We start from the raw sequence: 136,811 nt of genomic DNA, 5'->3' as shown, positions 1-136,811 counted from the left end.
TAAATCTCACAAACAGAAAAGATTTGATGGGTAACAGCCTTCAGGTCTGGCGTTCAAGGTGACCAGACCTTGAATGCTCGTAAAGCCTGTTGTTTCTCATGCTATTTTGGCTGATTTGGCAAAAAACAACAATTTCCTGGTATTTCCTAAGAAAAAGGAGTAAACCTTAAAAAGGTATAAAGATTGCCCCAGCGATAGTATCCTATATCCTATAGGGTACATACAATTGTACCTGTAGCCATGGATTTAATAATTCATTTGTAACATTTTTTTGCTTACCAAATGTACTTATTAGTACCCAAATAACATTATTGTACCTTTCAGGGTACATTTGGGAAATGTTTTCCTTAAAAACAAAAATGTATCTCTACTGTGCCTTTATTTCTGAGAGAGCAAGCATAAGACTGAGAATGCAGGGTTGGTAAACATGTACCTGGGCTGAAACCTTTTATGGTTCTGTCTGTTTCTTTATGCTTCACGTTACATCTGTATGCGCCAGAGTACAACACAATTTTATACTTTGTCCTTAATGAGCTGTCCTTAAGTCAGGAGGGTAACCGAAGTCCATCGGGTAGTTTTTGATTCTGTGTTTTAAGGTTTGTGACAGCTGAGGTCAGAAAAACCTTACTAATGAGATGTAGGAGTCCTGTTGTTTGTGCACAGTATTTTTAAGAATCAAGAGTCACTAGAACATTGTGTTTGCGTGGGTTAGCTGATCAAAAGGTCAAGCCTAGACAATTCCTGAAAATGCCTGTAAACAATTTACAGGGAAGATTCTATAAAGGACTGCACCAACATTGTGCTAAGGAAGAGCAGTGCAATTTGGATGAGTGACACTTTGTGAATCCCACAATAGTTGGAGTAGCAGTACTGCTGGTATAAACCAATCTAACTTTGTAAAGGACAACACTAGTTTGTTCAAACTAATTATGGAACCCTAATAATATGTTATGGCTCCAATTTGGAACTCACAAAATGTTACTCTTTCATTGCTAATAATTTGTACTTGGTAAATGTGCTGTGTGCAAGTGTGTGTGTGCATGTGTGTACGTGTATGTGTGTGCGAGTGCATAGACTACACATACAGCTGACCCAACATACAATGACAAAATTGTACCTCAGCGTTGTACAGTATGTATAATATCACTTACATAACACAGCCATTCCTATTTTTTTTTATTTTAAACCAAAAATGGTTTGTTCTAATTACGCAATGCAAATGAACTTTGTGAAGGTTTCAAAGAACATGAGCTTCGCTGTTGTCAACTATAAAAATCCTTTTCATATGCAAATGAGTGTTCCATGCTATTGCGGCAATGTAGCGCGTTGTAGCAGCATATAAATGCAAAAATTTTCTCATTATTGCATAGCAGGCAGTTGTAATTGGGGTATGCACTCCCCCCTTTTATCCAAAGGTAAATGGGCATCTTGTTCTTTTGTGTTGCCAGATTAAAAGAGTTGACCCATGGCAGTCTTGCCATTGCAAGTACCGCTTTGGATGGAACAAGCAGTTTTCTATACACTTGTTATGTGCAAGGTATAAATTTTCCCTTCATTGCTCTCATTTTCCAGGGTGAGACAATATAACCACGGGCCCACACATCTGTAAATGATCTTTTTTATTGTCTAAGTTCTCTGCTGTTCTCAAACATTTAGAAAGCTGTAGTTGTGCTCACGGGGTTTAGATAAGGGTCACAAAAACTGACTTTGGTTCAAGTTTTTGGGGGCAGAATGTACTCAATGGGACTTTTTAATGACCGGTTCATGACTGAAAGAAGTGTGCCACAATGCAGACTATGTACAGATTTGTGTGCATCCACCTCGGATCATTTTGTTTCATTTTAATTATTAGCTTGTGTATTTTTCTCTCCCAGGTCAACAGAGCCATCTGGTTGTCATCTGCTCACAATAACCTGAACTGAAGGGAGGGAGCCAAAAGGAGATTTGAAACAAAGTTCTCTGCACAAATCTGTCAAGAATAAATACAAAAAATTGATGAGGTAAGATGGATATAACAGCTATCATATGGAGCGAAAGTATATCTTATTTCTCAGGGTCTCTAGGGAAGTCATACCTCCAGTGGAATGTCTAGTGGTCTGTAAACGTCCAGATGAACACGGTGTGAGTGGACGTCTGCTGTCCCCTGCAGGCCAGCTCTTTGGAAAGTGAGGCCTTCATTGCAAAAAACAAAAAAAATAAGCCAATCTCAAGTATTTTAGTATTTAGTCTTTAAATTGTATTTCTATTACTTTTTTTTAAAATAAGACAAAAATATTGCCAATGAGATGAGACACTTTGACTCATTTCATGATTAGCCAAGAACATTTCCCTAATAACTTGAACCAAGCAAATATGTTCTGCTTGAGAGAAACAAAATAAAGATTTTAAATCTCGTTACGACACTAAAGCACTTTTTTTTGCAGTGTCTGTTTTGTCCTGTGGGTGTCAATGAGGGCAGCCATTCAGTCCTCAGTGTGAGATCGCTCCTTTACCGCACTGTGTCACTGACTGCCATTTCCCCCTCGGGCATCTCATCGACCTTGCTGAGAGGAACAGGACCTCTGGTGCTCACCAGCTGTGTTCCTGTTCAGACAATTCCAATGAAATCTGTGGGATTCCTTTCTTGGTGACGCAGGATGAAGACCTTCCCTGACGGCAATATTAATAGCCATTTCCCCATGATCTGCAGACAGGCTGACTTTTCTACAACACTTCATCACAGAACATTTACATTTAGCAGTCACTCGCATGTCATCACCATGTTACTGTATTTAAAACTTCATTAAGTATGTATCATTCTTCATCCCACGTCCCAGCCAGTTGTACGGCTTGCTTATTTTTACAGCCTTAGGTATTTAAAACTCTCCCCACCACTTTAAACATGATAGCAGTGTACTGATAAAACCTTGGCCTGGAGCCTAATTAAGCTACAAGGGAACAGGAGTAACAGAGTGCTCAGGACAGAGGGAAATCAATGAGCAGATCTGATTAGGGGAGCAAGATACCTCCTGTTTTTGTTCGGCTGACGGCCCATCTGGACCGGCCCGTTCCGTCGGCCAGCTTTATAACGATTTTCTTGTCTCGGGACCCCAAAGGAAACAGATGTCCTTTCCACAGATTCGGAGGGACGACACAGTTAACCACGTGAAGGCACGAGAGGCATGCGGGAGCTCGCCGTGGGCTGCGGGGCTCCTGCGCAGCGATGGGCCGTCCCCCCCCCCACGCCCCGCGCGCTCAACGGCTCTTTGTTGGCCAGGTCATTTGGAATGAATTACCATTATGTGTGGGTACTGGCGCAGTGTGGGCGGCGTTTCTGGGAACTGGAAGAGGGCCAGATTTGATCAGCACGTGTTGAAAAATTGCTCGATGATGGCAGCGAAGAAAAACAAGTGAATGAAAAACCGAAGCGTAGGAAACAAAAGACGGCTGTTTCGCTAAGGGACGGTCACAGGAAAAAAGCGACAACGCCGATAACGTTTCAGAAATGTAGTAACTGCCAATGAATACATTAGATAATGTTTGTGAGGTACCATAGGGATAGAGCTGGAAGGAGCTCTTCCTGTTTCCTCCCAGGGAGAAGCAGTGTTCATAGGAATCAGGCCAACTGAAAGTGTCACAGCAATCGCCTCTCTGTCTTTCACAGCTGACCGATAACATGAACAAGAGAGGCTCTGCCATGCCCAGCAGCGTCAATCTTCACATGATCTTCAGATTCAACACACTAGCAATGATGAGTCACATACCCTGGATTTAATCAATATTTGACTAACTGTAACTAACAAATTTGATTGAATCCATACTGTTATGTATGTTTCAAAGGCTGAACGGCCTAAGCTGCACCATGTATTGTGTGTGTGTGTGTGTGTGTGTGTATGTGAGTGATCGAATGCATGGGCATCTTCCGCGAAACATATTTGGTGCAAGAAATGGACAAATGGCATTGGACATGCTGGACAAAATTTACATTCATCTTGGGAGAGGTACTTCCTCAATCATTTCAAAAGGGGCTATGTTTTCTCCTTATTCTGTTAGCAGGTCATTTCATTTTATATTAAAGTTTAACACTCAAAAAGCAGCCGTAGTACACCTAGTTCATTCTTAGTTTAATGCCTCTGATGAGACAGAACAGTGGCCATGTGGACCTGCTTCAGGGCTAGAAGATGGGAAACTTCTCCCATTGAATACCCTTGTGTGTGTGGGGGGGGGGGGGGGGGGGAGAGAGAGAGAGAGAGAGAGAGAGAGAGAGAGAGAGAAAGAGGGAGAGCGAGAGTGAGAGAGAGAGAGAGATAGAGAGAGAGCATAGGGTCGAATTCAGAGTTTCCCATTTCACACGCACACATTGGGCACACTTTGGAACAGAAAGGTCAGAAGCATAAATTTCAGGCTGCATCACGTTTAAAGGTGCTTTTCAGCACTATCCATGGTTGATTGTTGCCATTTTAGCCGCATGGGTGGGTGTTTTTGTGTCTGGGTATGTGTGGTAAAAGGTCACAATGAAAAATGATTGTTGAGTTAACAGTTTGTGCCAATGCCATTTTCAAACTGACCTCCAACTAGGCAATGAATCTGCTGTGAAAGGCCATGTGGTATTGCAATTAGCCAAGAAACAGGAGGCTTCTCAAAGGCTTTCAGTCAGGATCACCAACCCCTCCTAGTTAACAGCTGTGCAAATGTGTGTGTTTTATCAGACAATATGGTTCATGTTAAGGTGAATGAAACTACAGGACTGTGATTTTATCTGCTTTAATTCAATTATAGAGAATGATCCAGCCCCATCTATTAAAAACATTTCTTTGGCATCTGACATGTCCTTCACATTTCTAGTTGGCTCAGGGATACCAGAGTGAGCTTGAGTTTCAGGAATCTAAATGGATAATCTTGGAAAGACAAGTCCTGTTTCCTCCTGTTCACATCAAACTACGCTATTGCATTGACAGGTTGGGTGCAGTGCAGTAAATTCTGATGTCCTCAAACAATTAAATAGCCTCTGGGAAACCACACCCAGTGTGGGGAAAAAGCATAACACAGAACTTTGTTTTTTCCCCAGTAATGTTAATTGTTATAATAACATGGAATTAAATCCAGATTCATTCTGAGGTCAAACCATGGCTGAGTCACTGGTCTGTCTCTAATCCAAGCAGCTGTTGAAGCATCTCAGACTTACTGTCCAGCAGGCACGTTGCATGAAGTTAGAACTTTCTCAGTAATATGTAACTGTGCAAGGCTGAGGTAACTAGCATTGCTAACTAACACTTGTGCTACATTTGATGAATGTGTTTCTTGACTGAATTTACTGAGGCAGGTATTATTTTGAAGGGCACCAGAAAATTGAGCCTTTCTTCCACAAAACATCTGCATCTGTTATTTATTTATTTATTTATTTTAAATAAACATTTGAGTGTACAAACCAGCGATACTGTCTCGTAATGCTTCAAAGCAATCTCTTGGTCATCATGGTGATATCATGGCTAAAGTACTTTAAACAATACCAAGACAATTTCAAAATGGCAAACGATGCCAAAGCAAAGATTCGTCAGCTGCAATATGGGATGGGGTTATAACACGCTGCATATCGCTGACTTAGATGAACCATTCTGAATCTTTGCTACTCACAACAAAATAGTATGTTTTGGCTCAAAACAGGGAACCGTTGACTGAATACAATTCGGAGTTCGTTAAATCATGCATCGCTGATAATAGGTCTCTCAACCCAAGAATATTCACAGAACACACTGTAAGAATGTAACCAATGAGAATCGTGAATATAAAGGGATCATGGGGACTATGGTGTTGTACAGAGCTTACAATATGCCTGTCTGCTTGTAGTAGTGCAGTACCCTGGGAGTCTGAAGGGGGCAGTTTAACTGAAGACAGCTTTAAATTTTATTCTCTTATTAAAATTCATTATTGCAGCACACTTGGTGGCAATCTTCAAGAAGGTCCCTGGCACTCTAAAAGACGTTTCTATAATTTGTAGCAATATGCCTTGTTAACTTTAAGCTGATAAACCATATGGACTCAATCAACTTTGCACACATGCTTGTTTGAGTTTCAAAAGGTGAGGCATTGTCACAATCATTTTCATCTTGGGACCCCTCTGTCCTGATTTCAATTAGTTTCACACACTCTTGTGAGAACAATGAAACCCACCCTGCCTCTGTCTGGTTTTTGCATTAACAAAACAGTTAATAGGTAAGTCTTTATCACCTATATTTTAAAAAAATCTCCACATTGTTTCCATACGTTATTTAAAACCTGCCGTTTACTGTATATGCTCTCCAATGGTGAATGGCAATAACTAGTTTGCGATATTTAAACATTGTTTATAAGTGTTTTTTATTCTTCTATCAACAGCTTGTGAATTATAATCAATTTTTATTCTGATATTTACTTTGGGACCTTGGGTTGAAATGCTGAAGAAAGCAAACTTTAGAAGAACAAAATACGTGCACGCAACCTGAACACTTACACAGTTGTTGTGTCCTGTGGGAATATGAATAAGGATCAGCTGGTAAAATAGAATAATAATATTTAATAGAGAATATCAGAGGTTGAAAAGTTCAAAATTGATTTCCTTCTATAAACTTTTAGTGTAACGTACTTGGCAATAATAACAGCAGTAAATGTTCACAGCTGTGTTAAGTGGCAGAAATAGTCTCGGTAATAAAGTCCCTGTGTTCTACAGAGGTGGTCGCACGAGAGAGGGAGAAAAGCTAAAAACAATGACCTCATATATACACAATAAAGAGATTGACTATAACCATGGCTGACAGCCCCAGAGGGCTGTAGTGTGGGCTGAGATCAGAAGGGTTTCGGTCAGCAGAGTTGTCCCTGTTGTATCGAGCACGTGCATTTCCTCTCTTTTATCGGGTAGCTTTGCACTACCTGCGCCAGCTGCACATGAAGTGTCCTCTTCGGACCCAATGACTGCGCAGCTCAACTGCTGGATTGCAGAGTGAGAAACAGTGATGGCTAATAGTGCTTCGGAGGAAAGACTGCCGTCTGTGCTCTACCATAGACCCAACCCCTCGACCTAGCAAGGAGCTGAGTCTATGAATATCCCTGGAATTCCAGTTTAGAAGAATCTACAAAGTGATTTGATTGACTTACCTATGGTATACGAGCAGTTGCTTTACCGGGAGATGACATCTGTAACCTGGTTCTCTATAAAGCCTATGCCTCACTCTAGCCCTTCCATATAGTCTGGGTGTTCTGGTGACCCAGTGGAGGGAGTTGTAGAAACCATCTTATTCAAAAGGAGGGTTATCAAAGATTGATATCAAAGACATCCCTTCTCATTTCATTAATGGCTCAATCTGTGGTGTAACCCAAACAGAATTTGGTACTGCAGCATTCGGTCCACCGGAGAGGCGGATTGGTCTCGGCTGCACCGGCTGTTGGAGAGAGCACACGCACCTGGGCTGCGTTGGCTAATCAGCCCAGGTGCTTAAAGGCGTCCTGTTCGCCACAGTTTGGGGCCGAGACCGGGATCTAACACCGAGAGCGAGTTTCTTTATTTGAGTTGCGTTTCATTTCAATATTGTTTCTTTAAATAAGACGGGGAACAGTAAACCCCCACTGAAAAGTCAAAGGAACTGGACCTGGTCAGGAAGGCGGGTCAACTACGGGCGGTGCACGGGAAAGTGGTTGCGCCGTTTGACTTTCTTTTGTCTTTGTTATTTTAGCTTCTTGTTTTAGTTCATTGTTTTCTCTTGGAACCCGTGAGGGGGAAGGGTGAAGTGGTCTGTTTATTTTATTTTGTGGTTTTGTGGGTGCGCTCTCTCTCTCTCCATGCGACAGAAACGGTGTTCCCCGGCACTGCCATATTTCCCTCCCGGGGGTGTGACGCTTGGTGTGTGACAGGTACAAACCAAGAGCTTCAAACACACCCCTTTCTTTGATTATTGTTATAAGTAAATAAGGAAACAGTTAACAACATTCATTGTGACTTGTAATTATTAGTCATTTGTAGTTTGACAGATACTGGTGGGCTAATGGTCATAATGGATTCTTGTGATCATTCAGCAACATTCATTCACAAGTCGCTCAAAAATATTTGGTGTTCTTTGAAAAAAATTTTAATTAGTTCAAAGGGATCAATTAGTAATCAGCCATTTTGAAGCTCAGTAAGAATTGATACTAACACAGGTGTTTTCCACTTAAAAATAATTTTAATTATTGTTTCTGCTTGCTGAAAAATTATAAATTTAACAAAGCCCTATGTAATGGGGGGCTTTGTTTTTGAGATACGGTGGAATAAAAAGTACCAAAAAATAGTAGCAGGTACATATATATGAATAATGCAACAAGCAGTGAGCAGCCAGACTACAAACAAAGGGTGGGAGTTTGTCTTGTTTCTAGTACAGCCTTCAGGAAATGAAACTAGCCATGTACAGAGGGGCAAAGATTATAACTGCGAGTTGTGTGAGGAAATTGGGTTGGGAAAGATGCAATGATGATGCTGATGATGTTGATGATGGGAAATGAATAACTCTCTGAAGCCTCTCGAAGAAAACAGAGTGCAGTCTTATTCCGGCATGATGAGCAGGCCACATCAGCAACTGGATCTGCAAAGGGATCTGTTACTCTTTATGATATTTGTTGGCAGCTCGCTGGTCCATACACTGTACATCTTGATAGTTTACTGGGGCAAAGTATTATGGGAATTTATAACTTGGACTGGTTCTGACATTCTCCTCTCTTCATCTGAGCATTAATAATTTCAACTATTTCCTGGTATTCCGTACAATGCTGTTGAAATGTATGCCTGTAAATCATTTTTTCAGTTAATTTTCCAGTCTTCTCAAATTATAACCTATATGAGCATTTTGATACATAATGAAACATCATACTGGCCATTGTGTTATTATAGTACTATGTGTGAGCTCATAAGCACATCGTGATAACATAAGAGCAGATGTTGTCCAGGGATGAATACTGTGCATGTGCACAAGTGTATATTAGTTGATGATATTGTTGATATTATTGTTGGTGTGTATTAAACAAGTTGCATTTTGACACACTTGCAAATGGCTTATGAGATAGTATTTCAGTGGTTGCACTGCATCTAAAAGCCCTTTTGGATGGACACCTGTAAAGTTTTAACTTAATTAGGCATGAGTGACAACTGACCACAGTGTGGACCAATTTAGACTTTCAGCACATGTATGCCTGTGACCCAGAAAAAAAACATTATGTCCTCCTATATAACCCAGTCTGAAGGATCGGAAGATTCTGAAACCCTGAATACTTTGGTCATTACTTCACCATGATGAGCAGATGTCAAAGAAAATAATGCAGTCACACCGAGATGGAACAGCAGCACGATATCATTGAATGGCCCAGAACTGCAGTGCTCTGAAAAAGTATGGACGTTTGATCAATACAAGCATTTTCTGGCCCTCTCATTTTACACCGTTCTGTTCTTCCCAGAATTTAGAGCAACTTTTAAATCTCTCCATTTTCTCTCCCTTTACCTTCAAAACTGGAGTCATGCCATGTTTTGAATATCATCCATTCAAGTGAAATTTGAGCCAAGAAAGTAACATGAACCATTTGTGAGATTCCGATGTTTCAGGCACATTGACATCAGCTCTAGAAAGAAAGAAAGGCTTTGGAAATGATCGAAAGGGGTGTGGGCTGAAGTTTTGATGTGGGTTCTTTGGCCCACTTTCTGGAGAACTCAAAAGAGCCAAGCATAGTCTCATTCACTTTCTCCCGATTGGCAACAGTTCAAACCATGTGTTCAGAGAAATTAAAGTCATTAGGATATTTGTTGGAATATGCATTGCTGTTCTGCGGCAAATCACGAATAATGCATAGTGCCAATGATAAAACATAATAAATGGAACCCAACCTTTTCCAAAATATTTTACAGTTCATTTAAGGATAATAATCTGTGTTTCATTGATTGTATTTTATAGAACTGATTAATGTTCATTTAAAATATATGAAGCTGTTAACAACATAAATCTTGCATTGAATAATATTATTTTCACAAGGATGACCGAACTACTTACAAAGCAGATATTTTTTATTTTAATTCTATTTATAAAAACTTGACAAAGTTCATAAAATATTTACAGTACTGTATATTCCAAAGCATTAAACCATTCACAAAATAAATAACTGGAAACAACTGTAACCTAAATCATCCTGTACTTTCGGAGGCCTTATTGGAAAGCATACAGAGAGAAGAACTTTTACCCATAAGCTTATTACTGAAGCTGCGTGAATATGAACGTATTAAGTATGAAGTCTTAAACTGAGCTTAACTGATGCCCTGTAGACTGCAGGTCTGTCAGAATCCTTACACATCACACAACATCTATTCTACCAAGCTACACTCTTTTGATATCAGGTTTTTGGAAATCAGTTCTATTTCTCAGACTTTATAAGGATTTTTTTCGTATGAACTTTGATAATAAACCCTAGTTTTGGCTGTGATGCCGTGAACACTGAAACTGAAGCTTTAACAGACTGACTCAAACTTTGTTTACCTCCAGGCCATGATTATCTTGCTGATAGTAACACAATGGTATTATAGAACTCCCCTAAATGATGTATAATTCATTGAATGCCTTGCACATTATTGCTTTATGGCTTTGTATGTGCCACCTTCACCAATTATAACCAACTGCAGAGCCACTTCCTTTCTAACTGTTGTTAAAACATTTAGTCAAATAAACAGGTTTACAAAGTTATTCTTTAACATACAGTACATTTTTAAATACAGTAAATCCACACTCACATATCAATTGTGCCAATGTGGTAGTGAAATGAACTGTACAGTATCTGCCATATTGTACCCATCAACATGGGTTTTTTTCATATTTGTAGGAGGCAATATGCATATACAGTCGTAGAGTCACTATTAATTTGTACCGCTCATGGTGGATTTTGGGGGGTTCAGGTGCAGTCTAGCCTTTATTCTATTTTCTGTATTCTGTAGCGTGTCTGTGTGAGAGTGTTTCTGCAAAAGCGGTCAGTTGGCCCAGGAATCACAGAGACATGCCCCAAAGCGGATGCCTTTTAAACTATTCCATTCAGAGCATGTTTTTTTCTGTCTCTGTTTATCTTTGTTTTTCTTACTATAGGTATGCTATATACACATTACTATATGTATACTATATGTGTATTACTATATGTATACTATAATCACATTATTATATGCATACTATATACATATTACTATATGTATACTATATGCACATTACTATATGTATACTATATACACATTACTATATGTATACTATATACACATTACTATATGTATACTATATGCACATTACTATATGTATACTATAAGCACATTACTATAAGTATACAATATAAACATTACTATGTGTGTACTATATGTATACTATATGTGCATTACTATATGGATACTATATACACATTACTATATGTATACTAGATACACATTACTATATGTATACTATATACACATAACAAGCTGATTTAGAATCACATTTTCTGCTCTTTGTTCCATTGTAAAGGCCTAGAGACAAGAGTCCCCTTAGGAAAGCACAGATGAGGTTGACTCCATTAGGTTGTATGAGAAATAGATGCACTGATGTCATTGATTGCTCTTAAATGGTCTATTCTCTAGGCTCCTGGTCTTGGCTGCTGAGCCCCAGTACACTTCCCTCCCAAGGAGTCCCCTGGAACACAGTTCAGGGGAGCCTGCAGCTGTTTTGGTGTCTAACCACAGAATGGAATTGAACTGAGCTGTCGTTATCTCACCCTGGAAAATAACGGACTGCGTGCAACATGCTGACAGCTGCTAAGTTCTGTTATTGATTAAAACTCTGGCTTTATTTCTTTGGAATGCAGTGCTAATATAATACACAGAAGAACTGTTTTCTTGTGAATGTGACACTAATGTATCTTTGTTATTTCTTTGCATTTACCTCCAATGCAATTCACCCATACACTGTCGGAATAGTGAAGGTCATACCCTGTTATCCCATCAGATGTTAAAAAATGAATCCATGTTAACAATAATTGCTCTTACAGTAGATGCATTATAGCAACCTCACTAGCTGAAAAGAAAGCAAATGTCTAAAAACTACTTTGCTTCTCGCAAACAGTTTAAACTCATCACACAGGCTGCTGTGTGGCTGCAGCTTATGCCAAACAAAACATGTATGTGAGGAAACAACAAAAAGCTAACGTGACAACTTATTGCTCTGACTCTTAATCCACCAATGAGAGAGAGTGCACCATGAGTGACTCTTAATAAGACCTAGAAAGGCCCAGCCCCATCCATCAGCCTCCAACCAATAGAATGCACTACATCAAACATATAGAACATTCCTGAGGTTGGCAGTCCATGAGTGAGTGACAGACTGGACCACTGAAAACATTACCTGGTAACAGGGCTGAACAGGGGTGCTGCATTGCATGGACTGAACACATCAACAACAACTTAATAACACATTATTACTACATGGGTATGGGGTCGTTACAGTATACTTACACTGACGTTAATCTAAAAAAACCATTTCAGTGATTACACTAGCCCACAGGAACGCAGAACATTTCTAAATCTGCGTTTTAGACGAATTACTTGCGTTCTGAAAAAAATAGCTATTTTTGCCATAATCACAATAATAACACAATCAATGTATGTCGTTCATAATTTTATGAACGCTTTTGTAGACACTTGTAACAAAAGCGGGATAAAATAAGATACAAATAATGCTATGGCATTTTGATCATAACAAATTTTTGAAACACAGACTCATAATATTTTTTTAAAAACCTTAGGAGAAATTGATTTTAATTTACTTATTTTGCTGTTACTTTGATGTTGAGAAAACTTGCTAGCGAGTGACATCTTGTTTTTGACTTTTCCTTCAAATTAAGAACTTTCTCTTTGAATCTCGCAATGATAGAATCGTCTGTGTAAATATTACAATTCATAAACTACACAAATGTTAGTCACTGAAAGACGATTGACTCTCGGAAGTCTGGGTCATCACCCGTTGCAATTTTTTAAAAGTCCTTGGAATGTCTGGGATTATAGAATGCAGTAACCTATATTTGTACTGAATTTCATTTTTATTCTGCACAAAAAATGCAGAATTATGCGTATGTGCTACCACTGCATCCTACTGTATATACACTACATGAACAAAAGTATGAGGACACCTAACATAACGTTTATGTCCCCTCATTCTAGTAACAGAACTCAACCTGAAGAATCTCTGGTAGTTCACTTTGTTGATTCCCTTTACGAATTTAAAAGTCTCAAATCAAATCACCCCTGAGTCTCCTCTTACTAATAGCTTTTATTTTTCATACCAGGAATCAATTTGGTTGCTCTTCTTTGAACTTTTTCCAGAGCCTTTATATCTTTATTGTAGTATGGTCCCCAGAACTGCACACAATACTCTAGTTGTGGTCTAACAAATGTATTGTATAAGATAACTTGAGGAATGAGGAAGAGCAGTGGTCCCAGCATTGATCCTCGTGGGACTTCACAGCCAAGAGTTCCCTGCTCAGATAATATTCCTGCTACTACTACTCTTTGTGTTCTACCCTATAGCCAGTTCAAAATCACCTCTGAGATACGTCCTATAATTCCTTTTAGATAATATCATAAGCCTTGTTATAATAAAAACACTCTGCAGCTTCTTCAAAGAATACCAGAAGGTTTGTCAGGCATGACCTTCCCTTACAAAAACCATGCTGTCCATCCCTTAGGATGTAGCTATTTTCAAGAAATACTTCCAAATTGTCTCTAATGCTAGATTCCAGTATTTTACATGTGATGCAAGTTAAACGGACAGACCTGTAGTTTCCTGGATCAGTACGATCTACTTTTTTATATTGGTATTATATTACCTTGTTTCCAGTCCTTCGGTATTCATCCACTTTCTAAGGACTGTCTAAAATACCTGCTAGTGGTTTAAAATAATCTCAGCTAATTCTTTGAGGACTCTTGGGTGTATGCCATCAGGGTGCCTTATTTGTCTTTAGTTTCAGTAATTCATGCAGTACTTCTTTATCCTCTATTTTAACATCTGATAAGACATTCTGAGTACTGAATATGCCTTTAATTCTATTTGTGCCTTCTTCTCTAGTCTCGCATTGCCAGACCTATCTCCACACCTCATTTCAGCGCTGTGCCAGCACTGGAGGAAGGTATGGCTCAACCCATTATCATTCTGCTATAGGGTAAAAAATGCTCTGGCTTGTTTGTATTTCTTTAAACCAATCACAATCGTCTTTGGTGGCGCTAAGCCCAGGATTCAGCGACGATGCCCTTGCAAATACGGTAACACGCAGATAGCGGAAGACTGAAATAGTCAGCCAATGGCAGGCTTATACCAACAGTCTAATATTTCATCCAAAATTATGGCCATCAATATTGAGTTGGTCTACCCTTTACTGCTAAAAACAACCTCCATCCTTCTGGGAAGGCTTTATACTAGATGTTGGAGCATTGCTGCAGGGATCTGCTTCCATTCAGCCAGAAAAGAGCATTAGCAAAGACAGGCACTGATTGGGAAATGAGGCCTAGCTAGCAGTTGGCTTTCCAATTGATCCCGAAGGCATTTGGGGTTGAGGTCAGGACTCAGTGCAGGACAGTCAAGTTCTTCCACAACTTTCTCGACAAAACCATTTCTGTAAGGCCTTCACTGGGTGCCCGGGGGTATTGTCATTCTGAAACAGGAAAGGGCCTTCCCCAAAGTGTTGGGGAGGCAAAGAGTAATCTAGAATGTGATTTTATGCTGTAGCATGAAGAATTTCCTGCATTGGAACCAAGGGGCCTAGGCCAAACTATAAAAGCATCCCCAGACCAAGTGGGGTCATGATATTTTTTGTCATATAATGAATTAATGCAGCACATTCACCCAATTAGCTTCAGTTTTGCATCACAAAACAGAATATTCAAAAATGAACTTGTGCTGAATTACATAGATCTTGCAACCAGAAAATGACACATTAATGTTATTGGCAGTGTTCAGTACTTTATGCATTTTCTCTTCTCAAGGATAACACTACCGCCTTTTTGTAGTGTTAGGGGGGTTATTTGGCCATTACTCCTGTGCAGAGGTGGGTAACCCGGCTTCAAAGAGTAAAAAGACTGACCATGTATTTGCTCCACCACCATGCACTAAACCAGCTGACTCTAATTAGCATAGCTCTTCAGCATGATAGGAGAACTAATTATTATGATCAGCTGGTTTAGTGCATGGTGGAGCAAATACATGGTCAGTCTTTTTACTCTTTGAAGCCGGGTTACCCACCTCTGCTCCTGTGTTGTTTCTTTAATCTAGCTTTTTGTGCTTTTTGGCTGTATGTGTGTGTTTGCATGTGTATGTGTGTGTGTGTGTGTGTGTGTGTATGAGACTGGGTATTTAGTAGATGCATTCAGTCAAAGCAACTTAGCAAAGGTGCATTTAACATGACTAAAAAACTACACAGCGAGCTAGAGAGAAGTAAATGAACAATCAAATCTGCGCCATTATAGAGAAGTGTGCAAATAGAACTGCAAAACAAAAGAAGAGAGTTATTTTTCATTAATATCACTATTAAAAATAAAACATTAAACTCAGTGAATTCTATTTCTTGGTTTATTCCATTTTGAAACTTATTCCATTAAGAAAATTCAAAAAGAAGTGTTTGCTTTCAGAGGCATGTAATCTACCAAACTATAATCTACCAAAAAAAAAATTCTTCACAAAAAGTATAAAGTTCATTTTTAATGACTCTATAATCAAAACCCGATGCTGCTCCAAATTACAGTTATTACAGTACCTTATTGACCAGTAACACATCTAATTTCACTGTTTTAAGATTAAGTAATTATCAAAAAAGATCCTGGTTTATGTACATTTTCCCTGTTCATTTTTGATCTCATTGCTTTTCTCATTTGACATTAACTAGTGTGTGGGCAATGTATTTTTTAATGGTAGATGTTTACATGTTTCATGCATTTTTTGCTCACAACCATCTTTGTTAAAACTCCATAATCTGTTATTTCCTGTTTTTGTGTTTGATCATGGCTGTGAAGCAGAACAAAGCAATTAATTATTCAATAAAAAAAGATGAGCAAAAATGTAAAAATAAGAATTTTTTTAAAAGGCCCTTTTGCTCATGCACCTGGAAGGAAAAAAACATCAGAACTATCTTCTGTTTTTTTTATGTAGATTGTTTTTACTAATTGTATCTGGACCAATCTTGTGCTGCGCCTGCAGTCCAAATCCCAACTTAAAACTATTGTGTTTGAAATGTAAAAGGATCTTAAATACTCTTCTGTACACAAAATAACTTATCTCTTTGTGTTTATAGTTAGCGTGCATTTAATCAGTCACAGTGGTGTGTCTTTTAAACCGGTAATAATATCCACTCTGAAACTGCAACATGAGGCAAAGAACCCACCACAGTTTTCCCTGCATGACATTGTTTTCACAAACATTTGAATGAATGAGGTCTTGTTAGCGTAAACCAGTGCTACTGGCTTGACCTCATTATAGCAATGTGGGGGCAGAAAAGGGTGGAGGAGTTCTCCCTAATACAGTACTGGACTAGAACCCATGCCAAGAATGCCAGCTCACTACTAATGATCCCATTGAATTGTATCTTTTCTTGCTGTGTTTGAATGCAAGGCCTGTATAAATGGCAGAAGTATCAATTGTTTTGCAGCGAGAGCATTTTTTTTTTTACAGAGACACTTTTGGGGAAATTGATCGAATGTCCTAAAAGCCCATAACTTTTTTACATCATCAAATCAACACTTATATTCTTTTTATGGTCTGTAGTTGTTTTTCTGCAGCATGATCTGCTCACATTCTTATGAATTAACAAATACAGATCAATACTAACAGGATGAATTATAGAAAACTCCTTTAAGAATATAAAGTAATATGTCACTAGACTTGTATGAGGACAAATACTTTGGCGATTTCTTCCTGAGAACAGCTATTCACAGAAAACAGATGTATCTCCAGGGACATCAGCAGATTTAATTTGCAGTCTGATGTGTCAGTTATGATGTGTCTTGTCTGAGTGTGTTGCAAAGGCCTGGGGCCATTCAGGTCTGGTCTCTAATAAGGCATAGTGATCTGATGACATACAGACGTTCAATCTGTTGGGAAGCCCACCACAGTACTGTCTTTAAATACTCATGAAATGAAGAATGATATCAGCAGCCTAAAGGCTGCACAGGGCTGATTGTGCCTTCTAATGTAGTTTGGTCTATTTTTCTGACTTTGTGCGCAAATCATGACAATGATTTGACAATGACAGTGGACTACCAATTATCTGGAGACAATACGAAGAAGAAGAAGAAGAAGAAGAAGAAGTAGATGCAGCTAATACTTAGCTACATACAGGTTGCAAAAAACAAAATTCAAGCTTACTTATGGTGGTATTCCTCTCTCCCTCTATCTTTTCCTCTGACTCTCTTTACATGACAAGATGCATTGTCCAACTCACAGGAAAAAAAACTGAGTTAGAAAAATTACCCAAAGGACTGTAAAGAATGTAAATGGCAGAATGTAAAAATCTTCTTTTGAAGACCACTCCAATTGAATTCAGCAGCCTATATTTCTCCATTCCAAGCTGGATGCCTGTTTAAGCTGTAATACTGACATTATTAAGACAACACATGAGTGACCATCATTTTCATAACATAGTGGGCAGATATTCATCTAACATTTCACTGTATTTGCATATGGAAAAAAATAGAACTGAAAAAGGCAAGTACCTTGGATTGCAGGGCAGCAATACTCTGACTTTATTGACTGTCTTTACCCAATAGCTGTAAATCAAAACTATATTGTATGTTCATAGTTTATGTACAAAATGTATAGTGATGTTATGCATTTTATGTTCTACCTGTGAATGAGGCATGATGTGTTGTATTGTCCCTCTCTACTTTTCAACGCTCTTGTCCTCTCTTCAGTACCTAGATGCCAGGCAGTTCATATTTGGAGTGTCTGGAGGGCAGGGCTTTGGAGGGAGGGGGTGGAAGGCTTTTTTTTTTCAAAATGTAGCTCTCTCTCTCTCTCATTTCTTCAATCTTACATACTGTACCTTTAAGATGCAGTTCTGTTCATTTTTCAAACATAAAAGCAGCACCAAGAAGGAATCACGGAAATTAAATGACTGTTAAAGCCCCTTAATGGGGTTTAAAATGGCTGCAGTAATGCTGTTATTTGTGAGTCTGCCAGTGTTGACGTTACGCGATATCACACTGCTGAATTTGCAAGTCCTAAATTTACCCTTTATGACCTGATATATTCCATTGCTGAGACTGATGTGAGTAATGGAATAAGGGCTTAATAAGGAACAAATCAATACAGCCAAGCTTTTAATTTGCAGAATGCGCATACTCTCACGTATACTGTAGCAAAGTAACTTATTTCTGTTTGTCACTGTCTTTCTCATAATACATTTTGTGCCAGATGGCTAACATTTGTTGTGATAATTTCCACCCAGGATACAAAGGACTCCCTATGTCTGCGGACTACATTTGGTTATTTGCATGAAAGGGAATTTAGTCAAAGCCACAATGCAAAGCATTGTAATCATTCCATAGATTAATTATATACCCCTTAATGTTGTGACGGTGAACATTTCATGTTCCCCAAGTTAAAAGGTTTGTAAAAAAGCTTTTTTTCGGTTTCATGTGTTTGATGTGGTTCAAGCAAGTAAGTAGCAGAGTGAACAATAATTTTAAGTCATTTAAGTCATCCTTATCATTACCCTGTTTTGCATTCCAGTTTACTGTGGTACCCCTGCATCAATCTATGTGGAGTGAAAACAGACATCCACATTTAATGGACAACCAGTAATGAACTTTCAATAACTTCACCAAAGATTTCAGACTGTTTCGTGCTGCCTAAAGAGTGTGAAAAAACCACGTGATATGGAAATTGGAAGCCATTACTTTAAATGTTATTTTACTTTCAAATGTAATACATGTCCCTGTCAATAAAGACTTGTGTTCATTGTAGAGGGATGAAACCTCTGGAGGAGGGGAGAAACATACTATGAAATAAGGAGGTTTCCCTTTGCCTTTCTGTACCCTCAGAGCTAAATTCAAAATGACACCATCATGGTGACAGCCACATAATGGCAGCTATTTGTTTACCACTCGCTTGTTGTCCCTGGTAACAGGCTTCTGTTCACCTCTGCCAAGAAGAAACACTGCCCTGGTGCAGCATCATATGACATCAGGAGACGCAAAAATATGATTTCCAACTTCAAAATGCAGTGAAATTAACAAGCTGTGTTCCAAGCAATGGAAGAAATGCGACTCAGTAATGACTGTAAAAGCTTGTCCAGAGAATGCTCCACTACCCCACGGCAGGGCAAACAAGGTTCATTTTCATAGAGCTGCATTTCACAGTGCTGTAATGACAACGGCCGTGAAGAGACCTTTCGAGGACAGCGGCTCAAAGCGAGAAAAGGGCACACCAAACTATTATGACACCCAGTTATTGTACAAAATATATTTTACCAAACTTTACCATGGCATATGCTCTAAAATTAATAACAGCAACAATAATAATACAAATCAAATTTAAAAGAATCAAAGGGGCATGGAGCACTTGGGGCAACAAAAGGCAGGTACTTGTGTATCCGGAGAACAATTTATCTGTTTACAAACATAACTAAAGTACAGTACCCTGCTCAGGTTTACAAGAACATAGCCCCATGTGTGAACCTGCAACCATCTGGTTAGGGGCCTAGTCCCCAGATGGTGCAATTCAGTGCCTCCTTGTACTCTTGTTATGTTCCCTGTGAGTGTAAGACAACAAGCTTGGTCTTGTTAATAAATATTACAGGGATCCATCTGAAATGTTCCCACAGCCTGTGTTGGGCCTCCTTCTGTGCCACATGCTGCCGTGGATGCTTAGGTAAGGTGTGTTCAGGACACGTCACACGGGTGGACTGCAGACGTAAACAGACTGGGTCAGGAGTAGGCAACTCAGCCCTAAAGAAAGCATCAGTGGGCAGTTTAGTTTGCATTCTTAGATATTAAAATATACCTTTGGAACACTGATACAATTAATAACAATAATAAGGACAACATGTGTAGCCTTGCACAGGGGCAGAAAGTCGTGTTCACAGCAAGGCACAGTTTCACATCTGAGCAGCGAACTTCATACTGGAGAATATCCAAATTTATATTTCGGGATAAATTCAGGTGAAGTACCTGACTCAGGCATACAATAGGGCATTTCTCCTACTGGGATTTAAACTGACAATACACAGATTAAGTATTATGTAACAAATACAAAAAAGTAGTAGAAGAAGAAGAACAACAATAACAACAACAGCAATCAACATTGAAAAACGCAAATTGAAATCCGTTGGCTTTTGGGATGTGTTGCTATAACGTTGGGCCTGCTGGTGGCGCCTGAACCCTTTGGCCCGAAGATCTGTCCCTTTAAGAATTGCCTCACGTCGTCCGGAAGCTCCAGCTCATAGCGAACCGTGGGGAAGTTTGAGAAACAAGCAGACGTGAATGATAGAGTGCTGTGCGCTTGTGGACGGACAGGTCTCACTATAAAACATGAAATAGGTTCAGGTGCGTTGCTTTCAAGTGAACCATTCCGTCAATTTATTCCGCTACTAATCAATCAATCTCACTAACAAATAGAACAAATATAATATCTGTGGAAGGAGAAAAACAACGCACTTCAGGTTCATAGGAGAACATTTTAAAACAATTGGTTAAAGCTAGACGTGCAAACTAATAACTGGCGGCCTTATTATATTTCTTAAACCGCACTTATTAGAAATATTGAACATTGGGGAACTTCACACAAAACAATTTCTTGGGAGAGTTCAACGCTGTTGACTCGAACCGATGACCGAGGCTACTTCTTTAAAGGGGTAAGTGAATCTAAATTGAATTGTTATTGTTCCCCCCACCCCATTATTATAGATTATGTTCTATATTATTGTGCGCCATTTCATGATACTCACACTTCCATCGCTGATTCCATTGTTGTTTCATCGCTAAAAACTTTTTCTCAAAATCTAGCAATAAAAACAGGTGATGGGCTTACTGCGTCTGCAGGTTGGCAATGTGCAAGTAGCGCACTAGAGTAGGCTAATCGTCTACATGTGCAAGCAGTAGCCTTCTAAATAGAAACTGAGACTTTAAATTATGGTTTTTATTAATGTATCTATAAATAATGGCGCATCGACATATCCGTTTAACCACTTGATGTATTTAATTGCTGACCTCACTCCGAATTTCACATTTTTATGAATCCAGGCGTGTTCACCACATCATAGCCGCATTTTCAAAACAAAGAAACTAGCTGGTTCTTTATCAGAAGTGATCAAACTCCTTAAAGCGCTGACTTACGACCCATGTATTTTTGCGTGGTAGCTTGCCATGGTCATGGGTCTAAAAGTAAAAGCTTGACTGGTAGTTTCTGAATTTGATGCGTCTACATTTTTGGAGGTTGTGTAATTCGATATTGGTTGCTCTTAAAAGCGGAATAGTTTATAATAAACGAGGATCCGCTGCGCCTTATATAAAGTTACCCAACATGTCATTCGATCCTTTGGTAAGAAAGGAACAGAAGCCAGGGGAGAGACTGTACAAAAGCCGCGCAGTGCGTGTCATGCGTGTATAATGATTTGGCTTCCCTTTAAACCCGACTACATTTACACTTTCTTTGATGCAGTATTCAAGCAGACACGCTGTGAACAGTTTGTGTTAAAAATAAAATTAAAGGACAACAGAATCACCGCAAATTTCACAAGAACATCATTTTGTTTCATATAGCCTACTTGGGGAGTACAATAAGTGATGACTCACTCGCGTCTCATCTTCTAAGACCACCCCTTATGATATCTGAGCACCGGGGAAATGGCGAGCTGAAAACTGACGAAATATCATGTGAAGCAAATCCCCTATTCCCTGCGTATAAAACGAATTGTGCACTCGTGTGTTTATATCCATGTACGGCAAATGTTTATTTTAACGGGTTACCTGTAGTGGTTACTACTATTAATTTTACCATATTAATAAGTATATATGTGAATCAGTATTTATATGCGAATACTTTTTTGGATATTGGTTTGCAGCTTAGTTTAGCCATGTGATCTCTTTATATTATCATTGTTTCGCAAAAAGAAAATTTGTCTGGACTACGAACCAGACAGTAAGGTGGAAGAGGAAACCATAGACACCTTGGAATTCTGCAGCTCGTTACAGGACCTGGATAAAGTGATGCTGGTTTTGTGGCTCTCTGAGGGGGTCTAAGAGCTTACAGACGAGATGCTGGAGCTGCGCTAACTGCAGGAGGGGCTGTTCCTGGCTCTGGTCCTGGCCAGACACCACACACGGGCAGCGACATGCTGTGACAGTGAGCCTGGATAATTGCTCGGAGGAGTCGGCCTTTTTGCATACGCTTCATGTGGCTGTTAATAATTTAAATGTATTCATTTAGCAGATGCTTTTCTGTCCAAAGTGACTTAAAAGACCATTAAGGGAAACAACGCTAAGGGCCAATAACACGGGTAACTACATGCACCAGAATAGCATTGTCTGTAATATGAATTATTGCAATGTTAATTGGACTCAGCCTTTCAGTACAATAATTAAAAGAGACTTTAAATCCATGGATCCATAATCCTGGGTAAACTGAGACAAGTTATCTTATGTTACATTAGAAGTCTATCCAGATGGTGACAACATTTATTAAAATGAATACCTGGTTGATGCATGTAGGGTAGCCTGCTGCCTGCTGTATGGTCTGTAACATATGCTTAAGAGTGTTATTCATATATAAATTGGTGTATGTGCTGAAAAGGTTCAGATGCAGATTAGGTGCCTTGATGAACTGTGCTGTGGCTGTGCCCTGACCTGCAATCTTCAGTTTACTAGCCCACTACACTCTTCTGAGGCCTGATTATTGGTGTGAGCTGGAATGACTAAAGACATGTTTTCTCATAATTTATTTGGTTTCTCTGGGTCATGTGGGCTAGGTCAAAACATGTACCGTGTAAAGGAAAAATCAATGTTTTATCATTGATGCTTATTTTAGCTGCAAAAGAATCGATTAGATTGGAGGACGGTCACAGTGTATGCACCGTATAAACACTTTTGTACGATTCCCAGGACGAACTTGCAAAGAACCCTGGTCACATTGAGCGTGCTGTTTGTTGTTGCAGCCACGCATTCCATGCAATGTATTTGGTTTTGTTTAACCAGCTGATTACTTGCAAAAATGTGTTTGGAGGCAAATAAAATTTTCCTCTGAGTCTTGTTTAGGGTATTACGTGACTCTTATTGTACACTTTCCAACTCCTGGTAATAAAATATTTATTAGTGTTTGACAGATCTCCAGTAATTATTTAGAATTTTACTATAGCTGCAGTAGATCTTCAGCTGAATGCAGGGAGGGAGGTGCTGCCAATACTGTCTCCTTACTGAGCAGAACACTGACTTATTACACAATTATTCTATTGAATTTTGAGTTTACCTTCTTGAAGTTGGTCATATTGGGTAGGGGGAGAAGAATGTGGTTTCAGGATACTAGAAAAGGATGTGGTGGGGGGTTTTTTCAGCAACCAGACTGTGCTCATAGTTTCCTTAATTTTTTTTTTTTAAATGACAAACTGTAATTTAAAAACTTTTTATTCCAATTTATCTAATAATCTATTATTGTGGAATACCCAGTATCACATCATCTTGTGCCTGTCATCCTGCAGTGTTGATTGGCACTGTCCACCTGCTGAGCTGTACAGGACTTTCGCTTTTGCCTTGCCAAACACCAAACGCAACTTGTGCAGAAGTCTATTCTGTAAAATTAGATCCAGAATACCATTCCCAGTAAAATTCCTTCCCTGCTGTCTGCAGCTGGTTGCAAACGAGCAAAAAATTAAGGTGCATCAGGCTGATAAAGTTTGAAGTTGTGCAGTTGTAATAAAATGACAACAAAAAAATCCTTTATATGAGCTTTTCTTAGCAGATACACTTAAGATTTGTTTCAGTGCTTTTTTGTTGTGCAAGATAAGATGAACAAATTGTTGAACAAATATTCCTTGGCTGTGAGGATGTCCTCCTGCAGATAAAATCAGGCCAGGGATGATGTTTGTGCCAGAGAGTTGAGTTGGCTGCTGAATACAGAAGAGGGATGTGTTGCAGGGGGAAAGGAGGTTCAGTTTCTGGGCAAACGTTACCGTTTCTTCTCCTTTGTGTATTGCGTTCATCACCGCTGCGTGACTAACTGGCTCTCGTCATCTCTCTGCGGTCGCGGGAGGCCCACGGATGTGTGATGCGTTTCAGAACGCGCTGCGTTTTCTCAGCAGACCCTCTCTCACGGGCTCGGCAGTGATGGTCTGGCCAGACGTGGAGCTGGTGTCATCTGGCCGGCAGCTTGGAAAAGGAGCAGGGACTGATGGTTACTGTAGTCCATCAGCGTCCCTCTCGAGGCTTTGATTTAAATGCTTCAAAAAAAATCTGATTCTGCTGTCTTGTGGGCTGTGACAAAGCTGTTGCAAAATCTGTCTGCTTTTTTTTCCATTTTTCTTAAATTGCTCAGTTGTGTAATTTGATGTACGCATGCAAATGCAAATCTGAAATACGACTTGGTAAGCTGCCAGACAGAAAAGACAGACTTTTCCAAATACATTTTTGCCTAATGGAGTGCTGTGTAAGTTTGGCTCTGTGCACTTGTCCTCAGGATCATGGAGCGCGTGGTTTTGTTTGTGTGCGACTGCACTCCTCATTTCACAGTTCAGGGAACGACATCCTGTTCTTAGGCCGGCTGTGCGGCGCCTGCTTCCTTTCAGTGGTCATGCTGGTGGATCTGAGCTTTTGTACAAGCTGTGGTCCACTGCAGAGAGCTAGCATAGTTTTGGGGTCAAGGCTAATTTCTTTGCACCTGGCTCACTGATTCACAGAAATACACTGTGGAAATGCACTGTTGGTGGTCATATTTGCATCATGTCACCACAAGCACAGCTGTCGACTATTCGATGAGCAAGCTATACTCATGTTTGTTGTTTATGGTCATTAATAGGCTACATGTGCACAGGTGTAAATTTTTAAGGCAAGAGTCATCACAGAGATAAGTCTGATCTGCTTTTGAGATATCCCTTTCCAAAAGAATGTTGGGTGTGTCACTGAATTATCATCAAAATAAATGAACATACTTGTTTAGTAAATGTTAAGGTAGCTATTTCTTTTTTTAATGTTTTTTTTGGGCTTTTTCAGCTTTATTTGACAGGTCAGTGTACAGAGACAGGAAGAACTAGGAGGAGAGAGAGGGAGAGACATGCGACAAAGGTCGGTGGTCAGACTCGAACCGCCCATTTCGCGGCTTGCAATGAGCATATGGAAAGCACTCTACGGGCCATGCCACACAAGACACCCCAAGGTAGCTATCTCTACACATACTGTATCCTAAATAAAGGGTCAAAAACAAGTTACAACACAACCTTGCAGCCGAGATGACATATGAAAAAAGACATATTTGACTCCTTTTCACAATAGCATTTTGTAGCAATATAAATTCAATGTATTTGCATTCATAAATTACTCTTGTACATGCTGTTTTCCATTGGTGGTGTCGGGCATGACATTCCTGCCACAATTTCAAATGTGTTGCCGCAAGCACAGGAACTTGCATGCTGAATGCAAAAGAACACAATGTCAGGTAACAATGTTGGTTGTCTCTAGGCAGTCTTCTTTCTCTTAAAAACTCTCTAAAATTGGATCATCTAAGAAAATTAAGAACTTCATATGCTCCTAGTAATAGTTTCGTTTCGAATGGAACTCTGGTATTTGGAGTGTGAAAACAAACTTTTGTGACCACCAGTTACCACAGGCGTCGCCAAATCCACCAAAACATTAAACAGCAGCAAGGAGCAGAGCAGATACGCTACCCTCAAGAAAAATAGTTTTGTTTGTTAAAGATGCTTACAAAAAGTACTGTTTCTAAAATGCTAGCAGCAAATGCAGTGTTAACAGTAATACAAATTAACACGACTTTAAAAATGTAACTAATTGTGATGTTAACAAATTTTGTTTCACTAACACTAAGGATTGTTAATCATGTTTCTAAAGGCGGTTTCTGCTGGTGGACTGTGCACTGAGCTTTTGGTATAAATAACTTCCACCATGCATTTTTTAAATTATGTGTCTTGACTGTTTTGCTGTGATTGTTTGCTGTTCTGTCATGAGCACACTGATGCAAATTCCTAACAACTAAGTTGTATGGCAATAAAGTATTGAATCTTGAATCCACTTCTCTCCTGGTGTACTGTAATCCCAGCCTTAGACATCCCTGCTGTGAAGATTTTTACCCCAACATGTTAGTTTGAGCAGCCTCTTGTGGAACATTTCCTTCATAAAATGATTGGATATGTAGCTTTTAAAGAATAAAATGTTAAATTTATAACCGCACACATCATATGGGTTGGGTGATGTATTATTTTTGTTTACACATCAGTCATACTTTCAAACTTCTGTGTGGTGGTAGAGGCCCACTCGGCTATATAATTTACTGTATTGCCACCTGACTTTATTAGTTTGAACAAAAACATTTTTCATATTCATGTTGGAATTTTACGTGGCACATGAGTGGAGGCAAGTGCTATGCTTCAGCAGTAACACCCCCATCCCAATATCACCCAGGTTTAACCTTGGGGTTCAGTAACATTCTGTTGCTGGTACAGAGGATATGTGGAGGTATTTTTCCTTTTCTAATGGGTTTTTGGTTCAACATTGTAATTATCCAATATGATTTAACATCTGGACTACTGTTTGTGTGTATAATAGTCTTGCCAGTTTCCTCTGAGTCTAAACAAAGTGAAGGACTTTAGAAGCATCTGGTGAGGTGTACCATGCTGGAGCAACTAAGGCTAGGATTCGTTGTTTGTAATTTCTCACAGATTGCCCAAACAGCCATGACATTCAATGTGTTAAAGTAGCGTCAGTAGCACTCTTTGGGTTATAGCATAGACCCTTCATATCCCCTGTAGTGTGACTTATGATTGCAGCCTACAAGCTACAGGGAGGTATAATGCTTAGGGAACAGGTCTTGTGACCCAGAGGTTTCAGGGTTGATTCCCAGGCAGGACACTGTTGTTGTACCCTTGAGCAAGGTAAAGTAAAATGGCCCATCTGTTTAAATGATACTATGTGCTTAAAACAGAGAGAATGCTATTTATGTCTCCCTGGAAAAGAGTATCTGCTAAATCCATCCATCCATCTATCATCTATACTTGCTTATTTCTGGACAGTGTTGCGAGTGGTGCTGGAGCCTATCCCAGCATGCACTGGGCGAGAGGCAGGAATACACCTGAGACAGTTCATCAGTCCATCGCAGGGCGCATATGCTCGGGATACCACTGTGTTACTTACTTGAATGCTGTCAGTACAGTATATCTTGATGTGTTCAATGGCAAAATTATTTTATAGTCTTGGTAGAAACAAAATGCATACCCTCAGGCTTTACCAGACTGTACAGACTTTCCAGCTGGTCACATAGGAAACATTTGTTCCAGATCAGCATGCATTGGGCAGCATGACTAGGCTTAACTACCTGCTATTAAGGAGACAGATTCATGGTAGTTACTCTGGACAAATTTTGACGAGTGATATTTTTGTCAAATACATGTGTTTGTAATCCTGTCATGGTGATCAGTGTATTAGTAACTTTGGATGCAGTGTGTGGTTTTTTTTCTGTTGATGTGGTCTTGTGAGTCAGGTTTAGTGCAGCTGTGCATGATGATTAAGATGGCGTCCAAAAACAGCTGCAATCTCCACTTGACACTCTCCCATGAGGTTTTATTAGGAATACACACTATGGGAAAATCTGGGTCAATAATAATAACTGCTATTTGTCCAAACCACATTGGCCTTTTTACATTTTAGCAGAAATTAAAACTGCAGCTAAGGTTCATTCATTTTGGTAGATTAGACGTCCACCTACGAAGGAGAAATGCAAGTTTCTGCGCAGCTTTGCTTGTAAGTCTAGCTGTTAAAAATGATCAATTAAAAAAAGAGCAATGAAAGTGGCCCAGATGTCTGATTAGCCTACTTTTTGAGCAAATTAAATTTAACTTCATGCATTGCGCTAGTGGCACATCAAAGGCATCACCTCTCTGGCACATGTATGTTGCATCACCATATCGGCCATAAGCAAGAGGCCGATACCAGTGAATTAATTTTGAGCTGTTAATACAGTTCCAATATTATTACTCAGGTTTTGAAGCTCAGTAGACTTTCTTATCCGAGGTCCATTTTACGCGCAGTGGCTTTTATGCATATACACGGCTGCACGCGTCATCTACAGAAGTCATTGAAGGTAAGCGCTTTGCTCAAGGCTGCGGTAGCATGGATTCAGTCCTCCAGCCTCACGCTGTGGCCTATAGGTCTGCTCCCTGGGAGATTACGCCAGTCTGGCCCTTCGTGATCACTTGTGCTCGGCACGAACAATGCTGTCAAAAGGCAACAAACGAATGACTGCTTTGTGTACTTCACAGCTGCCAGGTAGTGCGTGTGCCAGCCCGCTGACTTGTCGCGTGAGGACACAGATATGGCCTGTCCCTCAGGCTGCTTTGTCCTACTGTTACCGGTGATGTGTGCTAGAGTGCACATTTTACCCCTGCGCTCTATGCTTCTTGGAACTAGGGTGGATGTAAACCAAATTTGACTCCTCCTGCTGCTTCACATCTGTTATTTTCTTGCTCCCTTCAGGTTTGTTGTTTCCCAATGCCTTCCCCCTGCCTCTTAGCAGTTTTTCCATAAGGTTTTCTGCAGTTGAATGAAGATTGTGTACTGTTACAGGTGGGAAGATGTGATGTCATTGGATGTAGCTTCAGAAAGTGGAAGGTAGAGTGTGTGGTCTGTATTCCCATTCTGAGTTACGCTTGTTTGAAGGCCCTTATTGCTATTATTGCTATGTTATCTTTTCACTGAGATCCAGTCTTATTTCTATTTTCCATAGATTTTCACATATTTAGATTGAATTGGGATTTCAACAAATTTTTTTCTGAAGTGGAAATCAACATGGCATAACACAAGACATTAAACGTTGTAACATTTCATGTTTTTCAGAAATGGCTATAGTACCCCTTGGGGGGGAGGGGGGGGGGGTTGGCTTGATTTAGGAAGATGTCAAATTTGAAGAATGAGAGAAGTTGCCTTGGTAGTACAGGTTTGATGAACATGTGTATTTGCTATTGTGTTAGTAGTAGAATTGTTATGGCTCGCCATTGGTATACACCGTACTGTATCTCCGTAACCTTGAAATCGAGGCTAAAAGACTCGAAGCTCGCTTTTTATTTCACATTCCAACCCTCTTGTGAAAGCCTCGAGCTCTCATGCAGCCGAACGGCGTCTGGTGACAACGGGAGTTGAGTCGGTGCAGACGGTTGATTCTGATGCTGCGCCAGTTTAGCTCCGTGCTCTTTGGGGTATGCAGTTCAGTAAATTTCGTGTTTTTATATTCTGTGGCTCGGAAGATCAAATGTTGGAATGATCAAAGCCATCTCCACAGGAATTGTGTGGAACTCCAGTTCTTTATGTGAGAATGATCACCCTCTACAAAGACCTCTGCTGTTACTTGTACTTTCAAGCAGGAAAATATGACTTTCATTCATTTCATTTTCTCATTTTTGTGCTGGGGTTCTTGAAGTCATTGTCTTGTGTCACTGCAAATGCACACCTGAAATGCATGTACTGTAAGTATGTACATATGTGTGTGTCTGCAAGCTTACGTGTGTCTATTTGTGTCCCTTTGTGTTTTTATGACTGGATATGTGTGTGTCTGCATTTGAATGGGCACTGCTGTGTATTGTGTGTATGTGGCTGCATGCCTGTATGTTGGTTTTTGTGATGTGCCATGGATTTCCATGGTTCTTTTGGGAGAGGCTGTTTCACAGAGACACGTTACCTGTGATCTTTTAAAAAACTGAAAACTGATCACGTCTAATTTAATAGAATACCATTTTTAGGGTGCAGTGCAATGTAGGGCTATTCACCTGCATGTTATTTGTTGTATTATGGGCTTTTAGGGTTTAATATTGGAACACATTGCTCTTATGTGAAAAATAGTCATTTTCAGAGTTGTAGTTAACAGTGAATAGTATCATAGGATTTGCTGGAGCAATGGATATTGTTATTTGTGTTTCAAATTCAAAACAAGCATCAAATTCAAAAGGAAATAAGTATTAATCTGGGAATCCTGGACCCACCTTTAAAAAGCATCCTGACTCCCAGTATTTTACAAATAGTTTTTAAATCAATAAGAGTAGTCATACATTTAACCGGGTCTGGTAATGAGTATGACCAAGTATTTCCAAACGCTGGCTTCATGGTACTGTCCATAAACCGCAGCAGGGAGGAGAGAATGAGCTCTAAACAAACCTGGGAGAGCCCTCTAATGGGCTCTGAACTTCCTGAACAAACATCAGCGGTTTGACACAGCGGTGCAGAAATCCGCGGAGAAGGCTTCCCTGGGCACACGGCCGGCGTGCAGACGAAAAAGCCGTTTGGGGGCACGGCTGGCCACCTGGCATCAGTCCTCATGCCCAGCTGGCATGTGCCAGAGGGGAAACTTCTTCTAAATACTGGGGATGAGCACCAAAATGCTGAACGTTTTAAAAACCAAACCTACGGTGATTGTGAGTGCCTTTGTATTGCGGCAAACTGCTTTAACTTGCTGGACTCCGTTACTCCCCCACCAGCTAAGCAGAGCCAATATGCCTGTCCCACTGCAAACAACTCAGAGTGAATTCCCTGTCCAATAAACGGAAGGTTGGAAATGGGTAATGGAACGATCTGCCTACTGAATGAGCTCTTGGTCACACAGTGACTTTCTGAAAGCCCCATGGGGCCCATCCCACCGATGGGGTACATTAGCATTGCCCAAAGCTCTTTGCCCATGCTGGGCTGGGCTCTGACGAGAAATGCCCACATGCCCCTCATTAGTGGTTCCGTTCTGCCCCCTCGCTGACCCTCGCTGGTCCAGGTGGGAGCCAGAGGTGCAGCATTGGCCACCTGTCTGCTGAACCCCGAAAATGAGAGGGGAACGTTTCGGACAAGCAGAGCTTTGATGTTGCATTAGAAATGTGCAAGTGTATGGTAATGATTTACTTCTGTAGTGGTCTAAGAGGGCAGTCTATTTCTGAGGGACTGGGGGATGAGGGTGGTCCAGATGTGAAACTCGGTGTGGCATATGGATGGCTCCCCCACATCTGTTCAGCCGAGCCATTTTTTTGCTTTGCATTTTAACGTCTCGCAAATGCGTTTCGGCGCTCTGTGGAACAACCCTAAACTTTGTGAATGACCAGATATTGAGATATTTGCATGGCATTGTTGGTATAGTGTCCACCCCCTGCCCCCACCCCACCCCCGCCCCCCTTAATTTACAGAGGGAAAAATTGTGAACAATGCTAGGTTATGCAAATGGGCGTAGATGGGCTGAGTTACCTGTTCTATTCACTGTGTTATGTTCTTAAAGCTCAACTGTTTTCATCTGCCTGTTATTGTGATTAAAATACTTCTGGACCACATAACAGTCTATGTACAGAGTTAATTGCACATTCCTTGCTCTTTATCTAATTTCACATGGAATCTAACGCAAGACAACCTTGCATGTCTCTCTTGGTAGTTAATGGCTATATAAGGCTGTGATGTCAAAATTAAATGATACTGTGTGAATTCATGAATTTTTAGCACTTCAGCCTTTAGGAAAAAAAGCCTTTTATAGGGTCTGGGGTGGAGTTTGAGACTTGAGGTCTCCATTCTGAGGCCTTTCATGACTTACATTCCAAACTTTGCGATTTAAGCCCACAAACTCTTAAACAGCTGCTTTTACTAGTTGATTCAGCAGTTTTAAGATTTGCTTTATTTGTAGGCAAAGGATGACGTGATAGATTGTTTTAAGGCTTTTTAAGGCATGGGAAGTTTGCTTAAGTAAATTTGTCAGTGTGGAGCACTTTTAGAGCTGGATCCATTGTCTTGTGCCCACTATTGATGCAGTGTCTGGTGTGATTAGGTGGTTTTGGAGGGTGCTTGGATTCGGCAAGTCTTAATTTAAAGTATTAAAGAATCAAACCTGCAAACTTTGCATTACATGCCCAGTTCCATGGCCTGAATATTTTGATTGTTATGGATGGGTGGAACAATCTGCTTTGTGTCACTCAAGCAGGCTCTGACAATGATGTTGTGGTATGCCTGTGATGTGGTGTAGGCCCCTGTCCACAGTGAGCCCCAGCTGCTGGGTCACCCCTAAACTTTACCACTGCGCCATGGAAACGCATGTCACAAGCTCTGTTTGTACTGTGATGCTGTTACTTTCCACATCATCTTTCAATTAACATTGCTCAGGGAGTTTAGGGAGTTCACTGTGGATCCAGCCCCCTGCAATTCCACTCTGGTATTTTTGGGGGTAAAAAATCTTTTAGTTTGCTAACTTAGAGGGGATAATGAGTCCACAGAAATGCACCATAGAGTGATCTTAAAGTCTTGATAGCTCTGCATCTGAAAATGTGTATGTTAGCTGGACACTATAGGATTGTGTACAGATGACAGCTGTGCCAAGCCTGAACAAAACTGTTTTTTAAAACAATTTCACACAGCTTGTGCTTTCACAATGCCAACAAACAATAAAAAATCAAAGCAAAACAATGAACTGCAGAAACATTTGTTTAGAATGCAGTCCCAGGCATGCGTTGGACAGATGAAGTGATGAAACTATAGGAACAGAAAATATACAGCTTATATATGTTCATCAGGGCCCTCAGGCAGTTAATAAATGTGGACGTAATGCATTTTGGAGGGGAATTGAGAGGTATACAGTCAAATAAGGCCCTCTTGCAAATTTTGGGAAGCCCCTCTTTCTGAGCATGCTTATTCCATCCTCTTCTTACGGAGCTGGAGATCTCTCATTTTTTTTAAACTTCCTTTCGGCGTAAAACCGCGCGCGTTCTTGCTGGGCTGCCCATGTTTGGGCCGCTCCTGGTTCCTTCGGGCCCTCTGCTCATCCCTCATTCTGTGTCCCTGTCCGTTGCGTGAGTCTCTCACAAAAGCGAAGCGCTGGAGCAGGACCGCCCTCCTCTTTGTGCTGCTGAAGACGGACCTGTGTGGGTGCGCAGTGCCAGCGAACGCCTGATCTCTGGGGCCAGAGTGTCAGGTGACCAGCACCCCCGCCCCCCCATCTCTGTCTTTTCACAGAGCTAGAGAATGACCATCCTGTTTTAGTGATATAAAGCAAATTGATATTATGCGTTGATTTTTCTGTTTATTTATTGGGGGAAAAGGTTGAATGTAAAAGTCTTCTAGACAATAACCTCCACTATAAACTGTGGGTCAGGAACCACAAATGGCTATTAAACATGGGTGGTGTGTAAAACATGTCAGGTATGCACGTTAAATAGATATGTTATAGTATTTGTTGAAAAAATAAATACCACAGTATAGTGAGTGACCATATCTTTTCAGAGTTCTGTCCTGTAGTAACCTACTGTTTAACCAACATTCAAATTCAGGCTGTCATAGTCAACAGTGGCCTCTGCACCTTCTTCGTCTACTTTACTGTCACTGATCCAACATGCAACTAATATGGTTCTCTATCAAAATTAGATAAATATGTCTTGGCACTATTGTTAATAGTTTGGGAAACCATTTAAAATGAGGAGGGGCTCAAACAAAATTAACTGTTTTGCGGAACAGAAGGTCACTGAAATGGTGAACTGTGATTCACAAAAACAATACGGGGAGAACAATGTTGTGTCATTCTGACATGGGTTTATGTGAAGGTTTGTGAGATTAGCATACATAACTCTATCTGCTATAATATCAGTCAAAGTCCAGGGATCATCAAGGGATTCACGTAGTTAAAATTTCGTTTTTTTGATGTCTCTTTAAAAATGAAGAATATTGTGACAACCTCTGTTTCCAATGTGCTTGTATCCTGGGGGTTCTGTTGTGCTTATGGTACATGCTACTGTAGAGGATGACTTATGTGAAGTGTTACTCATGTACACTGTGTACACCTCATGTCCGGTGGATAAGATACATACACATGCATGGCTACTGTCATGTAGTTTTTCATCCGCTGATGCTGGTGACAGATCAGCAGATGATATGGTTCTTCTTTGTCCTCCTCCCAGATGCCTTGTCCCCCCTGCTCCGAAATGACTGTACTCACCAGCACACACATGGGACATTGTGATAGGCCTAGTTTCATCTGTCATTCAGAGCTCTCAATCTTGGGTAAATCAGAGTGGTTTTTTCTGCTGTTTTACTTGATTACAGCTGGTCGTCACTGTATCTCCAGAAATGCGTATAATCCATTGTTTCCTGTGCAGATCCTTCTTTTATAAACTTAGTCCCCTTAATTTTGGTATTGACTTACAGTGCTTTTGGCAGTCACTCAAACAGGGAACATGAGCTCCTTTTTTTTCTTTAACTCTTTAACTTGGTCGAATGTGTTCTCATTTCCTCTTGTTCTTTCTCTTTGAGTCTCTTTTTCCTTCTTCCTGTGTTCATCCATTGATTACTCATAATTGAATAATGACTGAAGTTATTGCATTCCCTGTAATGCGATTACCAGAATAACAAGTATAACATCCTGAGTTTAAAAGGCTCCAAGATAGAAGTGCTTAATATGAAACAAAATTGTTTCATGGTTGAACATCTTGCAGTGTTTTTTCTCATCTTTTTATGAGGCTTTGATGCAAATCTTTGCACCTTGCAAAATGTCGTCTTACTGTTGTTAACATCATGGAGGATTAAATGCCTGAAGCCCTACATGGAAGTACACAAATATAGAAATTCCCTTCCATGGTAATTCCCATGGTTGTGTGGTGCTTCATAAGTAGCTCAAATAATTAGATGTTTAAAGCACTTTAACCGGGTTTGTGCGTGCATGTACATTTGTGCGTGGGGGAACAGACATGAATGGGCAGTGAAGTCAGTGGAAGCTATTGATTCTCGCATGAGGGCGTCCCCTTTACAGTGACTCCTGGGAGCCGTTTTTCTTGCTAGCTCGCCAGTGTTGACATACAAATTAAGTTGTTTCAGAGTAGGTATATGGGGAATGTTTTTTGGGATCGAAGAGCTGCTGTGGATTCTGAGATGCAACAGAGCTAGCATGCAAACGGGCAACCTTTTATAAAGCCGTGAGTATTGACGAATGGCATGCCTCGATTGCTACTCTGCAGTGGAAAGACGTTTTTTATTTTTTGCCCTGGGCTGGACTTTTGACCTGACAGTGTCTGATGTACGCCAGCTAATTGCCACCATTGAAAACCTGCATTTTCAGTGTGTTTCACTGCATGTTAAAACTCTTTAATGCCGTCTTGGTCAAAGACCGCACTGTCATCCACATGCACCCATCCATAAACATTGTAAGGGTTTGTGAATCTCACAATGTGCTGTAACGGGGTGTTAAGGCACAGCCTGCGTAAACACCCCCTTGTGTCACCCCCCCGTGTCTCCCCCCCCCCCCCCCCCCCCCCCGTTTCTCCCCCCTGCATTCATCGTGGCTAATTGGGAACAGATGGCGGTGCCACTTGCCGTTCAGTCGGTACAGTACGGTGCGATCTGTGGCCTCAGACACAGGGGAACCTCTGGCAGCGTGCTCAAGGAGATTATGATTTATAAAGCCTCCCTGGACTTTAGACCCCGCGAGTGCTGTTCGGTCTTTTGTGTCTTGTGAAAGAAAGGAGGAGTCTCGTCCGGCGGGCCCCTGATAAATATCGCCTACTCCGGGGGTAAAGGGTGAAGGGTGAAGTGGGTGGAGGCTGACGTGGTTGAGCGCACTTGCGCTGCAATGCCGGCTCTGTCAGGTGTGGGGTTAGGGGTGGTGCTGGTCTGTTGCTGGCCAGAACGGAGGTTTATGGTTCATGTAATAGAGCTTTGGATGAGATGGGTGGATAAGAATGATGACACCTGTTCACACCTGTCAAAACCCCCTTTTTCGAACTTTAGCGGAATTCCCTGCTGCAGGTAATCCGCGATCAATGTCGAGGAGACCAGGTCACAGCACCGCCCAGTGGAGGTTCTCAGTACTGCCCCCTGTAGGTGTCGCTACAGATAACAGTAGCCGCTCCACACACTGTGTTACATCTGTTCTGAACATCAGAATCGCTGCTTAGTTCTAATTTTATCGTTTCATATTCAAACAAAAATGATACTCAGTCATTACCTCAAGCAGAGTGCTGCGGTTAATGTGGTCGTGCTTGTCTGTTCTCTGTTTTTTGTGTTAATGGGGGTTCGTTCATCATAGGTGGGATGGTCCCAGAGCTCCTCTATACTTCTTGCCCTTTTCTGTTTCCTGTGAACCAATTTTGTCTTTTTTCCTGTGTTGGTTAATGGCTTTCTCTCATCCTATCTCAATCGTTTCGGGCTTTTAGTGTTGTTGAGCGTAATTGTTCTTTGCCAGTGAAACGCCACGCTGCCACTGCATTTTGCCATTGTTGTCGATGAGAGTCTCCCAGCAGGTTTGAATGCAATGGCTGGATCCCAACTGTAATTATATAATGCTCCCAGGAGCCTTGGAACGGTCTGAGTGCATTTAGTCTGATTTGGTGGTTGTGAATGGAGGAGGAAGAATGCAGAGCTGTTTGAAGGAGTTGGGTCACAATTGAGGATAATTCTGCTGTGAAACCTGTGGAGAAAGAATGTGTGTGTGTGTGTGTGTGTGTGTGTGTATGTGTATGCATGCATGTGATAGTATACATGTAGTATGTTATAATATAGTAGTGTAAACATTTTTGGGAATTTCTACAGGAATTAGTATTGACACCTATTTTTTGAAGGAAAGTATTTTTTTATTTTGTTTAGGGCAAAACAAAAACGTACAATACTCTGGTTCTATCTTGGACCAGATCCTTATGTCCGCCATTGATTGTTTGCCAGTGATTTGCTTGTTTTTCCAAAACAGACTCATTTAAGTGGTTTCTAGGTGTAGACCAGAGAGAGGAAGTGGCCCTGTCTGCCTTGGCCCAGCATCTGGGGCACGTAGCCAGCTGTCTCACGATAGGCCGAGCAGTGGATGGCCTGCTATATGCAATTCTGTAAGTGCTGAAAGTCCTAGTAAATGTTAAAAAATGATGATTGGCCAGCACACCAATAGTTTCAAATGGATACTTAGTTTATTCCAAATGTTTGCGGTAGTCCACGGACGCGTTTCGGCCATCTTTCCTTCAGCAGCACAAGTCTGGTCTCTGATATGGCAGTAGGGGGCCAGCTGGACCGGTCATATTAGGTGAACTGGAGAAAGAGTGCAGGAAAGCACCTTCTTTAGTCATCGGATGGGACGGCCCTGATAAGCTGAGATGAAATACGGCACCTTTACTGCTTTGAAGCCCTTATCTCAGTCTCCAATCTTTCCCTATAGGAACACTAAAAGAAATCTGTTGTCTCATAAATTAATATCCATGACATTGTCATGTCATGATGTTTTATTGAGTGAATCTGGTGTGGTTGAGATTAGAGAAAGCACTGCTGCAGATGTGTACTCGACATCCCAGTACTCTAGATAAGCAGAGATTGGATGATTTGTTGGTCTTCTGTAGCCACTGAGGGCCCTGTGTTCCAGCATCTGGGTACATTTTAATTTAATTGGCTTTTGTTATTGAGGGAGAAGGCACACATGGCAGGTGGATGACATCATGCTAAAAGCTTCTCTGCTGTTCTGAAAGTGCGGAGCTTTTCCATTGGCAGCATTCAGTGGCTTCTATGATTGATGCCCTTGACTTAACAAAAGAGTTTTAGTCTGTTTAATGGGCTTCTTTTTTGGGAGATGGGTGAAGTTAGGGAACCCTAAAGTGTTCCCTTGGTACACGGTCCAGACAGGGTTCGTGACCAGCTTCGGCAAGCATGAGCCAGAACGTGAACTCCAGTTGATGATGCTCTGCGGTGTACTGTTCTCGCGTTCCTGTGGTCAGAGAACAGGAGAGCTGTGGTCATCGCTCCAACCGATCCGGGTTTGGAACAGGAACGCTCTCACAAATGGTTGTCTTCAGTGTAAGTGTGCATTGATTTTTTTTTTTTTGTTCCCATTCTTGTTTAGTTTACCTGTTCTGTACCTGAAACGAAACCTGTGTGCTGCACAGTGAGCAACAGTAAGATGGGAAATCTGGGGGGTTTGTAAGTAGCTATTAGTTTTAAATTACATGAAATAACTTACTGTGAAATGCATATAAATATTAAAGTTGTACTAGTAATGTACCATTTTTACTTTTTCCTCTCGAAATGTGCAGGAAGTGGGAGGTGTGTTAAACTCGTTGTTTTTTTTTTTGTTCCCCCTCGTATCCAAGTTGAAATCTTTCAGTCGCTCCGACAGCTTTGTGAGGGGAGCCGTAAACAGTCGATGACATCACACTTTTAAAGCAGAATCGCGTTCGCTGCGTGTCCTCTCCGTCTCCGTGCAGTGCCTGTGTCAGATCCCAGGCTGAATAATTAGGGTGGAAGTGTGTCCTTCCCTTGGCCTTCGGACGCCTGCCACTGAAGTAGCTCAAACAAAGCCCCCTCGCTGAGTCACCACAAGGCCTGTTGGGAAGGTTCCCACACCGCTGCTCCCTCTCAACAGCCACTAGGGACTAAACACTCTCATATTAAAGGAACAAACAAATGTTAACCAGTTTTGTTTTTAAAGGGGCCAACTATTTGCTCAGTTTCATGAGTTCTATGTATTTACCTGTGTGACATTGGTCAACGAAGTGGCATGAAGTGGATTTTGCAGTTCACCGGTGGGGGGAAGGCGGTTTAGTAGCATGTAGTGTCCATGTCTGCACTAGAGGGCGCTGTGTGTTGACAAAATCATCTGTGGCAGTGCAGGCAGTGGCTGTGGATCCCTGCAGGTCTGGCCCAGGCTGTTGGCTCTGTTTCCTTCAGATCTACCGGATCTCTCGCGGCTCCTCCCCTTTCCCCTCACATCAGCTGACTGACGAGCGGACTTCCCCTGACCCGCAGCAGCCCACATGTTATTGGCGGGGCGCGGTGCTTTTGTCCTCGATCCATGAGCCAACAAAGAGCTTCCCTCCTGATATTGGGGTGTTTTTTGGAGGCTGCCTTCTGGCACTCATACAAGTATAACTGGAGTAATACTCAGCCTCTCTGCCTTCTACTGAGCCATTTTTTTTTTTGTTGCTTTTTTCATTTGCTGTGATGTTGCCAGGTCATTTTAACAGGGCTATTTTCTGTATTCTTGCAGAGCTGACTGAGGAGTCTTATTTGGTTCTGGATGCCTTTGGTTTTGTCTGTGATCATTACAGTTTGGTCAAGGCATTTGCTTTTAGCTTGTTTTGCCAAATTGTTCTATAGAATTTTTGTGAACTTTGTTGTGATGCGCTAAGCCAGCGTCCACACCACCCGCATCCCCAGACATGGTTCCTTTTATGATAACACAATAGCACGTGTTTTTCCCAAGTGGTTCCTGTAATAGCTGTAGGTATAGGCTGGAGTAATGCATTCTGGGGGATAGAAATGGGTACGAACAAGCGGAAACAACAGCAGCGCCGTCCGGCTTACCCCCGTCGCTCAGCTGCGGAAGCAATGGGGGAAGCTGGGATGGCGTTTATAGCGTCTCACTCCTGCGTTCCGGACATCCTGGAAATGTCCGTCTGTGTTTCGGGGGTTTAAGGCTTATTCAGCCGCATGGAAGTGGGAGTGTGACCGCAGTTGCTTCCGTATGAGAACATTTTTTTTTTTCATGTTGCGATACTGCAAAGCTAGAACATGACGAGACGCACTGCTCTAATCAAAGCATTCTTTCAAATCGATTCATCTTAAGGCTCAAAAATAAATCTGACTCGGTCTCTCGCTAGCATGGATCCCCTACTGGCCATGTGCTCTGCCCAGGTAACCTGAGCTCACTGGTGGCCTCCATCCAGAAACGGCCATTACCTCACCCCAAACACAGGTGCTAAATTTACCCCTGGCATCACTCCTATCCACTCCGGCTGCCAGCTGAATTTGGGGGGTGGGGGTGCGGAACTTCTTCAAGAATCCTACGTGTTTGGCGGCACACCTGACCTTTCTAGAGTCGATCTCATGGTCCGGTCGAATGGCAAATACCACGTGGTTGAGAGAGAGGAATCGGAAAAGGCTGAAAATCGATACAGCAGGAAGTGCATCTGGTTGTAGATACTGCTGTTTGGATAACTCTTGTTATCCCGTTTTTTAAACAGCTGCAGGGTAACTCCCGTAGTGCCTTTCCCCTCACTGTCTGGTTTTGAGTTACTGCTGGTGGAGGTCACTGCGAATGGTCGTTGCGTGTTGGGTGTGCAGGAATAGTATCCACCCGTGCTCCCTTGTGGAATTGTGTGCTAAACCAGTCCCGGCGATGAGCCTGAGCTCGTGGCCATTGTGGTTATTGGAGATCAGGAGTGAACGCCAGGGAGGAGCAGAACCACGAAGGCCCCTTTCTGAATGAACACTGATACAGCCCCTCCCCCAGACTCCTTATTGCCAATGCCATTGGCTTGGAATGTAGAAGCAGGACTTCCTGGTTTTCTCTTCCGGGGTCTCATTAGCTCACATTAGCTCATGACCCACTGCAGTAGCTTTATCAATGGGGCAGTCCTCTGGTACTGAAGGATTTTATTGGCAGCATGCAGCAGTGCGCTTTACTGGGGTTGTGCCATGTCTCCAGGCTGGTTGGGCCATGGGCTCCTCTTATCTGGAAGAGACTTATTATACTCCTGCTTCCATTGGCTGTTTCCTACAAGTGGCTGTGCTACTCACTTGCCCAGTCTGCCACTGCCACCTATGAGTGATGAATTTCCTTAGCTAGAGATTGGCGGTAACATTTTGCCACAAGAGGGCGAAAAGTGATCATCAAAGTAGTTGGCCATTTAACAGTTTTTTCCTTATGCTTGTAGCTTCATTGGATGTTTGCCTTATGCTGACTGGTCTTGTGCTGTTCATGCATTGCACAATGTGAATGTCATTTATGAAAGTGATTCTTAATCTGTGTAGATCAGATTTTTATGTGGAAATCCATTCTCAGGTTTGTCCCTGCTGGTGATGCTAATGAAGCGAATAGAATGAATTAAAATATAGAATGAATTAAAATCGATATGTACATAAACACAAATTTGGAGCTTATTTACAGGCTACAGGTTTCATTGACTGTTTGATAAATTTTAATGCAGATTTGTCATAATGGTAAGTTTTTAATGGAAATAACTATAGGCAATGTTTGGGAGGCAAACATGTGAGCAAACTTTGTGTCAGTTTGTCCTCAGTGATCTGAATTGTTGCAATTTAGTTGTTTAAAAAAAATAAAGGAGATGATGATCCCATTTGATTGTGGAGGGTCCATGGCACACCAGGAAAACATATGGGGGGGAGGAGAGACGGTTGTCCTGACAGCTGATTTGATCCCTTTGAGTTTTGGAGGCTATTTCTGGCCGATTCAGCGCTATCAAAGCTCCGCTGCGGCGGCCATAAATGGCAGCCCTTGCGCGTGGCGATCAGGCTGCATATGGCCTGCTCCGCTCACTGGTCGGCCCGAGCCACTTGGGCCACGTCGAAGGACGGGAATTTAGAGCCGCATCCAACGTTCGGCACCAGAGAGCTTTCCAGGGAACAGAGTGTTCACAGGGTTTTTTGTTTTTTTTTGACTAATCCAAAAAACATTTGGAATATTTTTTTCCTGGAGCCCTCTCCCCTTCTCCCATTAACTAATTTTCTCCCATTTCTCTCTCACTCCCTCTCTTTCATTCCCTCTTGTGTGGGTACTCTCTACTCTCTTTTTTTCCCTCTCCCTCTCTCCCCACCCTCTTAACCCCCCCCCCCCCCCCCCCCCCCGTCCTGTTGTGATTTATTTGGTCCTGCAGTGCGGGAGCGGAAAGCACCGTTCTAAATTTGTATGGTCCTGAATCACACCAGCTGCAGATGTAGCTGCCACACATTGCTCCTGAGTGAGCGCGCTCGCGGGCTGGCCGTCAGACTGCTGTCAGTCCTGTCCTTTCAGCCTCCTGAGTCAGAGAAGGGGCCCGAGCAGCGCGGTCTGTTCCCTTTATCCCCTTTAAACTCGCTCTTTTCTCTCGGCCCCCAACGTGACGGACCCCGTACCGCTTTCTGAGCTCTGCCACTCTCATGTAGCCACCAGAGAGGGACTCAAAGCAAAGTAAGTACCTCCTGCTTTTGTCCTTTGCCTGAGTTTGTTACTTAATTGAGGAACAGGGAAGTGCTCCAGGACAACTTAACTTTTTTCTTTTCTTTTTTTTTGGCTGCCAATTTTTACTCCTGGTTTAAAGTGTTAATGACATTTTTGGGGGGAGAGGAATGTCTGCTGCACTGCGATTTTTTGCACTGCGATTTTTAAGAAATAAATTTCAACATGGTCAGCATGAGCCGTATGCTGTAGTCTCAGAGGATTCAGTTGTAAACTGTATAACACACGCAAGTGTTTGTGCAGTCTCTGTGGCATTCTACGTACTGTGTGGGAAAACTTGAAGTTGTTTTTGTCTTGAGGCTTGGAATCGGTGTACAGTTGTATTTGAAGGATGTCTATAATCGGACTGATGGAAAGTTCTGCGTTGCTGCCCTCCTTTCATATCAGATCTAAATGGCAGTGTGACAATGTTCGTTACTGAGATCACTGCCCATCACTCACTCCAGCCAGTCAGTTTATTGGATTTGTATTCCACAGTCTCAATCTGACCAGGCAAGCTTCCATTCTGAATTCCATGATTATTAATGATGCTCAAAAAATAAATATTATTATTATTATAATTATTATTCTTATTATTATTATTTGCCCTTTGATTTAGTGAGCATATTTCTTGTGTTGCCAGGTGAATTGAGGATGCACGCTAATGAGTAGTTTGAGGGGAACTACGGCCATGTGAGTTCATTTGTTATTGCTTTGGTTTAAGGCCTCGGGCATTATACAAAAGGGTTTTTCTGACAGATGGCTCATTTCATTGTTACAATAGTTATGGATTTGCTTTTTGACCGTTACATTAGAGGAGTTTAATGTATTGTGGGACACAGAGATGTCAAGAATGAGTGCTGCGAGTTTGCTTGGATTTAGTGCAGTCTTCATTCTTTTTGTTCGGTTAGGACTGCAGCCTGGCATTGCAGCTGCTCACTCTGCTGCACCTGCCCCCTCTGTCAAAAAGACAGGCAGAAATAGACACCAACCGCTTAGCCACTGAACCCACGCACACGAACACACACGCACTTGTACACGCACGCACACATCACGTTTAAATTACATTTATTTGGCAGATGCTTTTAGCCAAAGCGACGTACCATAAGTGCATACCGAAGGTCATTGGAACGACTACAAAACACAGGCACGATAAGATAATACTCATTATGTAACAGTTATTCTTAGCCATGTACACATTAAGTCCAGTTCACACAGTAAACGTTACTCTGACCTAACCTATGTTAAGTCAAACTAGGAGGCATTACAAGCTACAACATCAAGATATTGATACAGAGTTCAATTAGTGCTGGATGAAGGTACATGTAACATGAAAGTGGCACAGGAGGTATATGTGTAACATGGAAGTGCTATAGAAACAAAATAGAGGGATTTAAGTGATAAAAATCCCAGATTGGGAGTGCCCTGAACAGTGATAGTTAGTCCCGGCACAGTTTGAAGAGATGAGTCTTCAGACCACAGCGGAAGATGGGCAATGACTGAGTGACGCGCGCGCACACACACACACACACACACACACACACACGTTCATACGTACACAGAGGCACGTAGGCAATCGTGTACACATAGACATCCGCATTCTCATTCACACAAAGAAATATCTACAAAACAACTTCTGCCCATTGCTCTTGGAGGTCTTTATTGGCATGATTTCCCTTGGTTGACTTTCGTAATCCACTGATGTGTCCATCAGGTATCATACCGGTAATGGAGCCATAGATTAGAATGAGCTAAGCAGCTCCTGTCTTTCCTCTGAGTCATAGGTTGCATTCTTGTTGACCAGAGATGTGTTTAGGTTTTCTGTGGAAAACTGAAACATCGTTCTGTGCCATCTTCCCAGCTTTGAGGAAATTGCAGGGAACCCTTCAGTATGCGGGTGTAGCCATGCCTCCCAGCCATTACACACATGTGTGCTTTGTTTAATTGGCTCTGTGGGTAACAGTTTATTTTTATCTTGCCACTATAAATACTCCTCAGCTAAGCATAACTTAATTGGCTGAAGTTGATCTCGTTTCCGGCTTGGAGGAGCGGTGGTTGAGGAAACAGGATCCCCGGTGGTTTCCCAGTGTGATTCGTTTTTGGTGTGCACGTAGCGCTGCTTACGTGACCAGCGCTGAGTGCCCGTGTGTGCGTGTAAAGCCCCCCGGGGGGGTAGTGGGGGGGACAGAAAAGTGCGTCCGAGCTGAGTCACCTAGCTATCGCCAGAAGGTTGCCTCAGCCCCAGGGTCAGCTGCTGGCTCACCAATGGCTTACGTTCCTCTCACACCAACTGTTGTTTTCTGCTTGGTTTACAGAACAGAACGATCAAATTCCATTCTAGTGAAAGCCGCCTTCCACACCTCTATCTGCACCCTTGTGGCCATGTGACCCTATATTCTGCTGCACGATTGGTCAGCTTTGATTTCGGTCCCATGTGTTAAGGGTCCCTTTGGCAGCTCGCCAGACCATCCTTCCAGGCCCACCCTGTAGGTGCACAGCCCTTGGAAATTCTGGTGTGGGTGACGCAGGTCAGTTTTTGGTCTGTTGCATGGGTCTTCAGCTGTGTGCCATTGAGACTTCAGCTGTTCAGGGTCAAGTTCACAGTTGCTTGTCTTACAGAGTTGTTCCCTTAACGATCCTCGCCTTTCATAGCTGAGGCTTAGGGCGGCATCAGTTTATTAAAGTGGATCTCTGTAATGCAGTGGGCTCTTGGCAGAGAGAAGGGGTTTGCGTAGGTCAGCTCAGGTCAGGGTGCTTGTGTTTGTATACGTGCCTGTATTTGAGAGACAAAACAAGACAGAGAGCAGTAATACCAGGGTGCTCAAATGACTGTGCTCCATAGTGCTGACCTGGGATAGGACAGATGACAGCTCATTAACTCTTTTGATATGTGCAGTACTTGTCCAATATATTCTTTAACCCCATTAAAAATAGGCCACATTAATCTTGTTCTGCTGGGGAAAACTGCACATGAAATGTTTTTGGTTCAAAGTACAGATGCTCAATTTGAAACTGGGTTATCAGGTGAGATTTAGTCCAACGGAAATAATATATATTTCTTTCAAACAAAAACACAGGCCACTGAATATGGCAAAAGGCAAAACCGGAGGTAGACCTGATTTTCCTTTTCTTGTCAGGATGATATTCAGGGTAAGCTTTTAGCTTTAAGTGTATAAAAAGATTGATGAGGATATTGGGGAGATCATACCATTCCACAGCAAGCCCCTGAGGCAACTTTACTAGATGAAAACTAGGTTAGAGTTGCAGCATATGCTGTCCTCTGCAGTGGAAGTGTAATAGGTTGTACAGCTGACTGAGGTGGTGATTCGTAGAGCTTCCTTTCCATGTGATCATGTGATGTGTTTTTGTCAATCTCATTGGGCTGCGAGGCCTTGCTGCTGTTTGTCAATCTTATAGTTTCCCAGTAGATAATAGTAGTGACATTTTCTTTTTTCTCCACAAGCATTTCACACGGCCTCTGAAGTGTGGTTGTTTACTACCACGTCAGGTATAATTAAAGAGAAAAAGATGAAAGGAAAGTCAATACACAACACAGCGGCTTTGACCGTTATTGCATTCAATAATTACCATTGTGATGTGTCACCCATCCCGACGACATGAGCATAAATTTCTGGTCACCGTCTATGGCCAGTATGACCTTTATGCATTATGTCATGCACGCGTCTGTAGAAGGCAGGAATTCTACAGGAGCTCTATGACATCACCCTCCCTTGAAAGTCACTCAACTCACACTTATTTTAGTGAATGATGTATTGGGCTTCATTTCAGAATATCCTATCCCTTGAATTGGGTTGCATTCGGATTTAGTGACTGAGACGGCCATAATATGTACGTAATATGCTTCTCAAACTGGTGGGCCACAGCGTGCTCTTTTTAGTTTTCTTTAGCTCTCTGTGCTGCAGTGCTGATAATGTTGTTCTTGCTCACAACACGTCCATGTAATGTGTCTGTTCTACCCCTTGGAAAGGTGATGGTGATTCTTGGAAAAGTAAAAAACAGCAGAGATTTAAATGGGAGGACGTCAGCAGAGAAACAGAGGTGTTTTCGATGTTGTTGTGTCTCTGGTCTTGTTAGGGAGTGTTTGTCGAACTTGTATGTCTATTTCAGGGATGTGAGTTTGACTGCCAGCGGGGTCACAGGAAGGTGAGTTTGCTAATGAAGTAAGGCGGTGTTAGCGCTCACAGCCTTTCTTTACCGTATCCTCTACCACACTGTGGCTTAGGCTTTGGTGACGTCGGTTCCTGAAGGGTCTAAAGAGGCTGAGCTGGGCTGTTTCATGTGCAGGGCTGCTGGTGGTGGCCTGGGAAACAGACCGCCGTTTCACAATATCTTTGAATTCCTTTAATTTTGGGTCTGTGGACAGGGCCGGTAGCTGGTGTTAAGGCAACACAAAGCAAGAATAAAAATAACGACTAGCTTGACACATAAAGGCAAGCCAATGTCCGTAAGACCTAATTTATGCAGGGCGCTCTATAACGCATTTGGTGGAGGCTCTTTTTCCCCTCTTGCCTGGTGCTCGAAAAGTTCAGCCCGACAGCTGATTAGCCGCCTCATTCCAGAGTGACATGATGCCCCCCCAATGGAAACATTTGCCTGACAGCACCTCTCTGTATGCCTTTGAGGTTATTTTTAAAAGCTGAGTATGAGGTGAGTAGTTTGATGCACAAATAGGCGTCAAGGGGACGCTGCCCTGTCAGCGGTGGCGAAAAGGAAGACTTTACAAAGAATAAGGGGAATGCTTTTAAATGCGTGCGACCAATACCCGTACTCAAATCTTTTGAGAACATAGCAAGCTTTATACTGTACCAGAGACCTGCATGTACTTTTTTTTTGTGGGAGTATTTGAAGTTATTTTTCAAATATTAGTAGTTTCAAATATGTTTTTTCACACTGCCCCGTTTCCCGCCCTCTGTCCATCCGTCTGTCCATCTGTCCATCTGCTTGGTTCATGTGTTAAGCTGAGATGATGTTGTTTCAGTGCTGAAAAATGAAGCTTGGACAGCTCATGAAGGCTCTGTGGGAATGGTAATATTTGTGTTAGGGTGTGTGTGTGTGTAATTCCTGAAGCAGCCATCCGCCGTGTCGACACACATGCCCTGAGCAGGAGCATCCGCGCCTGATTTATTCTGCACTTGAGGAATGGTGAAAGGCACGGCCTCATCACACCGATTCCCTGTTGCCTTTCCCAGCTCCGCGGCATGTGTGTTTATTTTCTGTGGGCGTGGAGATGGAAAAAGTGAGCTCCGCTGTTTCAGAATTCTGCAAGCTGTTCGCAATGTGAAGAAATGCAAGAAATACATGGAAGTGGAGTGTGGTCGAGGATTTTGTCTATATGCGTGTCTGCGTACGTGTTTGTGAGTGATACTGCACATATATGCATGCATGTGAATGATTGAGTTAGACCGAAAGACAAGCAGGCATACTGGAGCTTTGCCCTCATGTCTTCAGATGATTGTTGTGAAGAATCAGGTCCCACGGGAGCCTGTAAACATTTCACCAAACATAAACTGAAAGGTCAATGCTGACATCCTGCTTTCAGACACAGATAGCCTCTCTGGGGTGTAATCCTCTTCCTTGGGTTGCAGCATAATTATGAGTCTTGATTAGTCTTGTCCGCATGTGTCATTTAGCCTTATATTAATGTGGATGGTGGTTAATATGGATGGTGATATATCATGTATGCTCAATAGGAGAAAAAATACATTAGGTCTTGGCTTGACATAACCACATTAGTACCGTGTGGTCTTGTGGGATGAGTGTGATGTCATGTGGAAACTTTTTCTTGCTTTTACTTTTATTTTTGTTTAAAAAGACTTTTCATGACTGTTTTCAGGCTCTGCTTGAGTCGAGTGTAAATTCATATCAAGACCATTCAGTGAAAAGGATATATTTTGAATGCAAGTAAAAATAAATAGTCATACAGTACATACAGTTTCTATCAGGACTCGGGTATCTAAAAAAATAGTATTCCAGTATTTGTGAACCTCGGGTTCAGCTCATTGCTGTTATCATATAGAATTTTTTTCTAAGTTTCAGTGCAATTACAAAAAAGAATTATAACACACAATGTGAGCATTGTAAATAGATGTTTATGAGCTCCTGTTTATATGGCATTATTGTGATTGCTTCACCCAAATCCACATTGCTCATTTGGCACGTCCTCTTTCGGAGTGGTCCACTGATGAATGAGGGGTGTGTAACTCGGTTGAAAACGTTTTGTTGCGTCTCATCAGTGAGCATTGTTTTCAGCTAAATCAACGGTCACGCTCGGCCATCTGCTCATCACCGTGAGGAACGTAACCGCCGTGCTCTTTGTGCTGCTTTTCCCCTTTGTAATCATCTAAATGAGATGGAATCTTTTGCCAAAGGGTCCAGCACATTGGTGTGGGGGATGGGGAATCGTCGAAGCTGGAACCTTCCGGATGCCAAGCCACTTTTGACCAGGAGTGAACTTGTGCTGGGCAGGCCAGAACTCCTGTGTCTCTGCGGGCCTCTGTTGCTTTGTCCTAATAAAGCCTGGTCTGAGGGGTAGGCCAAGCCGGGTTGCTGATCCTCCAGCTGTCAGAGCACGGGGCTTGCAGGGGCGTGACCTGAGGGGGGCAGGGGGGTTCTGACTGAGGTGTGTGGTGGCCTCTGCCAACTGCCTCTTGGAAACCTGTTGACTGGGAGGTGACACACGCAGTAGGTGACTGGGCTTGGCTTGTTTGTCGTTTGGATTTGCTTTTGTGGATTTGTGTGTAAGCCCAAAATGGCAGAATTCCAGAGCAAGGACTGCTCTTGTGATGGGAGAGTGGGGGTGGGGGTCTCATGACTAAGCCTGAGCATGAGAGAGTACATGGTGCTTGTGGCACACTGTCACCTTAGCGTTTCAGGCTATTATGGTCCAGAATCTTCCCCCAGAAAAAAAGTTTATACAATTTATTGAGGGAATAAGTTTCACGTGCAGTCGCCTAATTCTTCTAAAAAGGGTTAGGTGAGGAAAATGTATCATTATTTGAAGTGTAACTTTAATGGTCATGGCAGTGTTTCTATATTACTGGTCATGGCGGTACACCCAAGTTTGCCTCTCCATGTTTTCTAACATTATTTCTTCAAAGCAACTTTGTAATACTAGTTATGAATATTACACAATATCAGAACTGACCTTAATGATGTTGCTGAAGTAGTTGGCTAGCTTCTTTGTAACTAATGTTAAATGTGTGATATTGTACACTGGAACATGAGATATGATATGGTCCAAATGTGCCTATATAATGTTTGAGAGTTATTTATAATGCATAATTAGCCATGGCTTGTTAGTTGAGGACACAGTTGTTGCCTTGATCACAGTATTGAAGTCATAATGAATCATTATAAAAAGGAAAAATATAAATGCAAACATATTTTACAATGTGAAAGGGGATCAAAATTGAAAGAAGCATGTAGCCTGCATAGATGTTTTCCATTGACAGCCCAAGCTTGTCAACCAGTATTCCTTGGGCTCATTCACCTTTGGTCTCTGCGTAACAGACAACCTTTTTTCTCTTTGCCTTTGGGTGTATGGAGCAAATTAACAGCAGAATGAATGTCTTTGTCTAGGATTTTCTGGGCTGGTTGCAGCTTTACAAAACATTTAATTTCTTTAAAATGTCCTAGCTCAGAGTTAAGAATGGGCTTTATTGTGTCAAATTGGTGCAGGCCTTTTGTTTGAGGTCTAAATGTTGAAATGGTGCTCTGCTCTATAATGTTTTGCATTAGATATTCTTTATTCAGTGAAACTTGTTTACTGGCACTTGATGTATTAGGACTGTCTGTTGGAGTGGACCGATTGGTTCAATCTTAATTAATTAATTTATTTTGCTTGCCTAGGCCTACTAGTCATGGGAATGGTGTGAGAGTCCTTATCTGCTAATACTGTAGAGCTTCCATGGCCCATGATGATAATGGTGAGAAATATGAGGCTTCCAAAACTGCTGTTTTGACTTATGGGGAATTTTCGTTCTCTTCTGGAATGAGCGTGTCATGTCTCTTTTGACTGAAGGCATTCAATAGCTTCTTCTCCACCAGCAGGAGGATGTGTGGAGTGCAAGGATCGTTTCACAATAATTGAGCAGGATAGTTTCAAAGGCTGCATTTACCTAGCTGGGCACATGCCAACATGGTATCTTTGTGTGTATATGTGCACACACGCTTATGCTTATCTGTGTCTGGTCTTTTTCATAATTTTCCTTGTTTTCCTCACTTCTAGATACTTCCTTCATCATGCGTTGTACAGGAGTAGGACATGAGCCACCATTGGCCTCAGTATGGTGAACCCAGCTCTCTTTGCTGAATCTGACACATTGGAGGTTATGCCTTCAGTCACTCAATCAATCCGTCGAGTCAAATGTTGATTGATACAGCGCTCTTCAGAAAGGGAGTGTCAGTCTATCATAATTTCAATTTAAGGTTGTGATCAATCTGTGCTTATTTTGAGTCGTTATGAGAGAGATTAATTGTGTGTCGCATTGGAATCCTGTGTGTGCGTGCGTGCATGCTTGCGTTTTTCTGTGTGTTGTCCTTTAGAGATCCCTCTTGGCTTGTTATACCCAAGTTCCGTCATCTTCCTGCAGTTGAAAAGCTGTGGCTTGTGACAGTCTCATGCCTGAATAGAGAGCTGCCTTTGGAAAGGCTGAGCTTCTGGTCCAGCAGGTGGTCGAGCCCAGTTGCTCAGCTGAACATGCGACCCCAGGAAAATGGCTTCCCCAGATGCATCGGCCTCACAGAAGGGTGTGTTATTGTTTCCGTTTGTGTCCTTTGGATCTGAGTTGTTGGGCCAGGCCAGCACAGCTCAATCTCCGGCTTAGCCTGTATGCATGTGCGCACTGAGAAGAGGCCTTTTCAGAGGGACGGAGATATGGAGTCTAATCAGAGGGAGCTTCCAGTTTCCTCATGGCTACCTAGGTTCTCGCTAAACAAACACAAACAGTCCCAGCGAGAGAGGAGGTGAGCTTAGGGATGTGGAAACAGCACTGTGAATGTAGTGCCAATGAAACAGGTGTAACATTCTGTTTACTTAAAAGCTTTACACTCAATCTTGTGTCCTGTGTTTACATTAGATGAGAGAGGGCAAATAAGGTCCTGAAAATTTTGATTTGCTGCCTTGTTGCTCCTTGTGTCTTTGGGGGAGTTTTTTTTTTTTTTTGGGTTAATGCACTCTAATGACTACTTGGAATACATTTTTTTGTCTTGATAGTCCAAAGTAATATTTTTGGACGTTGAACTGTACTGTACCTGATGGAGCCTGTGACACGGTAATGCTTGTTAAAACTGTACTCTGTCATAACAACGTTGACTTATTATCAAAATGAATTGTATCTATAAAATTCAACTGCTACGGAATTTGTGTAGAGAACACATACTTTTCACTGAGCCAGTTGGATGCAGATCTAGCTTGTTCCTTTGGGTCTTGCAAGGCTGTGTGGGACAGAGTGGGATATTCCTGTGTGCGTACACACCCCACAATGCATTGCATTCACTGTGCTCTTGCTACTGTATCTGCACTTAGCACCGTGGAACCATCTGGAGCCTACAAACAACATGACCAGTTGCATTTGTTCCTCATTACTGAAATATGTGTGTGAGAGCCACTCTTGATCCTTATTGATCCTTATTTATAAGACTTTAATGGAAACTTTAAAATTATGACATGAACTCCATTCTGTATCCAGGCTACACAACACAAAGCAGAGGCTTGGCTGCTTACATCATACTGCTGTGTCCTGACATTGTCCATTCTTAATAAATTTGTTTGGTCACTGAGCCATATAACCACTCCCTATGTTTGTTAGCACATAATATTGTAAGAAATCTTTCCCTGATGCCAATATGTCTGCTGGCCACACATTCCCTTGATCTTATCATTATTACAATACAGTTGGTACAATGGTAGAATAGCGACTGGGAGTGAGAGATTGGGAACCACCCGAGTTAGCAGATGTGCTAATTCAATCACAGCTGGACGGCCAATACACTACGGCCTAATTGATAGGTGTCACAAAACTGACTACATCCTTCCTAGTATGTGTATTCAGCACTCCTGATCAAAGCTTGGAATGCAAATAAGAAGCAGCCACCGGAAAGGTTTGTGGTTCAGTCGGACTCTGCTGAATCCTAAGAGTCATTTGTGCGCTTTGTCACTGCCGGTATTGGAAATAAACTTTGTATCTTTTCATCAAGTTCGAGAGACGTCCTTTTTTTCCTTACAACTGGCGAGCCACCCAGCGAGGAATTCCCAAAAAAAAAAAAAACCGGGGACACTAAGATAAGTGTTTCTTCTTTCATGCTGCTGGTTTGTATTTTAGGGAACCCCCTCGTTTAAAAAAACCTAAAAAGGAGTTTTAAGGAGTGGGACAGTTTTGTTTGTTTTCACCATCATGTCATACTGGCAGTAGGAGTTTTAATTCCGAAGCACTGGAATTAAGAGTAACTGGATCGTGCCCGACAGAGTGTGGCACTGTTGTAACTTGCAAAATAGTATTCCTAAAAAAACTGGAATCCTCGACCTGTGTCCGAAGTACTGGAACAGGGTAGTTGTTGGTAGTTTGTTTACCTTAAAGCAACTAGATAACGCAATGGTTAGAACATAGACCTAAAGTAACTGGTCTGTAGAATTTATTGGTTCCGAAGTACTGGGACATAGATTATTAAATTGTGTGTAATTTTATAATAAGTAATAAGGCTGGACTAAGGGGCTTCTCTTATTCATGTTAGGTTGGTTGTATTTTACAGCATTTCTTTTATATCTATTGATTTCAGACAAGCAACATAAAAAAATAAAATAATTAAATGGTAGCATATTTAGATCCTGATAAAATGAGACACTCTTGTAGGATGTAGTCTAGGTTTTCATCCATTTTTACATACATTTTTTGTAGGTCTTTTTCTGTAATCACGGTAAAGTAAGTCTGACCATTCACATGGTCTTTTACAGTATATGCTCCTGCTATGTTTGTATATGGTCAAAGCCACGTGGAGTACATCTGTCTCTTACAATGATGGCTTTGAGTGAGCTTTCCCCAGTAGATGGGATCTCACTCCCACAAATGATGTGTACTGTACCTCCTCGTGTTTTAAAAACTTTGTCGGAAGGACGGGCTCACAAGTCTGCAGACGGTCCCCCCTTTACCTTAAGATCGCATTCCTTTGAAAGTGGCCTGCTGAGTGGGACCCTTATCGGGATTTATTTTGGGTCCAGGCCGAGGGGTCTGCTGCGGGGGCGGGGGGGGTTATCTCGTCTGACCTATTTGCGGGAGCGTTTCTGAAAAGAACCGGTCCGCATAACGGAATGGCTCTTTTGAAGCCTCGTATTTACGAGGGCCTGGAGGAGGACTGACACGGCTGCCTTTCAGAGCCACTGACAAGGGTAATGTATGCGCCTCGAGGCCTTGCCAAAAAGTGCGTCTGAGGGGGCGAGCGCACGCCGTGCCAGCGCGTGGCGGTAGAAACCGGGTGACCCGTTGGACAGCTGCTCGATTCACACATGGCCTTATTTGGCGAGGGCGCTGGGCGAGGCGAGTGGGGACAGAGCCTGACTATCTGCTCCCTGGTGGGGCACTAGCCCTGTCTCTGTGTCAACAGGAGTTGACCTGTCTGTGTCAACAGGACAGGTGTTTCTGTGCGTGTGTGCCTATGTGTGTGAGCCTGTCTGTGTCTGTGAGAGGGAGAGGGATTTTGTCTGCTGGCAAAGTGCATGTCTGTCTGTTAAAGAGATTGTTTGCAACTGTACTTTGAATATGCATGTTGGTGCTTTTATTTTGGCATTAATGTGTGCTTGCCTGTCTCTTTTAGAGTTTGTGTCCATCTGCAACGGGCACACGTGTATGTGTTTTTCTGTTTACAGAGTATGAGAGTATGTGTCATGTCCCTTTGGGGAAGTATGTCATCTGGGGGAGGGGCTTAATCTGTCTGAACTTGCATCTGAGGCATGTGGGTGTCTAGTGAATGGGCAGCGTTACTTACTATAGGCTTTTCCATGCTTCAATCAAGGCTAGCAGCGGCTTTCTTTCGTCCCTCTCCCATAAATTCAGTCCCCAGTGGGGGTTGGAGGGTGAAAGTGGTCCTCCATGTGTGTTGAGATGCCTCAGTCAGATCCTTTGGCCCGGTATGCCGTTAAATTTCCAGAAAGATGAATTTCTTTTCTCCAGGATGCTGTAAATCTGATCTTTTTGCGAGAGTCTCGCTTCCGCAGACAGCTGAAGGAAACCTGCAGAGGATTTTTTTTTGCCCCCAAAATGATTTTCCAAACTGTGTGACGTAGTGCTTTAGAAACTGTGCTTGAAGCTGTAAGGTTGCAGGTGTCATTCCCAAGTCTGTATAAAGGGAGATTCTTCAAAGTCACCTTGGATAAAGTTGTGCCAATCAAAGAAAGAATGATGTTTTTATTATTATTGGTAGCAGTAGTAAGAGTATTGCTGCTACATAATAAGTGATCACAATTATTATTATTTAAAACAAATTTTTTGAAATTATTCATTTTAGAACATGCAGCTATTGTTCCGGGGTTCAATACGTGCTGATGGTGGCATTTCTTGGTGACATAATTTCTTTTTTATAGCTTGTGTACGCAGATAAGCTTTATCCTTAGATATCACTGGAGACAAAACAATACCTGCGTGTCATTGTGAAAACACATCTGTCTTTTCAAACATAGTGGTGTAGCTGCTTTTCAAAAGTCGCTGTGCTGAGATACTGAGCAGAGATCCGGTTGCATGCTTTTTGCATATCTACAGCCCGCCAGCAAGGCGAACTGAAAGGTTCTCTGTTGTTTTTCTGTTGGTTTTATTTGAGCGCATAATGGTGAGGGTGGGTGCCACCCTGGACTTGACCTCTCTGGCCTGACAGGCGTGGGCTTGGCTTCTGCACCTGGTACGTTCCGAGTGACGAGCGTCAGCGCTGTCCAATCCGATAGATTCACACCTAAACGTCCGTCCATACGCAGAGAGTGTTTTGTATACCTTTCCTCATTTTTTTAATATTAATTTGTATTAAACACGTTCGAGCAGCTTTGGCTTTTAGTAAACGTCTGTAGTTTTCAGGACTCCTGAGTGGCTTTGCTGGCACTGCCACAAATGTGGGTTGTTATGAATTAAACACAGTTTCAAAGGTTAGATGAAAGGGGACCCGTTTGCCATTTTGTTGAGCTCTGGCCATAATGTTAGTCCAAGGAAATGATTGATTTTGTTTTTTAATGTACTGGAATTGATAGTTTACCTAACATTTATACAAATAGTTTATTTTTGGAGAGGTTGTGCTGAGGATTCCAACATGTTTGCTCTGACCTTTGTTTTAATTAGGACTTGATCTTCTCTAATTCCTTTTTGCAGGGCAGGTTTTGTCCTTGTGTCAGTGGTATGTAATGAGACTTTGACACCTTTTTGGCTTCAGTCCTTTTTAAATGGTGGGATTATGGGAAAATGAAAACCTCCCCCTACAGCTGTGTCTAATGATTCTCATTACTCTGAAACGGTAGCAGAAACGCACGGCAACAAGTGACTTTAGAGAGTGAAAATTTAGTCAGCCACTGTTGAGACTTGTCTGCCTGGTTGTAATTGTCAGGGAAGGTTATTTATAAGGGGACAGTTCTAGAAAATTCCATTCCTAATCTCAACCGTCTCTGTGTTCCTGCACAGAGGAATACCATGAGCGTTTTCCCAGACAGAAGTGGCTGAGAGGCATTAGAAACAGCTTGTGTTGGAACGTCTGTTACAGTGTGCTGTTTGTTTTCAATGACAGAGAAGAGGGCTGCTGCAATCTTCAGCGTTCATTTGCACCAAGGCCTTTGTATGGTACAGTGGTGTAATGCCAAACAGAAACAGCCATTCCGTGTTCACTTGAAAGACTCAACACCGCGTTCCCGTTAGGATGGTTTTCAGCCTCTCTTAACTGCCGCTGCCCAACCCCCTAGGGTTGCTTGAAAGATAAAGATTAATTTAGACACAATACTGGGGCACAGAAATAACATCTGGACATTGGAATCAGGTGCAAACATTTCATGTGTTGCAACATCCTGCCACTTGGGGCAGTAGACAAATAGGGATGAGCAGAAAAAATGTTGTGCATGCCACCCTTGCCATATGTCTGTTTAGATTTTTGTTTGAGATATGCAATGAAGTCTATAAACATAAAATGAGGTTAAATAAAGGTCAAAGTGGTGATAGATTTTTTTTTTGGTTGAGTAGCAGCAGGTTTGAGTAACACTGCTGACATTGTTAGGGATTTCAAAAAAATGTAATTAGTTGCTGCAACCACCATGGCAAAAAGGAAAAAAGGCAGCAAATAAATAAAACACACTGGCCTTTTAAAACTGTATTGTTTTTGTTATTGAAGTGCAGCGATTTATATAGCTGGCTACATTTTATTGGAGGATCAAGGTGGCTCAAGAGAAGAGATCAGCGGGATCTTTACACCTTACAAATTCAACTTGTTCTGTCTCTGTGTTCTGAGCGTTTGTGTGCCCGGGCAACAGTTGCCATGGTGAGAGAGTTCGCTGGTCAGGATTTGTCATGATGGTGCTGGCCGGCCTCTGACCATTTTTTGTAGCAGTTTATGGACAGCGGATCAGTGATGTAACTAGCTTATGCAATCTCACAAACTTGCAAGACTGCCTCACTCTTCTCTGCATGCCATCAAAAATGTTTCAAAATATGCATTAGCAGATCTTGCTTTTTGCTGCTTTATTTGGTCAGAACACGTTAGTCTGTTTGTTCAGGTTTTGGATTAAAATCGCAACCCCTTTAATGGTGTAAGAAAGAGAAATGGTTGAATGGGGGAGGGGGGCAAGGAAGGGGGTTTGTTCACCCTTTCCATTGTACTCAAAGGCTTTGTTTTTTTCACGTCTCTTTTTTTTTCAAAGACATGTGCCTGCAGTCCAGTCCAGCATGGTTTGTGTTCTCAGGTGAAACCGGGCTCTGTCGCTGAGGGTTCAGTGCGGACTCTACTGCTCTCGTTCACTGTGGTTGTTCGGTTTCTGGGCCCCCAGATGAGGTCACAACACAAGAGCTTCCAAGCCTGTCACTTCTAATCATTCCAGAAGGCATCTGCTGACCCCCTTTTCACATAACTGGGTGCAGATTGCACAACTTCTGCTTGCATTGGGCCTCTGTGGTGAATTGTACAGTGTCAGTTTTTGCATTAAAGCTGTTATTCGTTTAGCATCAGATAAATTATTTTTTAGATATTTTTAGATCACTTGGTAAAAGGCAAAACAGTGGAGCTTGTATATAGTTGCTTCATAATTTGGCTAAAGCTTCATTAAAATATGTATTTTATATCGATATAGTTTTGGAAGGCACCCGTGTTTACTTATCATAAAGGATTGTACAATATGCAATATGATCCTCCGTCTCAGTTCTCCTTTTGCAAGTCATAATGGCTTTCCTGCAGGAATATAGAAGTGTGGTGGCAATGTGGTCACAGTGCAGAAAATGTCATTACAGTCTGAACAAGCCCAGCTCTGTGCAAAAGGAACATGATAGTGTTTGTTTATTCAGCATGGAATTTTTTTTTTATTTATTTATTTTTTTTTTAGATCTTTGCAAGTTTAGGCAGATCCTGATCATGATGCAATTCTTATGAGAAATTATGCTGCAGGTTTAAAAACTGGAATATCTTGCTGCTCGCAGGGATCTTTTTTTCTTTTTTTCAGACTTCTTTGTGGAGTCTTGTGTCTGTGTTCGTAAGAGCGTGGAGAGTGTTTGAGAGAGCGAGGGCGAAGGAAAGAGCTTCGCTGAAAATACTGTAAATCAAGTTTCCGTTTTTTAGCGGTATTCCTTTTTGGCTTCTCCGGGGAAGGCCGGACTATTTAGCATAATGATGCGATTAGTCAGAGCGGGTCTTCTGGCTGGCTCGCAGCTGATTTCGCGTTCTCTCTTACTCTCTCTCCCCCCCCCCTCTCCCTATCCCTCTCTCTCTTACCTCTCACTCCCCCCTCTCTCTATCTCTCTTCCTATCCGGAGATATTACTTGCGCTCGTCTCTCTCTTGCTGCTAAAAATGAGTGGAATTCCTCGCCCGTTGGAAAGGAGTGTGCTCTTCCCTCTTTAGAGGTCTGCGGCTTTGCTTGAGAGGCTCTGGAGCTGTGTCACCTGTGCGAGGGCAACGCCGCCGCGCTCTCCTCTGCGTGCTCTGGGACCTCCCGGCCGTTAGCGCAGCTCTGTTAGCGCCTCGGCGCTCGACCTGTGCCAGCGCTTTGCACCGGGCCTAATTTCTGCCTGTAATCTGATTAGAGGAGGGCCGTGGGGAGGGGGGGGGGGGTGTCTGAGCTGAGCCGCTTTAGCCCCCGCAGTCCCGCGGCGATGCGCGGAGCTTGCAGACGGAGACCAGGTGCAGCGTGATCGCTCCAGTCCGCCGCCGGGCCGCCGTCGTTCCGCCTCCGAGCGCCGAAGAGCTGCCGCTCTGCCCAGCGCAGAGCTCTCCGTCCGGGGCCCCCGGGGGGGCTGCGTCTGCTCACGTCTGCGTCCGTCTGCGTCGCCGCACATCGCCGATCGGCCGCTGCCAGCCACCCTGCTGCTGACTCTCTCCACTGCACGCTCCTCTCCTCTTCTCTCCCTCGCTCTTTCTCTCCGTCCCTTTCTCCTCACTCTGCAAAAATGTACCGGAACCCCTGGATCACCAATTACCTGAGCCATGTCAAGTGCTGCGGGCAAGGTGAGTAATGGCTGGGGGGATAGATAGTGGGATAAGGGGGGATAGATAGCTTGACCGGCGAAAGGATTTTTTTCTGTGTCCTTGCGCTGCAGACAGAGAATCCAAGGACAGTGGCAGAGCTGAGATCTCGGTACCCACGCAGAGGGAAGGGAGGAGAGAGTGAGAGAGGGAGTGAGGGGGGGGGTGATGGAGAGAGGGAGGTGTTCTATTTACCAAGCATCTGCTTTGCGCCGGGTCCGCATGTGAAAATCCATTGGGGGGGGGGGGGCTCGTATGTTTGCGTTTTGTTTTGTTCGGAGCCTAATCTTTTGTAACTTGCCGTGCTGCGTAGTTTGTCTCGGACGTCTTAACTGGCTGGGAATCCGCAACAGGTGCCGTTCCGTTGTGTACGCATCAGCGAAGACGGTCCTTGGACTCGTAGCGTCCCTCCAGCGCGATGGAGTTGGCAGGAAGCGCTCGATCGTTGTCCGGTTGCTGCATCGTCTAGCTGCTACAGTTGGTCACCGTGATGTAGATAATCCCGCACCTCCAGTTCTCACGGGCTGAAAGGCCTCTGGTGACACGTCTACGTCGCCAAGAGGTCTGGCGTCTTCACATCTGAAATTACTTCAAAGCTTGTCATTAAAATTGATGAGTTTGGTTCAGTGGTAAGAGGGAAAGTATTTGGCCTTGGAAGGCTTCTCAATATTCTCTGACTGTGGAGTCATGACAGCTTTAACTGGCTACATTTCACCTTGTCTGCCTGTCTGTGCCATTTTTTTTTATTTTATCCTTTTTTTTGGGGGGGGGGGGCTTTAGCTTTGCTGGGATATGAGCTTTCTGAGCTTTTCTGGTCTCAGCCACCCGACAGAGAAGTAGATCCCTGTATGCTTCTGTCTGTGTGGTGAATTGAGTTGTACAGTACCTAACTTAAGAGACGGACACGTTGCCCATCAGGCTTCCCCTAATCCTCTTTCTTTGGGGGTAATCCTGTTTAACTTAAATGTGCTGATTTCTGGCTTTTTTTTTTTTTCTTTGGGAGGGTGCATGAATACTGACAGCCTTTCATACTAGGGTTCATTTTATAGCAGTGTCACATCAAAACAAAAGTACCTTATGTGGTTATTCAGTTGTATTTAGTTGTTTTTAAAACACGAAGGGATAGCACTGATTGACTGATGCTCTCTCGGTACAACAGAACCCCTAAAATGTCCTCTGCTGTAAGCAATTCCTTTAGAAGTCCCATGCATTCCTTGTTTTGGTCAGAATTGTGAAATATGGGTGAAATAATCTGTAGGTTGGGTTCTAGGCAGTTGAATTCATTGTTTTTTTCGCCAGTGCCCAAGTACGTTCTGCATCCTGTTAATCGAGAGACAGGGGGTCTCATTTTTGTCTTCCTATAAAATCAACCACCAGTTCAGATGAAGAAACCAGATGAGGTGAAATTAGCGCTGAGTGATGGCAAAAGCCACCCGATCCTGTGGTTTTCCAGGCCAAGGTTGGGAGGCCTGTATATTAATAAGTGTAGTAGGCCCGTTGACATTCCAGCCGAACTGTTGGCAACATTGCGTGCTTTGAATAGTGCTGTAACGATCTGTGATTTCTTGCTGCGCATTGTGGGCCTGCTGCTGACCTACACAGGCTAGCTTGTCTGTACTTGAGCACGTGCTTCAGCAGTGCTGTGGACTGTCAGACAAAGCTAGTACTGTATGCTGTTTACTGTGTTCTTCTGTGCTGCACAAGAGTGAGCAACTGAGCGACTGGCTATCGCATCTTCTTCCTGTGGGAGTTATGGAAGTGTGCACCTTGTGCTGCCATTCTCTTTGACCTTCATTTTGAGTCTTCATCTTCATATTACATCTTCCATGTAGATTTGTCTTGCAGTTCCTCTCACAGCATTAAGAATTTGGCTGTTTCTGAAACTGGCAAACAGTTGTGCAAGAGGGGGAATAAAGCATAACTCTTGCTTTAATCGCTTTTCACATGCAGATTTGATGGATGGTGTATCAGATATACGTGTTACAGTAGGCCTGCTTCTCTAAAATTAGGCTACTTATTATGCTGTTGGGCAGGAAAGAGCAGAAAGCGCTGTGGCGGGAATCCTCATCTTTACGAAATGAGAAAAGTCTCTTTCCCTCCCCCATTGCTGAGACGTGAGAGGATTTCATCGGGGTGAACTGTGTTTTCCTACGATATTCCATACAGCTGTGATAATAATCCTCACACCAAAATATGATCTGGGCTTTGTTTTTTTTCCCCCCCCTCTCCGAATACATTTTTTCTTTCATCTGGTGTTTTCAAATGAGCCGATTTCAACGTCAGTCTCAAAACATCCTTAATGAAGAATAACAGGGTTTGAAATGAAAAGTTTGGGCACCTCGGGAGGGCGTGTCCGTTTGTGGGGTCACCCTCCAGCGATGACCCGAACCACGGCGCCTCTCGCCAAGTGGAAACACATGCTTTGCCCTGCTGCTCAGCACTCCACTGTGAACCAGAAGGTCCCGCGGTTCCTGCTGCAGCTTTCTCACGGTGTTTTACCGTCGGGTAAAGGTCTGCTTTCTGTTCGTTTTCATGGAAATTCCTTTTGTGGGATCAGCACATGCGTTCAAAACATAGAGACTGAAGACAATGAGTGGCACATACAGGATATAAACATGATTACTGTGGCCTGCCAAAACTGCTTTGACAAGGCCACCTGAGACTTAAAGTAGAATTAGAATGAAATGCCCTAAAGGTACTTCTGAATGCACTTAAATTACCATAAAGTGCTCTTTTGCCAAAATCAATTGTCAGTGCAGTACATTAATGGAGAAACACATTGTCAGTGGTTTAGGAGCCTTATGGCTGAAGGAACTTAATACGTTTGCTTTGTAGGCATACCTGTGGATTTCAGGGACTGCTAAGGTCTTACATATATAAGCATTTAAGCTGGATAGTCTCTGAAACAATTTGCCTACAAACATTTGAAGATCTTCCCTGTACGTTATGCACTGTGGTGCAGCTGCCACCCGCTTGTAGTGTTTGAACAGTGCGTGTAGAGCAGGTGGGTTTAAGGACTTTTCTTTAACAAACTGCCTTCCCCTTGCATGCTGATGACTGCCAGGTAGAGGAGTCAGCCTTGACCCTTCTTGTGTGGAGATGATTTGTATGCCCTGGCTCATCTTAAACCTAGTAGGAAAGATTGAGAAACTCATACTTTTTTTTAACGGCAGTTTTTTGCTGTGAAGCTTTAAGGGAGATAGAAATGTGTATTTTGTTTTTGTAAGTCATTTTTATACCCTTTATTGAAAGTTGAAAATTCTCTGACTGATGGACAGTCCATCTTTAGGTTTCAGCCCAGCTAACACAAAACATTCTCACAACGTTGCAGTTATAACATTGACAGAACATTCCAGTAACATTGTGAGAACATTTTGTTAGCTGGGAGTGCGCTTCAATTGATCAGGGATTTGTTCTTGGTCTTGGTGTTTTTTTGGGGTCGTTTTGATTGCGTCACTGAACCAAATTTCCTTGGCCTGTGCTCTCATAATGCAGAGTGTGCACCATTTGAAAGACCTGCTATTTCAGCACTGCTGTTCTTGCCTCGCCACCCTGTGAGGTGCAGCTGAATTTTAAAGCGTCCATTTTGATTTTGATGAGATGACATTAAATGAAACCCATACGGCAGTGAGCCGTTACTTTCCCTTATGGCGACAGGCCCCTCGTCCTGTTTGCTGATGGACGCGGTGTGGAGTGATAGTTGCGATCTGAGTGGACTGTATCCTCTTTGTGCTGCTTCATCCTCTACTTCATTAGTCACAGTGACATCCCTGTGTTTTTTTTTTTTCCAGTTGGGCCTAAAGGGATCTCCTCACTCAGCACGGTTCAACAAAAGCACAGTTGGGTTTTTAAAGATGAATTTAACTTAATGTAACTGGTTTTGATTAGTACGTTTTTTTGCCATAGTTTCTGCCAGAGGAATCCCAGGAGAAATTTCCTGCTCCATTTGAGATCTTGGTCTTGGCGGGCTTGTTCATTAAAAGCTGTGATTGAATGCGGCCCACGTTATGCGGATTGATTGCACACCCTCTGGTCTGCTGTTAAAGTGCAATAAACGTGATTAAAATGTTTTGTTCCTTTTATAGGCATTGGAAGTGAAGCTCCAATCAAACTTGGCACTTCAGGACTGTTGCAGAAGAGAGCTTTAAGGTAAGAGATTTGATTTAGTGTTTAAACCACTGCAGACATTTTCAGTTGTTGAATTGGTCTGCCAGTTTTTCATGGTGAAGACATTTGAAAAGCTTCTTAGTTCTGTTTTAAATCACGGTTCTGTACTTGCCCATAAATTTAAATGATCAAAGCTGAAATTCTTGTTTGATTGGGAGCTTTTGTGGTGGTGACAAGTTAAATCCAAATATTATCAGGCACCCTTTGTTGGAAACTAAATGCAGCTTTATAAATATTGATGCCGTTATTTTATGTGTAGTTGCACTGATTTTTGTAGTCTGATTCTGCCCAATGCAGATTATTATTAGGTTGTTCTCCCAGATGTTCTGGATGCTGATGTTGGATAGTGCATCGAGTTGCAGGAAAAAAGAAGCTCTCTCTGTTCAGGAGCTGCAGTATTGTCCATTAAGCAACAGGAAACAAATACCTTTTTACAGGAAGGGTAGCCTTGTACACCCAAACACAGGAAACTGTGTCTTTCATACAGGAAGTGGAGTGTTTTACACCAGGCTGCAGGAAAGGGTTACTTTTATGCAGATATGCTGTGCTGCACATGTAACTGCAGGAGAGTCTGTTTCGTGCACCTAGAGACCCCTCTGTAATGGAGGGGTAGTGTTGTTGTGCACCCAGAAACAAAGTATCATGCACAGGAAATGAGCCCCCTGTACAGGAGGAGAACTGATATTGTGCAATCGGCTAGAGGAGGTAGCGCTTGCCCTAATGCTCCTTCACACAGGAGCACCGATTCCTGCCCAAATACCATTTCGTCCTGATAATCCATTGCATTGTGTTCAGCAGTATAGAAGCCTAGGTCATCCTAGTATGTCTACAAGCAGAATGAGAAGGCTCCATCAAGCTTCAGACAGGACTTCAATCTAGATCTGTATTATTATTGTTGAATTATGCAAAACAATTAGACATTATGTGCTGAAAGCTTTTGCCATACCCATGAGAGAAGTCATTAGCAGGGACAACTAGTGCTTTCTCACGTCACAATTTAAATCAGGAGCATGAGGATCATTGAGCTGTTACTTCGTGTTGTCTTGAGGCAAAGTGAGTGAATTTATAATCAAATTTTGAGCTGCCAATCAAAATTGATGTTAAATTTATCAAGTTATACAGTTAATTCCAATACTTGGAACACCTTTAAAGGAACTCCATTGACAGACTGCTTCTGAGGTGCACCTGAAAGGTTGTGGGGCTCTGGTTCTCTGCAGTGGTTAAGACTTACGTGGCTGTTCTGTTTTATCAGACTGGTTTTTGAACTAATACGTTCAACGTTTTTTTTTTTTTTTTCCCCAAGCTTTCAGAAAGAATTTCCTTTTGAAGAAAAGGGCGATTTGACCAAGAGCACCAAGGATATAGATGTTCATCTTTTGGCAGTCCTTCCTAAAGGTGAGGCTTTGAACCTGTTGAGGTGAATCTGACTGGAAGATGAGGGGCACCATTGCATTTGTCTGTGTAATGGGGATTCTTCATTAAGCTCAAATGAGAATCTGTTAAGGTTGTTTTCCACCAGGAATGATGACTAGACCTACAATAATAAGAACCATAAAATCCTAAAAGTCATTCCAGTTCCAGTTAATGAAGGAGTTTATGCCACAATTAGTATAATGAGCTATAACAGTAATGACAGACAGCATTTTAATCACTCAGTGATTTATTTATTTATTTTTAACCATATCTCCAACAATAGATCATTGCTGACCAACCAGTCCTGTGTATTGTCTGGACCCGTGGGAGGCGTGTGTGTTGACAGGAGTATGAACGACAATAAAACGTTCTTTGTTGTGGAGCCAAGGAAAAGATTCGTAGTTTATCATTACAGCTCTCATGCCTGGTTGGAAATGGGCCCGTTACACTGTGTGGTTCTGACGTTTTGTGGAACTGCAGAGGTCTGGCTCGTCCCAGCACTGCGTTGGGAAAGCGAGGGGCATAAAGGATTTTAGGAAAGGGGGGCCACCGGTGCGGAGCTGTTGAAAGCTGCAGGCACCACCTGTTCACCCGCTGACACGTCTGTCTGCCTGGCCGTCTGTGAGCTCGCTCACCTCGGCCCACAAGTTGTTGAGGCCAATCTGCATTAGGGCCCTGGTTCACAATACAAACAAGCCCTCAGACGGGAGCGGTCGGCCAACGGGTAGGGTTCCAGCTGCTGAATTAAGTTCTTTAAATGAATTAGTGCTATTTATCCCTCTTCCAGATTTTGTGAAGGCGTTGGGGAGCTATTCTCAATTAGAGAGCTGTTCTCAGTCCGTAACAGTTTGTGATAACTGTTCCTTTGTGTTACAGAGCTATTCTCAGTTTTAAAAAAAAATGTGTTTTATTTCACATATGAGGAAATTTGTCACTGGCAGGTTTCTTCTTCCAGCACCAAGTAGGATCTGCTTTTCAGAGAGAAAACAATCATTGGTATAAATCAGTGGTTCTCAAAATCGATCCTGGGGGACCCCTGTGTCTAAAACATGAAATGCACCTAATTTAGAAAAATGAACAGCTTGTTAAAATTCTGGGATTGCTGTTGAGGTTGGAATGAAAACCAGCATATACAGGGGTCCCCCAGGACCGATTTTGAGAACCACTGGTATAAATAAAGGGGTTTCCTGGATGAGCATTTTCAAAACACATTTAAATGCCTCTGTGAAACATAATGATTAAAGTCTATTTCCTACACATTCATTTTTTTTTTTGGCAGGGTTCCAGCTCTGTCATTCTTGGTATTAATTCTTATGCCATTACTGTCCCTTTAACTGTGAGTCCACTTTTACTCTCATCCCTTCTCTGGAAGTACAGCACAGCGAGTCGAGTTTATCTTCTGCCTACAGTCACAGTCCATTGTAATCCAACTGTCTGTTACCCTCCCAGTAATCATGGAATTAAGTGTGCTGTTGTTTCCTGCTGTATCAGTAATAGACCATTCTGACTTCGCTTTCCTTCTCTCTCTTCCTTCTCTGAAGGAAGGACATTATTTTAAGATCAATCACGTGGGGGATTCAGGCCAAGAATATTAATTGCCCACGTTCTTCTTTTCTGGTCTCCTTAACCTTGTCATCATATGTCCTTGACAGAAATGCGATGACATGTATATGTGTATGTAAACACATCATAGTGACATGATATTGAGCAAACACTGCAAAAGCATGCATGTAAGTATAGTCGGTGGTTGCTCAGTACAATGTCACTGCGATGTGTTTAAAATGTAAAACCTCTTGCTCACACAGTAGGTTAATCCTCCTCACATAATAAATGTTGTAGGCACCTACTATCTTTGTTTATGTTGGTGTATGTGGCCATATTAATTATTTTAAGCAGACCATAGACTTGAACAAAATGGTTTATGTTTTTGCCGAATCAAGTATTGTCAGAACTAGTTAGAGAGCTACTGTAGTAAGTGATGCGATTTAACATGCTGATTGTGTTCTTACTTTTACTATTACGGCTGGTGATAATAAAATATTTGAAGTTGTCACATTCATTTTGGATACACTTTAGTTTGGCTAGGTTAGTCATCAAGAACATTCCTCATGGAATGTGCTCTGCAGATTTGTATCTCTTTAAACCCCTAAAATAGTTTTGACGGCCTTTAAAAGCCTCCTAGGCTGAATTTACTGCCAATTTTTCATGCCTGCGTAGCTGAGAGTTTTGAGTCAAGGAAGGCTGAGTTTCTGTTTGTGTTTTGTGTAATTTTTAAGATAATACGACCAGGACAGGAAAACTAAACTGGCTGCCTTGCACATTGATGACATCAAGATTAAATAACACCATTTAAAATTTTGAAGGAAATCTAAAGGAAATGTGGTGTATTATTTCAGTGCTGTTGTGGTCATTATTAGCATTTAATGTGTCCAGTTATGTAGTGTCATGTCTTCTGTGCTCAGTTTCAGAATTGAGGAAGAGGTTTGAGAACAGCTCAGGCGATTTGGAAATGAACAGGTATGTAATGGCAGGGACAGGTCACACATGTCACTTATGGACTGCACTGTCATGAAAGATTATGATTGTGGTGGTGGTGGTGATGATGATGATGGATGGTGACAGTGATGATGATGATGGTGGTGGTGATGACGATGGATTGTGACAATGATGACGGTGATGATGGTAATGAGCGTGATGATGGAATTAATTGCAGTGCGCATGCATCGCTAGCTCATGAATGCCACAGTGCCCCACCTGCCACTGGTGCTCTCCCCGCTGGTGTAATCCACACTGCGAATGACTCCTTGTGGAGTCACCTCCAGCGCTGTGTGCAGAAGGTGGAAAGCTCTGGAGCACATGCTGCATGTGCGCAGCCTCCCTTCTCCAGCCTGACCGCGCTCCCTGTTCCCCGTCCCGGGTCCTTGCCCCTCTGAGCAGGAAGGAGAGGATCGCCCGCCGTCTGGAGGGCATCGAGGGCGATGTGCAGCCCGCCCTGCTGCCCACCTGCGCTGGCCTGGTCACCAACCGGCTGCTGGAGGAGGACACCCCGCGATACACGCGCGCGTCTGACCCCTGCGACCCCTGCGCGGGTAAGGCCCAGCTAACTCTGCCGACATCCTGCCCCTCCTCCCAAAAACCAGCGTTACGTTTCCGCGGATTTCTATCTCGCATTTATTTGCATGGCCCATTGTGAAGCTCTTTGGGGTGGATAATGCTGTAGGAAGGGTTCTCCACAAAGACGGGTTCAATAATTAAGCATTTAAATGTGTATCCTTTAACACAATGTGCTTGAATAATGCTAAAATGCACATGCATTCAAATTACAACATACAAGAACAATATGGCTGTAAATAAGTGGTAGTAAAGTGCTAATAAGTATCCTTTATATATGTTGTATTTCACGATGGATTGGGGATGATTAGGGACTGTTGGAGGTCAGGCAGAGGATACGTCCAGATTCTGGCTACCGGTGTTGAACCGCAGTATTAAGAGCATGGTAAAGAGGTGATTAGGGGTTTGTGGTATTAAAATGTAGAAGACAGCGCTGCATTTCAGGACTTTAAGTTTAAAGTGATGTAATGAAATTTGAGAATTGAATGGTGAGATTGAATGGGGTTATGGTAGGGAGGGAAGAGTTATATGCTTCATGACTGGAGCAGGACATCATTAGGGTAAACTAGAGTTCCCAAAATCCATGAGTCCTCATATATTTAAAAATGGTTTACAGGACCTTAAATTCCTTGGAATTGCAACATTTTTTTGACAGATGTGCTTTGAAGTGCCATTTTTTATTTTGTTGCCCGTTCTCTCTAAAAGTTTCTCAGTCACTGTGTTTTAGATAAATTATGCCCTTAGGAACTGATCCTGGGTCATAATCCATGTGTTTGGATTGAGATTGAAAGACCAGGTCCTGGGACAGAATTCAATCTCTGGGATATTATTTCAGAGAATTTTCTTATTGCTTTATCATTGGCCTGTGATACTTATGATTGAGCTTTTTGTACAGTTTGCCTGAGTGCAGATTTGCCTACTTTGGGAAATGCAACTTTGAAAATGTAGGAAGAGACGACTTCACAACTTGCCTTTAGCCTTGCTGTCCAAAACTCAAACTAATGTGCATGCATGTTATCTGCTTTTCAAAGGTGGCTGTAATGAGAGTAAATGTACTTTTACCTGCCCTGTATGTCCTGTCGTTTGATCCACTCTGAGTGCTGATCTTATTTGGGTTGTAAGAGTCTGTCGTGCGTCTCCCCCCTCGCAGTCCCAGGCCGTCAGTATGGCAGGGAGGACGCGGAGAGCCCGGAGATCCAGGCGGCTTCCACGGAGCGGCAGTCCCGCGCGCGGTGCCGCACCGAGCCTCAGGCCTTCCACGGCGACCCCGCGTACGGCGCCGACGCGGCAGGCCTGGAGTCCAAGGCGGAGCGGATCGCCCGCTACAAGGCGGAGCGCCGCCGGCAGCTAGCCGAGCGCTACGGCATCTCCCTGGACCAGGAAGCGGACTGCGCGTATCGCCACGCCCGAGCGCACCGGGAGCCGGACCCGTCGGAGAGGCACCGGGGGCAGGAGGAGGAGGAGGACCGGCGGGGGGAGGACCTCGTCCGGGAGACGCAGGACGGCTTCTCCGAACGCGAGAGGCTGCTGAACCTGGAGAACTTCAGGCGGGCCCAGGACCGGGGCCTCAGAGCCAGCCCCCCCGACCAGCCGTCCTACATGGACGTCTCCGCCTACGCCAGAACCCCGGCCAAGGACTTCACCGTCGCCGGGGTGCCGCGCTACTCCCCCGAGGCGGGGCGCCGGTCCTCCCTGCCCTCCCCAAAACACGCCGCTTCTGCCGGGGACCTGTTCATTGAGCAGCAGCCCCACAGCGTCCTGCACAGACAGGGGTGAGTGTTTCCGACGCCCAACGCCGAAATCGCCACGTGCAAACTTATCTGCCCTCCCATCAGTTTCGGAGGCGGCCTCTATTTTTGTGAGAGTGTCAAAGATTTTGAATTATGATGGTCTAATTTTATTTGTTTCAAACTGGGGGGAGTGGGACAGTGTGCTATTTTCCATCAAGAACATTATGTATTTTTCTTATTAGGCCTTATTTTAAACGAGTTGAGTCCTATTTTTAAATGATGTGCTTTCTGATCAGAGGTCGGTCTGGTTCAGTGAAAGCCATATCAGCGCTGATGGAGTTGGTCAGAAGCACACTATGTGATAACAGTGCAGGCAGTCCGATGCAGGAGCTGGAAAGATAGATGGAACTGGAACACGTCTACTGGGAATGCAGCTTGTGCGGCACTTTTATATATATATATATATATATTTTTTAACCCATTAATGCCCAGATTTTTCCCAGAGATTTCTTACATATAATAATTTGCACACACAAAGACATTCGCAGATTTTCTCAAAGAGTGGTAGAGACTTCGGCAACTTTAGTTTCCCGCGGGCTTAAGCGAGGTTAACAGAGTGTGTTTCCTCTACCTGGTCTTGCATTACAGTGTACTTATCCTGCACGTTCTTCCTCAGTTCCAACATGGAGTACAATAGTACTCACCAATAGGAACTCAGGTTGTTTCTTGTTTCTGTTCTGCTGCAGTCTTCTCTGAAGCAGTTAAGTACAAGCACGCTCACACTCTTATTTAACAACATTGTTTTTGTACCCTAGAACCATCTGAAGAACAAATGCTTCATTGTTAGATGTATGTTTTCATTGTACACAATTACTTTTTGGCACTTTCCTGACTTTTTGTACAGAACATCTCCCAGCTGGTTACTACCACAGTGGAGCTGCAGCATGAGAAAATATTCTGAGGAAGACACATGCAGTGGCGTACAAGCTATTTAATTTGAAGGCCTGTAATTCAAACTTTAAATGAGGTATTCTAAACAGGGTGGACCTCTGATTGCGGCCAATTATGAATTATAAACAGTGCACATGGATGTAAGGTTATATGGGTTATTTTCTCTCTTTTGAATCTTTCGCAGCGTGCAGTTCGTAGTCTGCAGTGAAAAATGTTGACATCTCAGGCGATGGTCAGGGTTCGAGACGCGTGTCTTCAGTCTGCGTTCCGTCTGCTTCTCTCGAGTTTCAAAACCTGGCAGCCCCCGGAGAGAGTGACATCATAGCGGGGGTCGGGTTACGCGGCGTGCCGGAGGAGAACGTCAACATCCAGCTCACAGCTGGGCCCAATGGAGAGCAGCGCGCTGGCTTATGAGCGAGGGGATAATATCATAAATCCGTCTCCGTGACGTTCCCTCCATTTGTTTTCTCGCCGCCGAATCGAAGCCTCGTCAAAATGGAGTAATGACTCCCTCCCCCTGCCACCCAAAAAATGCAGTAATGAACGCGTATGGTGCTCAGATGTGCGTCTGACGTATCAAAAAGAGTTTTTTTTTAAAATCAGTGCGGGAGGTCAGGTCAGGCGCTGTACAGGCGCTGTTCGGGCTCACGCCGCGTCCTGAAACCGCGCGTGTGGTTCTCCATCGTCCTGCGTGTCGACGCCGTTACCCTCCGGATGACACGCGTACCCAGTAATTGGCCGAAATTGCAGATGCACGCTTAGCCGCGGAGCGCTCGTGCCCTGTTCGTAGCGCTGTGGGAGGAAATGCAGGCCTGGTTGGTGTATTCATTGTGTGTGTGTGAACGTGCTGGCGTGACGCACTCACCTTGAGCTGTCTTTTACCGCCACTCCCACGCAGCCCTGACTGGTTCCTCCGGACAGACTCGGAAGGTGACACGCACTCCCTTATCAACTGGCCCTCCAGGTACCCTGGGATAGCGTGGAGTGTGTCTGACCCTGAATCAATCCTAACAGGAGACCCTTTCTCCCCTAACCCCCATCCCGTCATGCCTGTGACCATGGCAATGCTCAGAATAATCCTCGCTCCCTTCACACTCTTACCCGCTGTTTTGTTTGGGTTTTTTGTGTGTGACACTTTTGGGGAGATTAAAAGCTGAATAATTTGTCAATTTTTAACGCATTCATTAACATCTCAATCTAAATATGTAGTCGTTCTGCTTTTTTTGAAAGATGTTTGTGTTCCTCGACCACAGATGTGTAGATTGGGTATTCCGATGATTTATGTAAAAACAACAAAAGAAAATACCAGTGAACCACCATGGAAATTCATTAAACCAGTAGGATAATTGGTTTTGTATTCAGTATATTTTGTTCCCAATTTCTCTAGGGAAAGAAGGAAGCCTGTAGACAGGCTTGAGGACTGCAGTTTGATATCCATGTATTGACTCTGCATATTGACTCCTTAAACTGTAGTTTAAGGAGGTAATGCCTGAGCTCTCTTCCCTGGTTTGCTGGTAAGCTTATAAAGAGACATTTGGTCTGTAGACAGACTTCGCATACTGTTTACTTTGTTGGTAATGGTGCCCTTGTCCTTGAAGTACTTTTGTCTTAGCTGACAGCCATTGAGTTGCATTTCCTTCATTTAATTTGTCAGCTGTAGCAAATGCAGAGCATGATAGTTATAATTAAAACAAGCTGCTTTATGTCCTTTTTGTGTGATGTAGCAGTTTGGTAAATGTCTCTTGTTTAGCCACAGTGCTGTTCTTGGAATAAGAGGGGTTATTTCAGGCTGGCCAAAGTTCCCAGAGATTGCATCATCCATAATCCATTGAGTAGTCCTGCTTTTGCTGTGCTAAACCTATAATCAGCTTCATGTAAATTAATGATGCTAGTTTAAGTGAACAGAAGAGGAAGAGCCAGTGGTCTCTTAATAGTCCACATTGAATGCAACTGCTGTCTGTGATATGCAAAGGCTTTTCATTTCTTCATCAAATATGTTTATGGCTGCTCACATGTGAATAACTCTTTAGAATATGGAGGCAGGCATCTGGAGTGCAATGTTCACTGTATAGACTGGCATCAGCTTTAATAGTGTTTGTAGGAGTCAGGTTCTCTAAAAGCGAAGTCAGTGGATTATTGTCACGTGGGGGCTTCCATAGCTTAAAGAAGGGGTATTATTTGCTTTTGGGGGGGGGGGGGGTGCTGTGGCGTGACTGTGCTGTTGAGGAGGCGGTCTGAAAGGGGTCCTGGGGTTCTGGGTCAGCTCTAGGCCTCAGGCAGCACAAACAGGTGAGTGCTGACAGTTCTAACAGCTGCACCGCGAGCCTCTCTGTAAATATTGGGGGGTGTTGGAGGGGGGGTCAAGGACCAGCTCCCTGTCCCCCTTTGCACTTTGGATGCTGTTGTTTTCCCCAGTGTTGGCATACCTCGGGGTGCAGGCCATTGTCATGTGCCAGGCTGCTTGGCTGGGGTGGACTGAGTTCATGTACAGAGCAGCTTGCAAGGGTCTCTAGGAGCAGATGTCGGTATTTGGGCCGATTTCCCCCCTCCTCCCTCCAGAAGGGGAGGGGTTGGGCCTCCTCTCCTAAGCTGGCAGTGTGCTTCCCGTTGCCATCGCAAGGGAGCTTTGCGTTTAGGCCAGTCTATTGTCTTTCAGTGGAATGATAAAGAAGCGTCACACAGTTACCCTCACTGCCTGCAAAATAGTGCCGTATGCCTCAGCAGAACATGGAACCCTGCTGTACAGTGATTGGCCCATTCATAACTGTGACCGTATTTGTCTGGAACAGAGTCTAAGTGTGAGTGTAGTGCAGTGGGACAAGTGCACACTGGGGGGTGGCTACATTTGTAGGCCCCCCTGCAGGAGCCCTGACGTGTGCTGTGGTTCTTCCTAGGAGCACTGATAACTGCAGATTTTTTAAAAAGTGTACGTTCAGGCCACCCAACTGCATCCCTCTGCATGATGGGTTAGCAGCCTGCATCACTGGGAGTTCAATATCCTCTGTTTCATGAGGGGAGAAAAATCTGATTTCTAAGCCTTAGTGACATTTTCACCCCCCCCCCCCCCACCACCACAACCCAAAATAGTTTTGTAGTTAAGCAAACCCCTGTGAATACACAGTGAGTGCCTGATAGGTCTCCCGCTGCAGCTTGGAGGATGAGCTGGTGCTAAAGAGTCTTTAATCCCTTTCTCTCCCCTTGAAGAATCAAAGTTAGAGAGAGGCTGGCTAAAGAGGAGGGCGTGCGGAGGAGTCCTGATCTGGTGTCGGACTCGTCGGCGCCCAGAAGGCACGCGTACGCCCCTCGAGCTGACCCTCCCGCCCACGGGCGCCCACGGCTCGCCACCCCCCCTCACGACGACCCGCCAGAGACGGCGGGGGGCCCGGGGGGCCCGGGGGGCCTGGGGGACGAGGACTGCCAGAGCTACCTCTCCATGCCGACCGTCTCCGAGGCGAGGAGGGGGGGCGGCGGCGCGCGGCGGGAGGAGCCGGAGCCGGAGGGGAGGGGCGGGGCGGACGACGCCCCCCCCGGCGGGCAGGACGGAGGGCCTGCTGAGGAGCAGGAAGGCGGTGCTCCCGTCCGAAATCCGGCGCCGGGAGAAGAGCCAGGACGGGCGAGTCTGGACCCCGCCCGAGGACGAGCCCCCCGCGGGCAGCGGGACGCGGCAGGGCCGGGCGAGGGAGGCCCCGCAGCGGAGAGACGCCGTCCCGCATCACCAGAGGGGCGGGGAGGTGGCCGCCGCCAGGCTGAAGCTGCTGGCCCGCTCCGCGTCCGACTGCGGGTCGCCTCAGCCGGCCACGCCCCTCAAAATCGCTGAACCAGGGCCGGACGCCGCCGCCGCCGAGTTCCACGCTTGCGAGGGAGGCGTGGCCAACGGCGAGCTCGGCCCTCTGGACACCAAGGTCTCCGTGGCCCGGCTCCGCCACTCCTACCTGGAGAGCGCCAGCGCCACCCAGAGGCCAGAACTGTAGGTGGTACAGTACCGGGCCGCCCGCGCCCCACCCCCCCCCGCCCGTATTAATCCACAGTAACGGCTCTGATTGCTCGCACCATGCCTAACGCCCACGCTAATCACCGCGGTAACCGGTAGAGCTGAGCGCTTGGCCCTGCAGGCCCGTGTGCGTCCTGGGGAGTCTGTGCTGAGCGTCTGTGTCCTGCGGCGGGGGGAGGGAGGGGTGGGGCTGGCGGGTGGTCGGGCGCGGCTCCATGTGTCCTAACACCGCATCCTGGGCTTCCTCACCCGGAACGCACATTCATCACGCCACTGCAAGAGACCTGCCATGCCTCTGCTCTGTCACTGCTACAGCTCTGATTAAAACAATAATAATAAAATAAACCTGCAGTGTGGGTCACATTTGCAGTGTGGGTTGGGCAATCATCTTTTCTTTTTTTTTTTTTTGATTAATTTTAAATTAATTTATTTTTATGTTGCATCACTTCTCTGATCGCAATCACTTTTTCATGTTTCCTGTCCGTGTCTAAATGCTGTCATTTTCTTTCTCCCCTTCCCTCTCTCTCCCTCTCTCTCTCTCTCTCTCTCTCTGTCTCTCGTGCTGAAAGGGAGGCTATAGTAGATCCGGCCGCATCAGGTTTCGATGCGTCCGGGAAGCCCCAGTGGGACAGGGGCGCTCGGAGGCCGAGGCGCTATATCTCTCCCGGGGAAGGTAGAAAGACCTGGGACAGGTTTAGGACGCAGCCCGTCACCTCCGCAGAGCGCCGGGAGTCCGATAGGTAGGCTGCGTGTGCGGAGCAGGCCGAGAGACTCAACCGAAGGTGCTAGCCTTCCTGTGTCTGACGAGGAGAGCTTTTTTTAAAAAACTAGAACAAGAAGTCGAGCGTATGCGCTTTGCTGCAAGTGCTCTGGAGTGGGTTGGAATCTTGTTCGCAGGTGTTGTATGCAGGGATCGTCGGGACGCATGTGCACGTAATGTTCCCGCTTAAGGCCTTCGGAACTATTCCCGTCCGCGGAATCGTTTCTTTGGTGCAGCACGGAACGCTTTGCCTACCGAAACTTGCCGTTTCCTTTTAAGGTTCGCAATGAAAGTATGAGCGAATTCGATTACAATATTTTTTCCCTTCTCAAAACTGATGTACAGTTGCAGTACTCCAGAGATGTGGAATGAATGGGTGTTTTTGAATAGTGTCATTGGAGATGTTTGTGTGTTCATTTGAAAGATGAAAGCCGCTGCACTCTCATCTATACCTCCCCTCACTTCCTCTTTGTGTCATTTTGGGTGAAGTATGGTGAGAAACTACCGTGTTTACAGGTCTATTCTATAATTTTATTGATCACTTACCTGGATATATGACCTGCAATGGATCCAAAAATGTTTTTTAGTCTGTTGTTTTTATGAAATTGAAAGCCCCTAATCCCTCTGTGATCACATCATTCTTATCAAAAGTGCATGAGGTGCCGGTGAGGGTTCTTGTTTACCTTAGCTGGTGCATCCTCTTGTGTGTGGTTACGGTTCTCTGTGCATGTGACTATAGCGGACCGTGAAGGCTTACGGTCAGGGGGAGCAGTGATGGTTCAGTTGCGACAGAACTGGACAAATAATTTTTTGTTGAATGAAGGGAAGGTCCGTGTGCAGTTGACTGACATCAAACCTAGACCAGGAGCATGTGGTGTCCCACAGATGAATTGGTCTTTGTTGCAACCGGACGTGAACGGGGTCTAACCACGGTCCCAAGCGCACGAGCGGACGGTTTAATCGCTAGTTCTCGTGGATTTAGCCACTCACTACCGCTGCTGATTTTTCTTCTGTCCTGTTTTCTAATCACCCATTTCATTGCACTTCCTCTCATGGGAAAACCGCGGCTCTTCCAGCCCTCACGCCTGGCTGTTCTGTGTACTCACACCTAGAGGTCCTCTCCCGTGGGCCTCTTGCTTTGAGTGGCCCTCAGACCTGTGACTGACTTTCTGCTTTTCCCTCTCCAGGTCCTGCTTGAGTCCTGTGCTCCCGACCGAAGGTAAGAACCAGATCCATTCGGCGGTTGACGCCGTCTTTGGAGTCTGTCCGGCTCCAAACTTACCTTTTGTAACGATTGCACTTCGTTCAGCAGTTTTAAGAATAACGTGAACTTTAAAAGAAGGCACTTTGCCACTTCTGACCTTGGCATATATTTGTATGTTGTGTATGAATGTGCATCTTTAATGACCCAGTTTCAGTCATTTCAGAATGTATTTAGCTAGGAAAGCCCTAATTATGAGAAACGCTCCTTGAGGTCGTTTTTTTTTTGAGCCTGCAAATGATGCGAAACTGATTTTAAGGAGCGCAAAACGCTCGAGCCTGTTTTATGCGGTCATTATCGCTGCTCGCGGTATCCAGTAATCCTCAGCTGCGTGACTGGTGCCGAGGCTCTGTTTCCTATAATGAGGCGGTCGTAACGTTGATGAAGAAAAGACCAGCGTCATTCCATCTGTGCCGTTGAAAGATGGAGTGAGATGTCTCGCATCATTTCCACAGCTTTTCCCCCGAGTGTCCAGCACCTGTTTGGCTCTGGGCCGCAGATTGGAAGCTTTGTCATCGGTCACTACTGACCTTTCCTTTTCCTCACTATGCAGACTATGCTGGCTGTTATTCCTACATATGTCACATTTAAATGTGCACGTAATCAAGACTCTCTTGTTTCACAGCTCTCACCACCTGGAGCAGTTGTGATATTGCGGTTGAGTTTCAAAGTGAGGCCGTGTTTGCTGTCCTTTTTCTGTGTAACTTTAACGCAGGGCTACTCAAATCCAGGTCCTGCAGACCACAGTGTCCGCAGGTACACTACATGGCCAAAAGTATGTGGATACCTGTTGGGGAAGCACAGAATCATCTAGAATGTGATTGTATGCTGTAGCATTAAGATTAGCCTTCATTGGAACCAAGGGGCCTAGCCCAAACCATGAAAAATAGCCCCAGACCATGGATTATCCAGATACATTTGGTCATAGTGTATTTGCTCCAACCACGCACTACACCACCTGATTTCACTAATTACCTTACTTCCTGAAGCAAGGGGATAAAATAATTTGTGAAATCATGTGGTTGGAGCAAATGCCTCCAGACGCTGCGGCCCACAGGACCTGGTGTTGAGTAGCGCTGTTTTAATGCAACAAACTGGGAATAGGATCTTGATTTCTGCTATTTGAAAAAGCGGGCAGAAAACCTCACTGCACTTGGTTAAGTACCTTAAAACAGAAGTGTCTGTGTTCCAGTGAGGTTTAAAATCCCAATAAACCTTCCAAATATAATCGTAGAATTTTAGAAAGTGGTAGTAAGTGTTTGCTCTGTGCGAACTTTCCTCGGTAGTATAGTATAAAATAAATATATATGTATAATATATATATGTTATGTATATGTATAATATGTTATATTGATGTTTTGTTTAAGTTGACCGTTGGGTTTCTCCCCTGGCCTTTTCTGCAGCGGATGAAGAGAAGCTGGATGAGAGAGCCAAGCTCAGTGTGGCAGCCAAGAGGTCCCTCTTCAGGGTATTGGCCGTGCTCAGTGTTTTCCTTGTTGCTTTCCTTGCTACCCTGTTTACACCCCACACCCCCCCCCCCCAACCCCAAGTAGATTAGAGAGGGGACCACATATGCCCCTGCACAGATACATGTGTATGGCTGTGCCAGGAGAGCTCTCACCCACAAACACCTCCCACTCCCAGCACTCTGCATTCCTGCTCCCTGAATCAGTGCCGACATCATCACCGCACTGCAAATGTGTGTGCTCTGTACCCACTGTTGGGACATGTACTGAATACATTAAACACATCTGCGAGTGGGGCACCTGCTCGGATAGGGCGGGGATGGCGGTGCAGGTGTGTACTGCGAGAGGGCCAGTTGGTCAGTGTGTAGGTTCTGCAGCGTCTGTGTTCCCATGTCTCGTTTGGCTCTGGCTTTCGGCCTGTGGGGTCTAAGCAGCTTACTTTTGCCTTGATACTGCTTCTAATTAGGGAGATCTCCGATGTGCGCATGCCTGTGCTGCAGTGAGTCAGTGAGTGTTTGAGGGCATTGACTCTGTCATCCTAGTACGTGGCTGTTGACTGAGATCTCTATTGGATCTTGTAGAGAAACTTGAGTGGGAAGTTACTGATAAGAACATCGTCTTTAATTGACAGTGGGTTGGATATCCATTTCCTGTTTATCCTCTCCCCTCATGCTGCCCTCATCTCACACTCTCTCTCTCTCTGTCCCCTCTCCTTCTCACTCTCCCCCCTCACTCTGCATCTCTCTTTCTATCTCCCCCTCTCTCTATTTCTCTCCCCCCCTCTCTCTCTATCCTTCTTCTCTCTCCCTCTCCCTCTGTCTCCCTCTGTCTCTCTCCCCTCTCCGTCTCGCCTCCCCTCACTCTCCCACCCCCCCTCTGTCTCTCTCCCCCCCTTCTGTCCCTCTCCCCCTCTCTCCCTCTCTCTCTCTCTCTCGCCACCCCCCTCTCTCCCTCCCCTCTCTCTCTCAGGAGCTGGAGAAGACCACCTCTGTGGGAGCCCCTAAACCTCGCTCCCGTAACGCGGCTGTGGAGAGGCGGCTCAGGCGCACCCAGGACCGCTCCCGCACCCAGCCCGTCACCACCGAGGAGGTGGTCATCGCCGCCACGTACGTTACCGTCTGCGCTGCCACTGGGGGCGCTAGTGAGCCAGTGGTTGAGGTGTGCTAGGGAAGGGAGGGGGGAGGTGCTACTTTAGTGGTATCCTGGCAACTTGTGAAAAGGTGACAACTCCATGGTCCAGCCCATAAGCCAGGGAAACACAAGTCTGAAATTGTAGATTGAAGCCCCACGCTGCAGATTGTAACAATGAAGTGCTGTTGGAGTGGCCATGAGAAAAAGAACCTCTGTCACCCATTTAATTACATTGAGATCAGGGGCAAAAGGGAGACATGTATGTTAAGAATGTCATATTTAATACCATACGTTTCTCCTGGTTAATTAGCACCCACAGGAAGTCAGGAAACATGTTTTGAGCTCTACTGTTGTTCGCAGTTCAAGACCATGGCTTTGCAACAAAACACTATGCAAATATATGTGTGTCCCTGGCTCACTGCTAATTTAGTCCTGGACCAGCTGTATAGAATTCCATAGGGTAGGCTCAGGGACGAGTCTCTTAGTGTGCCTGGAACTCAGCTTGGGACAAAGAAACACTAAGAGACTCACCAAGCACTGTTGCCTTGCCTTTTAAACTTGTTTGTATAGTTCTTCGTATTTATTTAATTTGGTGTCATTTAGATGAATAAAAAGCCTGATCTCACAGTTGTTCGTTGGGAATGACGCAGGTATTCTCCTCCTCTTCTGTGTCTGTGACCCTGTCTCCCCTGTCTGTGCTCCGTTAAAAGAGCCCCCTCCTCGTCCTCGCGCGCGGGGGCGGCCCTCACGGCGGCGTCGCGCCTCCCTAGCCCCGCTGTAGTCAGCAGCGCCCTGTCGCCGCTCAGGTACCGCCGCTGCGATGGCGTGCGCCGCTGCGTGAGGCCCCCTGTGCACTAACCTCACCACGGGGCCTCCCTCTGCATCCGCGCGCCTCACAGACGCAGGGAGCAGCGCATGGGAGCGCGCGTTCAGGCTCCGCCCTGCCTAACACCGCGTTTGACCCCGCACTGACCTCACGTTTGATGCTGCGGACTTTCTGTGGCTCACAGAGGCTGGTGGAGCATGAATACATGTCTAACTTGTGGGACTGAGTGCACATCTGTGTCAGCTGACTATTTGCGTTAGAATTTGAGACCTCTGGTATCGAGTTTGGGTATGTGGCGCCATCTGTTGTTTGCTGTTTGTATTTCAGTTTGATCACTGATGGTTGCAAAGTTGAGCTGCCTTTTTGTTAACAAGCACAGACGTAGAAGCAGAGGCTGCACCTTTTAAATGTCATCATTTTTAAGTAAAAACTAAACCTAAACCAACCAAATGGCTGTGTATTTTGGTTCTGACAGCGCATACCTTCACGCCGTTAAAAGATTGTACGTGTAAACCCCCCCCCTCGTGCGAACAGTAACATGGATTTGCTGGTAAATGTCAGAGGTAATACCTGTTAAGGCTTCGTGGGGTTCATGTGGCCGCCCCAGGGCAAAAGGAAAAAGACATGCAGGTGTCTGTGGCGTGATACATGCACAAATCTTAAAATGAAACTCACACTAAAGTGAGAAACATTAGGTTGAAACTGAAGTCGTTTGACCGCGCTGACCTCAGGACGAAGTGGGCGGATTGCACCGAGCAGGGGGGTGATCTACGGGTGCCCTTTTCGCAATGTCACTGGCATCCCATAATTCATTGAGGCGCTAGGACTGGCCTTTGAAACGGTATCCGTAGTTTACCTTACAGTTATCATTTGCTGTGTGTATTCAGTTACACATGGCTAATGGCTTTTGTGTTTTTGTGACACATGCAGAAATCAGATTCAGAAGTTAAGTCAGCTGGTTGTGGTGAATTTAGACAGACACGCACTTAAATGGAACTGAATCCGTATTCAGTATTCTGATTGTATTCTGAATATTTCTGTACATAACCAGTATGTTCTTTATGAACGTGAACAGTATACTCTGACCAAATGCAGGAAACTTATGTAGGGTTAGAAGCTATCTGATTGGCTTCTTTATTTTCACAGCTTAGCAATCAGTAATTATCATGTAAGTGATTATTGTGTTTTGTTTATTGCCTCTTGAAGAATACAGAAATCTTTCCTCCATGATAGTTTTGTTCTTTCACAAGTACTTTATCAGGTCTTGAAGCCACAAGAGTGACCCATCGACCAGTGCAAAACAAAATATTTTAGTAGCCCTAGTACTCTCTTTAGTTTTGTTTTATGAATGACTTATTGAGCACTGTTTGGTTTGGCATGTTGTGTTCTGCATGTTGTTGGTTCATTAGAGTTTTTCCACCTTTGTAACTAGTGTGCTAGTTTTGATCTGATTTTATCTGCTGTGTGAGCAGTCATGGAAACCTCAGACACACTTGAGTGTGGTAATGAGAGAAATGCCACCATCCTGCTGACATTTCCCCCTCAGGGTACATGTGCAGTCCTCCCGTGGGTTTCCAGTGCATGACACCGAGCAGTGCATGCGCCGCTTTTTCATTGGACGCTGTTGCTCTTCTGTCCCGCCCACCGCTGGCAGTCTGCAGGCCACTTCCCAGCATGCATCAGTAGCTCGGGAGAAGGCCCGCGAGGCCCGGGAAGCCCAGGAGGCCCGGGAGGCGCAGCAGGGGCGGAGTTCCCTCGTCCCGTCCGAGGAGGGCCAGGAGGAGCCTGACCTCTGCACCCTCAGCTTGGCCGAAAAGATGGCGCTCTTCAACCGCCTGGCGCAGCCCCCCACCAAGGTGACCCGGACCCGGGCAGACACCCGGCTGCGCAGGAACAACGCCCGCTACCAGACCCAGCCCATCACCCTGGGAGAGGTGGAGCAGGTACTGCGAGACGCACAAACGTGGCCTCCGCCCCCGTTTCCTGCCAAGTGAGGGGGACCTTGAGCAGCTTAAATAAATCAGTTGTGATTTCATAGTGCTTTTACATGGATTTTCCTTAAAAAAAAAAAAAAAAAAAAGATAAGAACACTCCCTGAAAATAGAATGGAAATTTTCTAATTTCCACTCTGTATTGCAGAATTCTGATCGATTTCTCTGAGAGTATTAAGGGTTGATCTGTTTGTGGTGTCTGCGTGTACAGTACTTTGACCAGTAAGTGAACTCTGGCCTGTCTCTGGTACAGGAACCAAAACCCACAGGTCTCTCTGAGCTGACAAACGGCACTGTAGAGCATCTGACGAGAGGTTATTACCTTGAGCAAGTAAGGGAAACCCGCTGCACGCGGTTTTGGATGCTCCGTTTGTGACGCTGCGCTAGCTGTGTGCTAAAGCCTGGCTCATCTCCACCAGTTGTCAGTGGCCTTGTCATTGGGGTACCGGTAAAGTACAGCAGAATGTATGCCCTGTATGTTCTTCACGCACATCCGAAGGGGCTTCCCTTTTTCAAGGCGCCATTTTGGATCACCGTTTGCCGCTGAAACGCTTCTCAGGCCAGCCATGCTGATTGTGTGCTTCTCTGCTATCAATGAGAAGATTGTGCAATGTTATGTGAGAAATCAAAATTATTTTGGTATGCTACATTTTGGCATGAATGACTCCGTTGTGAAGTGAACAAAGGCCTGCATCCCACATGTCGGAATGGCTTGAATACATCAATTTTAAGCAAAAGCATCCTGGATTTCTGAATGCGAATCTCAGTGTTTGCCTGTGAGACATTCATTCATTACTGTTCTGTAGAAATTTAAAGGTATTCAAATTGGTTTGAGCAAGAGAGCGAACAAGTCACCAACCAACATATAAGAGTCCTAAAGAGTGCTTCAGAGTTGGGGTTCACCTTGTTTCCATGCCATAATTATGCACATGCATGGATATGCTCTCGGTTAAACGGATAAAATGGGAGTGATGGAGAGCATCTAGTCCTCTTTGCTCACCCCGTATATCCAGAATGTGCCTGTCTGTCCACCTATTTGGTTGGCTGTTTGACACTTACTTATATAATATTTTAAATGGTAGTCCCTGGGTAGTTTCATAAAATCTTTTTGGTAGTTTCATCCAGTGAACTGAAGGCCTCTGTGGGCTGGCTGATCGTGTTTGATGAGCTTTGCTGTTCTCGCTGAAACGCACTCATGAAATGTGAAAGCCCAGTCCTGTCCTGTCCCGTGCATCGTGCTTTTCGAGTGAGCTCAACGTGTCCGTTTAAAGCTCGCGCTGCCATTGGCTGCGGCCGGAGTCATTGTGCGCTGCTACGAGCTTCTGGCAGAGCGTAATGACCCTGAACCAGACCCTCGCTTTGATCAACAGGATGTGGAGCGAGTCACGCTGACGCGGGTCGGATTGATAAGCATGATTAATCGGCACTGTGAGCCTGATTCTTATTGCTGGGCACTGTTTACTGTAACCGCCCCTGTGGACTGACCTTCTTGTAACCCTCCTCTTGCCCCCCACCCGCCCCCTGTAGCTGCAGCACGAAGGAGGACACAAGTTTGGGCTCCTCTCCGCAGCAGCAGCGACGCCCAGCTCCTCTGCGGTCACCACGGTCTCCACAGCCCACGCCGGAGACATCCACCTGGGCCGGTCTACGGTCCTGATGGACGCCACCCCGCAGTCCAGCCCCCTTTACTACGAGAGGGCCACGCCCAAGCACCACAGCTCCACCCCCAGCCCGGACGCGGGCGCGAAGGGCTCCCCGCTTCCCCCGGAGCAGCTCCAGTACGCCGCCCATCAGCAGGCGGAGCCTCGAGCCTTTCACAGATATGCGGGGGCGGGGCCTGGGGAGTGGCCCGGGGAAGCGGCGATCGACGGCGGCGGCGGCGGCAAGCGGAAGCTGCCCTCCCCGGAGGGGGACGTCCAGCAGCCGTCGCTGCCCCAGCCCGGCCGCGAAGCGGACGAGGACCCCCGCGTCCCGAGGCGCGGCAGCCCCCCGTCTGGGGGGCGGGGCCGGGGCGAGAGCGCGCGCGCCCTGCAGAAGGCCGAGAGCGCCGTTTTCGAGGAGAGGGCGGAGCGCTGGGGCCCCCTGAGGGAGACGCGGTCCTCGCACGAGCTCTACGAGGCCGAGGGCGTGCCGAGGAGCAGGCCCGCCTCCTCAGGTAGGCGGCCGGGAACGTGACCCCGCCTCTTGCCTGTACCCCATGTGACCGTCCGTCTGTCTCCTGGCCTTCTCTTACACGTGTGCGGACGTGTTTAGCCACATAACTGCTGACTGCTAACACAGCAGTTGCGAACTCTAGAGGTTCCCCACAAAGTCGAAAGAGTTCGTACTAGCTGAATCTAATTCTGTTATTTTCCAAAACATTTACTTTCTTCTTTTTCTGTTTAAAAAAAATAAATAAATAAAAAATTAATCCATCATCTATGGGTGTTTGAAAAGCAGATAACTGACAATCGTCTGTACGAAAATAGTTATTTGAACTTTCACTGCATGCGTGTTTTTGTGGCTGTTTTATCTTCCATAAAAACGTGTTTCCTGTTGTCTCTGTGTCATGTCACATGACCTGTGGTGGAATTATTTTACAGAACAGAGGGTATGGTTTTCCTGTTTGCCTTTTTTCGGCTTTGCCGTGCCATATTAATCTTGCCCGTATATCTGAGGGCACAGAAGCGAGTAGGGGGAGGTTAGAGAACGGGAGAGAGGAGGGTCTTCAAACTCTGGTTTCCCCACAGAGACAGAGAGGAGAAGAGGGAGTGAGAGAGAGAGAGAGAGAGAGAAGAAACAAAGGAGGAGAGAGAAGGAGAGAGATAGCGAGGAGAGAGAGACAGAGAAGAGACGGAGTGGAGGAAAGAGACAGAGAGAGAGAGAGAGACAATAGACTGCTTGTCCGTGCATCAGCCTCGTCATGTTTGCGAAGTCAAACCTCCTCCTCCGAACAAGTTGGGAAGAGATGGACTCAGTTTTCTGGCTGTGATCCTGTGCGAGCGTGTCGACAGCTCATTCAGGTTCATTGCATTGCTGTTTCCACTATGCTGTGAGCTGCCTGTGTGTGTGTCCGTGTGTATGTACTCATGTAGCATAGCTGCTGACACCTGAACTACATTGATTGCACTGGAGCTCTGCTAACCTCATCCTGTTGTTTTTTTTCTGTGACTGTGTGTGTGTGTGTGTGTGTGTGTGTGTGTGTGTGTGTGTGTGTGTCTGTGGCTCTGTGTATGTCTCTCTCTCTCTCTCTGTGGCTCTGTGGCTCTGTGTCTGTGTCTGTGTCTGGGACTCTGCTCTGTGTGTCTGTGTGTGTGCGTGTGTACGTGCGTACGTCTGCACAGAGCTGCCAGAGGCCAGTGTCTCGGCGAGCGAGGCGGCGGTGAGGAGCGTCCCTCTCTCTCAGGCTCCCCGTGCGCTCTCTCCTCTCCGGCTGAGCGGGGACGACGACCTCGTCCTCCTCGACCAGCACAGCCCCCCAGAGCCCGACGACCCGGACGACACCATGTCCGCGCGCCAGATGTCCATCAAAGAGAGGTACGCTGGGGCTGCGTGGGTAGAGCCTGCTTGTGCCTCTGTGCAGCCAGCGTGTGTGTGTGTGTGTGTATGTGTTTGTTTGTTTGTTTGTGTTTGTCTCCGTGTCTGTGTGTGTAAATACAGTATTCTGTACGTGTGGATGGACAGGAAGGGTTTGATGAATGCAACATGCAGTGAATTACCTTGTTCGCTGCTTTGAGCGTGGAAACCACACTATTTTCTGTTGGTTTAATGGGCTCAAAATCTGTATCTTGCTTATAGACAGGCTGCACCTGTAAACAGTAAAATTCTTAGGGAGGTTTCCCCCGCCGGTGGCATCAGGTTCATGCGTTTCCTGACCTTGTTGAATGTGCAGCTTGTTTTCTCTTTGATGGCCCGTTAGCTCAGGGTGTCCTTTCAGTTACAGCACTGGGGGGTTTTTTTCGGGTTGGGGGTGTGATAGGGCAGACCGCGTCTGGTGGACTTAGCGACAGGCAGGTGTGAGAGCCCCGCCTTGGCTCTCATTGCAGAAGGTGGGTTGCCTCAGCGCAACTTAAAGGGGATTTACTTTCTGAGCTCTCTAACCTAAAGCCCACCCGAACAGCCTGAGTGAACCGGGCAGTTTCCTCTTTTTAAAATTTTTTTTTTTTTAACATAGAATTTACATCGTATCGAATTATACAGCTGGATAAATGATTATTAAACTGACTATTATTAAATACAGGTCATTTAAATGTCCATTGGTGCTTATAAGAACTTGAACTGGTAGTTAATATTCAATGTGGAGGGGGCAGTGTTACAGTACCATTTTATCGCCACATCTCAGTCACGGTGAATATCAGCTGGTGCTGTTTGTAACGCTGTATGTGAAACGCGCAGTGAAGCTACGTGAATCCGAGTGACGAGTTACACGTTCACACTGCTGTGTGTGTGTGTGTGTGTGTAAGACATTTATGTTAACAGACTCTGGTAGTGATGCGTGGACGCCGCCTCTGTAGTTTTGGGCTATGCTCTTTCATGGTGTTACAACGCTGTCAGCGGCACCCGCTGCGCGGCTGGGGGCATCCCGCTGCGCTGCTGGGGGCATCCCGCTGCGTTGCTGGGGGCATCCCGCTGCGTTGCTGGGGGCATCCCGCTGCGTTGCTGGGGGCATCCCGCTGCGTTGGTGGCTGCTGCTGCTGCCGCTTCCCCTTAGTCGGTGGCCCTTCCCTTATTTTGTTATTTTTCTGGGGATTCTTTGCTAGTTCCACGCAGGAAGTTTGTCATACAGACCAGAGAACAGTCCCCCCCAGTCACGGGCACAAAGCCTGTTTGTGAACAGACACGGGATGTCACTCCTGGGTCACGTCTCTTCGTTTTGGAATGGTACAGTGGTCTGCGGAGGGTGGGGGTGGGGGGAATGAGGGTGAGCAATGACCCCTTGTTTGTGACAGGATGTCCATGACAACAGCCAGTTTATACTGAGTTTATGAAAAAAATGGATCTTTTCCCCGCATAGTCTATGGTCTGATTGTCTCACAGTCTCCTGTGCCAGCGTCCACGGTTGGCATTTGACGTTCTTCCTGCCTCCAAACGCCCAGCTGACTTCCCTCGCGTTACTTGGCGAGCCCTGTTAGACCGCCCTTTTGAGATGCTTGCTGATAGACCGATTTTCATTGCTATAAATGCTGCCGTCATAACCTGATTACCTCTGGTGACCTTTGGCTTGGGCGCTACGCAAGCTTGGTGCTAATGTGCCGTCAGCGTCTGGTTAGATGAAACCTTCCCCTTTCCCCTGCAGCCGGTGATAGAAGTCAAACGTTTTTCGGTTTTAACAATTTCATTCTCCGGTTATGACCGCACTTGTCAGCAGCCTGAATGATAGTGCTCATGTGTGTGCTCTTGTGTGTGCTTGTTTTGGCTGAAGTAGATCTGGAAGACAAGCCTGATTTCTTAGAGGGCCTAGTTTAGTTACACAGCCTGAAGTGATCTCGGTGGTTTGGAGTTTTGATGTTTTATCCCATTACTGTGGTGTCGGCTGGCTTAATACACAAATCACCCCTGGGCAGTTTTCCTGAATCACCAAGGCCATAGACTCAGTTAGACTCAGATGTTCTGAGTGTTGAGTGCAGTGGCCATTGTTACCAACGAGAATTGAACTTAGCATTCAGATTTTTAAACGCAGTGTATTTGAATAAAACTGTAATATTGTTTCGTGTTCGTGTAGCGGTTGGTTTTGAACCAGTCAAGCTGGAACAGCTCCACTAGCCGTGTGAGCAGTCCCCGTGCAGGCTCTCTTCACTCGTCTCTGACAGTGAGCTGAACAGGAAGAGGGATTGCCTCGCACACTGCAGTACTGAAGCAGTGACCCAGCAGGCAGCGGGAGAATGGTTCTGTTTTGACATCGGCTCTTTCCGCGCTGGGTGCGCTCTCATCTGTCACTGTGGCCGTGGCTCGGAGCGGCCACTGACATGCCATCGGTCTGGGAGACTTTACCCACGCTCCAGCAAGCCTCCCCAGTCTGCCCAACATCCTCAACAAGAACTGGGATTACGTATCTGTGTGTGGTCTTGGTTGTTTTTACTATTATTTGTTTTGCCCTTGACCAGCACCAGCAAGTGTGTACCTAGTGAAGAACTAGGGTAGAGTGCTGTTGTTGTTTTAACCAATTCATCAAGAACGTGCTGTCATTCTGCAAGACATTTGCATCAATCAGAGGATGTGTGTTACTGGGCCGTTGGATGACTCATTCAGTTAAGGCACCAGTGCTGACTGTGGCTGGTACCTCTATGGGGTGATGCGCGATTGCTGATTACATGCCCTGAGTGTGGGAGGGTTCAGTCAGTTAGAGGTCTGCATTTCATTGCTGTCTAGTGACCTCCCACTGGTGCCCATGTACTGCATGCAAAAGGTGCATGTCAAAGGTCTTCCTCTGACTCCACTGTGTTCGAGTATAGCTGTAGTGTGAAACGAAGCTGATGTGCGGTACCGCATATTGCAGACCAGCACTGCAGATGTCTAAGTTTTCTTGAATTGCCAGTGGGAGCTGTACATGAATGCAGGCAGTTGGCTATTCAAAATTTGGGTGAGAACTGGACTTTCTGAGTCCTATGTTGGCCACCACATTTACAAAAAAAAAGAGAAGAAAGGTCATGTGGGAGTATGTGTGTGTATACAGTATGTGGTTGTCTGTTACAGGATGTGCTTGTTTGTGCATCTGAATGTGAGAGTAATGTGTGTGTGTGCATGCAGTGCATATACCTTTACAAACCAGTAAATACACAGGCCCTTTCCTTCTCAGGCTGGCTCTGCTGAGGAAGAGCGGTGAGGAAGACTGGAGGAACCGCATCAATAAGAAGCCGGAGGTGGCGAAGGAGGGGGTGGCCGAACTCCGCGCACAGCTGTGGGACGTGGAGCAGAGCTTCAAGAAGAAGGTAACCTGACCTGTTGCATGACCGCGAGCTCTCCCCGCCGCTAAGCAGCACGCTAACCCAGACGCTGCAGCGCGCCCCGTCTGCACCCACGGCACCACCGAGCTGGAAATGAACTGATGGCCGGCTGTGAGTTTTCTTATTTGTGATGTCACACCCTTCGGCCCCCATCCGCTGAAAATCACACGTTACTCTGAACTGTGTGCGACCTCTTTCCCTTCCCCATTGGTCAGAATTCTGTCTGCTGTGTCCAGGCTCGACAAATAAATTTAGGCTATGTTGCCACGTTTGTTATTTTCATATAGATAGTGTGAACTTATACCAATCATCATAATAATACATAGCTTATAGATGTAGAGTAGTTATGCACAGAAGGATATTAAGAATTATATAATCTGCTGTTTTACTGATGTGGCAGTTCTGCTGTGATATGAACACAGCATGTTTTTTCAGGAAGTGGACATAGTTTGTTGTAATTCATTTGTGATCGTGTTGTGTCTTGTTACTTGCTTAGGTGAATATTACAATATCAATGTGATTTGGCAGTATTGGCACCTGTATCTTACAATTGTTGTGTAGAGCCATAAACACTATGGCTGTGTATTCTATGAAGAATGCAGAAAATTATATTTTTGAATACAAACTGAAAGCAGTCATCTGTGACTTATAAATGCCATCTCCTCTTAGAAGTGAACAAGTATTGTTTGCTGGCCATTCAGTTGCCACCTTTATCACACCTTTTCACAGTGCATTCCTCTGCATGTACAGTATGTCTAATGCAGTTCAAAATAGGCTAACTTTATCACAGATTTTTATTTTTTGCTTCGGTTCATTAAACTACATCCAACTGCGAGCAGATTTAAGCAAGTTCACCTGCTGTTGAAAGGGAATTCACTCTGCTGGAAACATCTGGATCATGCATTGACTGTCTGCAAATTGTCATGCCACAGTTTGGCAGCTATAAAATGTCTGGCTTCTCTCATGTGGGGATGATTGAGCTATTTTTCACTTTTAGACCTTAGCACATAGATACAAGGGAGATTTTATTTGACAAATCAGTTCTGTAATGGGTTTTTTGTTCAATATTTAAAAACGTGGAGCCTCGTCAACTTTTAAGATAATGGCAATCAGGGAACTGCTGTGATTTCAAACAGCAGTTTTCTGAACTTTCTGAGCTTATTACTTTTTTGTTGAGCAAACTAATACCCTTGCCCAAGGATGAACCTGTAGTGCCCCATCTGGGATTTTAACCTAGTACCTCTTGTTACAAGAGCAGTCCCCTAACCATTACACTACACTGCTACCACATAAACAGTGCTGATGGATGACATACCTCCCAGCAGGGGCAGCTCAGTTAACTGAAGTTTGTGAGAGCAAAAAAGTTGGTATGCATTGTTCCTCTAGTAGGGGTGTGTTTTTGCATCAGTAATCTGGTTAATGTGTTAACTTGAGATACATTTTCTGTACATGTAATTAAATGCATCAGCCTGAAGGTGCTAAACCTTTTTTAGTTTTGGTCATTTTATTTTACCCCCAGCGTGTTTTGTTATAGTAGTAATAAAATTTGTTCTGTGTTTATAGGATCTAGAGAATGAGCACATTTATGCAGGTCCAAGTTAATATCCCCCTTGGAAGTTGCTAGAAAGCTTGGCCTTCAGCAAATAAATTGTCTGAACCTAGTTCTTAGCCTGGGGGCGTTTATCACAATAATCACAGTCTTCCAGTGGTTGAAGGTCTGCACAAAGAAGTTGAAGCAATTGTGATTAATGAGATATTGGAAGTTCAGATTGCACCATTTGACATTAAATCGAATTTTTGTAAAGGCTACCTGCTTTCAGTCATCTTGTTTTTGGCAGGAAGGATTGTAACGGTTATATTATGTGTACAGATCTTGTAGAGAGAGTGTAAACGTGTCATTTCTGGAGTCACTGTATGGGTCTGCTGTGCATGTGGTCATTGGTCGCGCTAGCCCATTGAATGCTGCGTACGCAGGGCACATCAAAATGTGCATTTTGCGCAATTCACTTGCATAATATGGCAACTCACAATAATACCACAGTATGTTGTTCTTAATTTTGTCACTTGTAACAACAGCAAGATGAAAGAGTGTGATTAGCAGGATGAAATAAGCTGCAAAAAATAATGCATTGGCATTCTGATCCAAACAATCTTTTGCCACACAGGCTATTTATATTAAAAGCCCTAGGAGTGATTTCTGTTGTCAACTCATGTTGAGCAAGTTATCTAGAGTGTGACATCTCGTTTTCACTTTTCATTAAAATAGTGCTTTCTCTTTGAATCTCGCAATGCTACCAACGGCTGTGTAAATATTATGACCAATAAAGAGCACAAATGTCGGACACCAAAGGACACATCAAAGAAACAGGAGTAAATATTTTGTTGTGGTTTGGTTCAAGGAACAGCTGCATTTATAGCTGTGTATTTTCTCCTGCATTTTGGTTCTTTCTTTATCTGCGTAAAAAGCACAGGTCCCTGCATTAACATGACTGAGTGCTGAATGCTTCATGCTGTATGTTCCATGTGACTAACCCTCTGCTTATATCTGTCTTGTCTCTCTGTCACTTTCTGTCCTCTGTCTTCAAAGCCAAATAAACTTGATTTCAATCTCTGCATGGCAAGTGTAATGCTATATAAGAATAATATATATGTAATGGCCAGGATATTGTTTGGAGGGAAGGGGTAAATGTGGGATTTCATCAGCATGTGCTGTTCTGTTTGAAAATAAATAAAAACTGTCTAGGGCAAGGGGTGAACGCAACGTATTTCCTATTTATAAGGCTTTATAAGGTGGGTCTTAATTGAGTTAATTACTGCAGTATTGTGGTCCACAAGTGCCATAACGGAATTAAGCTGTCCGGTGAATCAATCAAGTATGAACCAATCAAAAGCAGTGGTAGCCCCATTTTAGGGCTCATGCAGCAACATTTCATAACTAATAATGCGATTGTTACAGTGAAATGGTGAATTTCACAAAATGTTCCCTTTGTTCAGTTTTGCAAATAAAATTGGGTTAGAAAACAAAACAATGTCATTTTCACAGAATAGCCGTCGGATGTAGACAGTCAGTTCTCACTGCTGTTTGAGCCGCGAGTCGTTTCTCTGTTATTGGGTTATCCAGGATTCAAGGCCTTTGTCTTAGTCTGTCACTGAGGCCTTCGCTTGCTTAGAATGAGAAACCTGCATTTCTCTCAGTTTCCCCTTCTCCCTGACTTAACCACTCCGTTCTGCTCTCTACCAAGCTCCCCTCTCTCATCAGAGAGAGGTGCACAGGTGACAGACACCAGTAGAATCACAATGGTGTTGAGAGAGAACAGACTCCCACGAGAAAAAACAATTATGTTTAGCCATTTGGCAATGTCTCTCCTTCTGCTTGATTCTTCAAGTTTGCACTACAAGAAATGATGTGTTCGTGATTAAAGTGATATTCCACCCTGAATATACATAGTTTTTTCTTTTGTTTTTTGTTTTTGTTGAGATTCTTGGTTTTGTAGCGCAGATACGACCTTGAGCTTATTATTTCTTCTTTGGAGCCAAATCATTCAAAAAATAACTGGTCTTGTATTCAGTTCCCTGCTTCGATTTTCTGGTAATGGGCAATGAACACCGGAATTAGACATTAATATATCATTAATGTGTTAAATGTGCGTGCACATGTTCACGTGGGTGCTACTGCTGGAAACATATACAGGATTCCATCTGCAGGGAGGGGGAACCCCCCCCACTCAGTGCGTCTCTCTCCCTTTGTCTCGCTCTCTTATTGTCTCGCTCTCCCACACGTGCACATGCCATCCGCTCAGCGTTCACTGTCAGAGGGGCTGTGCAGGATGCTCTCTGACCACTTCCCACCTATGAATGTAATGGTGAGAGAAACTGTGTAAGAGAGTGAAAGCGAGTGAGTGGATATAGAGAAGATCACAGAAACAGGGGGACATGTTGGCGGGCTAGGCTGTGTTTTTGACAGGTAGATGGAGAGTGAGGCTTCAAAATTCCAAACAGAGGTGAAACGATCATACACCGTCAGTCTCTCATTGATGTTATGATGTTCCCTGCTAGTGTTGTTTGTATCGCTGAGGGATTGACAGAGCAGTGACTTTTACCCACCCATTACAGGGTTCATGAAGTCTAATTCTCTCACACTGCTACGCTTTACAACCTGACCCATTTGTTTCGACTTGTAGGAGGAAACGATGATAATTGACGATCTTCAGTGGGTAAGCTGGAAATGTTGTGCTGTTGGGCATAGCCACCCAAGCTCTGTGGTGTTCATATTGTTTCTCCTGTTTGGCACTACAGCACCCATGGGTGTTGTGGTTAAGTTCACTTACCAATCACAGTGGCTTTTGTCATGGAGTTACGGCACCAGTGGTGAACTCTCAGCTCTGCTTTGAGATGGCGTGTTTGGAATCTGATGTATGTGCACATACGTGGTCCAGTCATGGCTAAGATTGACCCATTCACAACCATGAGTTTGCTCTCTTTCGCCTTGTTTAAACTGTTCAGATACAAGAAGTGGTTAAACACCCCATCATGCCTTTAAACTTTACAGATTTTAACAGAAAAACAGATTTTAACAGTGAACGCTACTGACTCATCATTCACTTGCCACTCAAAACTAAAGAGCACTCTTAGACTGCATGCCTGGAGGGTGTTTTGGGTCTGTGGTACTGTGTTTTTTTTTTTTTTTTTTTTAATTTATTTTTCTTAACCAAACTTTTCTTATCCGCGTATGTTGCTGTTGTCTGAAATTTCTATTGGATCTTGTAGGGAAACTTGAGTGGGAAGTTCCTGATAAGAATATAGTATTTAATGGAAAGTGTTTTGGATATCCATTTCCTGTTTATCATCTCCCCTCATGCACACTCTCTCTCATCCTTGCTTTTTTTGTCCCTCCTCCTCTCTCTCTCTCTCTCTCTCTCTCTCTCCCCCCCTCCGTCTCTCTCTCTGTCCATGCCTCTGTACTGTCTGGGTTTGGGCTCCCACCCATAGGAGCCCGTTTATGCTTCAACCTACTCCCCTCCTCCAGTGTCTGCTGGGAATATATGTCAATATATTGATCCTTATAACCAGGTGAGCACATGCATGGGCCATCGTCCTTGCCTTGATTGCCTGACTTTCTCCCAGTGAACTTGCCTTTGACACTGTCTATGGTGATGATTATATCCAAAAAAAGGTAATCTGTATCTAGTCAGTGTCCACCTCAGGTTTAAGGGAATGTTGTGTGAGCTTGTTGTACGTAAATGTTCATTGTCCAAGGCACAGAAATGTAGTGAAGTGTTTTCTTGGCTTAAAAGCTGAATGAATTATTTCCTCTGACATTTTAAAATCCTCTGTTCTGCTAATCTTACACTGGTAGGTTCTTTGTTTGTCCTCTCGGAAAACCGCCTACGCTTTTCTGCATGTACAAAGAATAATGATGTCAAATCATCACCCCCACCCCCCCATGCTGCCCTTGAAGTAAATCCTCAGTTTTCTGCTGCTCTGCACTTTAATTCACTCCTGGTTAAATCAGCTTGAGGAAGCTGACTTTATGATGTCGGGCTTTGTAACGCGTTCAAACAATTGCCGTCTTTGTGGTGTAATGAGTTGATGGTGCTAGGGAAGGAAAACAGTCTTATCCCTTGTTGCCATTGTTCAAACGCAGTTGAGTTTTTTTGTGTAGCTTTTTATATCTAAAGCTCATTGTGTTTTCAGACACCAGACTGCCGCTGTCCTTCCTCTCCCTAGCACTCTTTTATTAGAATGTCTTTGTGGAATTTGTGTTTTCTCCATATTCAGCTTCTCCTGTTCAGTCTCTTTGATTCAAAAAGTCTGGTTTGTGTGTAGGAGCAGTTTCCCAATTGGCCATCTTCTGCAGTTGTAATGGAGTGGATTTCCCATGGTGGAAACTGAGCTTTAGAACAGCTTTTCATGACAATTTGTTATGAAACATTAACAATCATAACAATACATTTATTGGAGACAAAAAATGTGCACACACACACACACACACACACATATATATATATATATATATATATATATATATATATATATATAGCCAAAATGAAACCCACCTCTGAGCTTTCACTTACAGTTGCGCAGTCAACTTTTGTGCAGTCCCATGGTTCATTGAGGGGCCTTGAGCCTTAACTACACAGTCTTCATTTATCAATGGCTTTTTGGCAGTAGCTTGGACAAAACTTTTAACAAGCACTTAGCAAATGATCTACTGCGCAGGCAAATGTCTGTGGTGAAGCATGCAATGTTTTTTTTTTTTTTCATACCTGCTCAAATTCAACCGAATGACAGTTGGACCTTCTGCAGACTGGTTCTCTGACAGCCATACTAACTGAATAATGATGTCTGTTTTATTTTTTGTTATTATCTTTTATTTTACGAAGAAAACCCATTGACTGAAAATTGAAACCACATACTTGAAAATTAAGCCATATGCAGTGCACTATGCTTTCCTCTGCTCATGAAACGCATCCTAGCATTTGGCTTTGGCTTCTTTAAGTGCGTCTGTGATTGCATGGTATGGGTGCGTACGTGTACATGTGTGCTCGTGTGAGTGTGCTAGTGACTACATGTATTCGTGGCTGTGTGTGTGTGTGTGTGCGCACGTCCAAATGTGTGAGACTACATGTACGTGTGACTACGTGCGTGTGTGCGCGCATGTGACTGCATTCGCGTGTGACTACGAGTGCATGTGCGCGCGTGTGATTAAATTGCATCTGTGGTTTGTGGTGGAGTAATGGAATATCAAGCGAGGCAGAGAGGCCTCAGCAGAGAGGCACATGGGGGCGCCGTGCTCAGCTAGCCTGCATTCAGTTGTCCTTTTATTCCCTCTCGACGAGGCATTTTCATCTCCTCTGCTCTTTCATCACTTTACTCTCTCCTGGTTTTCCCCATCTGTCTTTCCGTCTGTCAACTGTCCTCCCTGAAGGCCAGTTCCCTCAGTGCTAGCGAGTGCTGCCCCCTGCAGGTGGATGAGCGTCACCCGTGGAGACTGAAGGTGATCCACACACAGAACCCCTTCACCCCCCACCCCCGCCAGTGTGACGCCTCCCTTGCCTAGCCTTGACTGGCCTTACCTGTGTCTAAATGCTGTTTGAGAGCACACCGCTGGCCGGCTTGTGTGCGCTAGCATTCTTAAATGTCTTTTCATATTGGGTTGTACCTACATGTCTCTCTGATTCTCATTCATCAGCCCCAAAACAGAAGGGAAGGTAGTACATGTGGTTGGTTGTGTGTGTAGACAGTTTGCATGGAAGCACCCATTAATTCCTGTAGATTATACCGTGTCCCAGGTGATTAGCTTTTGTGCTATTGTGGCTGTGTTGTGCTGTGTTGGTAGACTCTTGTAATACCGTGATTCACTCCTGTGGCTGCTCGGCTCACAAGTTTTGTGTTTCCTCATGTTTCCATGGCTTAGCGTAGATGGTGTGCACCAACTTCTATTTCCCAAATCCTGAACACACTAGTTAATAGTTAAATCTCATAGCTACTTTATGTTTAGATAGAAATTTAAAAAATGTTTATTGGACGTGGTGGTGGTTGGTTGTGGCGTGAGGTTGGCAGGGGATTTCTGTGGACACCCCGTCTGCTCCCCGTGACCTTTCTGACCCTTGCTGTTCCCTATCAGAGGATAGGAGAGGACCTCGAAGCTCAGATGACCATCGAGGAGAGGAAGAAGCTGATCACCGCCCGGGAGGACGCCTGGAAGAGCCGGGGCAGGGGGGCGGCCAACGACTCCACCCAGTTCACGGTGGCCGCCCGAATGGTGAAGAAAGGTCAGTGCTCTCCCCTCTGGAGCTCTGTGGATCCACAGCGCTTCTCTGTTCACATGTTCCAGTGCTCTCCCCTCTGGAGCTCTGTGGATCCACAGCGCTCCTCTGTTCACATGTTCCAGTGCTCTCCCCTCTGGAGCTCTGTGGATCCACAGCGCTCCTCTGTTCACATGTTTCAGTGCTCTCCCCTCTGGAGCTCTGTGGATCCACAGCGCTCCTCTGTTCACATGTTCCAGTGCTCTCCCCTCTGGAGCTCTGTGGATCCACAGCGCTCCTCTGTTCACATGTTCCAGTGCTCTCCCCTCTGGAGCTCTGTGGATCCACAGCGCTCCTCTGTTCACATGTTCCAGTGCTCTCCCCTCTGGAGCTCTGTGGATCCACAGCGCTTCTCTGTTCACATGTTCCCGCTCTTCACTTTTATTCAGACCTTTTCCAACCAGAAAACGGGTTTTTAACTCCGCTGTTCAAAACAATGACGGAAAGCAAAATGGGCCTCAGGGAAGTGGGCCAGTCTCCATTTCACTGAGGCAGAAAATGATATAATGGTGTCTCTCTTTCCATTAGTCAACGTTCTGGCCAGAGGGTATAATTCAGCAGTACTAGCGCCATTTGGGGCACTATCAGGCCAGTGGATTGTGAGGGGGAAATGCTCTACTTCCTTTCATTTGTGCTCTATTTTGGTTTCTGTCTCTCTTTCTCCATATATATATATATATATATCTGGCTAATCTCTTTCAACCCCTGACTAACAACATATACTATTTTATGACATGCACCACTCCGTATTGTGTTAATCCATGACTATTAACATATCTGACCTCTATTAATCCTATTAATCCTTAAAACACATATCAATTTGACCCCATGTCAATCCCTGACTAAATCCCTGATAAAACCACTTATGGTACCAACTCATGACAAATATGTGTGTAACCTCATATCAACTCCTGACTAACAGAATATTATAGTTTCCAATTTACAGATGCAGTGCATGCTCGATGTGTTCTAGATGTTGCAGGCTTGCAGACAGCATTAAACTGAATTGGGAAAGCTTCAATAAAGTGACCTGTCCTTGGACCTTAATGATTACTCCATCTGCCATTCTGTGCAGTGCACTGGAGCACAAGCATGACCTACATTTTATATTCTTTTCCCCTCGTTCTGTGTAACATCTTGATTTATCGACCAATTTCAGGCAGGGATGCGGTGCACTATGATTTAAACTTCTCATGGATGTGGATACACACGATTTGTCTGGCAGAGCCAATAGGTTTTCATGATGCTAGTATTTTTGATCGTCATAGTACAGCATTAATCAACATGGCATGTTCCCTGGTAGTCCTTGGTGTAGAGATTTGAAACAGTACTGCAAACATTTTCATCATATTTTTTTGTTTACTTAGCCTGTGAGCATCTTGGTGAAGTGTTGGGTTGTTGTGGTGTTTTTTTGTGTATTGTTGCTGTGTGATGATTTGTCATTTGATGTAGTGTTTTTGTTTCACGACGCTTTGCTGCATCATGTTCTGTTTAAGTCTGTCATGATGTTTTATGTCATTTTGTGTGATTTATGTTGTTTGAATTTGTCTGGTTGTATTATCATGTTGCCTGAATGTGTGTAGTTTATTTTTTACTTATTTTGTGTTGTCAAGCCTTATGATATTCCCATGCGTGTATTTTGTTGTCCATGTATTTCTATAGTGTTGTCATGTTGTCTTATTTTGTGTTGTCACTTTATGATATTTGCATGCGTGTGTTTTGCCATGCGTAAGTTTTATCATGTGTCCATTTCTGTTGTCATGGTGTTTCATGCTATTCTGGGTTACAGGTCTCGCGGCTCCTTCTGCTATCTGCCCCGTGCTCTCCCCTGTGTCCTCCAAAACCAAGACCAGCACGCCAGCAGTCTCCAAGCCCCAAGAAGGTCAGTTATCCTCCATTTTGTATGTGTGAAAACTGTTCTATGTGCATTGTGCATGCGCTATGCGTATGCTGTGTGTGTGATATGTGTGTGTGTGTCTGCTTGTTTTTTCATTGTGCATGTGCGCTTGTGTGAGAGAGAGATTGGCGGTCGGGTGTATAATTAGCTGAGCTGATAAGGGGTTTGAAATGCTGGACCACAGGCTCCAGATCAGTGTGAGAGACCGTGCAGGCCTTCAGTTCTATTTTGGGGTGTCTTGTGTGACAGCGAGTTATGCCCTCAAACCTTATCAAGTGCATTCCTAGCAGCTGAATGTGAACATGGGCTCACTGTTCAGAACTGCGGATGTCATGTTACTGATCAGCATTTTTCATTTGCTGTGCCGTTTACTTGACTCTGTAGTTACTCCCTGGTTTGCTGTCATGTAGTTAATCCAAGTTTGTCTTTTTGAGGACAAGGATGGGGCACTTCCTCAGTACCCATGATGCTTAAGGTGCATATCTAGCTGTACAGGTTTAAAAGTTATAAATAATGTAACAATGGAGTTCTATTTTTGTCAGAATTCTGCCTTTCTGCTGGACAGTTTCATTCCCCATTGTCAGTGAATAACCACGTCATTACTAATTTTCTCTTTTTTTGGTAAGAAATGGAGGGAAAACACGATATAACAGATGTTTCTCTACTTCTTTTGTCAGCTTTGTGACTCATATTAGTTAGTGTGTTTTAGCCTGTAATAATACTGCAGTGGTGTTGATGTGTTGTGTGAAATCCCTTGGCTTCAGGGCCTGTGTAAGACTGTTCACTGGGAATGGGGTGAGGGGGGATGGAAAATGTCTGGTCGGATTTGCTTATCATTTTTCGTTCAGCTGCGTAAGGGTCACGCATAATGTGTACACTTAGCTTGTCTTTCCCAACACTGCCGCCAGGTTTAATAATAAAGTACTTTTTTTCCCCAGAGAGCTTATTGAATTTTAAGCTGCTTCTGGAAGAGCAGCTAGCGTCTGTGTGGTTACATTAGAGGAACGGTTTATTCAGACTGTCATGCGATGGTTTTTCCACAAATGTGACGCTGTGCATAAATATGCCATTCGGTTTTTTTCTCACTCCTTGCAGAAATTGAAGCCAGGCCAGATATGAATCTGGAGTCTGACAGGAAGCTCGATAAGCTGGAGTCCTTCTTGGGAAAGATTAATAGTAAAGGTTAGTGCCGCGGCGTACCTCACGAGCCTGCTACTCGTGCGTCAGTCACCATTTTTGTTCTCTTTTTTGTTCTTTTTTTCCTCTTTTAAGAGGTCACTGACGTTTCTGCCCTCATTTCTGCGTCAGTGTCTGGTGTGCAGGACGCCACTGTGACGGTGACGGAAAAGACCGTCAAGGAAGTGATGAAGCTGGACGACGAGATCTTCTCCAAATTCTACAGCCAGGTGGACGACTTGCCTCACCTTTCCAGCAAGATCGAGATCGATGACGACTTTGATGCCATCTTCGGTTCCCAGACGCCCAAGTGAGCGACTGGGTCTTGCATTAAAACTGTGCCCCATGCCCCATGCCACTGTATAGGTTTTTTGCCTTTTCGTCATCTGAGGCGTTTAGTAACACAGTTATCAATTTTTAATATAATGGATGCTATGTTATGGTTGACAAACATGAATTCAGAACCATTTCCAAAGGTCGTCTTGGTGTTTTACGGGCACTTGGCCCATTGGTAAAGGAGTTAATTGTGTATCCCAAACTCTACTGGTTCAAATCCTTCCGTTCTCTTCCCCCTGAACGAGGTTCTTAATTGGAATTGCATTAGTAAATAAATGAGTAAATATCCGTCTTTATACATGCATAAGTTAAGATCCAATCTATTTGGGATAAGGGTTGCTACCATGTAAATAACTGAAGGGAAAGAGTGGTGATATGTTATTGAGGAGGCATAGAAAAATTGACTTTTGATTTGCATTGAGATAAACTATACATGACTGGTGAAGGGTGAACAGTCAAATATAGGTCCTTATGCCCCCCCCCCCCCCCCCCCCCATTCTCCCAGCACTGTTATGTTCCTGATCTTGTGAAAGTGCAGCATCATCTTCAGCTGACCAAACCCCTCGCCTCCCTCCCCCGTCCCTTGACCTCCTCCAGGTTGCCCTCGGCCGGGGTGCAGCACAAGCTGGCGGTGCGGCCGGCCCGGAACGTTCAGTGCTCCAGGAACCCCCTGAAGATGCTGGCGGCCCGGGAGGACATCCGCCACGAGTACACGGAGCAGCGGCTGAACGTGGGCCTGCTGGAGTCCAAGAGGATGAAGGCAGAGAAGAGTGAGTGCTCCCTCCCCTTCGTACTGAGAGATCTGAGGGGCTGAACGACTGTTTGAGCAAATGGTGCATGAGTTACGTGTAACAAGACCGCAGAGTATAAGAGGACAAGTGCATGCTCCTTTCCCATTCACATGAAGTGTGTCCAGGATGAGCTGACAGTCCACGATTGTTTGAGTGGAAAAGTGTGGCAAACTTTAGGCTGCACAAGATACTGAGGCATGCTGGTAACTGAACTCAAAATGCATAAACCATATTTTATTTTTCAACCAATTGATGATAACTTACTAAAATCCATGTTGCAGTTGAAATACAAGACCAAGAAGATGAATGTAGTCCAATAAAACAAACAGTTTTCTGTCATGTTGAGAGACTTTCAAAATGGTTTTTATTGGTCACTGGTTGTGTGCAAGATGTTCTTGAGAACATCTGAACAAACCAGGAGGGTTGCACTCAACTTCCTCTTCCCACGCTGTACATTCACCACACAACTTCTACTGATATGTTCATGATAAATGAGTGTTTCCTTGGTTCATATTTACATTATGCCCATAATGCCATTGTGTGTACTGTTGAGGGAAATACACAGGACCAGTGGATCTTTCTTTGCCTTTAAGGAAACTATTTCCCATTTTTATACTGTATGCACACACAAATGTGCGTATACGCATATACTGTACACACCTACAAGTAAATATAGTAATCGTACTCTGTCATTTTGAATGTCGGCTACTTTTGTCCTTGATTTCAAAAGCCATAAATAAACGGTTTCACTTAAAATTTATAATTCTTATAGCTGAAGGACATTTGGAGTTTGCATGCAGGACATTTATTTCAGTAAAAGTGAAGCCAAAAATGGAACTGAATAAAATTTGTTCATGAAATTTGATCTCTCATTGAATCATTGTCACATAGTCCCAATTGTCTGCCACATGGGTACATGCAGCCTGTAAGGTGAGGATCATCTCTGCTTCTTTCAGTGAGTAAGAACTCTGGCTACTCCCAGGTGGCCCTGGCTGGCCTGGCCAGTAAGGAGAACTTCAGCAGTGTCAGCCTGCGCAGCGTCAACGTCTCAGAGCAGACGTCCAACAACAGCGCGGTGCCCTACAAGAAGCTGATGCTCATGCAGGTCAAAGGTAACTCTGCCCCTCCCCCACCCATGAGCAACCAATCAGCTTGCAGTGATAACCCTTCAGGATGTGATTGAAGGCAGTTGATGGCAAGCTTTTTTTGTCGTCTTGAGTGTGAAGCTGTAGAGATGTCCCCTTTTGAGGACCTTTTGGGGGCATTGTGGGTCATAAATTCCCTCTGTTGCACTGATGGTATATGTCATGGAAGGCTATGGTTAAACCTAATTTTATTTTTAAAAGTAAATATGACAGTAGCCCTCATATTTGCTACATTTATTAATATTTATTGATTCTACAGCCATAGGTTTTTTTTTTACTCTGTCATACAGCACTCACACAATCAGTGGTAAGACTAGATGTGTTCTATGGCTATTTCTGTCTCAGAACCTATTCCAGTTTCGTCATGGTATTTTTAGTTAACTTCATTTGATGATGTTTCAGTGTGTTTGATGCTGTGCTTTACCGACCACATTCCTCTGTGTGGAATCTGGTTGCATGGGCTTGAAATGGTAAAGAAATTAAGAAGATGTACAGAAATACAAGAACAAATTTATTGAGGGTGTCAGTTGTTTGTTCAATATGTTGGTGTTTGGTTTCCCCCAAAAAAACTTTTGTCATACAAGATTATGCTTAAGGCGCCGTCTTCCCATCAACAGAGGGAAGTGTGCAGTGTCTGTTTAGATAATTGTGAGCCCACTGCCATAGACAACAAATTAGGGGGAAGCCTTGTGGAAGAGGCAAGGATTATATTTATAAATAAAGGGGAATTGTAATGAGCTGGCTTAAAGAAAATGGTACTTTGCGGAAAACTTTGCATAGCAGCGCAGTGATGTTTTAAAGAACACTCCTGTCTTGCTTTCTGGCTTTTTCTGGAGTCTCTGAAGCTCGTTAAGGAGCTTCTGGAAAAGTCTGACAAAGCCGTATGCCTGTTTTTAAACTTTGAGGATCTCTTGCTGTTTGTTTTCGATTTACTTCACGGTTTTGGTTTTTGGGGAGAACATTGCATAGGGCCTAAGTGTAATGTCAGCATGAAGCTCTGCCAGGTGAGTAGGAGGAGTTCACAATATTTCCATTGTTTAAAGGTTGGGTGCTCTACACACCCATTTTTGAGCTAGATTCCTCAAAAATTCTGCATTGTCTCCAAGCTGTTTTGAAACTCTTCCTTTTCATCTTATGAAATGTATCACGATTAAATAAGCATGAGTGTAGGAGCTGATTTTTGGGAGTGGGGTAGTGAGGGTGAAGGTAGGTGGTAATGGGGATGCAGTAGCATTGCTTTGTGTAAATGTGTGTATGGTCTGTTTTGGGGAAAGAGCATAAGTTTTAAAGTCCTGCATGTTTTGAACCAGGCCGACGCCATGTCCAGACCAGGCTAGTGGAGCCCCGAGCCTCGTCCCTGAACAGCGGAGACTGCTTCCTCCTGGTCACGCCCCACTACTGCTTCATCTGGGTTGGAGAGTTTGCCAACGTCATAGAGAAAGCTAAAGTGAGAGCCTGTGCCATTGCCCCTTTATAAAAACTTCACATAATGTACATGAGCATGCACACGTGTGTGTGTGTGTTGACCATGTACAATTTGCAAGCTATAGCAGTACACAACAGTCACTGCTAGCTGGGGCATGGCTGCTCACCTCTACTGCTGCCCCTGCAGAACTATGAGGGGTGGTCCCTATGAAGCTCAAGCCAGTGGTCTCATATTCATAAACACAGTAATAACAGACCCATTCTGGGCTTCATATTGTATGTCCATACGGAAACGGCAGACATCTTTAAACCGCTTTATCAGGGCCATACTCCACAGCTGAAACCACTAAACAGGACGTGAGGCCTGAATGATTCACTGTGCATTCACGTGATATGAGTTTAATGCGTAAGCGAGGGGAGCAATGATGCTGACAAGACATGACTGGGTTTTGTAACTCAGAAAGCTGTTCGGGCTGTAACCGTTGTAAACGTATGGGCTGTTTGAAACCGAGCGCAGTAACTGGAATGAGTCATCTGCTTTGTTTGTATAAAGTGATCTCGCAGTAGGCAGATGGTGCCGATACTGTGCTTTGGTCTGCACAATGGAAAAGATGAACGTCACATAGACAAGTCAAAACACTCCACGCTCTCTGAATCTAATTATCAGATATTGGATTCAAAATGTGAGAAATGTATCCCCTCTGTAAAAATGCATATTATGCTTTTCTTTTCTTATTTTGTATCGGAACATTAATTCACGTTAGATTTTTAGAATGGATATAATTTTACCGTTATTATTCCATAGATCTGGGGTATGTTTACACTATCCTATTATACCCATAACCATGTATACACAGGTAAACTTCAGCAGGGTTTAAGAACCTTGCCGTATTAGCTTCCTGTGCAGGAAGCAGATTGACGGAAGGAACAGCGGTGTTACAGCACAGGAAGTTATTTGAGGGTCCAGTTGCTGACACACAACGGAAAGCCCGTTGTTCACAGCGGGCTTTGGCTTTCTACACTTCTGATCACTGACAGGAGGCAGGAGAGGTTTCTGGCCTGATCCTGTTGGTCTAATTCTAGTTGAACGCAGCATAGCATGTCAGCCTTCACAAGGTACCTGTAGACATTCATAAACACTAGACCATTTGTCTTTTCCAAAAAACACTGGCAGTTTAAAAAATTAAAAGCTTATGTTTATGTTACTTGATTTTCGGTTAGTGTGGGAGCATTCTGTTACAAATAAAGTAACATCACATACAGTCATCCCCAGTATGTTTTTGGAACCATAATAAAAGTCTAGTGTTTATCATTCTGAACCTTCTACCCTCTCTCTCTCTATCTTTTTCCAGGCCTCTGAGCTGGCCACCTTCATTCAGACCAAGCGGGACCTGGGCTGCAGAGCCAACTACGTGCAGATCATTGAGGAAGGGATCAACACACACAGTCACGCAGCCAAAGACTTCTGGAAGATTCTCGGCGGGCAGACCAGCTACCAGTGTGAGTGCTGAGTAGCGCGGCTGCTTTATTGCGGTGGCGAATGCCTGGGTGATATATCTCTGTGCGGTGCAGGTCAAGCATGTGTTAGCGCTCTGACAGGCACTTTGTTCTGTCAGCCATATTCCAGCATCTCCGCGCAATGTTTCAAGCCCTGACAGTCTTGGCACCGTGTCTGGCCTGAGACCAAGCCGGCAGAGCAGTTTGTTTCGGTTCCCCGTTAAGGGAGTCAGAGACCCAGACAGAGCTGATGGGAAAGTGCTTGCGGTTGGCCACTGGCGCACCGCGCTTCGCTCGGTTGCCTCATCAGGTCTTTCTGGTAACCCGGCGACTGTTGTGAAGCTGTGAAAACGCCGCCAGCGTCCCTCTGCGCGCACACGCCCAGCATGACTTCCTGTTCCCCCTCAGCCGCCGGAACGCCCGACGAGGACGAGCTGTACGAGAGCGCCATCGTGGAGACCAACTGCATCTACCGCCTCGTGGAGGACAAGCTCGTCCCTGACGACGACTTTTGGGGGAAAGTCCCCCGTTGCACCCTTCTCAACTCCGGAGAGGTCAGCCATTTCCATGATCAAAAACCTTCAAAAACTTTAATTATTCAAAGTCCTTTTGCCGATTTGACTTTATCGAATTAGGACTTGAGAATAGCACAAAGTAAAATAACCAGTGGAAGGGAAAGTTAATGTTCAGGTTCAGGTTCAGAATGCACATTACTATTATGACCCTCACAAGGAAGGCTTTTCGTAAAAGCTTGGACCTGTACGTCCAACTAAACGTTTTCCTTTGGGGGTTATTTTCAAATACCTATTGACAGAACTGAATTAATCTAGAAAATAAATGATTATTTTGAGATCCAGTTATTGGAAAGATTTAAGTGAAACTGTCTTGACCGTCCCATAACGGTGTATTAATGCCCCCATAAGATACACAGTGGAATTGTACATTTCTGTGGTCTGTTGATAGATTCTCCAGATGTCTTAGGAGGATATCTCCATCCTAAGGGTCGGTTCTTCCCGTGTTACATGTTCCTGCAGGTGCTGGTGTTTGACTTTGGCAGCGAGGTGTATGTGTGGCACGGGAAAGAGGTGACGTTGGCCCAGAGGAAGGTGGCCTTCCAGCTGGCCAAGCACCTGTGGAACGGCACCTTTGACTACACCAACTGTGACATCAACCCACTGGACCCGGGAGAGTGCAATTCTCTCATACCCAGGCAGGTTCCTTCTTCCTGTTCCCTGCGGGCCACTATCTACTGTACTCCAGCGGGTGCACTACAAGGGCCAATCTGTTTTAGGATTTTTTTTTTTTGTCCAACCTCTGCTCTTAATTATTTAATTAGCTCAGTCATGTTTTAATTTGGCATTTGTAGACGTAGTCTGTGGCTGTAGCTCGCACAAGTGTATCCTTCATTTTTTAGTGTGCCCAAGTACTGGAGTGAACCAACGTAGTTTATTGAGAAGTCCGAATACTTAAACAATGGTAATTGGCTCGAAGAAAAACCGGCATGCAGGCTCGCCCTCCAAGGATGAGTCTGCACCCCTAGCCTACCCCAAGCCACACCACTGCGAATACTAAAGTATTAGCTCCACACTTAAAACCTCTTCCTGTCTCTTTTACAGACACATTACCCAAGCACTGCTGTATATCTCTTGAGAGAACCTCCCTGTGCTGTAGTTTCCTCTTTTTAAAAAGAATGTTATTTTTTTTGGGTTATTAATGTATTCTGAATACGAACACAGTTCAAAAATAGAATTGAAGATCTGCTACAGCCGCTGACATCGCCTCCTGAAGACTCAGTTAAGAGTAGCCAGTTTCCCTTGGCCGTTGAGCATAGTCTTTATGTCAGTCAGTTAGTAGTATATCTTGTGTTCTGTAGATTGTGGTTATAAACAGCTAGCAGTTCTCCCTCATAATATTTCCCCATTAGCTTCAGCCCACTTCACTTCTATAGCAAAACAAAATTTCATCTTTGGCGATTAAGGTCGACCTTTCGGAGTTGTCCTCTGGTGAACCACATCAGTATAAAGATGTATAATCTGTGTGCTTCTTTGACTGGCCCGCACTGACCTTTTAGCTCCTCTGTGAGTGTGATCGTGTCGTACGGCTTGTCTTTTCCAGGAAAGGTCACGGTCGTCCGGACTGGGCGGTGTTCGGCCGGCTGACGGAGCACAACGAGACCACCCTGTTCAAAGAGAAGTTTTTGGACTGGACGGAGGCGAAGAAGTCTCCTCCGAAGAACGGCACCGAGCACGTGTCCGAGCTCAGGGTACGTCCTTCCGTGAGGAGGAGGTGCGGGAGCCATCTTAACTGCGGGGCTGCAGGGAGCCACCAGCCGCTCATTCAGACCTGCCCCCCCCCCCCCCCATCCGCGTTGCTGAGGATGATCCCTCTGCTTTGCCTCATTAGCTCAATGAGATCAGCCCCGTCTTATAAAGATTTTCTGCCAGTTATCTTTCATATGAGTGCCTCTGACAGGAGGTGTGTGTGTGTGCGTGTGTGTGTGTGTGTGTGTTCCCGCATGTATGTGTGACCAGCCTCAAGCTGTGCTGTTTGCCCATTCAATGTTTTATGTGCATGAAATGCACTCAGAAAATATTGCATAGTAAATATTCTATGGTATAATCAATACAACCACACTCACAAGCAATCTAGATTTAATGTTTAGAAAAAAATCTATGTAATTAATTATGTCCGTTTTATTATTTATGTTACTGGTCCGTGCCAGGTGGTTACTCACTGTGTGTCAGACTCTGGCAGGCTAGTATAAAGTGCCTTCTTATTTTTAATGTTCTTACCAAATTCTCTCTCCACATCACTCCCCCTGCTTTCTCCACCCCTCTTTATTATTCTTTTCTCTCTTTCACTCCATTTCTCTCTCTCTACCTTTCTCTCCCTCTCCTTCTTTCTCTCCCTTCCTCCCTCGTTCCCTCCCTCTCTCTCTCCCCCCTCCCTCTCTCTCTCTTCCTTTCTCTCTCTCTACCTTCTTTCTTCTCTCTCCCTCTCTCTATCTCTGTCTCCCTCCCTCTCTCTCCCACTCTCCCTCCTTCCCTCCTTCTCTCCCCCTGCTTTCTCCACCCCTCTTTATTATTCTTTTCCCTCTTTCACTCCATTTCTCTCTCTCTACCTTTCTCTCCCACTCTTCTGCCTTCCCCTCCTTTCTCTCCCTCTCCTTCTCTCTCTCCCTCCTTCCCTCCTTCGCTCTCTCTCTGTCTCTCCCTCTTCCCCCCCCCCCCCTCCCCCTCTCTCCCTCCTCCCCCCCCCTCTCTCTCCCCTCTCTCCCCCTCCCTCTCTCCCTCTCCCCCCCCCCCCCCCCCCAGGAGCAGATGCAGGGTAATGAGAACCGCCCGTACGACGCCACGCTGATGATCCCCCTGCTGCAGAAGGCGGTGAACACCGTGCTGGACGGCGTGGACGTGGGGCGGGGCTACGGGCTGGTGGAGGGCGACGAGTGCCGGCGCTTTGAGATCAGCACGCTCTCGGTGGACGTCTGGCACATCCTGGAGTTCGACTACAGCCGCCTGCCCCGGCAGAGCATCGGCCAGTTCCACGAGGGCGACACGTACGTGGTGAAGTGGAAGCACATGGTGAGCACCGCAGGTCAGTGTCCCGCCCACCTAACCCCGCCCCGCCCACCTGACTTTGCCCCATGACTCTGGGGTGACAATAGGGACTCATGCACACCCCCAAAAACATGTCACCTGCAGCTATAGAGGCAAGGTGCACCTTTGAGGAGTGTTGAGCACCATTCTGTCCTCAGGTCTCCTTTTCTGGGGATGACATGGAGAAAAGAGGAAGGCGGAAGTTGGGGATGCGAGTCACAGTGTAACCAGTTGGCTGTAGGGCTGATCATTAGGCAGTCTCACTGACTGGGGGTCTAGATTGCTGACGTTTATATTGGACGTGGGTATTAACACTCACACTCTTTAGACAAGTGCAGTACGCCTTATGAGCACAGTAGGCCAGGTCTGGTCCCTAAATCCAAGAGTGCGTGCGGCCTTCTTCAAAACCTTAGAGGGCTGGAGGTAATTTGTTTCTGTTACTGGACTTTGCAGAAATGGGCATAGTGCTGAGCATGGGGGTTTTGTTTTGTCAAGAGGAACATACCATGCCCTATTTTATACTGCCTTCCTTCTCTTTGGACCTTATAAAGATCTCAAATGAAGCAGCCCTGGCAGTTTGTCCTCCCTGCACATTTAGGTCATATTTTCCTCTCATAGTCCGCTGGCGGCTCGAATGTTCTTCTAAACTGTTTTTCGTTAAGAGCTGAGCTCCCCACCCTCGTCTCTCATCGCTCTGCAGCGCTCTCAGAATGCACGCTGGTAGTAATTGATAACACCGAATTGTGAGAACTTCAGCCTGTGGTTTCGGGGGTCAAGATGATGAATGTGGAAGTCTCTGATGAGAACCCCATGCAGCTTTCTGACAGGAAGCTTATTGCTGTGCAGGCGACTTCAAAGAGACGGCTGATGTACACAAACTCGGCGTGTTTTGTGGAGTCTGCATGCCGCGGGTGTGATAACGTGATGGGGAGTAAGGCCTCTTTCTGCTGGATTCCGGAGTCTTTGGCCGAGCTGTTTGCTGCTCACAGGGAAATCTTTAAATGCATTACATCTCTGGACAGCGCGTGCCACATTTCTGTTTGTGTTCCTTTTTCTGTCACTTGTTTCGACAAATGTTTTTAAAAATCTAAACCAGGTAGCACTCTATTGTATTTTTAGTAATGCACCCTGTAATGTGTTAATGATTTTACTGCTGTCCAGTAAAGGGGAACTTTAATTTAATTTTTAGAAAGACCTTAGACTGACTCAGTGTTTGGGTTTAGGGCTAATTTGTCATGGCCATTGTTCAATCCAGTTGGTTTTCAGTAGCCAACACCTTTGGACTGTTTTGGACACAGACCGTTTTATCATTAAGAATAAAAAAGGGCCTGCTGTGATATAAACAAATCACTTTTTCTTGTTCAGAGTTTATATCTGGTATAAACAAAAGAAGTCAAGAAGGTCCATTATTGCCTGGAGTGATCTAAGGCAGTGCTCCAGACTAACCTGTATACTTGTCTGTGTGCTGTGTGTGTGTCTGCGTGCCTGCTGTGTGTGTGTGTGCATGCGTGATGTGTGTGTGTGTGTGTGTGTGCACACGCATGCGCATGCTGTGTGTCTCTGTGTGCGTGCTGTGTATGTGTGTGCGTGTGTGTGTCTGTCTGTGTGCATGCTGTGCGTGTACGTGTGTGTGTGTGTTTGTACGTGTGTGTGTGTGTTCTGTGTGTGTTTGTACGTGTGTGTGTGTGTGCTGTGTGTGTGTGTACGTGCTGTGTGTGTACGTGTGTGTGTGTGTGTGTGTGTGCACGTGTGTACGTGTGTGTGTGTGTGTGTGTGTGCACGTGTGCATATGTGCTGTGTGTGTGTTCATAGTGGGGAAGAGGCAGAACCCGGAGCAGCTGCGGAGTACGGGTGCAGGGAAGGAGAAGTGTGCCTATTTCTTCTGGCAGGGCCGTAACTCCACAGTGAGCGAGAAGGGCACATCAGCGCTGATGACTGTGGAGCTGGATGAGGAGAGAGGGGCTCAGGTAGAGTACAATATGGAGAGACTGAGACACCATGCATAGTGCTGTCGTATTAACATAAAGCAGCATGGTATTTTAATACTACCATACTTTAAACAGTAGTGTATTACTATTTTACACTGTATACAGTGCTTTACTACTTTACGCAGTGCACAGTGATTTACTACTTTACACAGTGCACAGTGGTTTGGTTCTTTACACAGTGCACAGTGAAGGGCTCTAATGTCTGGCATTATACATTTCTTTATATAGGGCAGGAATCTGCTCCTAATATAAAAAGTCCTCATTAGTGTGCGTGCGTGCGGCTCTGTTCTGGTCCCACAGGTCCAGGTGCAGCAGGGAAAGGAACCCCCATGTTTCCTGCAATGCTTTAATGGAGGCATGATTGTGCACTCAGGAAAGAGAGAGGAGGAAGAAGAGAATGCTCAAAGTTAGTACTTCCTGCAACCCCCCCCCCCCCTTTTCCTTCCCTCTACCCTTTCGCCTTCTCTTCCCCCCCCCTCCTCTCTGTTTCTCTTCTTTCTCGTTTCTGGGTCATTGTGTCAGCCCTGAGAGTGGAAGTTGACGACAGGAAGTGCTGCGGGTCTCTGGGAGGAAATGCGTTTTGTTCACCTTGCGCGGTTCCTGCGGGGCTGCTTCCCATCTGCTGCACGGGAGTCATCACAGTGGGCCACTGATAAATAAAGCGTTTGTGGTTTGTGTCCGTTTCACTGTTTTGTCTTCAAAGCCTGGTCGTTTGAATCTTGAACCTCTGTTGTGAGGAAGAGTTATCTCTTAGATTACAAGGGTGCAAGGGTGTGTGTGCTATAAATTTGTTTTGTCTCTGAGCCATGGAGTCACAGAGTGGGGTTTTTTTTATGCTTGAGTGGGGTTGAGTCTGAGGGCAGCAAATTATTACTGTACCACTAGGCTTAGCAGAGTTTACCTAAAGTCTCACAGAGAAAACCTTCTATCTGTTCTGTGAGTGTTGTGCAGTCTGAAACCCCAGCGTGCATGTTGGCTTTGCAAGGCCAGAGTTTTGATTCCCCCTCTCTGTTTGTGTACCTGTTATTATACAGACACACCGAGCTGTGGCTCCAGTGCTGTAATTTTCCATCACTGTTCGGTCAGGAAATGACAGACCTCGGGGCTGCACGATAAGATGCTTTGGGGTTATTGGTTTAGGGTCTATTTGGATGAGATGCCACGAGGTTATCGGTTTAGGTGTGGTTTTGAACCGGAGACGTTTATTTTCATCCTTTTTATTTTCCTTTTCTTTTTCTTTTTTGTTTCCTCTTCGACAAAAACTCAAGACCTGTCATTTCTTTTCAATGACCTCAAAGGAATTACTGAAATTGAAAAAAGCAGAAATTGCGATGTGAAAACCACGTCCTGTCAGCATGCAGGCGTGTGCGTAACTGGGTTGGTATCTGTGGCTTATTTTTAAAGCTGAAGATGTGGCCCCAGAAAGAAAGGCATGCACAATCTCTGTATAAGAAATACATTTAAAGCTATTTTTCACTATGATAGAGAGTCAATGATTTTATTATTGCACTACAACAGAGTAAACTAGAGTAACAAATATAGCAAGCAGTGCAGTGCATTTGCACTACACTTCCTGTCACAATGGCTTTAATAACCAACCTCCAATATGCTTTGCCATTCAGTCCAGGGTTGGTTAAAGACGTGCCTCCCTTTCTGCATTTGGCTGGAGCTATTGCTCACAGCCGTTGGGTGTTGCTGCCTGACAATGTAAGGAAAGCAGCAAAACTGTGCGAGCCGTTTCCCTGGTTATTGGAAGCTAAGTTGTATTGGCGTGTGCGTGCATGTGAGCGTGCGCGTGCGTTGGACTCCAATCGCGTCTCTCCTCCTGTGTCCAGACGACTGGCGGCTGTACTGCGTGCGAGGGGAGGTCCCGGTGGAGGGCCACCTGCTGGAGGTGCCGTGTCACTGCAGCAGCCTGCGCTCCCGGGCGTCCATGATCGCCCTCAACGTGAACAAGGCCATCATTTACCTGTGGCAGGGCTGCAAGTCGCAGGCACACACCCGCAGCGTGGGCCGAACCGCAGCCAACAGGATCAAAGAGCAGTAAGCGAGCCCGAAGCAGCGCTGCCCGTCACAGCTGGATCAGCTGCTCCGCTTTCACTGACCTCATTTTGTGACTAATCTGTCGCCGGGCCGCTTTTAGGCACATAGGAAATGATGTCAGCGATGGTTTGGTAATGAGTCTCACAGGCTGGAAGTAATGAAATAACTTGTAGCTGCGGCCTTTTTCCTGTTATTTAAAAAAATGTTCACGAGGTTTCTAATCAGGTGATGAACAAAGTGTGCTGGCATTTTAAACTGTCAGTAACATTTTATTTCTGTCAGTTATCTATGGACATTTTGTAATTACATTACATTTATTAATTGAGCAGATGCTTTTGATGAAAACACCTTCCACCTGGGTCTTGCTACTTTTGTTTTTAAGTCTGCCCTTCTTTGGAAATTTCTTAAATTCAGCCCTTCCTACCTGTCTGCAGAGTAGTTTGCAGGAAACTGACTAATGCGTTGAGCTGTGTATAAGGCTAAGTGGAGCCTTTTGATTCGTTCGTCCAGTGATGGACAGCTAGATTGTCCTATTCCCTTTGTGTTTGTAGGTGTCCCCTGGAGACAGGGTTACACAGCAGCAGCCGGGTCACCATTCACGAGTGTGATGAAGGAGCAGAGCCTGCGGGCTTCTGGGAAGCTCTGGGCAGAAGAGACCGGAAGGCCTACGACTGCATGCTACAGGGTAGGCCAGAGAGCCTGCTGACCAATGCCAGGCTTGTTTTATTTTTTACACAGAACCATGCTGAACCTAAACCATGCTAAAATCAGTGTACAGAATGCTCAGGTATGAAGTAGTATCATCTTAAACAGCGCTGGGTAATTGTAAGCAGTGTCAGCTTAAACAGCGCTGGGTAATTGTATTTAGTGTCTGCTTAAACAGCGCTGGGTAATTTGAACTAATTCAGTAACTATCATCCATCCATCATGTGTGTTAAACCAGGGCAGAAATATGTTGTTATTGGAATGAGTTGAATTTCAAGGGTGGTAATTGAATTCTATCTAAAAAAAAAAGAAAACCCACGTTGCAGTATTGGCCTCTCGGCCTTGGGCAGTTCGTAAGACTGAAGTCATTCTGATTTGTGTGTGTGGTTTCAGACCCAGGGAAATTCAACTTCACACCACGGCTCTTTCAGTTGAGCAGCTCCTCGGGGGAGTTTGTTGCCACAGAGTTCTTCTACCCCTCCAGAGTGCCTGAGCTAGTCACCTCATTGCCCTTCCTCCAGGAGGACCTGTACACCGCATCCCAGCCAGGTATATAGTGTGCACACACACACACACACACACACACACACATGTACACACTTATACATACAATCAAATACAGTTAATTCTTGCAGTCACTAAGATGTGATGTCACTTCCTCTTCCCCTGTCATAGCGCTGTTCCTGGTGGACAACCACCATGAGGTCTACCTGTGGCAGGGCTGGTGGCCCCAGGACAGTGAGAGCACGGGCTCCGCCCGCATTCGCTGGGATGGAGACAGGAAGTGCGCCATGGAGACAGTGCTACAGTACTGCCAAGGTAAGAGTTAAGAGCCCAGCACAGTGTCATGATGTTAACATTCCAGAAGTCATCCCTCGAATATGACTAGCAGTCTAACACGTTAAATGAATTTCTCTTTTACTTTCGGTTTGGATATGTACAGTGATCGATTGATCAGTAATGATTATCTTGTGTTATTTATATAATTAACTTTTCAGAAGTTCTCTTCATTTAAAAGGAAGAAAAGTCTCACTCCACATTAGTGAATGTTGTTACTGGCTTGGAAAATAGCAGAACAAAAGTATGTTTTTCCTCAGATAACTGAGAGGACATGCTGCTCTAAAACGTTTATCAGAAAGTTTATACTGACCTATAGTTATGGGGCAGCAATTACACAAACTGTCATACTGCGCTTAAACCATGACTTTTCAGCCGTGTCAGCAGTCTTCATCAAGCCCTTCTCCCCATTTCTCTTCTGTGTCTCAGAGAAAAATGAGAAGAAGCCGCCAAAGTCGTACCTGATCCACGCTGGCCTGGAGCCACTCACTTTCACCAACATGTTCCCCAACTGGGAACACCGTGAGGACATAGCAGAGATCACAGAGAAGGTGAGCTCTGACCTCTTCCTTATCACACACTTACCAGGTTAGACGGCTGATCAAACTCTGTTTTACTGATCATACACTGACCAAACTCAGCCTAACTGATCACACGCTGTCCAAACTCAGCCTTACTGACCACACACTGACCAAACTCAGCCTAACTGACCACACGCTGTCCAAACTGAGTCTTACAGAACACACACTGACCAAACTGAGTCTTACAGAACACACACTGTCCAAACTGAGTCTTACAGACCACACACTGACCAAACTCAGCCTAACTGACCACACACTGACCAAACTCAGCCTTACTGATCATACACTGTCCAAACTCAGCCTAACTGATCACACGCTGTCCAAACTCAGCCTAACTGATCACACGCTGTCCAAACTCAGCCTTACTGACCACACACTGACCAAACTCAGCCTAACTGATCACACGCTGTCCAAACTCAGCCTTACTGACCACACACTGACCAAACTCAGCCTAACTGACCACACACTGACCAAACTCAGCCTTACTGACCACACACTGACCAAACTCAGCCTTACTGACCACACACTGACCAAACTCAGCCTAACTGATCACACGCTGTCCAAACTGAGTCTTACAGACCACACACTGACCAAACTCAGCCTAACTGACCACACACTGACCAAACTCAGCCTTACTGATCATACACTGTCCAAACTCAGCCTAACTGATCACACGCTGTCCAAACTCAGCCTAACTGATCACACGCTGTCCAAACTCAGCCTTACTGACCACACACTGACCAAACTCAGCCTAACTGATCACACGCTGTCCAAACTCAGCCTTACTGACCACACACTGACCAAACTCAGCCTAACTGACCACACACTGACCAAACTCAGCCTTACTGACCACACACTGACCAAACTCAGCCTTACTGACCACACACTGACCAAACTCAGCCTAACTGATCACACGCTGTCCAAACTGAGTCTTACAGACCACACACTGACCAAACTCAGCCTAACTGACCACAGCTGACCAAACTCAGCCTTACTGACCACACACTGACCCAACTCAGCCTTACAGACCACACACTGACCAAACTCAGCCTTACTGACCACACACTGTCCAAACTCAGCCTTACGGACCACACAATGTCCAAACTCAGCCTTACTGACCACAGCTGACCAAACTCAGCCTTACTGACCACACACTGACCCAACTCAGCCTTACAGACCACACACTGACCAAACTCAGCCTTACTGACCACACACTGTCCAAACTCAGCCTTACGGACCACACAATGTCCAAACTCAGCCTTACTGACCACACACTGACCAAACTCAGCCTAACTGATCACACGCTGTCCAAACTCAGCCTTACTGACCACACACTGACCAAACTCAGCCTAACTGACCACACACTGACCAAACTCAGCCTTACTGACCACACACTGACCAAACTCAGCCTTACTGACCACACACTGACCAAACTCAGCCTAACTGATCACACGCTGTCCAAACTGAGTCTTACAGACCACACACTGACCAAACTCAGCCTAACTGACCACAGCTGACCAAACTCAGCCTTACTGACCACACACTGACCCAACTCAGCCTTACAGACCACACACTGACCAAACTCAGCCTTACTGACCACACACTGTCCAAACTCAGCCTTACGGACCACACAATGTCCAAACTCAGCCTTACTGACCACACACTGACCAAACTCAGCCTTACTGACCACAGGTGACCAAACTCACCCTTACTGACCACACACTGACCAAACTCAGCCTTACTGACCACACACTGTCCAAACTCAGCCTTACGGACCACACACTGTCCAAACTCAGCCTTACGGACCACACACTGACCAAACTCAGCCTTACTGACCACAGGTGACCAAACTCACCCTTACTGACCACACACTGTCCAAACTCAGCCTAACTGACCACACGCTGTCCAAACTAAGTCTTACAGACCACACACTGTCCAAACTCAGCCTTACTGACCACACACTGTCCAAACTCAGCCTTGCAGTCCACACACTGACTGACCATGTTGTCCATGCAAATATGAAATGAGCTGTCATTCACTCCTTTAAGCAGAATTAGCATATCTTTGATGAAACATTATTGATCAACATGAGGTTATTTGCACTGTCTGTGTGTTATGGCTGTCCGTGCTTTTCTCTGATGGCTGTGCTGGTCTCGGGTCGATCAGGAAGCGGAGGTGTGCAACCAGATCATCCTGGTGGAGGACGTGCTGGCCCGGCTGTGCAAGGCCACGTACCCGCTACCCGACCTGCTGGCCCGGCCGCTGCCTGAGGGCGTCGATCCCCTTCGCCTGGAGATCTACCTGTCTGATGAGGACTTTGAGGTGAGACCCCTTCCTCATGCTCTGCTCATTACAAACATTCACTCTTCAGCTCTTGTTAATGCATAATTTATTAGCCGTGCCAAAGTGAGCCATGCCAGACTTAATTTCACTTGATTAACCCGGTACCCAGTCAAGTAAACGTCGCTCAAGCTCCTGGGACATGAGTCATGGAATCAATAGGGTTGTGAGGCTTCGTGAAGCACATGAAGGGTAGCTTCACCCATCATGGGGAATGTCAGTATCTCATCATAATGGGATATAATTTAGTTTTTATCAGGTATGGGTATTGTGTCAATGAGCTGAGCACTGCATTCACCTTAAAAAAAGGAAAGGACTGATTTATCTATTTCTTTTTAGTGAACGGTGGATCACTACATTTCAAGTCATGTTGGGTGCTGGTTTTCTGTAAACGAATATTAAAGAATGCATTTTTTTGTTGTTTAAGTTTTAGTTTTTTATTGTAAAATCCATAGTTCTGGTCCTGGATGCTGATTGGCCACCCGGCCATCCAGCTCCTGTGTGAATATTCATGGTATACCATGGCTAAATGGAAAGGTTGCACATGATTTTAATATCATTGCACCTTTGTCTAACGTAAACGTCTTTGATATCAAAGCACTGTATGCAGTCCACAGTAATAAAACCGAACCTCACTCTGCCTCCTTGACTAAATTTCCAAGTCTTTAAAGCGGGCTCTCTGGCATTTCACTTATTTGTGCGTGGAGATTAAAATTGCCCTTAATTTAAAAAATGTTTAAAAAAATAATAATTTTAATTAAAACTGCAATGCTAGCTGAAAATTTAAATTGAACGCTCTCTGCTTAATGGCAAAATAAATGTAGAAAGGTAAGACGAGACCAATCTACATCTAATGATATCCATTGATGTGTTTTAACAAAAAAAAAAATCAGCTTGGAACACACCCATTTTATATTATGAATATTGGCATGGGTAGGGTGTTGCCAGCACTCTGCTTCACATTATGTCCAGCCCCTAACGGTGCCAATTTTCATGAAGTAACAGAGGCTGCCAGTGCACATGGCTTTATTTCACAGCAGTGCTCTGTCCTCGATGTGTTCTCAATTGAGTACCATGCTGACCTCTGAGGCACGGAGGCCATGTTGAATGAGCCGAGGTCCGGGGAGACTGTCTCTCTCACAATAAACCAGTCACTTCTCACTTATTTTCTCATCACTACTGGCGGTCGCCCGTGTGAAAAGGGTTCGCTGCCAAACCCATAAGCCTTGGAAAGAGGAACTGAAATGAACAATGTTCAGTGTGCCTCATTCCCTTCATCTGTGCTGGCGGGCAAATAAAATCCCTTTATCTGAAAACGGCAGTGTACTTGAATTAGGGTCATGCACATCCCACGCACACCTTTGCGGTTTTGTTTCTGAGAATATGGAGTGTTATGGAACTGTTAGAGGCAAACTCTCCTAAAATAAAATTTGGTTTGTCCACAGGAAAGTGGAGTGGGCTACTTGGGTCTTGTTTTTGTTTGCTGCAGAGGTGTTGATGTTTTGAGGCTCTGATAAAGGGTTAGCTGGGCTAGCTGTATTAGCTGTGTTTCTGTGAGATGCGGTTTTTTTTCTTTGTTGTTGAAAGAGCACCAGTTTTGGTAGAGCTGTTGCTGCTCTGTTCTCTATGAGCCTGCTGCTGAGAGTTTTTAGAGGTTAAAACATCTTGTGTATTCGTGAAGTCTCTCGGCTCCTCCCCTCCCCCCCCGGGTACCCCGGCTCAACTTCTAGCACAGCTGTCCAGGGCATGACAACACTGCAACAGAAGAAGGCTGGCAGTGGAAACGGGCATGACGCGCTCCTTATTACCTTGCCTTATGTTACCCGTCGTAGAAACCGCTCCGCCACACCTCGCTGGCAGCGTTCGTCAGAATGCGCGTCACGTGCTCGTCTGCGCTCGGGCCTTACGTCACCGATCACGGCAGTCGAGGACAGCGAGAAGGCGCACGGGCCGGGACTTTTGGAACCCGCCAAGGAGAGGCCAGGTGCAAGCAAACTGGGTGAGATGAAAAGCGTAGAGATTATAATGGTGGATTTGGGAAGAACGTGGTCTCCCAGACCGCTCAAGGCCAGAGCTGATGTGAGAGCCTTTTTAAAACTTCAGACCTCTGTAAGAGCCCGCTCCCCCACAGCAGGTGGGAACCCTTTCTCTGAGGAGGGCCACACACGTCGATTTCACGCTAGCCGAATTCCTTTTTGGATTCCCTGGCCTTGAACGTCTCTCGTGCACATTGGCTTGTTTGGTAAAACTGTGGCTGCGCGGCAGCCATGTTGTTTCCTGATCGGTGCGCTTCACAGCACAGGCTCAGGCATTTCACGCTACACGTTGTCACCCCGCAGCAATATCCAGGTGCCTGTCTGCTGTGTGCAGTCTGTGTGCTGTGTGTCTGTAATTACAGATTAATTTAATCAGATCAGTGTTGGTGGTGTGCGTTTGTGCATGCTCGTGTGCGTGTGTGTAAGATTGAGAGATGTAGGCCGGTTTCCCAGAGGGCATAGAAGACTCTAGAAGACTCTAGAAGACTAGAGATGTCTTTATGGTTCATGGGGTAAATGTGAATATAAGAGTGTACTTTAACAGTTATGTACAGTCATTTATGGCTAAGGCCAAGTCTTCACCATTGAGAAGATAAGCGTGTACTTTGAGGGTGCTGTTGTGTGTAGACACTCATGGCTGTAACTCTTCACTTCACCTTCCAGGGTGTAGGGGCTTCTGGGAAGGTGAGTTCCAAGCACTGAGCACAGGTTGCCCCACACACAGCATCATGCCCTGTTTTTTTTTGTATTTTTGTTTTTTTTTTGGTGGCATTTCTTTGATCTGTGATCGGATTAATGGATTTCATCTCCCATAATTTCCCCTGCTTGTGTATCACCAAAACCCCTCCCCCCCCTTTACTCTCTAACCCAGCAAGGTGTGGGTCAAAGACCTAGAGGCGTCACTGTCACTTTCCACAATGTCTACTGCATGGGGTTTTTCACACACTAGTTGTTTAGAGTTGCATCTTGTTTGGCTTTTCCTTGTGGTAGTAATATTGCAATGTAATGGTAAGCTGTATTGGTGTCCACAGGCTTCATTTTGTAGGTGGTTCATATCTGTTTCTTAAACAGTTCTAAACTGTTTATTAAACGGTTCCATAAAAATACCTCATGCTTTGACTTTATGAAATGCATGGAAGTGACCCATCTCTCACTGCTTGGCCACGTGTAAAATTGCTCTTGTGACGAGTCGTATTTCACCTTTCTGTTCGAATTGAGACCCTGATTCAGTTTATATTGAGTGTTACTCAGCTTGAGGTACGGTGCATGGCATCGAAACCTCACGCTTTTCTGCTCTTCTGTCACAATGTATTCACTATGAAAATTATTCAGGATGAAAATGCCACTTGAGAGTTTGGAGTTTAGGTATTTCCAGGGTTGATGTAAAACACCGTTTTAACACCGTTGGTGTGAAATGTGCCTCTGAGTCACTGGTCCCTCTCCAATCTAGCTCTCTGCTGACATGTCTCAAACGGGCTCATATGGTTTTGCAGAAGGCGCTGGAGATGACGAGGGACGAGTATGAGGCCCTCCCCGGGTGGAAGCAGGTGAACGTGAAGAAGGCCAAAGGACTGTTTTAGAGGAGGGAGCTCTGACCCGACGGCAGCAGCCGGTGTGCCGTGGGCCTGGACCTGCCACTGAGATCACTTTAAACCCCCAAATCCGCGCACAAACACACACACACACTCACACTCACACTCACACACACGCACACACACACACACACACACACACACACACACACGCACACATGCACACACACTCACACGCACACACACACACTCACACACGCATTCTTGCAAACGCATATACACACACGCGCACACTCATTCTTGCACACGCGCACACACACACATACACACAAACACACGCATTCTTGCACACACACACACACACACACACGCACACCCATTCGCCCGACCCCCCCACCGAAGAATGGACTCTCCCAAATGGTTCCCAGGAGCGAGAGAGGAAGGGGGGAAAGTATTTTGAGGATGTGGAGGTTTGCCAGCCTCTTGTAGCATTTTTTCCTTCTCTCTCCGTTTCATTTTTGTATTGCGTTCTTGTCGTTTGGTAACAGTTTGGGAGAGCCGTGAGTATTTCTGGAGTGGGAGGAGCCTGCGATTGGTGCACTCCTTAACATGCACTTATTAGTTCAGTACCAAGCCCCACACAGCCCTCCCTCACACAACCCTCCCCCACACAGCCCCCCCCCCCCCCCCCCCCCACACAGCCCTCCCCCGGACTGACCTCCAGCCGCGTACTTGTATGCTCGCTTCTATAGCACGCTCTTTCTGAGGTTATTTTGTGTGTGTTCGTGTGTCATAAATAATTTTTATTTAAATAAACGCCCTATTGGAAAATGTAGTATTCTGTGGAGGTAAAAAAAAAAAAAAAAACAGAAAGAACAGCAAAAAAGAAACTGTTCACTTTGACGGGGGTTGTGTCAAATGTTGATTAGTGGGCAAAAAATAGCTCTGTTGTCGAATGAAGCTCTCCATGCCACTTACAGTAAGAACTGTGTCATGCATTCTGAATTTCCTGTGGTAACCATCATCTCCTGCTATCTTCTGGGTGCTGATGTCAAAGCACATGTAAATGGCATGGATTTTCTGAACAATTATTTCTCTGCAAATTCAAAAGAAACATGTATAGTGCCTTGCTTTTGTGTACAGTTTATATACAGAATGATGATAGTCTGCATTTTGAAGACTTTTTTTGTGATAAATATTGAAAATAAACACTGAACGTTGTAAATCTCGACTGCTTTTCCGCCGGCTCTCTTCCAAAGATCTCAATGAACGTCAGACGTTTGTGACGCTGCCTGTATCCCTTAATGTTGCAATAGGAAGTGGACAAGGCGGCCGCCTGTTGACAAACTTTTCCGGCAGGCCAGAGGTTGACAATCACCGCCAGTCCTGCATACACAAATGCACGGGTCCATGTGACAGGGGCTTCATTTCACGCTTAATTATACGCATAAACTTTAATGCACTCCCCCAGTGCTCTGGGATGGGACTTCTGTGAGCTGGAGGGTGTAAAGTAAATGCGGTTTGACATTATGAGCTTGCTAAGTACCGGGGGCTGCTGAGGACATTGCATCTACTGCAGTGCAGGGTGATGCAGTTCCTGGATCTCATCTCGGGGAGTTTGGTTCATGCATTTGGCGGAAGCGGTTGTGTTTAGAATTGTAAAACTTTTCCAAGGTTTTAAAAGCTTCCACTCAGAGCAGATTTTGTTCCTTTTATTACAGTGTTTTTTCCCCCAAGCAGGTACCATGAGCAAATGTTATGAACTGTATCATGATCTGATTTAATAAAAAAGCACAATTGAAAATTAAAGGCATTACACATGATAAACTTTTAGAAGAAAGGTAATACAGTATAAATCTTTTTTTTATTATTGTGATTGAACATTTTATAAAATGTGCCTTTTATAAGGGCCAGCTTCCCTTACTAATCAATTTTTACCAGCGCTTCATTATGGATTCTTTAAATGACCAGCAGGGGGCAGCGTTAGGCTTATTTCAATATATTACGGCACGAAACGATACAGTGCACTTACCATGTAATGTTCTGTGAGATGCCTTCCTTTGCTCTACTGTGCGAATAGGCTGCTCCGTGCTATTCCCTCGGCTGTACAGGAACGAGCCACAAAGGAACCCCCCACCATATGCAGTAGATGTGCATCGCAGTTTCGTTCCATGGGGAGCACCTTTGACCAAATAAAGCCTTTTTTATTTTCAACCCCTTTTTTATTTTTATTTCTCACAGACCGTGATGAGGGTTTTACCACATCATCACTCTTGCCTCTTTATTGGCTGGTATATCCATCAGTCTGTCACTTCCCTGTCTCGCGATTGGTTTCATATCCATTTACTGCAGGCCTGTGATCGATTTAATAAAGGTCTGTCTTGTAAATCTATAAATGTGCGCTGCCATTGTGCAAGTAGTTTTTTTTTTTTGGGGGGGGCCTGGCGTGTTTGACGTGTTTGCGTGTGTACGCGCGCTGGCGGGGCACAAAACCCGATGGCATGCTGGAATAATTACCCGTAATTGCGGGTTTCGAGTTGAGAGGCGTAGGAGAACTCTTCCTGCACATGCCGACGCTGCTGCTGGCGTGTGTCGGGAGGCCGGGGGGGGGGGGGCGTGGGAGGAACGTCTGAAGGGTGACGGGTCCTGCGGGGGGCGCCAAAAACAACCCCTGCTCCAGAGCGGCGGGGAACAGGCCGCGATTGCCTGCAGCGGGGGCGAGAGCCCGCCCGCTCTCTCCCGGACGAGGGCTTGTTACAGACCGCGCCGTCGCCAACGTACCGAGCAAAAAAACTTTCTCTTTTCGAATCCCCTTTACGCGTGCTTCAGAATGGAGCGGAATGAACGAGGTTCGTTTCTACAGCGGTGGGGACGGTCCAGGTGATGGTGTGCGGCGGAGCGAGGTCCCTGAGCGGGTTGAGCCCGAGGGCTCCTGGTGAGGACGGCGGCATCGGGGCTGCGTGCGGCGGGGAGGGGCCGGACCGGCTCTGCTGAGTGGTGATTGGCTGCCAGTCTCCCGGGTTCACCCCAGGGCTTTCAGGGTCTCCATTAGTCTGTCACAGCGCTTAGCTGGAACACGATCCGCCTCAGTCCATTTGGAAGTGGCTTTGAGAAATTAAGGTTCACATTTTCAGTTTTCATTTCTGAGGTCTTAGTGGAATGGCAGGTGTGCAGCTGCAATCGCTGTGGACAGGCATGACAGGGATGTCGAGCGCGAGATCCTTCGTTCTCTCTGTGGCAGGAATGCCTTGCCAGCGGTCGGAATCGAAGATGACGGCCGCGCTGTGTTGTATGTTGTAATCCATTTGTCACTGAGCTAAAATCTAAACGCGCCTCAACTTCACCTCGTTTTGCTCGCGCGCTACAGCGATCCTTCAGTCAGCGTGCGACGCGCCTTCCTAAACCGGCCCTGTCCTTGAGAATTGTCCGGCCCGTTCCCTAAAGGGGAACCGGTCTCCTTTTTCATTCCGCCGCCGGTATTGTTGATTGAGCGCGGGGTCTCTCCGGACGGACGGACGAACGGACGGACGGCGCCGCCGGACGTGCGGAGACGGGCCGGCGGAGCGTCTGAATGTGATTACGCGGGGCCCGCCCTCATTACCCGGCGCTCTGAGCGACGGCGGCGAGCCCGCGGAGCTCCGCGCGTTTATTCATGCGGCCTTTAAAGGTCAAGCGTCTGCGGCGTGCGCCGCTGTTCAAAAAACCCCCTGAAAGCCGCGCGCGTACCTGTGTTCAAAGCTCCGCATTAGACCGCAGGTACAACTTTGGTATTTTGAAAGCCGAATGTGCATATCGGGGGGATGGGGGGGTGCGAGGAGAAATAATATGAATCTGCTTTGAGACAATCTATATGTTTATTAGGTTATTTCGTTATTTTCCCCGCAAACGCCCGCAAAAAATACCGTTGAATAAGGATGGAGAAATTATGCACAGGGGCTTGCAGGTGACATTTTCCACAGCCCGCCGGCTGCATATAAACAAATCTTTTTGTCACCTTTTCTTTTCTTTTCTTTGCTTGGGTGCGGTTGCTTTCCCCTGCTCGAGTCACACCCCGTCTCCCTTTCCCACGCGCCACCATCTCTAACCAAACTGGAGGGGAAATCTGTGGTACGTGTGGCGCACACGTAAAGACCCCGCCTTTACTGCAGTCCGATTTGGTTACTTAAAACGGATTGAAATTGGATTCAACGTGGTTGAAATCTGAATAGTTGATGGTTGGAGTTCTGGAATTGGTTTGTAGTTCTTCGCTTTTCTTTAGGGCCCGTGAAGGAAGCACACGTCTCGGGAAAGAATTCTAGTGGAGAAAATCCGACGTGAGCGTAAATTCTACAGACAGTCGACAGCCATGGCCTGACTTTCTTTTGAACAGCTGCGCAGCACAAGGCTCAACATAAATTGGAAAGTAAGAATGCATTACATGGGAACTGTTGACATTTCTTGATGTTGTGAGTGATGAAACCCTTAACAAAAGGGTAGCTGAAAGCCAACTGTTTGCTGGCTAAACTTGAGTTGCTCTTGTATCAAGAGGTCGGAGGTTAGCCGCTTCTTTCTTGTAGCGCAGCGGGGAGCTAGGTGGGTTCTGAGTGGTTTCTCTACACGTGGAGAATAGCTCCTGCTCATTTGAATAAAAGCGCTCCTCTCGCGGCTGGATCGCCACCCTGTCTGAGTGTTGCTTCCCTCTCTCTCTCTCTCTCTCTCTCTCTCTGTCTCTTGCTTTCTCTCTCCCTCTCTCCTCTGTATGCCTTCTTCGTCTCTCAAGTCACTTCATTCCATTGCCAAGCTCACGCTCTTCTCCTTGTGTAGAGGACAGCAAGCTCGCAGTCCGGGCATGCCGCGATGTCAAGTGTTTCTTATTAGAGTCCCGAGGAGAGGGAAATTGAGAGGTGAATTCGAGCGACTCGGGGCCCCGCCAGACCGACCTCTCCATCGCCGGGACCGCGGCGCCGTCGGCCCATTTCTGGGAAAAGGGGGCTCTTGGGTTACCCTGCCTCGCCGGAGACGAAGTGTGCGCCTTTAGCGATAAAGATGAACGCGCCGGCGCGAGCCCCGCTATCTGATATCCACAGGGAAGAGCCGCTCCCGCTCTCCTCCTCATCAATCAAAGCGAAGCCTCGCTCACGAATTAACAGATAAGTACAGAATTAAAGAACTGGAATCAGCCAGCGTGTAAAAAAAAAACAAAATAAAATAAAGGAAAAAAAAAAAGAACCGTGACAAAGTGCTGGCGGTTTATCACGTGATTGATGAAAGCTATTAGCTTTTAAGTAATTCGGAGGGAAAAAAAAAATATCAAAAGAACTGCACTTGTGTTCCGTTTTAACCTCAGAAGGATAGCATGCGAAGGGCCGCTTCCAGAGAGCTCTGGCGCCGCTATTCCTGTTCTTACGCTATCGCCAGCGCTTGAGCCGCCAAAGCGGAGGGCCGCTCTCCTCCTGAGCGAAACGGCCGCTGTTTTTGCACGCGCCGTGCGGCAGCGTGTCGCGGCCGATCAGAGCCTCCGTCTGCAACCGTCTCTCCCAAACCGCCGTCGTCGCGTATATCGTGCGTGTCGCGCGCCGCTGGCTCCCGTCCCGCCATCCCGCCGTCCCGCCGCCCCGCGCTCTTTCCTCTGCGGCTGCCAGGGGGCTGCTCCAGCGCTGCTCCCAGCCAGCGCGCGGCCTGCGCTCCGTAAACAGCAGTGACGGGGAACCGTCTGATTTACCGTTTGTTGCGGTTACGGCCTCGTGCCTTGCAGTCAAACTCCGCCCTGCGCTCTGTGTGCACACAGCCCTCTGAGTCTCAGGCAACCGTTCGCTTGGAAAGGCCTGTGTGTGTGTGTGTGTGTGTGTGTGTGTGGATGTGTGTGTGTGTATGTGTGGATGCTTATGTGTGTGTGTGTGTGTGTGTATGTGTGGATGCTTATGTGTGTGTGTATGTGTGTGTGGATGCGTATGTGTGTGTGTATGTGTGGATGCTTATGTGTGTGTGTATGTGTGTGTGTGTGTGTGGATGCGTGTGTATGTGTGGATGCTTGTGTGTGTCTGTGTGTGTGTCTGTGTGTCTGTGTGTGTGTGTGTGATGGTGTGTCAATTAAGTATTTTGCTCTTAGATTCCAATAGATTGCCCTGTGGCTTTGCAAGGAAAGTGAGTTATATAATGAATAATTCAGACAGTGAGCGTGGAGAGCAGTGTGTGGTGCGTGTGTGTGTGGTGTGTGTGTGTGTGTGTGTGTGTGTGTGTGTGTGTGTGTGGGTTGTGTGCACACAATATTGCCAGTAGGCCAGCAGGACAAATGCTGGCCATAAAGCCAGCAGACCCCGGTAGCCTTTGTCATCTGTAAAACTGCAGAGGAAACCAAATATAGGCTCTCTCAGAAGTGCGTTCTTGTACGGTGGCCAAAAAAAAGGTCTCAACATCACACTCCAGTCCTCTGTAAAATAGAATGAATAAGTAAATAAATGGCAATGAGTGAATTATGCATAAGAACAAAACCTGAACTCGACAAAACCTGAGCATATTCTGCTTTACCAGCTACCTGACGTGAACCCCCAGTTTCCCCCACTCCTCCGCCCCCCCGCCCCCCCCCCCCCCCCCCACCCACCCTCCCTCCCAGAGCTGCAGCCCGACCGGTGCCAGGGCCCATCCAAGCGCAACAGAGCACTGGGTCAGATGGGAGAGCACCATTCATCGATTAAGGTGTAAAGTGCAATTAAAACGTTTTTAAATACTGGGACTGCCATATGCCAAAATGCACAACAGTGGCTATTGCAGTGCAGGACTGGAGAAGCGATCATTGGGGTGTTTTGGCAGGGTATGTTCTTTTTGCGCTAACGCTCATAACCATCTGCTGTTACTCGGCCATTTCCAGACGAACATAATGTTTATGATGTTAATTTGACAGCGGCACCAGTGCAGAGTGTAACATTACGGGGCAGCAACATTATATCACGGCGCTCCTTCCTGGCCGGGTGCCACCAAAACATCACAACCCCACCATGTGCAGCTACACAAAAAGCAAAGAAAACATCACAAAGTAGATACCGCGGCATCACTGATTCCGTTCTGCTTTGTGGTTGGATTTATATTGGTCATATGAAGGTACGCGCCTGCCACAGGCAGCCGCGCTCGAGGGTTAGCTTCCCCCTCCCTGGAATGAACGCTGAGCGAGGCTCTTCCTGTTGGCAGGCTGAGGAAGCCACTTCAAAAGGCCCTGAGCCCAAATGATTTATGTGGAATGAATGCTGGTGAGCGGGGATGGCCCGCCGGCCCTTTCTGCCTCGGTGGTGAGCTGTGCTTATTGGCCCAGATTTAGCTGCTCTCCTGAAGGACGGGGTAGAAATCCCGCGGGATTTATGTCCTGGTGAAGCAAGCTTTTCGGCACCACCTCTGGAGTGCGAGAGACAGCGCGGCGATCCCAGCTCTTTGCCAGCCTTTGCCAAAGCGGAGTTGAGCAGACACGGCGCTCGCCAGAGTCACCTGAGAGTTTCACCCCTCGGATGATGGAACAAGTCTACAGCCCTGGCGCCTTTGAGGGGTAGAGCCTTCAGCAGGCAGGCACAGCAGGCTTGTAACTGTACAAGCTGTCACTTCATAGGAAGCAGGCTTATAACTGTACGAGCTGTCACTTCATAGGAAGCAGGCTTGTAACTGTATGAGCTGTCACTTCATAGGAAGCAGGCTTATAACTGTACGCGCTTTCACTTCATAGGAAGCAGGCTTATAACTGTACGCGCTGTCACTTCATAGAAAGCAAGTTTATAACTGTACAAGCTGTCACTTCACAGAAAGCAGGCTTATAACTGTACAAGCTGTCAGTTCACAGAAAGCAGGCTTATAACTGCATGAGCTGTGACTTCACAGGAAGCAGGTTTATTGGAAAGTAGAATTAGAAAGCACCGCACAACAGGGTCTACTCTGCTAAGAGGGAAGACAATAATGAAACCACAAAAAGAACAGAAGAAAGATACATTATTAACTGGGCTTATTTGACATTTTCATGTGGAGCCAGAAGAGGTCCCATGGTGATAACATTTTTTCATACCTACCATCCAGCCTGTTAAGCATACATTAATAAGATGATGTCTGTGCAATTGCATCAGCTCATTCTTTATCATCTGAAATATTAGGTGTTTCCCAGTGTCTTTGTATGAGTCTGGCAGCTGTCTCAACACCTACAGTAATGACTGAGAATGCACCCTTTGATATACCTGGAATTTGAGACATAACCCATATTAAACATAACTGAGGTGACGGTGGTATTGTTGATTCATTGATTCACACCACCCACCGAGGACTTGTAAAACTTTAGCCCAGAATGGCCTAACCAGACTGCACTCCCATATACAGTACAGTGTTAAAAGGAACCAGTGTTATTCTGACACTTACAGCATAATGTGTTACTTATCCAATCCATTCTGTAGAGTCGTAGTGGCATATAATAGTGTCAGTGTAAGATCTTATACTGTGTAAAATTCTGATTGACTCCTTTTATTTATTTACCACTGTCTGCGAGGACTTTCGGCCATTTGTTTTGCCCAATTTTCTTCTCCCATATCATTCTGTGATAATATTTTTCCTTTTGTACAATCACTACTTACAAACTGGTTGTTTGACCACAATACCGAAGCATTATGGCATTCATGTGTGAGTTAAAAGTAATTTAGAATGTGGCTGTTAGAAATATTTGGAAACTTAGGCAATATAGCCTACAGTTCCCACTGATGTAAATCAGGGATACTGTGTCTACAACCTCACCTTCTGGTTAGGTCTGATCCTGTACCTTCACTCTAAGCTCCAACTTAAAATGTATCAAATGCGACACTTTTGTTTGCCTTGGAACTGGTTCCTTTGAATGACATGAAATGGATGAGTCGATCATGGGGTTGAAGCTTTACACTTTTCACCGAATGTACTTAGTCAGCTGGATTCATTGAGCACAATCTGAGTCTTATCTGGTGCTTTATGCAGGTGGACAGGATTTAATTCTACAAGTGGATACACATCACAATAATTAGGATCTATATCTGTGTCCGACCACCTAGATTGGTGGCCGTTGTCCTCAGTGAAAGGTATAGCTCTCCTCAGATTGCTGTTAGTTCTCCTGGCATAGTTTGTGGGCTGTAGTGTTGAATATATTGACTGGCTCATGCGTGAGAGTATCGGAGAAGTGCACATCCTTTGGCTGCGATGTGAGGGTATGGTTGGAATAGTTATCACCTGAGAGGCTCAATTGGGAATTCCTAATTGGAGAAAGATTTTAAAAAATATGCATGAAAAAAGAAACCAGTATTCAAGAATGATGAGGATTGTTTTTGGCTGCATTCATTCTCAAAAACTACCTCTGTATTTTTGTGTGAGTGTGTAGAAAATGTTAAGATTTATAAATGCTTTCAACGTGTTCTATCACCTTTGCTAATCCGCACCATTGATCTCTTTATAATGAGAATGAATCTTCCGTTGCAGGTCCTCATCTGTATTCCATTATATGATTCCATATTGTCAGTTCCAGGCCATCCTTTGGGAAACGCTACAATGTGAAGAGTGTTATTGCCAGACCCAAACAGCCGCAGTTCCCCCTCCTCTCTGGGCAGTCTGAGGCGTGGGGGAAATGGGAGCCGCACCCACCGGCGGTCTGGCGGCCACATTTTTGGAGCGCGTCGTTACAGCGCTCAGGTCCGGATCCTTCCTTTGGACTTGATTCTGTGGCTTCTCCACCACCTGGGTGTCATCGAAAGCATTGATTTCCTAATCAGCAACTAAAATCAATACAAAGCCTTCATAGCACAACGTCCACCTCTGCCTCACCACCTCGCCGACCAATGAAGGGGTCAAGAGGTCTAAATGAGGGGAACTGCATCTGCATGCCCGTGTCAGTGGTGTAGGGCCCGTGTCAGTGGTGTAGGGCCACTGCTGTGAACCACGCCCACCCACATCCCAACAGCTGCCCGGGGGGAATGAGTAAAGAGGAGGAACCGTCAGGCCCAGTGTGACACTCTGTCGTGTCAGTCCTTTGTGTGCATGCACTCACTATCTCTCTCACACTGCCCTTTCATTTGCTCCTCCCCCCTCCTCTCGAGTGTGATGTAATACCTTTTAATGGCCTGGGTCACAGTGGAGGGACGGGAGGGGAGGGGAAGGGAGGGGAGGGGAGGGGAAGGAGGGTCAGTTTCCACACTGGTTCACTGAAATTACATTGTTTTGGGGAGTGTCTTTCTTTGGCTGAAGGTTAAAGAGGGGCAAGATCTATCCCTTCTCCAACCTTGAGAAAAATCAATAGCCATTTCTTGGCCAGCTGGCAGCAGCTATGGGTATGACATGGGAAATCTTTTTGCAAAGAATGCATTGCATGACCACCTGGCTGCATGAGTATGTCATCAGATGTGGTTTTTTTTTCTTTCTTTCTCAATCATTGCTATGCAGCTCTCCTGCTTTTCAGATCTGATATTCACCAAATGAGAATAGTCCGTCTGTCCTCACATAACCTCAAGACCTGAATTGGATTACTCTTTGCAAGCAGTGAAGTTTGGATAACCTTTTTTGATGCGTTCCAGTTCAAGCCCTTCTATGCAATCAGGACCTGCAGTTTGTCAATTTCACGTGACCAGCTGGGATTTAAACTTCTATTTCCACTGTTGTCCTTCAGGGGTCGTTGTAAGCACTGAAGCAACACTGTCAAGAGACTAATTATACAACCGAGTCGCCATTTGTAATGCTTATGAAAACAATTATATTACCAAATACAGGGAGAGCGAAAGGAAGGAAGAAGAACAAGGATGAAACATCACATGCACACCCTAGGAACAACATGTCATTGAGCAAGTGAGAATGCAACCGTATACACCTAGTAAACCCAATATATTGATTTACAACTTTTTTTTTGCAATTTAGCAATAAATCAGACAAAGAAGTTAAGCATATAGTTTAAGGTTTGAGATCAGCACTGAGGAGGGAAACAGCTTTGGGTGTTATTCAAGATTTAATACATGCATTAAGTGTAAATACTCCACTGAAAAAGCAAATAATCCTAAATTGTGTGCATTTTTAAACACACATATAATAAAATGGAAATTCCCTCATCTAGACGGCTTCAAGCAATATACATTTTATTGTCTGTTGCTTCACATATAATCAAAATTAATGAACTAATCAAAAAAACCCACAGCATGTCTATGGAGATGGATGAATCAACAGATGGGACAGACAATTACGTTTTAAATATTTTATTTGTTCTTCAAGGAAACTCCCGCACAACTGATCTGAAATTTTTCTTTGCTAAGCCGCTGTATCTTACTGGCATGAATTACCAGCAACGTGTTACAACCCTAACTAAAAAAAAGAAGCCATGTTTCAGTGAACCATCTCACAAGTTTCTTTAGGCGGTCAGGATTTTTGATCCCAGGCAAGTGCATAGATACAATAACGCTCTCACTACACTCTAGGTTCCAGGTGTTTATGAAAAGTGCAGATCCAGTTACAATTGCAAATTATTTTCACAAGAAAACAGAATTCTTATGTCACTGGGGGAATTATGGGACACAGCTTCAGAAGACACTTTTCGAACTCTTACCGAAACAGCAAAACAATACTAACAATAGTACTGTCAATCAGTGGCAGAAGAGACTGTTACACAACTTAACATGATCAAAATTCAAGTTCAGAACTTTGAATTTTAATTTCAACTGTGTACATTTCCAACTGAGGCTCAATTGCTTATTATTATTATTATAACTGCAACTTCTATTATTAATAATATTTATTTAACTATTTCTGTGCAAGTTATATATTATATGACTGCTCTAATTTTTTATGTCTTTCCCACTGCTTCAAACAAAATTGTACATCCCCTGTATAACATCTTAAAACACTGGTGCACGTGAGTCTTGCTTATGAATATTGCTGTCAACCATCTCTTAATTAGTGGTAATTACATTATCAGTATAGATGGTAGGGGTTGTGCAAGCAGGATAATGCAGAAAAATGCTATCAACCTGCTGTTAATGGAGGACGGAAGTACAGGCAACGTAAGCAGAGGCAAACTATTGGCCCTTGCAATGATGGGGGGGAAAGAGCTTGTGATAGAATCGGAACCATTTCCTGGTAATGTGAGCCAAACCACACAAACTTGGCGCTGGGATCTATCAAATGAGAGGGTGGGGGGGAATAACAAAGCTGTGTAACTATGGAGAGAGAGTGAATCAGCCTTGATAATTCCAAACTTTACAGGTTGGAAAGCCAATGAACCAAAATGTGTTACTGAAGTTTAGATCTCAGGGATCAAGCTATTTATTTTAGTTTCCTGTTTTCACAAGAAGAATTCAGATTGATGCCCATAATTCCACTGGTAGTCAGAGAACATGACAAATGTGAGTCATTATTTGCTTGTACTGTAAAAGCATAGTTTTTTTTTTTTTTTTTAACTTTACAGGAATTAACTTTCCTGTTTTCACGAAATTCACCCCTAGATGACACTACGGAATTATATTTCCCCCCTGCCACACAAGCAAGACAGCAACACAATAACAGCTGGCCTATATCTGGTGCCCAATTAGTTTCTAATAAATGAGGCTAATGAGGAGTTACCTTTGACACTGAATAACAAAATGAAATTAACAATAATGAGAGCAGCATTGACGTCGTGCAGTATAATGACAGAAACGATAGGGAGAATCATCACTAGAAAGCCTGCCGTTTTCACAGCAGTTTAGTAACCTTGTTTTGTTTGTTAGCATCTATCCTTGTGCCTCTGTAGACAATTAATTTGCATGCTGATAAATAGCTAAAGGTGATAGATAGCTAAAGCTCTGTCAGAGAGAAATTATGTGCAAGGTCATTGTGCCCCGCTTCACAAAAGCGCCTCAATCAAACAGGAATATAATGAGAATTTGTGTGATTATTATCTAAATGATATTCACAAGGAAAAGTACACAAACTGCCACTGAATACATTGCCCATGTGCTGTAGGCTGTGTGAGTGTAATTGAACCTTTTATATTTGAAGGAAAAAGGCATCCAGCTCAAGTACAGTGCCTTGCAAACATTTTCTGAGCCCTTGAAAGTTGCGATTTTTCCAGTATTACAAATAACACTAACGCATATTTTTTACAATCAGTATTTTTATTATAAACTCACATGCTCTAACAGTAAATATTCAAAGCCAAAATTAGTTATTTATCAGTAGATATTTTAAAGAAAAAAAAAGCAGAAATGTGTGGCTTGCATAAGTAATCAAATCCCAAACATTAATATTTGATAGAGCCACCTTTAAACATTACATTACATTACATTACAGGCATTTAGCAGACGCTCTTATCCAGAGCGACTTACACAACTTTTTTACATAGCATTAAACAGCGTTAACTCTTTTATGGTACAGTAATATACCAGTCTTGTATGTACCAGTCTTGCATAGTGTTTTGGAGTGATTCTTGTCTATTCTAATTGGCATATTTGCTTCAAGTTGTTCAAATTAATTGAATGCTGCTTGTGGACCGCAAGTTTCAAATAGTGCCACAGATTCTCAGGACATTGACGGGGTCACTTTAGGGAATTCACCTTTTTGTTCTCGAACCACTCCAATGTCGCTTTGGCCTTGTGCTTGGGATCATTGTCCTCCTGAAAGGTGACCTTTCTCCCAAGCTTCACTGTTTTAGCAGACTGAAGCAGGTTCTTTTCAGTATTTCCCTGTATTTTGCTCTATCCATCCTTCCTTAAATTTATTCAAGGTGCCCAGTCCCTGCTGATGAAAAGCATCCCCACAACACGATTTGCCACCACCATACTTTACTGCAGGTATGGTGTTTCTTAAGTCATGGGCAGGCTAGGTTTGCTCCACAGTTAGCGCTTTGAATTTTGGCCAAAAAAAACTTTATCTACTAGGTCTCCTCTGACTGCAAAACATTTTCACAAATCATAGTTGCATCATTTTCATGCTTTCTGTAAGACTCCAGATGTGTTTTGAGATTGTTCTTTTTGAGCAACAATTCTGTTTCTGTAATGAGATTCACACATGTACATGTATGCAGAGTATGTTCCACAAGGCATCAACAGCCATATTTTATTCTGTCCCCTCATCCTTTAAGTACTTCCTTTACATTCTATATATCACATATGAGATTCATTTGCCCACTTGTGGGGTGGAAGATAACTATCACCACAGTATCTTTCTTGCCACCCTTTCATAGAGGCCAGTTTTTTAACTCTTGATATTGTTGACTTGTGCATCTTCACTCTACTTTTGTCTACTTTTGTCCCTCCTTCAGAGGGATTCTTGGCCTCTCCATGGCTTCACGCACATGTCTGCTTCTTGCTTGGATGTTGAATTTTGAGGGATGGAATTTCTCTAGGCAGGGCCTTGGTGGTGTGACCACTGGGCTATCCAAACCCTTATTGGGTATTATTTTTTACCCTTTTCTTAATGTATTCATGTATGCTTTTCCTAATGTTATACTTCCTCTCCTAACTTCTGTAGAATGCTCTTTAGTCTTTATTTTCACAGCTTTCCTTCAAATTCATAGCCTGACCAATGAACCTTAAACACAATGGGATTTTATCCAGAACTTGTGACAGTTGCTTTAATGGTTCACAGGTAGCAGCCAATGGTAAGGAGATAATATCCTTTGAGAAATTTGTGTAACGTACTCTTAGAGCTTCCATAGCACAGGGGTTGAATACTTATTCAAACAGCATATTTTAGAACTTTTTTTTATTTTTTATATTTTCTAATGTAAAACATATGACGCCTTAAAATAATTACATTTTAGTTCAGTCTTTTTAAATAAAATATCACACAGAATGAAATTTCAATTTATCATTTGTAATTCAGAGAAATTTGAGAATTAGTCAAAGCTCTGGATACTTTTGCTCGGCCCTGAAATCTTCGAAGAACCAGGTAAAATAGAATCTAACCTGTGCCATTTCTCAATGTGTTAGCACAGTCCTGTACTGCCTTTATTGGATGTGGTCTATACAAAGCAGTGATATTCTAGCCTTGTGCTCTGTGCATACTGGGAGATACTCTGCTTTTGATAAGATGTCCTGCTGATCCACTGTTTTCCCACTGAGGCCCATCTCCTCTCTTCCTTGTTCTTGGTACACTGGCCAAAACCCTCATCACTCCTGTCTGATAGCAGCGTCATTTATATTCGGCATCACTGCCCAGAAAAATATCCTATTTGTAAAAACCTGTAAGCCCTTGTGACCCATAAAAATGATGAAAGTACCTATCTCTGTGAAATGCAGTGCCTTCCCACAACTGCAGTTGATTTTCTGTGTGTGTGCATGCGTGTGTGTGTGTGTGTGTGTGTAAACCAAAACCATGTGATGTTCCACAAATGCTTCCAGAATCCAGAGGAGCAGGAAATGAAAACCATGAAATGGAAAAGAAAATCTGCGAATGAATTCCTAGATCAGATGCCACATAGGGCTACATTTCACCTTGATTGCTGCTTGAATGGGCTGGCAGCGGAGGCATACCTGCGTGCAATTAAAATGAGCTGATAATGGCTGATGCAAGCCAGGGCTACGGCGGGAGAATTGTTGCTGTGTGCCATAAAGATTTCCCGCTTGTACAAACATAATCAAACCCTTGTCCAGGCACTCGGGGGCCCAGCTGTAGGCCCTCCAAATATAACAGGTTGGCCATGTGCTAAATTTGCCAAAGCAGGATCACAGCCAGGGCTACGCTCACCTGTACTTTCAGGGTCTCTTCAAAAATGTGGGACCATTTTGATTCATGTGTGACTGAATCCTTGCCTTACAATAAACATCTAGTGATGAAGTACATATTTGCCCCAAAAAATCAAGACACTGTTGCTAGGGAATATTGTTATTGAAACAAATAAGGAGCGGTTGCATTACTTTGTGATTTGGCCCTATGGATAGTGACACCTAACAGAAAGGAGCTGTGAGAGAGATACTGTATTATGCCCTGTTTCTATTCATATCTCCTCTCCTGGTTTCCAGGAATTAGACTGATAGTGTAGTACAGTGGTGCTGTTGTCACATATCTCTGTGAAAGATAGTTATCCTGAACTATTTCAGCTGAATAAATTAATTACATATAGAAAATAGTGTAATTTGCTGAGCTGAGGATGCTAAGCAGGTAAATAAGATGACATAATAGATTGTATTTCAAGGACCAGGGATTTTGGCCATTTTTTCCCATTTTATTGGTCACTCACAGAACACCTTAAGAGCTTAAGTTTGATGGAGAAATCGATCCAGGCACTTCCAGATGAATCCTTGGAAAATACAAGTTCAGCCCCCATGCTGAAACACTGAAGACTAGCTTGATGGTCACATGACATGGCTGGAGTGATGTGGTTTGGGCTTGACTCCCTCTCCAAGCCCTCTCGGTGAGCTCACGGGAATGGGCACTGCTGAGCCAATCAGATGATGTTGGCATTTAGAGCACACAAAACCCATGCATCTCCCAATTTCCCACACAGTCATGAGAGCAGCCCACAGAAGACTGATTCATTCTGGAGGAGGCAAAGTGGGCAAAATGTGAAACAGAAACTTATCAAAGTAATACTGGTGGAGGACTCTTCATGCAGACTATTG

General features: G+C 44.6%; 1 protein-coding gene across 2 annotated transcripts; it reads left to right on the top strand.

Annotated features, from left to right (window-relative positions):
- The first annotated feature begins 20,451 nt into the window (after positions 1 to 20,451).
- On the top strand, positions 20,452 to 120,469 carry svila (supervillin a). Of its 2 annotated transcripts, none has more exons than XM_035413406.1 (40): positions 20,452 to 20,862; positions 62,905 to 62,968; positions 64,290 to 64,381; positions 66,862 to 66,916; positions 67,337 to 67,488; positions 68,661 to 69,282; positions 76,130 to 76,161; positions 76,829 to 76,873; positions 77,607 to 77,671; positions 78,639 to 78,775; positions 79,511 to 79,606; positions 81,281 to 81,569; positions 83,145 to 83,772; positions 84,941 to 85,133; positions 88,393 to 88,525; positions 92,722 to 92,754; positions 93,530 to 93,610; positions 95,469 to 95,537; positions 96,168 to 96,315; positions 98,138 to 98,230; positions 99,341 to 99,427; positions 99,554 to 99,731; positions 100,355 to 100,527; positions 101,505 to 101,660; positions 103,004 to 103,140; positions 104,471 to 104,618; positions 105,024 to 105,169; positions 105,650 to 105,825; positions 106,731 to 106,878; positions 107,930 to 108,209; positions 110,024 to 110,178; positions 110,500 to 110,605; positions 112,035 to 112,242; positions 112,794 to 112,927; positions 113,341 to 113,496; positions 113,623 to 113,766; positions 114,214 to 114,335; positions 116,532 to 116,687; positions 119,405 to 119,425; positions 120,235 to 120,468. In XM_035413406.1, the coding sequence occupies exons 4-40, from the start codon at positions 66,909 to 66,911 to the stop codon at positions 120,319 to 120,321; spliced, it is 5,742 nt and encodes a 1,913-aa protein (XP_035269297.1). In that variant the 5' UTR covers positions 20,452 to 20,862; positions 62,905 to 62,968; positions 64,290 to 64,381; positions 66,862 to 66,908; the 3' UTR covers positions 120,322 to 120,468. The 2 variants fall into 2 exon arrangements, with proteins under 2 accessions (XP_035269297.1, XP_035269296.1); XM_035413405.1 differs by lacking the exon at positions 20,452 to 20,862 and adding an exon at positions 58,441 to 58,801 and having other exon boundaries at positions 120,235 to 120,469.
- Positions 120,470 to 136,811: the final 16,342 nt, after the last annotated feature.

The sequence above is a fragment of the Anguilla anguilla genome, chromosome 4 (assembly GCF_013347855.1).
Source record: "Anguilla anguilla isolate fAngAng1 chromosome 4, fAngAng1.pri, whole genome shotgun sequence".
Classification (NCBI taxonomy): domain Eukaryota; kingdom Metazoa; phylum Chordata; class Actinopteri; order Anguilliformes; family Anguillidae; genus Anguilla; species Anguilla anguilla.
Note: the sequence above shows the minus strand (reverse complement) of the source record. Positions and strands in the feature narration are given on the sequence as shown.

Coding starts and splice junctions, on each gene's coding strand:
- svila (XM_035413405.1), top strand. CDS start 58,744: ATGTACCGGAACCCCTGGATCACCAATTACCTGAGCCATGTCAAGTGC. Junction 62,969..64,289: donor TTGCAGAAGAGAGCTTTAAG/GTAAGAGATTTG, acceptor TTTTTCCCCAAG/CTTTCAGAAAGAATTTCCTT. Junction 85,134..88,392: donor CAGATGTCCATCAAAGAGAG/GTACGCTGGGGC, acceptor TTTCCTTCTCAG/GCTGGCTCTGCTGAGGAAGA.